The 116,762-nt window shown below is 49.7% G+C and overlaps 5 protein-coding genes and 1 long non-coding RNA gene across 11 annotated transcripts; 1 reads left to right on the top strand and 5 right to left on the bottom strand.

The window, feature by feature from the left end:
* Positions 1-940: 940 nt before the first annotated feature.
* Positions 941-15,250, bottom strand: IL2RB (interleukin 2 receptor subunit beta). Of its 2 annotated transcripts, XM_048302342.1 has the most exons (10): positions 14,907-15,250; positions 13,541-13,638; positions 13,087-13,213; positions 11,584-11,698; positions 10,297-10,408; positions 9,625-9,773; positions 9,005-9,191; positions 7,244-7,340; positions 5,328-5,412; positions 941-3,960 (listed from the first exon to the last, which is right to left on the bottom strand). In XM_048302342.1, the coding sequence occupies exons 2-10, from the start codon at positions 13,620-13,622 to the stop codon at positions 3,133-3,135; spliced, it is 1,782 nt and encodes a 593-aa protein (XP_048158299.1). In that variant the 5' UTR covers positions 13,623-13,638; positions 14,907-15,250; the 3' UTR covers positions 941-3,132. The 2 variants fall into 2 exon arrangements, with proteins under 2 accessions (XP_048158299.1, XP_048158300.1); XM_048302343.1 differs by lacking the exon at positions 14,907-15,250 and having other exon boundaries at positions 9,020-9,191; positions 13,541-14,882.
* Positions 15,251-27,067: 11,817 nt separating this feature from the next.
* C1QTNF6 (C1q and TNF related 6) lies at positions 27,068-35,784 on the bottom strand. Of its 3 annotated transcripts, none has more exons than XM_048302451.1 (3): positions 35,601-35,784; positions 31,538-31,775; positions 27,068-30,099 (listed from the first exon to the last, which is right to left on the bottom strand). In XM_048302451.1, the coding sequence occupies exons 2-3, from the start codon at positions 31,767-31,769 to the stop codon at positions 29,552-29,554; spliced, it is 780 nt and encodes a 259-aa protein (XP_048158408.1). In that variant the 5' UTR covers positions 31,770-31,775; positions 35,601-35,784; the 3' UTR covers positions 27,068-29,551. The 3 variants fall into 3 exon arrangements, with proteins under 3 accessions (XP_048158408.1, XP_048158410.1, XP_048158409.1); XM_048302453.1 differs by lacking the exon at positions 35,601-35,784 and adding an exon at positions 32,639-32,739; XM_048302452.1 differs by lacking the exon at positions 35,601-35,784 and adding an exon at positions 32,429-32,543.
* A 7,990-nt stretch (positions 35,785-43,774) lies between these two features.
* On the bottom strand, positions 43,775-51,508 carry SSTR3 (somatostatin receptor 3). Of its 2 annotated transcripts, XM_048302157.1 has the most exons (3): positions 48,547-51,508; positions 47,516-47,657; positions 43,775-45,465 (listed from the first exon to the last, which is right to left on the bottom strand). In XM_048302157.1, the coding sequence occupies exon 3, from the start codon at positions 45,402-45,404 to the stop codon at positions 44,199-44,201; it is 1,206 nt and encodes a 401-aa protein (XP_048158114.1). In that variant the 5' UTR covers positions 45,405-45,465; positions 47,516-47,657; positions 48,547-51,508; the 3' UTR covers positions 43,775-44,198. The 2 variants fall into 2 exon arrangements, with proteins under 2 accessions (XP_048158114.1, XP_048158113.1); XM_048302156.1 differs by lacking the exon at positions 47,516-47,657.
* Positions 51,509-51,595: 87 nt separating this feature from the next.
* On the bottom strand, positions 51,596-60,106 carry RAC2 (Rac family small GTPase 2). 2 transcript variants are annotated; one of them, XM_048302159.1, is made up of 7 exons: positions 59,948-60,106; positions 56,922-56,993; positions 55,622-55,739; positions 54,136-54,198; positions 53,603-53,762; positions 52,592-52,726; positions 51,596-51,859 (listed from the first exon to the last, which is right to left on the bottom strand). In XM_048302159.1, exons 1-6 carry the CDS (start codon positions 59,980-59,982, stop codon positions 52,596-52,598), a joined length of 579 nt encoding a protein of 192 aa, XP_048158116.1. In that variant the 5' UTR covers positions 59,983-60,106; the 3' UTR covers positions 51,596-51,859; positions 52,592-52,595. The 2 variants fall into 2 exon arrangements, with proteins under 2 accessions (XP_048158116.1, XP_048158115.1); XM_048302158.1 differs by lacking the exon at positions 59,948-60,106 and adding an exon at positions 58,992-59,095.
* An 8,970-nt stretch (positions 60,107-69,076) lies between these two features.
* On the top strand, positions 69,077-87,146 carry CYTH4 (cytohesin 4). Its single transcript, XM_048302269.1, has 13 exons — positions 69,077-69,164; positions 74,980-75,062; positions 76,999-77,099; positions 77,348-77,414; positions 80,668-80,786; positions 81,153-81,233; positions 81,863-81,975; positions 82,529-82,677; positions 83,697-83,808; positions 84,214-84,290; positions 84,654-84,725; positions 85,540-85,694; positions 86,017-87,146. The coding sequence occupies exons 1-13, from the start codon at positions 69,146-69,148 to the stop codon at positions 86,087-86,089; spliced, it is 1,221 nt and encodes a 406-aa protein (XP_048158226.1). The 5' UTR covers positions 69,077-69,145; the 3' UTR covers positions 86,090-87,146.
* LOC125325332 lies at positions 75,056-83,990 on the bottom strand. Its single transcript, XR_007203281.1, has 3 exons — positions 83,888-83,990; positions 76,880-77,083; positions 75,056-75,653 (listed from the first exon to the last, which is right to left on the bottom strand). It is a non-coding gene; the product is annotated as an uncharacterized LOC125325332 (long non-coding RNA).
* Positions 87,147-116,762: the final 29,616 nt, after the last annotated feature.

Consider the following 116,762-nt stretch of genomic DNA (forward strand, 5'->3'; position numbering starts at 1 on the left):
GGGGAACTACAGCCCTGTCAGCCTGACCTCAGTGCCAGGAAAGGTCATGGCACAGGTCACCTTGAGTGCCATCACATGGCAGGCAGGGAACAAGGAAGGGATTTAGCCCAACCAGCATGGGTTTAGGAAAGGAATGTCCTGCTTGAGCAACCTGATCTCCTTCTATGACAGGGTGACCCACTTGGTGGATGAGGGAAAGGCTGTGGATGCTGTCCACCTAATCTGGAGTAAAACCTTTTACACTGTCTACCACAGCGTTCTCCTGGAGAAAGGGGCAGCCTGTGGCGTGGATGTGTGTACTCTTTGTGGGGTAAAACACTGGATGGATGGCTGAGCCCAAAGAGTTGTGGTGATTGGAGTTGAATCCAGTTGGCAGCTAGCCAGCAGTGCTCCCCAGGGCTCAGTACAGGGGCCAGTCCTGTTTAAGGTCTATCGATAATCAGGATGAGGGCATCAAGGGCTCCCCTTTAGTCAGTTTGCAGATGACTCCAAGCTGGGCAGCAGTGTTGATCTGCTGCAGGGTAGGAAGGCTCTGCAGAGGGGTCTGGACAGGTTGGATTGATGAGCCAAGGCCAGTTGTATGAGGTTCAACAAGGTGAAGTGCGAGGTGCTGCCCTTGGGTCACAACAACCCCAGGCAGCGCTGCAGGCTGGGGGCAGAGTGGCTGAAAAGCAGCCCAGTGGGAAAGGACCTGGGGGTACTGGTTGACTGCAGCTGAACATCAGCCAATGTGTGCCTTGGTGGCCAAGAAGGCCAATGGCATCCTGGCTTGTACCAGCAATAGTGTGGCCAGCAGGACCAGGGCAGTGATCATCCCCCTGTATGCAGCACTGGTGATGCCCCACCTTGAATCCTGCGTCCAGGATTGGGCCCCTCACTACAAGGAGGACACAGAGCTGTTGGAGTGTGTCCAGAGAAGGGCAGTGGAGCTGGAGAAGGATCTGGAACTCAAGTCCTGTGAGGAGCAGCTGAGGGAGCTGGGGATGTTTAGCCTGGAGAAAAGAAGGCTCAGGGGAGATCTTACTGCTCTCTACAGCTCTCTGAGAGGAAGTTGTGACACGGTGGAGGTCGGTCTCTTCTTCCAGATAACAAGTGATAGATCGAGAGGAAATGACTTCAAATGGCACCAGGGGAAGTCCAAGTCGGATATCAGGAAAAATGTCTTCACTGAAAGAGTGGTTAAACATTGGAATAGGCTCCCCAGGGAAATGGTGGAGTCACATCTGAAGTGTTCAGAAAACAAGTAGATGTGGCACTTTGCAATATAGTTCAGTGGGCATGGTGGTATTCAGTCAAAATTTGGACTAGATAATCTTGAAGGTCTTTTCCAACCTTAGTGATTCTATGAAGGAAAATAGAAAAGCTTAAGAAGGTCTACATGAGGACAGTGCAGCTTGGATCCTTGGCCCATGTAGGATAGCAAACTGCCCATCAGAGGCAAGGGAGTTTGTGTCTCTTTTCAAAGTCCATATGGGAAGATTCTAAAAGTACAGGAAACAGCTGGAAAAACCTGATGCTTCCTTATCTGGGAAGCTGTGGGGTCCTCTCCTGTTTTCTCCTGGACATAATGGAGCAGTCTATGTCTTGAGACAGGTGGTGAAGAAACTGATGAGAGAATAGTTCCCAGAGCCCTCCCAGCTACAAGCAGGCTCAACTCCTCCGAGAAGCTCTTTTGAAGTGAAATCCAAGCCAGAGGGTGACCCTGCACCTGGGACTTATAATGATATTCAGGATGCATACTGCCAGGTCAGGTAACAGTGTAGGAGGAGGAAACTCCATGATTGGACAGGCAGAGGTAGGAAAGAATTAGTTCTAGTTGACACTCACAGCTGTGACAGGAGCACTAACAAGTTCAATATCCTTGAGCTTTCTGGTATAAATTCTCTTAGAAGAGTTTTTAGGAGATAAGAGGAACTCTTAGCACATGGCTAAGGTATTTTCCCACTGCTGAAAAGTCCAGAAATATGGCAAAAAAATGGACAGATGGTAGAAATGGTCAATGCAGGGGTCGATGTAACCAGAACAACTTGTCTTCCTTCGTCTTACCACTTCTGTGGCTTTTCCTCAACCCAGATCAGGGCATGTAGAGGAAGAAGAACAATGAAGTGCTATCCCCATTCTTTGTAAGTGGATTGAGGTTTTCTGTTCAGTAAAGGTGCTGATTCGTGGGTTGCTTTTCTGGGCTCATTCACCACATCTTTGCCGCTAATTAGGCAATGGTTTCCCTTGAGCAATGGAAGGAATAGGCAGCACCGTTGTGCTGTTTTCCACTAATACAGGATGTGGGATGAACTATTCTGCAATCAGCTTATCATAGTCAAAAAACTGTAGCTTGCCAGCAGGGCAGAAAGGCTTTCGATTTCATGAAAAATATTGTAGCAAAATGGGAAACTGTCTGAGTTCTTTTTACTGCCACCATCAGAGCTGGAGGAAAGAAAGAGAGGGAGGGGATTTCCCCAGTATTTTTAACCCAATAATGGGGATTTCTTTTTTACACTGCACTGCTTAGACAGCTGACACAGTTGTACTCTGAGCCGACCTTGGAGACTCTATGGTCTAGACTCTCAAGTCTAAAGCTGGACCAAGTAGCTTAGGATGTAATCTCTGCTTAAAACCTAAAGTGGGGACATCATAGAAAAAAATCACACCCTTGGTCAGTCAGGAGGAGATGTCTTCATCCATTTCATCTTCAACCCCAGCACTGACTGGCAGTGTTATTGTCCCCTGTACAAAATCGCATCTTCAGGCACTTCTCCCTCCCATTAGAGGTTTTTAGGCCAGGATGAGGCAAACAGACCATATGCTTGCTCAGCCTCAAAGCTGAGTGCTATTTTACACCAAAATGCAGAGCATGGAAGTGCTGGCACAGTCTCCTACTGGGAGCTGGGAAGGGAAAAACGAGATGGTGAGGTTTGGAGTGTCACTTGAGAAGTGTGAGGAGTTTCTACGCCATCGGAGCCAGTAATAACAGAAAAACAGGTTCAGTTATGAAGGTGAGTCCTTGTTGGCCTGTGTTCTCAGCCTCATTAGTGAGCAGTCCCGATGGGATTGATGCTGAAGTTACATTCATGTCCGTCTAGCCCTCCCTGCAGGGGTGGCATTCCCCACCTGTGGGTCTCCTCCAGGCAGATCCTAGACAGAGCAATGGCTGTACTGGCTCTGGAGGTCCCTCAGAGAAAGGTAGGCACCAGTGTTTGGGACCTGGCTGGAGAAGGCTGTTTTGCATGGATCCTCATCCTGCCTTTGCCTTAGAGGTGGAGGCTGGGAGAAGGCAGAGGTAGCACTTGCTGCTGGTGTGCAGGGGTCAGTTGGAGGACCCCCCTTCCCACTCCCCTCCGTTACAGTGACAGTATCGCTGTCCTGCAGGTCCGGTGGGTCAGGAAAGTCAGTGTCCAGCTGGCACACGGGCCCAACAGGCTGTGAAACTGCTTTGTCCATCACCTTCTCATCCTGTTCCAGAAACGGTGTTGGTGAGGTCCCTTCACTCGACTGGAGAGCCCCAGGAACAGCCATGGCCTGCTGGGCTTCACATTCTGTCTGTTCCATGAAGGAGCTGTTTTGGGAGCCCTGGGTTGCCTCAATACAGTGAAAGAAGTTGCTGGGCAACACGTTCATGCCCTCTGCCAGTGTGCAGAGGTCTGGGGAGGGGAGAGCCTGGTAACACTCGCCATCCTTGCTGCCACTGCCCTCCTGGGTGAAAGGCTCGTAGGTGAAGTAGACCTGACAGGGCTGGATCTCAAAGGAGTTGGAAAGGTGGAAGAAGAAGTAGCCTTGGTTGGTGTAGCAGCTGGATCCAGATTGCACACTGGTTTCTACAGAAGAATCAGGAGTCAGGGTTCCCTTGGAAAGTAGAAACTGGGATTCCTGGTCATTCTTCTGCATCACCTCGAGCATGGAGATCTCTGGGATTGTGCTGTTCAAGCAGTAGGAAGATGTGGAGAATGGGGAGGAGAGCCATTTCTGATGGGAAAGAAACATGAGAGAGAGAGACTGTGACTACCAAAGTATAGCACTCAGAGGGGAACCAAAGGTTTCTTCTATTGAGTGGCCACTGCAGTCAAGTGACCTGTTCTCTGTCCAAGCAAGAGTTACCAGAGGTGGTGGGGATGGAAATTCACATTCTTGATGTCTCATCTGCAGGATTTGCGGAGAGAGTATGTCATTCTGTCACTTTAAAATCAAGAGTGGACCTTGTCAGCCTATGCTTGAGATTTCTGGAGCAGGGAATTTAAGATGGACAAATAAAGTGACACGAAGGGAATAAAAAAGATAGGAAAAAACCTTACAAGACCATAAGATGAAGTGAAGCATGAAAAACAGTATTGAGGTGCATTTCATGCAATCTATTCCTCGGTGCTGAACAAGCCTCTGATACATGCACATGGCCGTATGCAGATTTCTTGTCTAAAGTGCTCTTCCAGGCCCCTTGTGCCTAATTTTCACATTCATCATGAGCAACATCCTGCAGCGCATCATTATCCTTAAAAATAAACTGCTTTTGATGACACCCAAATCCATTGCCTTTATGGCTTGTAAAGCAAATTTTTCAAGTTCTTTCTGCACTGATAAAGTGTCTTCAGTGCCTGCTGCACACCCGTTCCCCTACTCTGTACTCTTTCCCTGTAGTTCAAGCTTTCTAAGACTTTTTGCACCTCGGCTTTTCCAAAGCTTTGCTGTCTCTGGACCCTCTGCAGTTTGTTTCCACCCTCCTTACACTTGGGATCACCTCCCACGCCTTGCACCTGATGCTCCCTTTAATACTGCACAGAACGGTAATTGTCTCCTTGCAGCTGCCCATACTCACAGAGAGCCTAGGGCAAGGGGAATAGTGGAGTGGAAAAAAAGGGGAAGAGACAAAAATGCAAGGAATTGCTAAAGTGCTATCCAGTGTGATGGCAATTCACATCAGGAGCAGAGGAGAGGCTCACAGGAGGCTCCCCTCCACAGAGAGGGGATCACAGCAGGAAATCTGGGGAAGAGCTGGGCATCCTAGGGCAGGCAGGGAGGCACTCAACTGGGAGGGAAGGGGATCTTGAGAGGCCAAGCTCCCTCCTGCAGGTCCCTTGTTTTCTCTCAGGCTGCCAATTATGGGAGCAGGGTTTGCTGTGTTTTGCGTGGTTTGCCATTTCTCTGTAATTAGAGATGCCTTGGCTGAGTGTCAGGTTTCAGAAGGTCAGAAAATAGAACTTAAGAAGAGAACCCAGCAGCTGGTGCTACAGGCACATATATCATGTATGCACGTGTAGGTCTATCTGTCCTGGGCACGTGCAGCTGGACGCTCCTTTCCCTCATTTCCCCCTCCTATGGTTCCATCCCCAGTCCAATACCTGAATGTCACCGTCGTGCACCGAAACGAGTGGGGGAAAGAACTTCTCAGGGTCTGGGATGTGAATCTTCAGGATCTTCTTAAACCTTGAGGAAAGAGAATGAGAAGGACAAATGAAGCAGGGCCTGATCCTGATCACTGTCGCTGTGGTGGGGGTGGAAGAGTGGACTGCAATTCACAGGTACTGCCCTGGCATGGGGGAGAGGTAAAACAAGGTCGAGCCTGAGGGCTGTCCTTGCTCACGTGGTCCGAGAGGCACTAGCTGAGCCATGAGATGTGCAGAGATGAGACAGATAAACCTGGCATTGGAAAATACGCTTCCCTCAGCCTTTTCCCTGGGGAAGTGGTTTTCCTGGTTTTAGTGGTTTCTTCCTTGCCTTGCCTGGTCACCTTAACCTCTCCACACACCCCCTTCAGCCCCTGTCCTGATGACAAGCTGAGCAGACCTCCCTTGTTTCCAAGCTCCCACTGCTGTGAGCTGTCCCTTCTTTGTTTTGCTGCCACCACAATGACACCACAGGGACCATGTGGCCTGAGCAGGGCCATCAGTGGGAAAGCTGTGCCACAGCTCTCTGCCCTCCTAGCAGGGTGCTGCATGGTACAGCTGTGGCACACTGGGCATGCAAGCCACCTGAGTGAGTACACCTTGCATCGGTCCAGAGGCCTCTCCTTCACTGGAACCGCTGCGTTGTCATCCTGAGGCAGCATGAAGTGATCTAATCTGCTCCTCAGTTCCTCAGGGTGGTTGGATCATCTTGTCATTCCTTTGCAGAAGCTTTGCTGTAGGATTTTCTAAGGAAAAACCCTCCTGACCTCTGGAGGCAATTGGTGTACTCTCTGAAGCATCAGAACTTGCTAGTTCTTGCATATAAACGACCTTACATCATTGCAGATGCTATTTTTATTCATGCATGTCTAATCCTTCCTTGCATCTTACCTCAGCATTATTCTGCACTCAATTCCCCTAGGTTAATTATACTTTGTGGAGAAAGAAGGCCTTTTTAACTCTCTCTGTGCTGTATATCTAGCACTTCCTCAACTTTGTGTTATGACTCAGGGTAAAAGAGTGACCAGTGACTTTCTCAGTATCCATCTTCCTTCAGCACGGTTCTCTGTCTTTCCTTACGGAGAAACCATCCAGCCTCTGCAGCTTCATCCCTGAGGATGTTTGTCCCTGCTCCCTGCCATGAATATCAGCACCCTGCTTCTTTACCCCTGACCTGAGATGAGAAAACCTGTGACTGTTTCTAACCTTGCCAAGCTGACAGGTCACTCACTGTTCCTATTATTGTGTGGAATAACCTTGTGAGACACTTTCAGTCCCTAATAAAAGCAGTGTCTGGGTAGAAACACTGGCAAAGAGGTCTTGAAGCATCATATGGGTTTTATCGGTGCATGAGGACTGCACAGACCAGGGAGAACAAGAATTGTACTCCTCGCTCAGGAGTTTTGCTTGCAGACCAAAGTCACCTCATCCTGCCTGAGCTCTTGCTGGAATGTTTAAATGAGAAGGTAGTGGTAACCAGGCTTGCTTGGTTTTTGCTGCAGGGAGAGTGCTCAACCCAGTGACCTGCTTTTGAAGAGGCAATTTTGATGCATCCCTGCTAGGAAACACCACTCTAACCCCTGGGAAGCAGATGTGTTGATGCAGCTGTTTTAAATTTAGCCAGGGCATAGCACCAGGGCATGGCACCAGGGCATGGCACCAGGTCACCAGGCACAATACGACAGTGTTGGTGGTGGTGTTATTTCTCCACAGGCAAATATCAGTCTCAGAAGGTCGGGCTATAAAACATAAATTGGTTGGCTTAAAGCCGTCTCTATCCTGAGTAACATCAGGTGAAAAATAATCTGAGTTTTGAGAGTACACACAAGGTACAGGAGAGGAACAGAGATGTAAACTTAATTCTCAATTACCATTTCAGGGTCCGTAAGTTAATAAGGAAGGCAGTCCCAATGATCACGAAGAGGAAAGTGCTCACTATAAGAACTGGCAGGACTGGCTGGGATGTTCCTGCAAGATGAGAAAGAATGAGGAAATGGCTGTGAAAATGTAACCAGGATTCTGGAGGTAGAAGCTGCAGCCCTCTCATGGCTGTTCAAGGTGATCAAAGTGGGCCTTTGTTATAATTTTATATAATATTATAATAATACATAGAATTGTAATATACAGGTCAGAGTATGAGTGGGTTCTGCTGTGTTGTGTTGGGTGCCTTTGAGCTGATACGGGTTTCAGAGCCTAAGTGTTGCTTAAGAGATAATCTGTGCTGAACAGCTTGAGCTCCCTGTTCACAACAGCACCACAGCTAGGGCTTGCCACAGATGAGGTGGCACAGTCTGCTGCTGATTGAAGTGTCCACCAACCCGTCTGTTTCATTGCCAAGGAAAGCAGGGACTCCTAAAACCAGCTAAAAGTGGGGTTGGAGGCTTGAAGCAGCATTAATGGTCAGTGGGGGAGGGAGTCATGGGGTCCACAAGTCTCTGAGAATGCAAGAGGATAAGGATAGAGAAGGCTAGGGATCAAGGGACTGGCTTCTTTCTTTTGAGAGGTGTAGGAAAGCATCAGGAACCTTCCTAGTCAAAGTTTACAGCTTCACACCATATTTTAGTACTTGGATTGTAGGGTTAGGACAAAGAGACTGGGTTCCCACGTTGCCAGGGCTGCCAGCACTCCTCAGGCTTGTTTGGCGCCATCTCAAACTTTCCTTGATCTGTCTCTTTCACACGTATCTCCCCAGTGCACCTTTGCTTGGTCTTGCTATTCTGGTGCCTGTTTCCTCTGCCTGCCCCTCATCTCCTCCCATCCCTTGTGTCCCTTGGTCTGGTCATGCAGAGAGTCTCTGGAGAAGTTATGAGAGAACAGAGGAAAATAAAAGACAGAGGAGACATTTTTAGCACATTCTCTCTTTCCCTGTCCTTGAGATGCTACTCAGATCACTTTGTCTCCTCTGCCTCTGGTACCCTGGTTATCTTTGGGTCTTGGTTGCTATGACAACTGGTTGCGGCTGTATCCTATTCTCTGACATCACACACTGTCAAAATTTGATCGCCACAGCAACACAGTGCCCTTTCTAAACATAGCTCCTCTGTTTATACCAACACCAGGAACAACAGGGAGGGGTTGAGCAGGGGCAGGATGGGGGCAACATGAGAAGGAATAACCTCTACCTGCTTATTTTTTGGGAAAAAAAAATGACAGAGGCCACAGCCAGTGACTCACCGAAGGGCATTATCTTTCAAGGCTGGAAGTTCATGCAGTGACCGATGCAAATCTCAGCAGATCTTTCTTTGAAAGGGTCTTATCATGCATGTAAGTCAGTGAGTCTCTCCCAGTTTCCACGAGACTTTGCTTCCCAGGCTCAGGTGTTCTTCAGCTCAGGAGCTGAGAGCCATTTCACTGCATTTCACTGATCAATACCTCCACTGAACTGGGCCATTTTAGGAAGCTGGGAGAATGTTCCTAGGTAACATTAGCATCTGGGAAAATGCCAGTCCTGGCCACTGCTTCTGCTGGTCAGACATCTGTCCTTACTGATCAGGAGGGACAGTTTTCAGCCTTTCTACTGCTCTTTGGTCAACACAGTCCTCCCTACACATCTTCCTTCAGCTTCTCACCCTGTTTTGGCCATTCTACCTTGTGTGCCCTGAGTCCCCATTTTCCCCTCCAGGTCAGACTACCTGACTGATCCTTACGGTCAGCGTGTGTCCTCCACAGGACCGGCTTGCTCCAGTCACTCCACATGCCTTTGTAGGTGCTTCTGGCACTCGGCCTTGCACGGACAGCTGCCTCGTATTTCGAGTTGGGTGAGAGTCTCTCAAAATTTGTCCACATCTGGTCCTGTTCAATGGGCAAGTTTGCAGCCTCCTGGCAGTAGGGAGAATTTAGAACATCGTCAACACCTTGGTTTACAGCCTCACATACCCATCTTTTCCAAGGCCCTCAGAGAAGACCTGTCTCAAAACCTTACACCTCCTGCACTCCTTGTTCACCCTGAAGGAAAATTCTTCTTCACTTTGCTTTTTTCATCCCTTTCAGGTCTGTCCTGGAACTGTCTGAATTTTTTTTGTGACAGCACTAAGTAAAATAGGATCCCCATCTGCCTCCTTGTCATCACCAAACACTGGCAGCAGGTGACACAGATAAAAGAACGGGGGCTCTCATCCACTCTCCAGCTTCACCAAAACTGGTTACATTCTGAGAGGAGGCCCAGGAGCAAGTCTTGGGTTACATAAACAAGACCAGGATTCATCCAGGATTCATATGGTAACACATCCCAGTTTCTCCCTCTGGTACTCACCTCCCAGGACTGACTCACATGTCGGTACCGCACTTGGTACTCCCGTCTCCCCTCCAAATAGTGAGAGGAAATATTCAGGCTCCATGTTAGGTTGGAGGTGTTTTCAGTTATGTTAGCCACCTGAAGGTTTCCTGGAGGCCTCAGCTTTACTGGAAAGAGAGAAGAAGCAGGGCTGATATCCCTATACTCTGCCCATAACAGGACTGCACATCAAGCCCCTCAGCAGCAGGACATCTCCTTGAGACAGGTAAACTCACATATCCAGCAAAACAATGTCCCAAGCAGATGTTTTTCTTCTGGGTTAGTGAGCTGAATCCTTTCAGCAAAGACTGATGCATGCCAAAGCTGTCTTAAAGAAGGGTGGAAGCACATAACTAGTGTGGGGGCAGAGGAAGAGCAGCAGGACTTTCCGTCCTTCTAGCAGCACATATTTTTCAGGAAGGCAGCTGAGATATACCTGTTTGAATCCAGATAAGGGACAGGACAGGATGTGACAGGCATGACAGAGGTGCGAGTGGCAGCAGTCAACATTGTGCTCATTGTAGCAGGGGACAAGCAAAAGACCAAGCCTTAAAATCAGCTGTGGGTGTTGCACAGGGGTGGAGGAGGAAGGGAAATCAGCTATCCTCTCATGGGGAAGCTTCAGAGACCAGAAGACAGATGAGTACTCACTATTTGCAAATGGATTGAAGTTTTTTATTTCCACAGGTATTTTGTTCTCATTCTCTCCAGTTTGGCAATGGACAGACAAGTCAAGACGGTCTGAAATGGTGAAGCACTGATTCTGCAAGGAAAATTAACCACTGCTGACAATGAAACCTCGTGAATAAGCATTCAGATTTCTAAGCATTGCCTATGCATAAGATGTTTAGGAATACTTGACAATAAATATGGAAGGTATTTGTGGTGGAAGGGCATAAACCTCAGTGGTGAGTGAGGAACCAAAAATTTATATTTCATGTGGTTGGATTGTTTCTTGGTTTGTTGGCAAGAAGGGCACAAAATATTGCGATACATTAATTTCCTGGGATTCCTGTATGTGCTGACTAAGCAGAAAAGAAGTTACTCTCTATGAGTGACATTTATTGAGAAATTTTGTTTTTATGAAAGCATTTTAAGTTCCCTGGTAAGACTGAAACTGCATTAGTATTAAACATGACACTTGAGATGCAATGATGCTGAAGGGCCACATACACCATACAGTACTGAACAAGCAACAAATTAGCTTGATTGGAAAGAAAAGACTTTGGAGCTATATACCCACCCTGAAATTTGTCTTTGCACATGATATACAAATATATGAAAGCTTGTCTGTCGTTAGAACTGGTTGTGACTTTATCAATAAAAATATTAGCTCAAATTTGGGTGGGTGTTTTCTGAAAATATGGGGACTGCAGTGACTCTGGGTATGGCTAATGGAAATACATAATGAATCTAAAATATGAGTGATTTAAATACGGAATAATAGTTAGATTTGCATCACCATCATCTCCAATGATGTGTTGCTGTTGCATCTTGCTTTAGACACATCTAACCCCACTTCACAGTAGCTAATGATCTGGAAAATGGTATTGATCCTTTCCAGGAAAATGAGTTCAGGAGGTGACCTCAGAGCTGGTGGTGATGCCCATCCCTCCTCAGAGGAAGAGATTAGGGCCAAACCCAGATAACAGAGACATGGGACACTGCATATGATCTGTCTGTCCTGCAGCTCTTCTGCATGGGTCAGGCCAGTGTGGCCCAGCTCACAAGGAAGCCAATCCCTCCTGCAGGGGAACCCACAGGAGTCATGTATATCAACAGTACAAAACACCAAGCCCAATCCCAGAACCAGAGTCAGGGATTAGGTCTGGGCTTTTTGTACTACTCCTGGATGCCACAGTGTTTATACACCCAAAATGCATATATAAATCCTTTCCACCCTGTCATTAGCCAGGACATCCCAGATGAATTACTCACATTAACGTTTTGGTTGAAGGTTTTGTTGCATCTCCTCAGCCCTGTCATATTCTCTGCCTTGAGTAATGTGCAGTGCTTCTTGCGTTTTTCAGGTGGGGGAAAGAACTCCAGTGAGCTGGGAAGGTTGTTTCATAGTTAGTCAAATATTATGTAACACTAAAGGGCTTTCAAAGCATTTTACATCCTACTGTATTTGCTGAACAGGTTACAGCAAAGATCTAATCCTACTTTCTCTCCCCATTGTATCACTCAAACAAATTTTATGTGCTGGCACATGGAAGTCAATCCACCCCTGTTATTTCAAGGCAAAGGTAATAGCAGATTTCCAGTTTCAAAGACTTCACAAAACCCTCTTCCTATCTTCTCTGCTTCCTGTTGATTTCAGAGGGCATGCAGAGCCCAAACTCACCTACAGCAACGTGGCCCTGGAAGACAGGTGCCTGTTTCAGCTCCTCTAGGATTTACAGGTCTCCTTCCAGCCACTGACAGCCCGGTAGGATCTCAGATACTGAGTGACATGTACCTTCTGAGCCAGGTCACATCTCAGTCAGCCAGAACAGGACATCACAAGTGGTAGCACTACACCATGACCTCTCTTCTGCTCTAAGTGTGGCTGGAGCAGCTGGGGGGTGTCTGACTGATCTGCCTGTAAGGTCAGATCAGGCCTGGGACTTGCTGATGGTGGGGAGGAGTTTTTTCCTACAGCACTGGTCAAACAAATCCAGCCACAGTGTCTGATTCACATTCATGGAGCAACATAAATATTTCAACTTTCTAGGTCCACGCACCAGCCCCAGGACATATTTGCCAATCTGACCCCATTGGTGGTGTCTCTATGACAGTGACAAGTAACCCACTCAATGCCAGAATCACAGTGAGCCTCTCCTTAGGACAGGCACCCAGGGCAGTCCTGGGCTAGGCTGGTAACCCTCCTGGCTGCAGATGTCCTATTTGGAGGTGACAGAGAGTCAGCCAGCCCCCTCTGCAGGACTGGGCAAACACCTCCCCTGTGCTGGGAGGCACATGAGAGAGGAAAACACCATGAACTGGAAGAGGTGAAAGAGCCAGGGGAGAGAAGTGGGACAATCTTTTTCTTCATTCATTGTTACTCAGGGTGCAACATCTCATCTCATCCTGGCAACCACCAAATGGCCTCTGTATAACTTCAATTCCATCCTTCTCCAGCCCATCTCCATACATCCTCATTTTCCATGGAAAATGCCTTTCTGTCCCGAGGGTGGCTGACAAGGAAAAGGGATTTTCTGAAAAGCAAAGTTCAGATAGAACCAAGGAGCTGGAAGATGGGTTGTGCTAGACAGTTTGGGACCGTCAGATGGCAAACACTGAGCAGTGGCTGCCAGCATCTCAGCCCACCTGGGGTTAGAGACAGAATTCAAGACAAAACACCTCAGCTCTGTGACTCCACTACACCTGGCCTGGGAAAGGGAAGCCTACATTTTTGTTAAGTGGCATTGTTTTTCCTCAGCCTCTCCAGTCACCCACCTGTCACAAAAGCCATTCTTTGATAAAATCTCCAGCTGGCAGGGTGCTTCAACCAGATCCCTGCCCGGGTCCCAGTCACAGAAGAGAGCTGCCCGTGAGTCATACCAACAAGTGAGGCTGGAGGCACCTGCCAGCAGAGAAGAAATGGACAGCAGTGTGGCCCAATTAGCATCGATGCTCGGCATTAACCACCACCCCGGACAATTCTGCCCCATCCCAAACTACAGACTGACTCCTCTGCTGGACAACTCCAAGTAAGAAAGGCAGAGCCACTCATTTCTCTATATCCTTGGAGGCTGATGTGCTCGTAAGAGACCGGTAATACTGCAACCTCCTCTGGCTGTATGTTACAACACAAACATTGCACAGCAGCATACTGTGGCACACTCACTGCCCTGGCTGACTCCCCTCCCTGTTCACCCAGCTGGCACAGGTGAAAGGAATCGCTTCTTACCTTGCGCCGAGTCTAATGCCCATGAGGGAGGCATGAGGCTGAACAGGCAGAGGTGAGACAGAAGCAGCAATGAAGGCTTCATCAGTACTGGTGACACACTGAAAGAGAGAAGACACCCCCACAACACAGCTCAGCAGTGGAACTTGGGAAGATGTCAAGATGTCATCTCACAGGCGGCATCCACGGTCCTGGGATGCAGTGCCAGTCTTCTGGGTTCAGAAACTCATATCCCTTCCACTCCAGAGCCTGCACTTCTCCCTCAGCACCTCACTGCTTTCCTGCCTTGGGTGCTTTGCTCAGCAGTGAAGCTGTTCACAGGGCAGCACAGAGAGGCTGCTTGGAGGAATCATATCTTCTGAAAGCGCGTGAGCGAGCGCACAGCAGTCCGTGCACGTTGTCTCAGGCTGCTTGCTGACTCAGGTAGAGAGTGCTGCCTCGGCTGCGCACAGCCTGCGCTTTGAAGAGCTTCTTTTTTTGGTAAACCCTAGGGCTGAAATAACTAGGTGCTTGCTGAGTAAGAGGGTCTCTGGATGCAACTGGCAGAAGTTAGTTGCAGAGCTCATGGCTTAGGAGGCAGATTTTGAATACCATGTTCGGGACAGGTGGGGGAATCAGGGAGAAGAAAGTGTTTACCAGGTCCTAGAAAGTCAAGGCTTTACCATATCAAAAAAATATTACATAGCTGTGCACAAACTATGCATCATCCCTTCCAAGTAGACCCTTGCTCTGCCTTGGAAGGAGTAATGATTTTAGGTATCAGAAAAGTTGGGCTTTGTAATAAGGAAACTCAGCAGCAGCCCTCATCCAGCCCAGGCACCCAGGGAGCCTCCTTGTCTTACAAAGCCTGTACAATCATGTTCCATATCAGACAGACTGGTCTCACGGTCTTCTCATCCAAGACTCTCTCTCTCCCCATCCACCTGGACACCCATACCTTGAGATCTGCCTTTGCCCACAGGAGAAGGACCCACCCTCACCTCTCACCAGCCCTGGAGCTCAGGCAGACCTGAGCAAAACAAGAGGGGAGTCCCACTGGACCTTGCTGGGACTGCCAGAGGAGTGGGAAGAGAGGGTTTATAAAGGGCTGGCATGAGCTTACTACCAATTCCCGTTGTGATAAAAGATTAGGTTCAGAGGAAGAAAAACATGATGACAACACATTAGCAGACAGGGGAGAGAGAGAAAGTGGGCGGTGTGGTAGTGAGATGTGGGGTATGATTTGAGAGGATTGTGGAGAGACAGAGAGATAAATACGTTCTCAGCCCTTCCCAACGGCAAGATTCAGTTTGTCAGATTGAAACTCCTTCTAAGATGCTTTCAGGTCAGCCACCCCCATGTGGGAGAGAGCTGGCATTGCCCCCTTTACCTTCCAGCTCCAGTCACTGAGCAGTCTGGACGAAGGGAGTGCCTGGGGTCGTGAGGTTGGATGGCAGCAGGTGCTGATTGTCAAATAGTGAGGGGAAGGGCAAGGGGAAAAAGGGAGAGCGATGAAGGCAGGTATCCTGGCTCAGCTCATGTCCACAAGAGAAGAGGTGCCTCCAGCCCAGCAGTTCTGCTCCAAAGCTGTTTCTGTCATACATGCATGGTCTCTCTCTGTCTTCTCCCTCTCACCTGTGCACAGGAAGCTGCTGCTTGCTTGCCTTGTCAGACTGAGACAAGGCCCCGAAGTATCGAAAAGGCTAGTAAGGCCAAGAATAAAAAAACCCAAACCACATTCTACTTCCTGCTGATAAAGCAATAAGTGTAGAAACCGAGTTAGAGGGGTCAGGTGTTAACACTGCTCAGACGTACTGGGACCAGTTTAAACCATTTCTGGGAGGCAAAAGAGAGAGCGAAAAGGACCTGTCCTCTTGGGATACTGGCAAGACCCATAGCTTCCTCTTTCAGACACCCAAATGGTTCACTCATATTGCTCTCAGGGTCTGCACAAGTTTACAGATCACTTTGAAACTGGGGACAGGAGTCTGTCTACAGTAGAAATGCCATGGACCACTTTGTGAAAAATAGCTGGAGTTGTTGACCTGAGCAACACCTGAATGAAACCAGACATTGTTGCCCCAGTTTTAGAGGATCCATCTTGGGTCGCAGTGGGAGTGGAACCAGGTCAACACTGAGTGTGAACAAATTTGAGGCACACCCTCACACTTGCAGGTGTTGTGACACCACAAGAACACCCATCCCACTGCCTCTCTACCCAGCCAAACACCCCATTCACTCCACAGAAGGAAGAACCACCCCCTCTAACCTAAGCCTTGCAGCTAGTCCAGCCAGGCAATGCCACCCTGCAGTAGCTGCAGTGCCTGTCTGGCATGGCTTGTCCGTTCAACAGGGCAGACAAGGATACAAAAAATATTTCCACCTTTTTCCAAAGCTTCCTGTGCCCTCACCTTTGCAGACAGATAGCCCCTTTCGTTGCCTTCACATCCCAAGCCAAGGCAGATGTACAAATGCAAATCCACAGCCTGATGGTTGCCCAGTTCACAGATAGACATGGACCTGCAAACGTGTCCTCACCCCCCCTCTCTCTTTTCCATACAGAAATAGAATTCTCTGAAGTGCAGCACATCATGTTTCCTGTCTGGTCTGCGCTGCACAATGATGGCCACTGGTGTGAGGCCAGATGATGAGCATCTCCTCTTACATGTACAGTGGTCACCACACTCCATGCTTCTCACCTTTCTCTCCTAGAGCAGCTCAAGGCCCAAGCTCAGGTCTGGCAAGAAAGTTTTGCTGACCAAAAGTTGCCAGAGGCTAATCACAAATCTTCAGGCAGTTCCTGTTTGAGGGCTCTATAAACCTGGAGGATGGGACTGAGTTTAACAACAAAGGGATCTTGGATTCAGGTAGTGGAAAAAGGGTGTAGGAGGAGGATGAGTTCTTAGTCACAGGAAGCCCAGCCCAGACACTGGATCTCAGAAGATACTAGACCTCAAAAAGAAGTAGCGTTGGAGCAAACCAGTAGCTTGAAGGCATGGGCAGAGCTGTTTTGCAGGAGGCTGCAATAGTCAGTCCTCATGGCCATTTCTGGGAAAGCATAGCAGCTGATCCAGAACCAAACACTCACTCAGCCAGCAGTAGTGGAGTGCAGCACCTCTTGCTTCACCACGCACAACAAGGACTGGGAGTCTTGAGAGCTGTCATTTGAATGCTCTTCCTAGGCATCTGAAAACTCTTGTCATGGCCAGGCTTGGGGAGGACAACTGGGGAATCAGAACCAGCCAGCCTCTGCTGAGGAGGAGCAGCAGAGAGGATGAGCTGTGTGCTCTCCTGCTCTGGTAACCGCTGGCTGTGTATGCTGCACTGTGCAGGCTCCCGTTGGGATGGAGCTGCAATGGCATGGATCATCAGGCCACAGCCCGCCTTTGCCAGGAACTCTTAAAATGAATGCAGCTTACTCTGACACAGAAATCCTCATCTGAAGCAATGAAGTGCTCTGTGAGTAAGATCTTGGCATCACCAGCATTGCAGCTGCAATGGAGCTTTCCTATTAACCATCATTTTTCATGTTTGTCTTTCAGACTGCAGAAACCTACAGCTTAAGACCAGAGACCACTTTGGGACAGCAAGAGCACAAAGCACAGCTCTGTTCAGCTTATCAGGGAAAAAATCCACTGATTCCTTTTTTTTTCTATTTTTTTCTTTTTTTTTTTTTTAATATATAAAAATCTTATGAGATTGATTGTGCACTATGGTACCTGAAACAGTGGAAGTGGAAAACTTAATATGTAGTCAGGCCCTCTAGGAGATGGTGGCTGCTGCAGTTGGAAATAAGGATTTGTGTGATCAGCTGCCTCTCTGGAGACTGTTTTTTTCTAGATCTGTTTCTCTGTGATAGACTCTCATGCAGATTTTCTGCTATCTAGTAAGGACTGGTGTCACATTGAAGACTTTCCCACGCAGGGTGCCAATGGAAAACCAGCACTCCTCTATCAAGATACCCTTGCTCAAGAGTAATAAGACATATACCTCTTTGTCAAGTGCAACTGGAATTGATTGACTTTTCCAAAACTGTGAAGGGAGGGGGAATGGTCCGACGGATCAGCTAACAGACAACCAAACCTTGATGTGTGGGGACACAAACTTCCTCAGCATATTTCCCTTGGAAACACAGTTTAAAATCCATTGAAACAACAATTGTGTGGCATAAATAAGAGAAGGTTTCCTCCAGAGACATGATAATAGTACTATGTGCAGACCCCGTTTGGCACATATAAATTACGCTTCCTGCCAGCACAGTTTTCAAACTTGATTGCCCAAGATGTTGTGCTACTGAGAATGTAGCACTTTTTATCTCCTTTACACTGATATTGTTAGGAATTGTGCCATTTGTAATGTGAGAAGCCAAACAAAACCACATTGTCAGCAACACATGCGAGGTGTTCTTGTCTTTACCTTCCTGTCCCCATAATGGTGGCTGGGATGGGTAAACTCTGCAGTCAGTGTTGTTGTTCAGTGTTAAAGTGGCAGGTAAAAGTGTGATGATGGAGGTTTGGTTAAAGATGTTGTTTGGGCCAGACTGGTTTCATAAGCTTTAAAAGTTTTAAAAATACTCAAGACTGAGGCATGTACTTATGCACAAGACTTTTTTCCCCTCACACAGCTTTCATTAGAGAAGAGCAGTGCTGCTGAAACTGCTTGTTTTCAGCTGCACGTCCACTGAGAGTCTCTGCAAAATGGCAAAGGAGAACAGCACAACAGAGACAGAGAAGAAGCACGAAGGCAAAAGTGTTGTGTGGTGTCAAACTACCCCAGGATTCACCAGCTCAACATGTTCATTAGGCTGGGGACATCCCTTGCCTTTGCTGGCTCTCAGTGGGACCAGAATGCCAGGTTAACTGGGATGCCTTGCAAGCCACCCAGCTCACGGGGTGAGCTCAGTGGAGGGCTCAGCAGATCCATCTTGGACTGTCCTCACGGCCCTCTGGACTGGAGCAGTGGAAAGAGCACAGAACCAGCAGGAGGTGAAGGGAGGAGGGCAGAGATGCCCTGGTGGCCACTAAAGTTCGCTTCCTGACAGGATACACTGTGAAGGTCTCGAGACGCTCTGTAAGTTATTTCTGGTACTTTCCAAATAATGTTGTTTTAACTATAACCTTTGCATTGAGTTTCCTGCCAATCGTATGCGTGCGCTTCTCAAAACTACGCTGTTGTTCTACATCTGCAGTTATTTTCCCGTTAAACTGTGGTTCTACTCCGAAAAATGTCTCTAAAATGGCCTTGTGGGAAACCACTGCTCAGTGTATCAGTGAGGTCTTTATTCAATTTTTTCACATTACAGGCCTAAAAGAGGCTTTACTTTGTATCAAAACAGCAAACTTGGGCTGAAGTAAGAGAGAGGTTTTTTCCCCTCCTGCTCCATCATCCCTAGGGATATTGCTGCTGCAGGCTAAACACTGCCCTCAGGTTAATCTCCACCACTAAGGGGAGAGGCATTTCAGCAACGGAGTTTAAGATCTGGAATCGGGTACCACAACGGAGTAACAATGCTGGGCAGCAAGTACTAAGCCTATCTACAGAGCAGATGATATTCCTGCATTTCTTTCCTTACAAATTCTGCCCTACGGAGCGTCCTGATAGACATGCTTGGTAAAGGCAGTAGACATCAAATATACACATGAATACACAAAATGTTCAAAAGTAGGGATTCCCTAGCCCTGTAGGCTATAGAGTAACATGGGCAAAAGTGTTAGGAAGCTGAGGCACTCACAAGCACTTTCACTCGAGGCAAGTCAGGGGCCAGAGGTGGGAGGCGATGGAGGAGGTGTTCACTTTCACTCCTTGACAGTGATGGCCACAGCCACAGAGAAGTGGGGAAAAAAGGGTGGGAGGGAGAGCATGCTACTTTCAAGCAGTTTCACTCTTAGCCTGCCTGGCTGTGAATACACTGCTATGAACTCGTGAGGAGGAGCACGGGATGGCCACGAGATGCCCCTGCTCAGGACCTGAGCCCTGGCTCCTCGTTATGTTTGGGTTGAACTAGATGGTGACAGGACTTTGGCTGGAGGGGCTGGAGCCCAGCAGCAGAGTCAAACTTTACGAGAGCTCCCAGGAGTGGATGTCTGTCTCCCTGATGAGTGCTCATGGTGCCACAAGGGTTGCTCAGACCCAGGGTCCCTCCCTAGAGACACTCGAGGAAGACCTGGGCTGTCACCCTGGGCCGTCACCCTGGGCCTGGCACTCTGCGTCCGTAGGCATCCTTAGGCTCAGCAACATGAAGGAAGGCCAGTGTCTACACCCTTGTCTGAGCCTGTGGACACAGTGTCTGAGGCCCAGCAGGCATTTGAGACACAGCAGTGTGGCAAGTGATCTCTGGCAGCTAATTGTGGTGTTTGTGTGTGCAGATGGTCTAATTCTGGCACACCTGCGATGGAAAACTCAGTAGCGTGAACTGTAAGGAGGGTGACGTACCCATGGGACTATCAGCATGTGTGTACAGCTCTCACATCCTCTCTGAGTCTCAATTTCCACAGCAGAGAAAGGAGCGCAAAGGACACCTTCCCATCTTCTTCAAAAACAGGTTCACAGACCAGGCTCTGGGTCCTGCATCACACCCAGGTGTCCACTGCCCAGGTCTGTAGGGCTGTTATGGACTTACAGTGTTAAAACATGCCTCTGCAAATCCCTGAGGGTTCTCCTGGCACTGAATGCTGAAGATGCATGGCTTGATTGCCCACAGAACTTGCTCACAGGACTGTCTTGAAGAGGGATTGCCTGTGCAAGTGATATGTTCTACAGGAAGGCAGCACTGGACTCAGAGAACAGCCTCACACCAAATCCATGCCTAAGCAAGCTAATGAGCTGAATGCTGGCTGATTTGCTATTCAGCATCAGTGGCTGCTCTTGTCCTTGAGGGAAATCATTACCTTATTACCTGGGCAGTCTTGGAGAGATAAAGCCCTGCTCTGTTTTTCAGCCTGTCAATGTGTTACATCTCTCTCTATTTAAAGCTAGAGGGTACAAATACTTGACAAGCCTAATACGAAGCAATGACAGCTTCCAGACCTAATAAATTGAGAAGAATTTAGAGATTTATTGTACGTTCAAAATTGCTTGAAGGCAAGACACGATACTGTAAGAAGATTCTTGAGAATAAACCCTCAGGTATTTTGATTATCAAGGCTTGCTCCCAGTTTAATCACATTTCCCTTCCTTCTCTAGAGGAAAAAATCATTACAGCCACCACCCCCATTCTGCTCAGAGCTCTCCTTGCTCCTCTGTTTTCTTCATCTCTGTGCCTGAGCAGTTTCTAGAAAGGGAATTAATTGGATTGTTGATTTTGTTATAAAATATGGTTGGTGATGTCATGCTTATCCAAGGGCCAGCCCCCTACTCCCCCTTAAGCCCTTCCGGGGGTTACTGATTTGTGACTGCGGCAATTATTAACTTTCATGTCATTAAGATGCCTGCACAGAAATTACTTGTTTGGAGGCAGCTTCCTGTCTCCTTACAGCTCGCTGCTCAGGAGCTGCATTCCTGTTTCTCCCCTGGGCTCAGCCAGAAGAGCTATTTTTCCTCTGCTCTGTAGTTTCCCAGGTTCAGCTCTCCTCCCATTTGCTCTCTAACTTTGCTGCTCCCCACCTGGGGAGGCAGAAGGTCTGATGAGAAAGGCAGCAGCCAACGTGCCTGGGTGTAAGGAATGGAAGGGAAGGGTGGTGTTCAGGTCCACCCCCTGACCCAAGGACTTGAGGGCACTTCACTGCCTCAAGGGATGTACCACCACCTTGTGAAACAGCTCAGAACTAAGAGCTCCCCAGCCCTCCTGAGAGCACACCTCTGCCAGGGTTTCAGCTATGGGATCGCTTCTCTGGGGACTTTTTCTCCTATGGAGCCCTCCTCTGACGTGAACTGCCTGTAGCAGAGTGGCTCTGTGGCTAGATGAGGCTGCACACAATTGAAAAGCCTTTTTTTTGGCTATGGGCAGCCAAGGCTGCATGTTAGTGGAGACTACTAACAGATCCCGGTGAACATTGCAAACCACCACTTGGAGGAAAAACAAGCACTATGGATACTACTGTTTTCCTCACTGTGGTCTCTGAGGAGCCTGTAGATGCTCCTTGAGAGATGCAACACAGAGCCCTGTCCATGAGGTACCCGCCAGGCTCATTGCCATAACACAAAACCCAAGGTGCACCTCACCCCATCTGCTTCATAGGCTGTGCCCCTGTTTGGGAAATGGGATGTAGAAGTCTCAGGGAAAATGGGACTTAGTTCCTTGTGAGAAAGACACACAGGGTTACACTTTCCTCCCCTTCTCTTCCTGGCTGACATGCATGGGCAGGGAGGAAATGTCATTTTGGGTATTGCCGTTCCCTGTCGCTCTGGTAGCTCCCACATAAGAGGCAGGAAAGGGCACAGAGTGTTGAAGCAGTTCATGATTTCACCCTCCCTCTCCCTGCAGTTGCAAAGAGCAATTGCACGGGGCTGGGAGGGCTATTTTAGGCAGGTGCTGTGTCCCACAGGTGGAGCAGGCTGTGGGGCAGGTCCGTGGGGGCACTGGCCTGTGCTTGCACCTGTGCACACATTCGTGCACACAAACACATGCACAGAGCACAGTCCAGGCCCAGTGGGGCAGCGTGGGGGGCATCAAGCACTTGGCTCCACTTGAATGCTTACCCTGGAAACAGGCCAAGGACAGCACGTGTCCGCAGGCACCAGAGTCCCTTCTCTTAGCCACGGTCTACTTAGGTGAGGCTTTAATTCTAATAGGAAACATGTACTGTTGCTTTTATGTTTCAAGGGTGAGGGTGCCACTACGAGCACCACAAAAGACCCCCCACTTTCTTGCTACTCTCCCCCGCCTCTTTGCAGGCAGCAGGTTCCTTCATCAGAGATGCTCAGTGTTCAGAGGGAAAGTGGCTGATGAAAAGGACTGCTCAGGGTTTTTATCCTTTTGGTCTTGGAAACGATGCTAGCAAGCTGGTGCAGCATCTCTCTGTCCTTCCCCCTCCCCTGCCTCAGCCCCCGTGGTGGGGGAGGGAAGAGCGTGGGAGGTGGAAGGAGTTGTGGTCCCCAGATGTGTGAATTGTTGCCTAGTAGAAATAGCGCAGCACGGACAAACAGCCGAGCAGCTCAGCTGAGAGCCATCGCTTTGGGCTTGCGTCACTGACCTTTTCCTCTTGCCCTTCTCCGTCCTCACCTGACCCTCCCACTGCTCCCCCTGCACTTTGCACTCTGAGAGCTCTCTGCACAGTGCTTTGAAATGGTGAGGGGGACTGGCATAGCAATGTAAAGGAGGAGGGGGGAGTGGAAAAAAAAAAAAATACCTGCAGCAAAGAGAAGGCTATGCATTCATCCTCTCTCCATTTCCTCTGGGCTCAGGTTGCCATCCTGCAGGACAAGAGAGTCATGGGCTGAGCCAGCTCACCACTGTCCCTGCCTGGTCTAGCCATTGGACTGAAGGCACAGGTGTTCTGCCTCCATGGCTGGCAGGACTGGGGATGAGAGAGGAGAAGCAAGCCTGTCTGAGGGTCAGGGGAGTGCTTCAGTATCTGCCATATAATGAACAAATAGAATTAAAACACCAAAAAACATTTAAAATCGTGTGGTGCAGCTGTAAAAGCCTGCATAGGCTCTTAGAGTCAAACAATGTCACCAGCACACCACACATAGAAAAGTGGGAATTGGAGCAAAGCAAGGGCTTGGGAGGTGTTTTAGATGGTGTGTGGAATGGTAATCCTGTGGATCCTTCGCCCTAAAGATCTGCTGAGTTACTGGCTGCGGCTGCAGGTGGCAGGGCTTTGTTGCCTGGAATGTCCTGTCTAGTCATCTGCCCCATTCCACTGTTTCAGGGGAAGAACTGGGGACACGTGGGGAGGAAAAGAAAGCATCCATAGGGGTGAACGTGAGAATGCCACAAGCCCAGAAAACCATGTGTGGGGCAAACAGAATGCAGTGGCCATCAGGCACTCCATGGATGATGCTTGCTCTAGGGCACTGTTGTGTCAAACACACGGAAGGTGGTCAGGGCTTCAGAGCAGGGGATCAGAATTGTGAAAATGATCCCTGCAGTGTCAAACACATGGAAGGTGGTCAGGGCTTCAGAGCAGGAGACCAGAATTGTGAAAATGATCCCTGCAGGATGTGGGTCAGTTAGACAGGAGACCTATTGCCTCCTTCTCCACAGAACTTTTCTTCCTCTGGCTACTTTGAAGCGTTGCATCTGCCCTCAGTCGCACCTGGCGAGGCTTGGGCACATCTGCCCCCTCAGAGGTGCACTGCAGCTGACACCATCTGGGCTCCCTGTCAGCAGAGGCACCTCTGCACTTTTCCATCCTCACCCACACTGGCAATGGGTCCAAGTGTGTTAAAATGAATCAAGAAAGAACCCAGCCTCCTGCCTCCCACTCACCCACGGCTCTATTTACAACCTCCCCAGCTAGATGGGGAGCTCCCTACTCCTTAGCTTCTCCAAGCCGAGAGCTCTACATCCTGCTCCCTCCCATTTTAACTGCTGCAAACATACTGGGAAAAGTGTGAAGTATTGCAATAATTCCCAGGTCATTTGTGAGTCAAGTGGACTCAAGAGGCTGGATGGTCTGTGGAATGAGGAACTGTCAGAAGCCTTTGATTTAGACCTTCTGCTCTGGCCCTCACTGTGGTATAACTGCAAGGTGAGAGATCACAGAGAGCTCGTGGGTGAAGAAGGCATTTCATTAGATGAGGGAGCTGTGCCTGTACCAAAGAGGCCTGGACCCTCAGCCCCCACTGCCCACCTCCTGATAGCATCTTCAGAACGAACCAGGCTTGAAAAGAGCAACAGTTTCCGCTGGCAGGAAGGTGAGAGATGTCCATATGAGGTTGGTATGTGTGTGTATACATGTGTGGGTGTCACAGCAGAGCATACCTCGAGCAGACCTCCGAAGCCTGGCGTGGCTGGGCTGCTTTGCCACTGTGGTCAGAGAAGGGCCGCACCACAGGAGGCAGTGGAACAATTGCCCACAAACGCAGCTGTGCCCCATCATCCACACAGCCACGAGCAGGGTCCACATCCAGCCCTTCAAATCCTACGGCAGCTCCCAGCCAACAGTGGGAAAGGGAAGCTGAGAAAAAGGAGACCTGGGCAGATTGAATCCACTGCTGGCATCTGGCAGCAGTGTGCTAGATGGAGGGAGGTGGCAGCTCTGCTTGTGGCACTGGGCGACGCTGGCTGGGGTGTTGCATCACGCCCTCTCCGTCTCTGGACTCTGGGAGATAAACAAGAGTGAGGTGTGAGTGAAGCAGGTTGTCTGGGTGGTTTGGGAGAGGAGGAGGCAGCAGGCTGCAGCAGAGGGGAAACCTGCTATAGTACGGCGTGGCAGCCCCCTGCATAGCGCACTGATGGGGGCAGACCTTGCACCATAGCTGGCAGCTGGGGCAAGGCCAGAGACACTTCCTGTGACTACCCCTCCTGTGACAAAGGAGCTCCTGTGTGGAGCCAGGTCCTGCTGTGTTGTGTCTCTGCTCTCCCTGGTGCTTTGGGTGCAGGAACGTCCACCTGTGCCCACCAGCAGGGTCAAAGGTCTCCTTTATACTTTTCTTGTCCTGCTTCTCTCTTCCCTTTCCCACAGCTGTCACAGGGCAAGGAGCTATCGCAGGGCCTTCAGCTTCTCCTGACTTGTCCCTGGCATGTGCTTTCTTTCCCAGAGGCAGCACCATGTCCTGCCCTTCATGCCCTCCGTCCCACTCCCTTCCTTTCATACCTGCAAGACCACAGACCTGGAGGAAGGCAGTGTAAAGGGCCAGGCCCGTGACAGGTGCCTTGAACTTCAGAGATGTCCACAGAGCCCTTTGCAGCAGAGTTTGGGCCACTCTTTCAGAGCAAAAGAGAGGCACAACCCCAGGGCACACATGGCTTTCCCAGGAGAGAGATACCGGCTGTCACCAACCCCTGAATCACATTCCACAGGGCAGCTCCACTGCAGGGAAATAAATACAGACCTTGGGTGAATAAACGAACGAATAAATGAATGAATGGTTTTGTGGCCTTCTGGGCATGGGTGTGCTCACTGGCAGGGCAGCAGGGCTGACCTGACCCAGTTTCGACCTTGTTCCTTCAAAGCATTGCAGGGTCTGCCTTGCCTGAGCTGAGCCTCATCTACAGCAGCTCCCTGGTCGGGCATCCATGGTGTGATGGGTGGCACCAGCTACAGACCCTGCCTGTCACCATGCAGCTTAGCCCCAAGGGATTTGGCAGAAGGGACTATTCAGGTGGCAGGCTAAAAGGTTGAATCATAGAAAGCTTTTCTTGAAGATCTGGCTACACTTTTCTGGTCCCCTCTCCTCCCTTCCTCGCTCCTTTCCTCACCTTTCAGAAGTGTGACAAAGTCACTTCCAATCTGCCAGCATCTCACCTCAAGGAACAGAATATGCACAAACACAACCACTACACTTCCTGAGGACACGTTTTTATCTGCTTCCTCAGAAGTAAATAAGAAATGGGAAGAAGGCTGGGCTCTGACCTGACAAAATATTGCATTTGCTAGGATATTTATAGCCCTTGCTCTGGGCCTGACACAGGACCAAAGAGGCCTGTAGAGATGTGTATGATTATGTATTCCACCCTTTGCCAAATGAAGTGTCTGGTACACATCAAACCACGGGAGAAACTATGTGAAGGCAAATTAAATTCAAAACAGAAGCTCCTATATGGGCACTTCATCTTGTTTTTCTGTCTATCCTTCTATCTCAGTAGGAGTCCCCTCAACCCTTCTAACTCAGCAGGAGTCCCCTAATCCAAAGATGATAAACAAAACCCCATGTACCTTTTTGACTTGGACTGAAACCCCAAAAGGCATCTCCCCGTCCTTAGGATTCTACTCCTTCTAGATCTTTCACTCAAGCTTACAAGTCTCCACACCCCGCTCATGTCTTCCCTTTTCCCCCAACTTTATGAGCAATTGCCACTTGTCTTTCCACCTCTGACCTGAATCTCAGGCCTTTCTCATCAAACACAAGTCTTCAAAGTATGCGTGTCCAGCTTGACTCTGGAACTCCCACTCATTCCAATGTTAGGAAGCACAAGCGTCCAATCAACAGTTTACTATCCCTCCTACCCTGTGCTTCCTGGCCTTCAGCTCTTGGCAGAGAAAAGAGAAATGTCACAGGGAAAACAGAAAACACTCATGCTTACCAAGTACTTGATAATGTGCTAAAAATTCCGTAAGATGAAGGATTTGATTTCCCTTCAGAGAACTGCAACATTAACCCAGCCTTCCTCCATATAATTAAGTACTTGCAGCCTGCTCACACAACCCATTCTACTATCCCGGGATTTTTTTTTGTAATCTCCAAAGAATCCTTTTTGAATTTCCTGGAAGCATTTCCAGCAAAAAGGAGAGGGTTGTCATAATTAGAAGTGTTCAAGCAGTAAATATTTTAAGGTAATGGTTCTTCACAAGGGAAACAGACACAAGATTGCCAAAGATTACCCAGGGAAGTTTCAGAGCTGAGTTAGACTTTGTACCTGTCAATTTCAGGTCAGTGTCTTTTCTGTCACACCATTCATCAATAACCACAGCTAGCAGGAATAGGTTGGGAGGGAAAAACAGATTTAAGTGCAAAACAACCAAGGAAAAAAGTTTAATACCACTGAAAAAATATATATATACAAAAGTTCTTGGAGTTTGTTTGGTTTTGTTACATAAAGCACCATTAATTCCAGAGTACATCACAACTCAGCCTACTACACCTTCCAGAAAGCACCCAATACTCCTGAAATCTGATTTAGCACCAAGGGAATGCCATCTTGTTTAGCACCAGAAGCCTGTTAAACACACCCTTTGGTCCCCCTGCCCTCCTCTCTCACGTACATCAGGCACCCTCTGGCTGCTCATGGTAGCACAGGAGACCTGTCGCCAACATTCAATCACCAAATAGGAAAGGAGGAAGAAGGAAGCTTGTTTATGGAGATATTCAGTGTTAGAGAGGTTTGCTTCTCTTCAGGGAGGCATGGGGCACTATAGACTGTAAATAGACTATATCTGGGTTTGCAGCCTGTTGAGGAAGAGAGAAAGGGATTCAGTCCTGAGCATCACCTCCAGGTCTCTGCTTCCTCTGCTATCTGAAATCCTGTCTCTGAGCAATTCCACACACTTGACCTGCTAAGGGAGAGGAAGAAACCCACAGTCTCCTTTAGTTTCCATGATCCCTTCAGCACATGTTTCTCTGTGAAAAAAACAGCCTTGCTTTAGTGAAACTTTGTTTTTATACCCATTGCCTCACTGACAGTGGTGAGGAGGATCCAGAGCAAATTTCCTGAAACTCACTACAGTCTGAATAGCTTCCTTAGAAAAGCACGGAGAGTAAGTAAACAGGATAAGAGAGAAAATGCCCTGCAAGTTTTTCAAGGTCATTTTTAATATTTAGCCTTGGTCCCTGCTCCTTTGCCATCCTGAGCTGTGTGTGCCTGACCTAACCCTGTACAATGATGCACATTTCTTATGGGAGAGCCCTGGTAGTCCCAGGTGCTAGAGGCACAGACCATGAGACAGCAGAACTCGGGTAAGTCAGAAGATTTCATGATCAGTGATGAGCAGAGGAGAAATACCTGTGTTTCTCCTGCTTGTCCTGCCCTGAGACTCAAAAAAGAGACAAGTCTTGCACTGCTGTCTATGGGAGCATCACAACACGTGGAAGCAGGCTTTCTAAAGTGCTGAGCCAGCCTCACCTGCTCCCCCCAGGACTGCAGCATCCCCTCCAGAGGGATGCAAGTGGGAGCAGTGTGAGACCAATATAAATAGTACTAGAAAACCCTAGCACTGGCATGCCTTTCTTACTGCGACATCTCCAACCTGACAAAAAGAGCGAGGGTTTGTTTTAGCCACGTGCTTTTCTCAGTTTCTCTGATGACATTGCCAGAAAAGGGCACGGAGCATACAGCAGGGAAGCTTTTAACCCTTGGGCAAGGTGCTGTAGTCTCACCTCTATCTCTTTTCCACCACAGAGGCAAAGAAGTGGCACCCTGTCCAGGTTTCGAATTGATTTGATTGCAATTGCCCCCACAGCCTCGAGCTCAGGCCCTGAAACAGTGGTCCTTCAGTACCAATGTGGGAGAACCACCTTCAGGAGAACAATGAAATGACACCTCTGCCAAAGGAGAGCAGATTTGGGTTCGCTCTCTGGACTAGCTTCCCATAGCTGAGGAGCCAAGACTTCCCACAGCTGAGTAGCTCCCAGGGGAGGTGTGGGAGGGAGGTGTCCAAGGTTTTCTCTCTCTCTCTCTCATTCTGTGCTGGTGATCCCTAGTGGGAACAGAATGGTTGCCTCTACGGCATCAATGGCAGATGCCCATGAAGTGTCTGGCCAGGTGTCTCACCCCTCATCTCTTTGAAGAGCTAGAGCTGGCACAGAGGAGGACGATCCCACCAGGTCTAGGTTTGACAGCCAACCTGGACTCTGTGACACAGAAGGGTGTCTAAGGAAAGCCAGTTTAGAAGGCCAACAGTTCCCTTTTTGGAAAGACAATATCCTCTCTCAGTGCTCCTACATCTTCCTGGTGCTACAGGAGACCATCAGACCCCAGTCCACTCTTTGGACTACAGATATCAGAGGTGACATTAAGACCATGTTTCAGGCTGCAAAAGTGGTGTGTCTAGTTGGGATGGAGAGGAGCCAGGATGTACCTTGGCAGTGGGTACTTTCTAGCCCTTTCCACAGGAGTCCTTTGTGTATGAAGCCCCAAGGAGGGACACAGGCCCAGGACCAGCATTTTAGCTTTCCTCTTGCTCTAGAACCCTAAATGCCAGAGGCAGCTCATGGCAGATTGAGAAGAAGCCAATAACCTAAGTTGGGGTTATAAGGTGAGGGGCAAGAGGGGGTAGTGTCATGATGTAAAGTGGGCAGATACAGGTCTGGCTACAAGAGAGCGTGAGGTGGGAGCCAGTGTGGCAAGTTTCACACTCAGTGCCTGAGATTTGACAGGCCCATTTCCAAGTGATTTGCAGTGGTTACGGGCAGTAGAGAGAGAGAGAGAGAGAGAGAGAGAGAGAGGAAAAAGGAAAAGGCCTAAGAGGCCCCAAGGAAGAGGAGAGGCAGTTATTCAGTGCTGGGCTTGACCAAGTACCCGCTGAAGGTGATGTACACATCAACATCATCACTGTAAATGGCATTCTCCCGCTCCCGCTTGTAGAGCCTCACCCAGATCTCATCATTTTCCTGGAGCTCCAGCATGAGGCTCTGGCTCTGCATGATGCTGCGGTCACTGGGCTGGGCGTACAGGATGACCGCCTCTTCTTCATTGTGCATGATGTGCATGTAGGTCTCCTTGAAGTTCCAGGTGTGGACATTGAGGCTGAAATAGTAAAGTCCACCCACTGAGCAGTAGAATTTGCCATTGAACATGTCGAAGTGGCTGTAGAGGTTGACGAAGACGGTGTCAAAGATCAGGACCTGGAAGCCCTCGCTGCTGTGCAGCGCTTTCTTGCGCCCGACGGAGAACGCAGCGTACTGGTGCTCGCAGGGGTCTCCCGCTGTGCCCATCTGCCCCTTACTGCCTTTCTGCCCCTGGGCACCCCGCTCGCCTCGTGGTCCTTCTTTGCCCCATTTCCCCGGCATCCCAGGCTCTCCCCGGTCTCCTTTTTCTCCTACAGGAGGAAGCAGAGGACACAACTCCTGTGTGATACCAGAAGATGTGGAAGTGGTGGTGAGAAAGCCTAAGAAGGAGGCAGAGGATTGCAGAAGAATGGGGCAAAGCCAGAGGAAGGAACACTTCTGAGAGCACCACTGAGGCTCTTGACCTCTTCTTCCTCCCCCACACTCCTTTACCTCCAGCACGGCCCTGCCCTCCTACACACCTCTCCTATGACCCAATTATCCACACAGGATGCACACTGTTCTTGCTGTAGGCGGGACAAGGGGAATAACTGCAAGCGCCTGTGGGGGAATATGGTTAGGGAGGGTTACATGGGGTGGGTCAGAGGAAAAAGATCCAAGCTGGACAGGGCAGATGGAGCACTGCAAGTTAGAGGGATGGTATTCTGACAATACTGGCATGCTTTGGGCATCTTGTATAATTAATTCTGCAGTTCTAACCGGGGTGTGTGCACTGCCCATCACACACTTGGGCAGGCATCAATACAGAGAGGCACCAGCACCAGAACGTACTTTGTGTATGCAGAGAAGAAATGGGGCTGAGAGCAGCCTCCAGCACAAAGTGACAGCATTCAAACTTCGTGTCTTGTTCTTATCCTTCTCTCCATCCCCTGTGCAGTATTGCAGGTCCCCCTATGACACTCCACTCTAGTCTAGGCCTCAATCTACCCTTCTGAGCTTTGGTGGATTGCAGCTACTTCCAGGCAGGGCAGGGAAGGGAGAGCATCTGCCCAGCTAACCCACACGAACCACAGAGCTACAAGAAGCGAGTGGCAGCATCCAGCTGGGAACAGGCTTTTGCCCACAGCAAAGGCTAAAAGGGGAGTTCTTAAGGGAGGAGCTGATCTAAAATAGGGAACCCTTTCCCTTAGCCAAGCCAGCCACTGCAGGGTGGAGTGAGCTGGGGGTCACTGCCAGTTTAGCCTGGAGGTGCTTGTAAATAGCTGCTGCTTCCCTTTGCCCTCCTCCTGCTCCCAAATGCATGCAACCCACAGAGCTGGAGAAGGTTTCCCCCCAGCCTCCCTGGGTACCAATGCCCTCCAAACATGCGTATTCTGCAGTTGATAAGGAGTGTTCCTTCCCTCATTCACTACAGGACTCTGTAAGTCTGATGTAAGGAATGTGTTCTCCCAGCTTGGCAAGAGGCTGTCACTGCCACTCTTGTGTCAGCAGGGAGGAAGAGTTGGTAGCAGGCAGCATCCTGAGACACAGAGATCACAGCAGGGATTCGGACTGAATTCGATCCCCCCAGGCTACTCATGGCAGCACAAAACACCTAAACGCTGGGCACGGTGTGTGTGGCCACTTATCCTCCAGGATGGCTCTTGGCGGTCTGTCAGCACAGCCAGCATGCCAGCAATCCAGCTGTCACCTCCACTGCAATGCCATCAGTCCCTGAGCCAACCTTGGCATCCCGGGGCAAAGACTTACCCTTCAGAATGGTGATGTTGATATAGGGACGGACCTCTGGCATTGGGTAGGGAAAGTGGTGATGGCTGGGAGGGACTGGTGGGGTATCTGTGGCAGAGTCCAGTGAGTCACAACAGCGCTTGCAAGCACCAGGGCGTGGTTCTGTGAGGTTGGGTTCGTCAGCTGGTGCCCCAAACACAACAAGAGGGAGAAAAAGGAAGGTCAGGGATGTGCGCAGGTAGGTTATGTCCATGGTGACCTGGGAAGATACGAGGAAGTGCCAGAGTGAGGTAAAAGAAGGGGGAGGTCATAAGGGATGGAACAGAGATCATGATAAAACATCTTTCTGTGGCTGGAGCCAGGGGTGGGATGAAATGGCATTGTCCTGTGGAGGGAGTTTACATGCTTTTTCGAGGCTGCAATCTGTGCAGCAACCACATGGCCCAAGAAGATGCCCCAAGCCCTTCTGTCCAGGCCAGTGGAGACTTTGTGCTGACCCTGGAAGAAAGATTGATGCTGGCTAGGCAAACCATTAAAGCCACTAGAATGTTCAGTCCCCAGGCTGGGATACAGGAAGGAGAGAGAATCATAGAGTTGTTAAGGTTGAAAAAGACCTCTACGGTCATTGAGTCCAACCTCAACAGCTCTTTAGCGAAAGCATGCTCTGGTAGGCTGCTCAGTCTGTGGGAAGCGCTGCAAAAAAATTCTCCAGCCCTCCTATCACTGTGTATCAACTCTCTGTAGGAATCTAACCCAAAAATCACCAAGTCCCAGATGGAGTCTGACCCACATCTCTTGGCAGAGATGCCTCTTCTCTTATGGGCTGGGAACTTGAATTCAGCCCCCTCCTTTCCCCCACCAAACCCCACCGGTCCCGGCGGCTCGGCCCCCTCCCAAGGCACACCCCAGCACCTTCCCAAGGGGACGGCCGGCTCCTCAGCGCAGCCTTTGCGGGCACACTAGAGAGGAGCTGCTTCGCTGCCGAGGTGAAGGACGCGAGGCTCTGCAGCTTGCAGAGAAGTACGCTTACGAAAGACAGGCACGCCAAGCAGCTGAGAAAGCCCCTCTCGCAGCCTGCGCCCCATCCCGCTGCCTGCCCCCCGGCACAGCGCAGCTGCTCACCCCGGGGGCCGAAGGCTCCCCTCTTCGCTTCCCAGCCCCTGCTCGCCGGCTCCCCTCTGCCTGCAGGGCCGGCCCCCGGGCCCATGGCTTTAAGGAAGCCGGCTCTTGGCACAGGCACTGCTGGCTGGGTGCGCAAGCTGGGCTTGGACCGGCTCCCTCCCCTCTCCTCTCCCTCCTTCTCCCTCCCTGGCTTTGGGTGCTCTCCATCCTAAACCGGCTTGGGTTTCAGCGTCTTTTTAACTCTTTCCTAGGAAGCGCCTTGTCCTTGTCCATGTTGTTGGTTTGGTTTTTTTCTCTGCCTTTTCACTTCCAGCCAGCAAAATGCAGGCAGCACGCTTGTGCCCTGTGCAAAGGGTGGAGAGCAGCAGGGCAGTGTCCCACCCTTAGCATCTCAGGATGGACAAGGTAAGGTGCATTGGTGCAAGAGACAGACTTCCCTTCAGGCAGGACTGCCCTCAGTCCTCCATGCTAGTCCCTTGTCCCATGCATTAGTCCTTCACTTGGCCATGCTCTCTCCCCAGCTGTGCCTGACCCACTCACAGTCCCCAAACTTCATCTTTCATTCTCTCCTGCATTGTTTTTTCTGCACGTCACTGTGGCCTCTTGCCCCAGGCATGATATTTCTAGCAGGAGCAGCTGCCAGCTGGGAGAGGCATCAGTTTTTTCCCTCTCTGGTCATCCCCTCTGCCTGGGCAGAGCCCCAAGCCTTGTGCTCCAGCACGTGTCATCCCCTGGTCATGTCCCTTGCTTAGGTCCCGGGCCGAGCATTTTGGATGGGAGGGGTGTGGCTGGTCTGAAGCATAGCCTGGCTGCTGGGAGCTGCCTGCCAGCAAAACTGGGGATCTGGAAACAGATCCTGGCTGTGACCATTGTCCCCAGCTTGGCGCCAAGCTGACAAGCTTTTGCCTTTGGGGTAAGCATGATGTGGCTGCACCAGAACGCTGGAATGAAGGGCATTTTGGAGGGGAGAAGAATGCAGGGTGGGAGAGACAGGAGACTTTTCTCACACTGCAGAGTCTGTTGGGAAGAAGATTATAAGAATCTATCCTGCACCAAAACTGGGTATTTATACCCTGGATGTGTGTGGAGGGGGTGTGTGCACATAGGGATCTTTGGGAGGCAGAAGGAAGGATGGACAATAGCTCTGTTCTGCAGGGGTCAGAAATGCCAAGTCAGCACTGTGCCTCCTGCAGTTTCCGAGAGGAGCTGCAGAAGGCTCCAAGGTTTCTGAGGGGAATAGGGTTTTGAGCGTGTCTACGTGTGCTGCAACTTTTTTCCCCCGTTTCCCTTCTCCCATTTGTTTGGTTTAGGAATGGGAGGCCCCGCTTCCCAGAGAGTGGCTGGCGTTTGGCAGGACCCCAGAACCACTGGAGAAGCAAGCGGAAAACTCTGGGAAAATATGTACTGTGAGCTGGGGGGGGGAAGGGAGGAATGGGGGCTGGGAGGCCTGGAAATATTCTCAGGCTGCCTGTCAGCCTGGAGCTCAATGAACATGGAGTGAACATGCCTTCCAGCTGGGGCAGGAGGAGGACAGAGAAATTCACTGCTGAGCACGTGAGCTCCTCACCGGGCTCCAGCATGGACGTGCAATGAAATCCACTGCAAGTCGCCCACGTTTGCCTGTGCCTCAGTTTCCCCTTTTGGGAAATGAGAGGCAGGGACAAAGGTTAGGGCAATACTTATTGCTAATGGAGCCTCGCCAGCTGACAGAAGAGGGTTTTTGTGAGCAGTTGTGTTGTCTACTCCTGGCTGCTGCTGGTGGGAATTTTGGCAGCTGACAGTACTATTAAAGGCAAATAAATTTTCTGGGGTGCATGAAAACTTAGAGTCTGACACTGAAGACAAAGTTCCTCTCTGTCCCAAAAAAGCTACTGCAGTGCCTCTCTCAAGTTTTCCTGCCTGGCTTATTTCCAAACATGACATTACCCACTTTTGCAGCTCTTGGCCTTTCGCCTGGCCTCTTCCACCTTTCCAAGGGAAACAGGTAGCAGGGAGGCCATTGTCCTCATTTCCGTCCCACATTTCCATCTGCTCTCCTGAGCTGCTCACAGCCAAGCAGATGTTCTTCATGGGGAACCTCATCAGCTGGGGCCTCTGCCTGTGTCTCATCTGACTGCGAGAACAGCTCACAGTGGGGAGTGAGCAGGACTTTGTATTTAATGTCTCGTCTGGGCTGAATAGGGACCTGCCAGGAGCCAGCAAACAAAGACTTGCCCTGGTGGCATTGCCCAGCTGGGCAGAAGTTTATGCCAGTAAAGACACTTTTGCTAGGGTAATATTGCCCTCCTCCCTGAAGGGAACGGTGTGTACCAGCAACATTTTGCCAGGGCAGCCACATTTGCAGGAGATTTTGAGAATTCTATCCAGTAAACCTGCACCAGCCATGCTTTAAAGTGTAGTCCAAGCCTGAGGGCACCCTGTGTGCCCAACAATCTTCCCTCTCCCTCATCACACACTTTGCCTTGGAGGCAGCCCAGGGAAGAACTGTCCAGATTATACTGCAACGAGCCCTGCTCAAAAGCAGCTGCTTCCTCCTCCTCCTCTATTTCCTCCCTTTTCCTGTAAGCACCACAACACTGTAGGGGGACAAAGCCTGTCTCTACCTCAGTGGCTGCATCCACCCTATTACCCCTGTCTACCACAGGTATGGAGAAGGAAATTGATGTTTTCTCCCCTCTCTAGCCCCTGTGCACAGCTCAGCTCCCCTGTGGCACATGTGGATCTGTTGCACACACACACCTACATCCACACACAAACACTTGCCCTTCACAGTTCCTCCCTCACCAAACTCTGGAGTGAAGGTATCATTTGCACCAAGAGGCAGAGGAAGAGCCCCTTCTCCTCCCCTTCTTGACTGCTTCTCCTCCACCACAGCTGCCTTTCCTTCCCCATGCTCCCCAGTCCTCTGCCCCTACTCTTCAAGAGCATCGCAAGCCGGGAGGGGAAGCGGAGCACCTCTTACCTCCGCTCCCCTCCGCAGGGGTCCCGCGCTGAGTTATGTGTATCCTGTATCCTCAGCTGCTCCTGGCTAGCAGTGCGGGAGGGAGGGCCGGCGGGGCCCAGCTGACTCCAGCCAGATGCTCACCAAGTGCTCTTATGTAATTACTGTCTTTTCCATCCTGCCTCCAAGGCCTTTGTGTGTGCCTCCCCTCCTGCTCTGGCCCGTGTCAGGCTTGGCTCTCCCTCCCTTTTCCCTCCCTTCTTCCCTCCCTCCCTTCCTCCCTCCCTTCTTCCACCCACCCTGCACAGCATCACAATTTGCTCAGCTCAACAGCTGATTCCTTCTGGAAGCAAAGTTCAGGCTTTTGGCTACTGTTGTTGCTACCCTTGGAAAGAGAGCTCACATGTGTTCGAAGAGCTGGGAAGGGATGAGCAGCACTGCTCTGCACTTGCCTCCTCTCCGTCACGGCCCGACTGCTCCTGGGTACTTTTGCCTTTCCCTTCCAAGGGCCTGTAAATGGGGAGGGGTACACCTGAGAGATGGAAAGGTGGCAATGTGTTCTTTTGCTTCAGTAATTTGTGGTCCCCTCAGGTTATCCTGTAAGAGCAGCTGTCACTCTGCTGTACCAGGATCACTGATCATCTCTGGCCAGGCAGCAGAGGAGGTTGGGAAGAATAGATGACCTTTAAAGGTCCCTTCAAACCCAAACTATTCTGTGATTCCATGATTAGATGAATCTTTTCCAGCCTGTGGACTCCACGTCTGTGCACAGGGCTTGTGTAACAGCCAGCCCTTGTTACTCAAGAGCACTGACATGGTATGAAATTACTGGCTTAGGATACTTTCTACGTCTCTAAGGATGGGCAGGCCTATTAGATGTCAGCTGCATGGCTACATTGCTCTTAAGACTTCTGCCCATATGGAGCCTGCACCAAGCAGAAACAACATGTTCCCTGGCTTTACACAGGCTGCTGCTGAGTTTGAATGCGCTTCTGCCAGCAGGGATTTCTGCTGTGTGCTGCTTGGCGGCCTGGCCTGTCTCACACAGAGATCAAGGCCTGGCAAAGACTCTCATTTTTATTTTTTTTGCTGTGCATTGCTGAAATGCCACGTGGCTGAGGAGCAGCTGGAAGAGCCTTTCACCTGCACGCCTTGCTTGAGCAAAGCTATTGCTAGACCTGGCAGTCTCTGATATTGAGCATGAAAGTGTGAGCTTGTCTCCCACTTGCCGGTGCCCCCACAGCCAGTCCATGTGTGACACAGCTGAGCAGGGAGGGTATCACACACTGGCTCACAAGCTGCATCAGCTGCAGATGCCTCACAGCTAAGGAAGCATTACCCAGGCTGCCCCTCTCCCCATCAGCAGCTTTTCCAGCTTGAGTGTCCCATCTTTTACCCCCGCCTTGTGACGCTGCCTGTGAGACCACCAAGACAAGGAACTGTGCTGGTATCCACCCCAAACTCTGGCATATGACTACAAGGACTATCCCTAGTGCAACAAGGAAGAGTTTGCTGCCTTGTGAACATCTAGATCCAGCAGCTTGGCTGGGTGGGAGACACCCGGTGACATTGTAGCCTGTTTGAACCAGTTCTTAAAAATGACCTTCAGCCAAACCTGCTGCCTTTTGCTTCTCTGCATCTGAGTGCACCTGAAGGCCCCCTCCTCCCATCCGCTCTTGTCTAGACCCCAACATTTTTACTCCTGTGCTGTCCTCTCCTATGCAAACTCCTAGACCTGCCCATATCACTTATCAACAGTAGATCTCTACTCAGGGCATATCAGCTCTCACAAGGAGTGCTGAGAAAGGTGCACAGCAGTTTGGGTGAGAAAACTTTCTTCAGAGATACCCATGAGCTTTCTTGCCAAAGAAACAAAAACTTTGTGGAGGGGGGATGGGGTGGTGGGACATGAGTGGACAGATGGATGGGCAAGGAAGCTGGTGTTTAGGAGCTCACAGACTGTTGGATTTGTGAGAGGTGCTTTCCACTAAGGGAACCAGACTGACATGACAGAATCATAGAATCACAGGGTGGTTTGGGTTAAAGGGACCTTCAAGATCATCTAATTCCAAGCCCCCTGCCACGGGCAGGGACACATTCCACTGGATCAGGTTGCTCAAAGCTCCATCCAGCCTGGCCTTGAATACTGCCAGAGATGGGGCAGCTACAGCATCTTTGGGCAACCTGTGCCAATGCCTCACCATCCTCACAGTGACCAATTTCTTCCTAATATCTAATTTAACCCTGACCTCCTTCATTGTAAAGCCATTCCCCCTTGTCCTATCACTACATGCCCTTGTGATAATTCCCTCTCCAGCTCTCCTGTAGGCTCCCATTAGGTACTGGGACTATAAGATCTCCACGGAGCCTTCTCTTCTCCAGGCTAACAACTCCAATTCTCTCAGTTTGTCTTCACAGGACAGATGCTCCAGCCCTCTGATTATCTTCATCACTGTCATCTTGGACCTGCTCCTTCATATATTGGGGGTCCCAGACCTGGATGCAGCACTCCAGACAGGGTCTCACCAGAGAGGAGGAGAGGGGCAGGACGACCACTTTTCTTTTGATGCAGCCCAGGACACAACTGGCTCTCTGTGCTGCGAGTGCACGCCTCTCCTGCCTGCACAAGTCCCTCTGGATGTCTGACACGCGGGAGTTTGGCACGGAGAGGCTCCACCACCGCTTGGCAGCACAGTCCCGAGCCTGCCCCTCGCACCAGTGAGAAGGGCAGAGGTCCGGCCGCGCTTCCCGGCTCCCCGCGGTGCCGCACCTGCGGCCGGCGCCCGATCCCCCTCTGCAGGGCGCGCCGCGCAGCGCCCGCGTCCCCCGCGTCCCCCGCGTCCCCCGCGTCCCCCGCGCCGCTCGGTGCCACCCCTGCCCTGTCCCCCGGCGGCGTCCCGCGTGCCCCCGAGCACGGCAGGACCGGGATGGGCTCTCGCGTTCCCTCCGCCCGCAGCTCCGCAGCCGCTCCGGCTCCAGAGCACCGCAGGGAGCCGCGGCGGGGCACTGCCCGCCCAGGCACAGTTTGCCAGTCGAGGCATCCGTATTCCCGTGCCCCGGGGCCCTGTTTGTCACGCAGGGGAGGCTGCTGTGCTGCAGCCCAGGCACGTGTCCTTGCCCGGCTGCATTGACGTGCGGGGTATGCGCGTGTGTCTGTTTGTGCATGACGTGCTGAGTGTGAGACCTGCACTAGCCGGCTGCGTGGTGTGTGGCGTTTGCATAGTTTATGCTTGGGAAGGCAAAGAACAGCAATTTTTCATGAGCAAATATTTGCATATTTTCCACTCGTTCGAGCAGATAAAGCATTTCAATTCTCTGCCGGATCCTCAGGAGAGCTAGGAGCATCTTCTTTTTTGAAGGTGTTTCCCTTGTTTGTATTCCCCTGTCTCTTTTCTCTGGAAGCTACCCCATTACAACAATGGATTAACTGCTTCTTGCCCCCTCCACACACCCCCTTGTTCCACAGCCCCATACAACAGCTGAAACATGGCCTGGACAGTTTTGCTGTTGCCTGCTCTGAGCTGCTGTGATTCCCTGCTGATGACAAATACAGCGGCTCCCTAACAACAGCTTCAAATGACTTTATGTGTGGGCTGTGTTGGTAACAGCCTGAAAACACACCCTCGCTTCTCCACACTGGAGCCCCTCTGCCATCACCATTCATTGCCCTTCCAGTTTTTCTCCTGAAGATCCACTGCAGAGCAGAAGGGTCACACTGAGTGGGTCCATGGCTGCCCCAGACCACTGTTGTGTGGTTGGGTTTGGTGGCTGGGTACGTGTGTGTCTGGAGAGCCAAGGGCAAGGTCCAGATGCCACCTCCCAGCCTGAGCCCGTGCCTGGGCTGCACGCATTAAGGAGAATGTGCTGCATTCTGGGCGTTCATGCCTAGGCCAAGCAGTACCTGCAGGTCTGGGTGTGTGTGCACCTGTGAGGGTGGCCTCACATGGTTTCATGCACACATAGATCTGCTTGAATCCGTGCATGGCACGAATATGTCTGTGTGTTTATCCACATCCATGCAGTTGTACGTACACACACACACGCGTGCATGCAACCGTGCAATAAGCACTTATTTGCATGCATGCACACATAGCACATGTCTGCTCTTGTTCTCTGACGTGTGCACACGAACTCTCTGACAGAATGGGTTCCCTGTGTCTCTATCACCCCATCTGTAATCACACGTTTACTGGGAAGAGGATTGCACAATGCTGCTGAAATCATTGCAGCCCTTTCTAGTCTTGCAGCTCAGATCACTACGTGACGAGAATGAAACCTTTTGTGCAGCACAGGGCTTGATGGAGCCCTTATCTCTGTGTCTCTGCACCCAGAACAGAAAAACTCTTTTCCATATCTGACTGGAGCAAATCCCCCCTGAACACATCCAGACTTTCACTTAGCCACTGCACACGGTCCCCATGGCCTCTGGGTTGCCCAGAGTCAACCGCACCGTCGTTAAGGAGAGGGAGAGGGATCACAAGGGCAGTCAGATTAATGCTATTACCACAGAGAAGTCAAGGGTTTCGCCAACAGGGAGACAGTGCTGAGGAAATAGCAGGGGTCAGGAGGCAGTGACCTCCTGACCATCATTCCAAATGCCTGTTCCTATGAAAAACAGCCTGTAAATCAGTGGTGATAGTTTGAAGAATTTTGTGGCATTTGTTTCTCCTCATGAATTTTGGACAAGAAATACCTTTTCTTTTCCCTCCCCCAGCCTTATTTTCTGTTCATCTTCATTTTTTATTTCCCCAATTTGTCACTGCAAAATAGGATACAGCCTGCAGGCGGGGGGGGGGGGGGGGGAGGGGGCGGGATAGAAAACACAAGATAGAAAAATATTATGCTTGTCTCTTTTCTTTTAAACCCCTATTTAATCTAAAGATCTCCATTTTTTTGCTGATCTCCCTGGAACACATTTTCTTTGCCCCAGCAGGCTGGCCTGCAGAGCAGCCTTGGTGGGAGCTCAGATTCCATGTGTCAAAATGATGTGTCTTTGGCACACTTGCTTGGTGCTGGCATTGCAGTGCTTGGGCTCTTAAGGGATGCTGGTATTTTAAGAAGCCAACAAGTCGACGGAGTTTCTTGAATGGTGATTTGCAGCAGATGGAGCTGCAAAGGCGTGTGAAATGAAGTCTCAGCTCAGTTAGATGGTGAAGGAGACTCTCTGTTAAGTGTGTTGGCAGCTGGGGAACTTCCCCCATCTCCCCATGGCAGCTGGGCAGCCACTCCATGGATAAGGAAACCCATCCTGTATCTGCCCCCCACCCACCTGAGCTGCTTCCTGCAAGGTCCTTTGTCCCAGTTACATGCCTTCTTCAGTGCCTGGTCATCAACCATGAACAGTGCTACAAGCTCCTCAGATAATACAATTTCTGCTCTGTCCTACAAGGCTTGCTCTGCAAGCGGAGTCCAGCATTCACCTGGCTCTGCTCTTCTCTGCAAGAGGAGCAACACAGACTAGAGTTTTAAGTGCTGTGTTGTCCACGTATCCAACCATTTGGTAGTCAGTCTTTTTAATCTTTCTACCACTTATTGCCCCTTATAGAGGCAGAAGCTTTGGTAGTCCATCCTCATTCTGCCAGGATTTCTTGGTTGTGTTTAATCCAGTAGATGTTGCGGGAGCTCCCCAAGAAACTAAAACAGAGGCTTTTTTTAGTCCAACAGACTGTATCCCACGCCCATGCATAGTTTGGCTGCTTTTCTGACTGGGGCCCACAGTGTGGGAAGCTGATGCTGCATGGATTGAAGGAGGAAAAGATGTAAAGAGATAGCAGAAGACAGAAACTGACTACCAAGTACTTTATTTTCCCCGTGAGTTGGGCCTGCACTCCTGGGTGTCCGACTGCCCATGCTCAGGGGAGTGCTGTAAGGGCAGCTAAGCAGTTCCTGTGTGGTATGGCAGGCAGCTCAGCTCCTGAGCCTGAGCCTGCAGGCATGGACAGCTTGGCACCAGCGTCCCAGGCTTAAAGAGGAAACATGAGGATGTAGGATTCCAGGGGACAATCTTTGTTGCAGAGGTGATGGCAGTACCAGTGACTGAGAGCACAGCTGAATGCCTTTTGTTTGGTTGTGTCTGCAGTCCCTGCCCACCCTTCCTCTGCTCTCTAACCTGGCTAGGAGATGTCTCTTCACCTGACACTCTGTGACGGTCCTTTTCCAAACTCGGGTGTCCTGCACTGCAGGTCTCCTGATGCCTGCCAGGCCTTCACATCTTCTCACATTGCCTTTGTGTGACCTTGACTTTTGCTTCCTCATAAAGTGGTTCTGTTCCCACGAGCCTCAGCTGCTGCAGCTTGTTCTGCTTCTCAGTCTAGGGCTTTTGGCTTCTGTCCCAGCACACCCAACCCCATGCATGCCCTTCCTTTCTCTTACTTTCTCTCAAGTGACCTGTGAGGCATCTTCCCATTGCCCAGCCAGTTCTCATAACTGACCTTCCACAGGTTGCCTCCTGCAATATCTCCTGACCTCAGGGAGGCATGTGTCCTTCTGGTGGGTCCCTCCTTCCCATTTCTCAGAATGGTTTGTGGAGAAAACCGCCCCAAAGGGCTGTGGTATGAGGGTCATTTTGGTGGCTGTAGCTTAGCAATAGCATTCATGGGGAAGTTAAAAGTATGGGGACAGACCTTTTAGCAGAGCTGCAGGAATGAAGCCAAAGTGGAGAGGAAGACCTTCATCCCACCCACCCTTGTACAGTGCTGCTCTTCCAGCCTGCACACTCAGACGGGCGCACCCACAACTCCCCTCCAGCAGCCAATGCGCAGGAGCAAGCACTCATCCAGCTCCACAGCAGCGTGTTTGCTCTCCAACTCTTGTCCAAGCATTCACATCCGCACTTAAACATCCTGCAACTGCATAAACACACTCCCTCATCTGTGTTTGTATACACTTACACACATGTATGTCCCCTTAGGTACCCCTGCACACATGTGCACCCCCCCACAGATTAGCATCAGTGCCCAAGGCTGGCACCAGTCTCCCACCAGCCCAGACTCCTGGGTCTCTGATCCTCTTCAGCCATTCCCATACATGTACATTCCAGGGAACGAAGCTTTGCCTACAACTACCTTTGTGCACATGCAGACATGTAGTTTCTTCACCATCCTGAGCCAAATACTCTACCCCTCCCCACAGGATAAATTAATTCCTAATATTGCCCAGACTCTTTACAACCACAGCTCTTACACGCTGGAGATGCCCCAACCTCCATCTGCTTCCTGGCCCCATCCTGTACTGATGGATGCCTTGATCTCCTGTATTAGCCAAACATGACTCCATACAGAAGTTGGCTCAACTCAAAGACATGGTGTAATCTCAGCCAAACCTATAGCACCCCCTCTCCTAAACACACAGAATGATTTTGCCCACCTGGCCTTCTAAGCCCAAAGGCTTTTTGTTTATTTACAGTAAAGCTTAAGGAGAGGAAAAGAAATGCTGCCTCCGACTCATGTCTCACTGTCTTCCTCTGTACCCTTGTTACACCTCCCACCAGGGTGCAGAGGCACCAGGAACACCCTGAAGAAGGCAAGGTGAAGGAAAGAAATGTTCCATTTTTAACTCCCAGGTAAGTCTTGTCATTCTGCCCAGAGTCCATAAGAGCCCTGAAAAGAAAGAAGATGTTTTGAGCAGTCAGTGGTCTCCAGCCACGAATGCAACTGGCTGGTATGTCTTTGCTGCAGACATTTCTCCTTCCTGTTCATCTTTTAAGGTAAACCTCTTCTCATGTTTATAAGGAGGTTATTCAAGGCACTGGGTTGCCTACACGTGGCATATGGCATTTGGGGACTTCCTGGAGGTGCCACCATCAGATGGCAGCCTATGCTCTCCACAGCTGGGTCATCTAAGGGCAGATCATCCGTCTAGGGCTGACCTTGCTCTCTCTGTACTGTCAGTGCCCATCACCTCTTCAGCTCTCCCTAAATGCAGTCTGCTCTTCACCTGGTGTTGCCAGATAAAAAATCATTTGCTCCTGGTGGCTAACACAATGTTTATTCTTCAAGAGCCACTGACCTATGAACTGCACAATTCTTATTCTGTAGGAAGAAGAACTGGAAAGCAACCAGCCCAGCTGTGCCAACTTTTACCAGTTCACCAAGCAGTCAGGTATGACTTTGGAGTCACCAACCACAGGGGACCACCAAAAAGACTCCCAGGACAGAAGAACATATGTGTAAAGGAGAGGGAAATTATGTTAATGATTTCAGGGAAATGATTACCATATGTATGTTTATTCTGGGAAAATGAATGAGCATATATGTAAAATATAGTATATAAATGGGAGCTTTTTCTGTACTCAGCATGCATGATATTTTGGAGGAGATATCCCCTCATGCATCCAGCCAAATAAAGAATGCCTGCTTCTTAACGCTACATTAGTGTTAAGGAGGTTTTATTTTTACCAGTTTCTGGTAACACTGGTACTACACAAACCTCAGGTGTCTTTTCCAAAGCCAAGAACAACGCCTTGCTTTTCCCACAAGATCGTGAAGCCCTATTGATCTTTAAGCAGACTCCTGGACTTTAATATTCCCTTGTATCCATGTCTCCCATTGCCTTTGAAAGCAGAGAAGGTGAAGGGGATCCCATGTCCCAGTGTCTCTTTCCCCTGCACCAGCCCTTTCATCATAAATAACTGACATGCAACTTGTTGCTCTTTTCGCATCCCGCAGGCTCCTCAGGGAGCGGTTTTTGCTCATTGCTTTTTCCTTCTCCACTGCTTAGAGGACACTCCTGCCTGTCATTTCCATTCTGGGTGATCTTGCTGATCTCACCCTCTTCCCTTTCATCATCAATCTTCTCTGGGGGGCATGCTGGCACCTCCTGGCTCTGGACTCGGCGGGACGGCCTGAAGATGGCCCTGCGGAAGCCCTGCTTGAAGCGGTAGGAGAGGAAGCCATAGATGATGGGATTGGCGCAGCTGTTGGCATATGGCAGCACCACCACGAGGAAGTAGACTCCAAAGAGGGATGGCTCCTCTGGTAGTGGGCAGACAACATTGATTATGTTGAGGACGTAGAAGGGGAGCCAGCAAAGGACGAAGACAGCCACCACAGTCACCACCATGCGGGTCACTCTGCGCTCTGAAAGCTTGTGCTTGGAGGACAGAGCCCTCACCCGCCTGCCAGAGGAGCGAACCTTCACAACGATCAGGAGATAGCAGAGACAAATCACCAGCAGTGGTCCGAAGAAGCCCAGGGTAGCAGTGTAGACGATGAAGCCAGCTCTCCACACCGAGGCAGGCTCTGGCCACTGGATGTGGCACGTACTCATCCCTAAAGGGACATCTGAGAAGACAACCACGGGCAGCACCACTATGGAAGACAGCACCCACACGGTTGCACTGACGGCCTTGGCCACCCGTGCTGTCCTCCATTTGGAGGACTTCCCTGGGTGGACCACAGCCAGGTAGCGGTCAACGCTCATCACTGTCAGGCAGAAGATGCTGGTAAACTGGTTGATGGCATCCACGGCCATCACCAGGCGGCACATGAAAGAACCAAATGGCCAGTAGGACAGGGCATTTTGCGCAGCCAGGAACGGCAGGCCCAGCATGAAGAGCTCATCAGCCAGGGCCAGGTTCAAGATGTAGACATTGGTCACCGACTCGCTCACGGAGTGCCGCAGGACCACATAAATGACCAGCGAATTCCCAGCCAGCCCCACCACACAGACAATGAGGTAGACCACGGGGATGAGGACACCGCTGACAACTACACCAGGGCTGATGGTGGAGGAGCTGTTGGGGGTGGTGAAGCCTGTCCAGCTACTGGAGGCATTCCCCTCCTCCGACACTGCCGGCGTGGGGAGGCTAAAAGCAGAGGTGTCCATAGCAGAGGCAGGGAAGAGGGCAGAGGGCAGTGTCCTTGCAGGATCAGTTAGCAATCTGGAGCTGAGAGGAGGAGAAAAAAAAGATTGATATTGGGGACATGACAGCTGAAAAAGCCACAGGTAAAATGACCACATTAACTGTGTGTTAGGTATGGGCAGGCATGGGGATTCAAGGGGAGATTGTGGACAGTAATGGATGCTGGAAAATCTAGGACAATATCAAACCCATCTAGTCCTGCAAGGCACAGTGAAGATAGAGGGACAAACAGGGAGATGGTTCAATGTGGGCCTCTCCTCTAGGGAAAGATCCTCTGGAAAAAGAACAACAGACTAGGATAAGGACGGGGAAAGTTTTCATTGCTAATGGATCAAATACCGAGGACGTGATCACCAGGGGCCTGGTTCCTATTTGTGAGTGGCAGGTGCTTTACAAACAAAAGAGGGAAAAGCATACAGTGACAAAGTGCCTTTCTGACTCTGACTTTCCTATTCTCTTGAGTATTTATTCTCCTGCTTGCTGAAGTTCTTTTTGGACTGGCCATGTTATTGTTAGCCCTATAGCAGAAAGAAAAGTGCTTTCAATCCAAGCAGAGGGGCTGAAATCAGCACCTGAGCTGAAGGGCAGTTGGTTTGTGTTATGCCAGTTTGAGAGTAAAGGAAAGATTATTTTGGATACACCAAGAGGGATCAGTCCAGATCCCTCTTATCTCTTTTTTTCTTGTTCTCCCTGCCATTCTATCCCTCTCCTTCTGCACCCTGCAACACACTGCTGAAGGTAGAGGCTCTGCCTGCCCCACCTGTTTGCAACACCAAAGCAGTGTTCCAGCCTTCCTAATCTGAGGTGCCCAATTGCTCGTCACGTCAGGGTTTGGCATGGAAACAGCACTTGGCTCACTCAGAGAGAGCCTTGAGCAAACAAGCTCTCCTTTCACCACCAGCTTGCTGCTGATACGGGGTCAGGAGCTGCAGGGAGAGGACAGTTAAGGGACGGACGTGCCTTTTGTCAGGGCTCCATATGTGAAATACAGAGCCCAGCACATACTATGGACCAGAGACACCCTGGAAAACCTAATGCAGGGGGGATTTGTGTTTCTTTCAGGATTATTCCAGATCTGGAAAACTTTTCTGGATGTGTGGACCGACAGGGCCATCCTGCTGATGAATTAGGTCCTTGGAAGGGAGAATGACTTGGTGGAAGTGAATGGGGACTCTGAGGCTTGCCTTTACTAATCTCAACAAATCTCTTAGGGCTCTGAAGCTCCTTTTCTATTGAATTAAAACTGGGGATGTCAAAGGAAAGGACTCCCAACCTTAACTACTTTCAGGATGCCAGAAACACTCCAGAGACTTTTCTCCCAGGTGATTCTCTGTAGCATCACAACTTTCTTCACTAATGTCTAATACTACAGTGTTTGGGAGTTTTTTTTGTTTGGTTGGGGTTTTGTTATTTGTTTGTTTGTTTGTTTTGTAGACATCATTCCAAGTTCTGGAAACCCTAGGGGAGACCTGAGCTTCAGATGGAGTTCTTGGACACCAGACAGGCAAACCCAACAGACTTGACAGATATATCAAATTTTATGCTGAAGGAACCTCATCTGATAGGCCCCATAAAAACACAGTTGAGCAACTATGTCTTAAGGCCATTTCTACAGGCTATTGTATAAGTGTTTCTTGATTTAGAGCATTTGAGCTTTGAAGGATTGGGATTGTTTAGATTTTCTTAATTTTCAGGTGCCTTGGGCTGTGACACACTGTCCTGATAGAAGCCCATCTCTTGGGGTCCTGCAGCACTGGGCTGTCCTACACATCATGACTGGCTGCAACGAATAAGCAGAGTAGGAAGTGATTTGAAGCTCTAAGTTCAAGGATCTTTCCTCTGATATTTTTTCCAATTCTGTTCTAGTGACATGAATCACTTGTTGGAGAAAAGAGGAGGGCAATGGCTGCTCTAGGGGCAAAGATCCCTACAAAAGGTGGCAGAGGCCAGAACAGCATGTTCGTAAAAGGGTGATCCTCTAAAAGGTGAAGACATAGATGGGAATCCCTTTGGATGTTCCTCCTGCATGCAAAGGAATTTAAAGAAAAAAAAGGCCAAATATTTGGAGCCTTACAAATATCAAATATGGGTGGAGATACTCCTGCTGGGGCTGAAAAGCATTTGGAGAAGCGTCTGGGGTCCACACCTCAAAGCCGGTTGTTCAGGCTGTTGTTTAGCAATACAGTAAATCCAGCTCCAGGGTAGCTTCAGAAGCCCTATCAAAAATATTAAGGCATGCAACAAAAAGCATGGATTTCCTATAAATTCATTTTCCTGCTCAGGCAGCTGCAGGGGAAAGTCTTGATCTTTAAGCAGGTGTGGTCTGTTGCTGCCATTATAACTTTGTCAAGTACCATGTACCAGCTCAAATGCCATGTCACACATTTTGGCTATTTTGGCAGAAAAAACACTGGACATCAGTGCTTCATCTAGTTTGGATCCACTCTGCTGGTTGCTTTGGCAGCACATGCATGGGTAGGAGTTGGTGAGCAACCCTGGCCTCAGACTGATGGTGTGTTTGCATCCACTTGGATCTGTTCCTGATGTGGACAGCACCTGTTGCAAGAGGCTTGGGATCCTCTAACAGGTGCTACCAGAAAATGCCTGGTTCATGCAGCTGGAGAGCAGGAAGAAGGCAGAGAGGTAGGAAGAGATGGGAAATTGGCACTACTGCTTTCCTTAGGGAAAAAAATATAAATATATATATATATATATATATATATATATATATATATATATTTCTGCTTTGAATGAGAGGAGGAGGTGGATGCTGAAAGCTGAGCCCAGACCTGGTAACAAACCATGAATAGCAGCTGGGAGGGATAACACAGCCAAATAATCTGCAGCCTCTCATGACCCCCCTCCCTTCCTGTCCCCCGTGTTTCCCAGGGCCCTGCTCCAGCTCAGGACTCTCCCGTCTCACCTCGGGGTTGAGCTCTCTCGCAGGGACCAGGCTGGACTGGTAGAGTTGGAGGGTCGGGAGCGGGGGGGGGTGGGGGGATGGTCGGCAGGTTTTCTTCTCTGGAACTGCAGACTTAACTTCTGCATGGACTCATGCCCGCGGGAGACATCTGGGAAGAGCGGGCAGAGCCGCCGGGTACTTACATGTCGTCGGGATGTACATTTTCCTCCGCTTCACCGGGAGAATCCGTGTCATGCTTTTCCCCTTCCCCTTTCCTAAACGCGACAGAGCGAAGCGCTCCCGGAGGGAGCGAGCCTCGCCGAGCGCTACCGGAGGCGCAGGTCCTTCTTCCCAGACTTGCCCATCGCCCCCGCCGTGCCTGGCGTGGGAAGGGGCCACGGGGCGGCCGGGGGGATGCGCGGCCCCTCAGCCCCACGCCCGTGGGTCTCCCCCCCACGCAGCCCCCGCCATCGGCGGGGCTCGGGCAGAGGGAGCGGAGCGCCGGTACCGGGGGACGGGCGCCGGCAGCCAATGGGCGCCACGCACGGAAACACCGGCAGGAGAAGGAGGAGAAGGAGGGGATGGACGACAGGGCAGGAGAACGAAGAAGAGCGGGGGGAGATATCGGGATGGAGAATAAAAGGGGGAGAGGGAGGCGCAAGCAGATGGGCAGAGGGATAAGGGGAGCGCAGAAGAGGGGAGGATGAAGGAATGAGGAGTGCGGTAAAAGAAGCTGAAGACAGTGGAGGGAAGAGGGAGAGGAAGAAAAGAGGGATGCAGAGAGCAGCTGTGAGGTGGGAGAGTGGGCGGAGGGGGCGACTCGGCTCGGCTCCCCTGGGCGGGCACCCAGGAGACCGGGCCCCTGTTCCAAGGGTCATGCAGGCAAGACTGGTGCTGCTGGGAGCAGCAGGAACACAGCAAAACCTTCTGGCTGGCAGGGTGCTCAGAAATCCGCGTGGATGTTGAGCACACAAACCCTTCTCCCTTCTGTTCTGCCCTATGAGCACCTCCAGATGGATGGAGATACGGGCAGATGGGCAGATAGTCTGTTTCAACTCTTTCCCCTCCCTGGCTCCACACACGATCTCTTGTCTTTTGCACCTTCATTGGGAAAATGTTGCAGTTTAACAGCCCCAAACTGTCCTGGCAGATTTCATCTGTGCTGGAAGGCATAGACCCAGAAGAAACGGATCTAAGAGAGAAATTAATCTCCTTTGTGCAAGCAGTTCTTCCAGGAAGGACATGAGGATTTCCCCATCCCATTCCCAGCACAAAGGGCTTCCCTTTCATCCTCACCCCCTTTCCTGCCCTGCAGCCAACATCAGTGACTCCTTGTGCTGTGCATCACCCAGTTCTTGACATTTGGCAATGTTATTGTGAGCATTTAAGCCCTTGGGGCAAATTCCAGCTTTAACAAAAGAAGAAAGTATCTCTTAGAGCACAACATAGCCAGGGTCTAAAATCTGGCATTCCAAACCTACTTGGGCAACTTCATGTGCAGCCAGTGCTGCTCAAAGGTGAGCTGATGAAGGCAGTAAAGGACTTCAAAGCTGTCAGGCCTCTTTAGGCTAGAACTTGGCCACAATGCTGTCTGGAGACACACAAGAGAGAGTGGGCTTCATTGGGGAAGGAATGGCATGGGTAGCACACAGAGGTTTTTCTTTACCATGGCAGAGCAGGTGTCTGTAGCACCATGCAGAAGCCCCTGAGCTCGTTTTTTAGAAGGAACAGAGCCACACAGCAGAGTTCTACCCAGGCCTGATAACCCTTGCAGGACTTGTTAGCATAAGCACAGTCATAGGATCACAAATTCCAGGTCTCCAGATCACTTTCTCAGTGCTCTGTGTGCCCCATTCTCTGCCTCAGCTCCAGTGGGGGGTTGTGCTTAGATTGTGTTGGGAGAAGAGCTCAGCCTGTGCACCTCCACAGGTAGCCAGGTACATGAATTTTGTTTCACACACATGGTAGGCATTGCTGTACGTGATAGGGGATGGGGCAGACTGAAAAGGTAAAAGCCAACACTTGAAAACTGGAGAGATGTAATAAACCACTGGGAAGAGATAGTTTTGAGTCATGCTTAGGATGTTTAAAGGAGGTTAGATCCCATTTTCAAGTGCTTTCACAGGCATATGCCCACACCAGAGGCTTCATTTTTGCTCTTCTGGGCTTAGGTTGACATAATTTACATTACCTTTGGGTGGGCCCTGGGCAATTAATCCAGCAGCCCACGTGCAGTGCAGGTATTTGTGGAACTCCCTGCCACAGGATGCCCGCCAGGGTTGCTCTGAACTCTATCAGTAGATAATGAGTCACATCACTGAATGAACTGCCTTATTCAGCGCTGACCATGAATTGAATTTGCAGGAGTTTCCCTGGTAGCAGGGTACCTCGGGGGCTTCACTGTGGCTGGTTGTACCTGGCATTACCAACGCACCTCCTCAGTGCAGGAAGCAGCCTTTGAAGCTCTGAAGTGTTGCTGCATCTGGGAGCAGCAATCTGGCTCAACTCCATGGTTTCTCTGTGCCCTCCTAGGACTGCAGGATTTTGCAGTGCCAATCATCACAACCCGAGCCCTCCTCTCTCCTGCAAGTAGTGGCAGTAGCAACCAGCCTGTAACACTTACTCTCAAGTCCCTGCAATGCATCAGGAAAGCAGGTGCTCACAGCTGCCAGATCCATAGCACCGCTGGGACCACTCTCTTCAGCTTAATTTTAGAGTCTTGGAGGCAGTTTGTCCGGACTGGTGACTCATTCCTCCCTCTTTAATTTTTTCCCTGCTCTCCCCCTTCCTATTCTCACTCCGCCTGTGTCTGGCAGTGTGAGTGAGTGCCAGAGCTTAGGAGGATTAATCAGCAATGTGAAAGGATGTCCCCAGCAACCTGCAGGGGCAGTCCCCACGGAGAGGTGTCTGGGTCCAGGTGTCCCCTCCCAAAGCCTGCATCCCATCCTCTGTGTGGCGCGGAGGGGAGACAACTTTTCCTTTGAACACGTGGAGACTGAGAAGAGGAAAGGCAAAAGGAATGCAGGGGGCTCAGCTGGGAACTTAGCAGGATGAACTTAGAACTTGGAGGATGAATCAGGCCTGGTCTCATCATCCTACAGCAGCTGGGGCTCACCAGGCTCCGTGTGGTGCTGCCTGTGTTATCACTGCTGAATGAGGAGCACAGCAGGGAGGTGCCTCCAGCCCAGCCATCCCACTGCTCACGGCCTCAGGGCTGTGTTCCCCTGAGGTGCAACACATCATGGACATGACAAGAATGTACAGTCTGTTTATTGGGTGTTATTCACTACGTTGTAACCTCAGGGGCCTGGGAGGAAGGGAAGGGGCAGGTGGGCAGGCGAGGTGAGAGCAGGGACGTTGTGCAAACAGACAAACCAGTGCTACAGACCCACAGCAGTCTTTCAAGCTGGCAGAAGTAAAAAGCAATGACCGCCCCAAGGTGCTGAGCTCTGGGTTGCTGGAGCCTTCACTCTCCTGTGTGCTGGGCAGCACCTGGCATCAGGACAAGGCCGGGATCTATAGCCAAAAACAGGACAGACCTCATAATACCAGCTCAACTACTTTCCTGCTCTCCCTCCCTCTGCTCTGGTGATGGTGGGTGTCCGAAGGGACAGGGTCCAAACTAGCAAGCTCTCACTCTTCTCTCTCATCAGGATGTGACCAGCTTTGCCTCTTGTCCTGAAGCCTGTCTCCTCCCTCTGCTGCTTTGTACTGACATGGAGGCAGGTAGGGACAATACGAGAAGTAAAGGAGTCCTGGAGGAGAAGATGCCGCTTGCCAGTGATCAATACAAAAAACCCCTTGAGGTGAGCAGGGCTTGGTAAGAGGAAGGGCTGCTGGGCAACTGCCATGAATAAGGAACAGCTTTATTTTCTATAGGCAAAGGCTACGGCTTCATAGCTCTCAGAGCAGGTCATCCCCAGAGCAGCCTGGATGTAGTTCCCTCTGCGGCAGAAGTTGACAGACAGATCTTCTCTTTGAGGGCACATGTGCAAAATCCTAGGCTGCCCCACATCAAGAGATGGGAACAAACTTGCCCACAGGCAAGCAGAAAGGAGGGGGAAGTTGATCCTGGGTTTATCATACCATGTCCTGTCCTTTTCCCAAGCAGGGTGTGCTGTCTCCCTCTCTCTCTTTGAAGGTGACCCATTCCAACAGGCTCACCAGGAACACAGTGGCCCTGACAATCTGGGTTCAGGAGCAGGAAAGCACCACTGGTGTCATCCCAGGGATCCCTGTCAGACTTACTTGCTCAGAGGAGGCTGCATGCCCGTTTCTTTGTCCGGGTGGGCTGCGGGCACAGGACTGCTCGGATGGCCTCGTCAAACACCGTCTTGAGGCCACGCTGCGTCAAAGCCGAGCACTCGAGGTATTTCACAGAGTCTGTCAGGAGGAAAGCAGGTGTTGCAATGGGGGGTAGGCAGTGGGGATACCCAGGTTTCTGCTCCTTGTGCTAGAAAGCAAGGCCTGGCTCTTGCCTGAGCTGAATAAACGCATCTCAGGTGATCAAAGACATTACACGTTGTCAGGACACATTTCACTCACTCAGACAGTCTTGACTTCAGGGCAAAGCTTGCCAGCTGCACTAGACCAAGGTTTGCCTGATGGCTACCCATGTAGCCACAGCAGAGCCATTGTGTGAGGATGACCATGTCATCCTGGCCAGACACTCCCTCTGCTGAACTCCTTCTTGAAGACTCCCTCAAGCTGTGTTTATCACCCTCTCTCCTACATCTGTGTGCCACATCTGAGAAGATCTGAATAGTGGGGTGAGACACCCATACCTGGGATTGCACGTATAAGCCCCAGCAGACAGGGGCAGGGACAGGAAACTGCAGTTGCAACGCTTCCTGACAGAGGTTAAAAACCTCTCTTCTGCCTCTCTCCGGATATGGAGGAGTGGCCTCTGCCCACAGCGCAGCTGTGGCTTTCACAGAAGAAATACTGTCCCAGATAGAAGTAGCAGAGTAACAGGGGAGGAGAATGTGAAAGCGTGTAGTTGTGTGTGTATGTGAAGGATGGCGACCAGAGAGAGGCACAAAACAGAGGACTGAGGGGTTCAGTCTTCCTCAAGGAGCAGATCTCCTTCCCGAGTCTCCTGAAGTGCCTTTTGTCCCATGACCCTGGATGTGTCTCCTCGTGTCCCTCGGGGATACCACTATGAGATACCTCTACAAAAGCCTCGTTAAATTGAGGGGAAGCCCTTTTCTTCGGCCTCTCTCCTTTCGGTAGGTCCAAGATGATTCCCCAAACACATACCTATTTCTTTGGCCAGAGCAAGACCCTGAGGATATGTTATGGGGGATAGCTTCTTCTCCTTCAGCTTCTCTATGGTGTCCTTGTCATCACGGAGATCCAGCTTTGTGCCCACGAGGATGATGGGAGTGTTTGGGCAGTGGTGCCGCACCTCGGGGAACCACTAGCAATGGAGCAAAATGGCAAAGATGTGAGAAGAAGACACACATATGGGCATGCACATGGGAAAACAAAGAGGCACTCCTGAAAAAAATGTCAGCAAGGTAGCTAACAGCCTGTCCTTCCTAATATAAGTCTGTGATCTGACAGCACAATAGCCCAGCAAGTTGAATTAGGCCCATTAGTAGAGTTGGCCACCTTCTTTGAAATGAACCAGAAAAGGCATCTGAAGGAGGCTTCCGACTAACAGAAAAGACATATGACCTCCTGAACCTAGATGTCCTAGTGGTAGTCTCCACCCATAGTCACTGTTCTTGCAAGACCAGCACCAGTCGCAGCCCCCTCATTCCCTGGTGGACCAGAATACCCTGTCTCACCTTAGCACGGACGTTTTCGTAAGATGCTGGGCTGACGAGGGAGAAGCAGATCAGGAAGACATCCTGTAGGCATACAACCATGGTGCAGAGTTAGGATGAGATGGCATGATGAAGCAGGGGGGGAGGGAAGGTCTGTGTGGGCAACAACCTCCCTCTGCAGCAGAGGGCTGTGCTTGGGAAAGCTCTCTCTATAATACAAAAGTCCTGACTGCTGCTTCTTGCCTCTGGTGGAGAGAAGGATCTCTGCTCCCCTGAGTCATTGTAACCATAGCCACCATATCAGAAGAGCCAAATGGTCAGCTCTGAGGATGGGGTTTTTGCGGTTTGCACACTCATCCTCATGGGAAATGGCCTGACAGCTTCCTGCTCGTTCTTCACGAACACCAGAGAGCTTTCAGGCCAAAGTAATTTTGCCCACAGTTGAGACAGACCTAGTTTCAGCCCAAAAAGTACACCTGCAGGACTCAAAGGAGGTAGAGTTTCGGCTCTCCAGGTAAGCGATTTTCCGGGGCATGGCAGAATTCAAATTTCCTTTAAAACCAGACCAAACCAAACCAATACCAGCTCATCAAGGTTATATCTATTTCGTCCAGCTTCACCTAGCTGGAGCAGTGGTGCCAGACCCAGCCTATCCATTTCCATACTTCTACAACTATCAGAGACAAAAACCTTGGAGAAACATTCCTCCACCTATCCTTGGGAAATGTCCCAGGGTGGATGCAAGCATCTTGTTGAGAAATAGACCTGCTTGCACTGACTGCAGGCAAAAACACCTTATACCAGGTGTCTGATTTTTAGGTGGCTGAACCTAGCCCAAACAAGTAACTTCTAATCAATTCCTAAGCTTTTTGATTGCAGTGGCAACCTTCAGACCAATGTCTGATGCAGCAAGGTCTTTCTGAGCTTGCCAAAAGACTGCTTGAAACAACATTCTCCAGGGAAGGTGATCCTTAGACCCTGAAATCACTCTGTCAGTGTGGTGAAAAACTGGTGAACACAGTATCTGAGGCACCCGTTTGTTCTGCTAGAGGCACCAGCAGATCAAACACATGCCCACACATCAGATCTCTTTTAAAAGGCAGAAGTCAGAAGAGTGGGATTCACAGAAACGTGGCAAGCTCCTGCCTCTTAAATTCCATGAACCACCTTAACTTTACAACAGGAAGGTTTTTTACCAGGGCTGTGTAAGGCATCTGCCCCACAAAAAGTCAGTGTCAGCTGGTCTCAAAAGTGCCTTTGAATGTTTCATTCTCTTGCTCAGTTATACCAGTAATGGGAGTTCAGATAAAGGCTCCAAAATATCCTTAGATGTCTTTTAACTTTCGGGTTTCAAGGCAGTTGCATATCACCAGAGATATTCTCAGAAAAAGGCAGAGAGCGACAGTAACAATCCTGTCACTGTTTCAAGGCACATGTTGAGTTTTGCAGTGAGGGGTGGAGGTGTAGCCGAGGGAGGAGGGCAGGAGGGACATGGAGTGTGACCCACCGTCTGCGGGTAAGAGAGTGGCCTCAGCCTGTCATAATCCTCTTGTCCAGCAGTATCCCAAAGTCCCAGATTTACAGGCTTGCTGTCAACCATCACGTTGGCAGAATAGTTATCAAACCTGAAATTCAGAGACATAGGCCATGGCTCAAACAGGAGAAGAGGGAGGCCTTCCAGTAGTGTAGGTGCATCCAGGAGCAAAGAGTGGGGATTCCTCTTCTCTCCTCACCTGGGTGACACTGATTTTCTGTGAACCTCCACCTTATGGAATTCCCACTCAGCATCAACCTCCTCCCCATCATTCAGCTATCCTGGACAGGTGCCTGGCTGCAGCTCCACCTTTGATACCTTGCATGCAGGTCCACAAACTCTTTTCTTTTCCCATTTTTTTCCCAACATCCTTCCCACAACTGCATCTGCTCTAGAGCCAAGCCCCTGTCTTTCTTCTGTGTTCTAAGAGTTAGTTTTATTCTTAGAAGTGAAGAAGAATCCATGTCTCTCTAGTTTGCTTCACTCCTCAACAGCCCTGCTGGAACTGAGGACAATGTGTCCCCTTGCTCTTTGACAACTCGGCTTGAAATATTTTAGGACAACTGTCAGGATTGCATGCTTAGGAGCAAAGTCTTGATAGAAAAAAACGGTATCAAGACAATAGAGAAGTTCCTACCCTCATCCTAGAAAATTTTATTTCCTGGTCCTTCTGGTACTTTTTTCCCAGACTAAGGGAAACCAGTGATAGGGAGGGACCAACACAAAGGTCTTGTGAATGTGTTCATGGCATATGCACGTTAGAAGGGACACAATTCGGCAGTGGACTTGGCAGTGCTAGGTTAGTGGTAGGCTAGGCTAATGATCCCAGAGATCTTTTCCAACCAATTCTACAATTCTGCTCCATGCAGAATCTATGACTGCTCCAATAACAGCAAGTGTCTTGGACAAGGAAGGAAGTGGGGTCCCATGTCTATCCACCTGCCTTCTCTTGGGTCCGACCCAGTTGTTGTAGCCTAGTGCCTGTTTGTCTTGGCTGGCAGGATCTCACCTGCTACTTGTACACTTAACAAGCTGATAGACCTTGGGTTGGCTTGAGTCTTTCAAATGTCCTATTTATACCAGGGTTTTACAAGGTTGCTTCTGGTGAAAGGTGACAGATCCAAACTTAGAGACTCCTTCATTGGTTTGGCTGACCTTCCTCTGCTTGGCATGGAAATTGTGACCCGTGGAGTGCACAAGGGGTCACTGCACCTCTTTGCAACCTGTTTTCATGCCTCCCACCCGCTCCAGGACCTGTTTATGCATTACTCACACAGTGGGGATGTATTCTCCTGGGAAGGCATTGGTGGTATAGCTGATAAGGAGACAGGTTTTTCCCACAGCCCTGGAAGAGAAAGAAAACAATAGCAGGAATTCATGGCAGTGCAGGCAGTCTTGCTAGGGTGAGATGGAGATGAGGCAATCCTTCCACACCTCTAACCTAGCCCTATCAGTAAACCCCTGAAAGCAGAAACACATTCACAGGACCAGAGAGTGCATAACCACAGGTTAGAAAGCTGGCAGGAAGAAAGACAGGATGTCACCCAGAAATGTTTGTTGTCTTTGAGCGCTAAGGCTTGTTTTTACGGTCTAGTACAGAGATCACTCAGCTAAAACGCATCCACTCTGCGATGGAGGTGGGAGCCCATGTTGCAGTGCATGCAGAGTGCTGTAGGCTCGCAGCCAGGACAGGTGTGTTGCCTCGGTGTGCCATGACAAAGCTGCCATGCCAGCTTCAGCACTCGAATACAGGCACTCCCACCTGCTTTTCAGGTGCTGTGGCCAGGGACTGGTAGCAGCTTTTCCTGACTTACCCAGTCTTTCCCATCTACAGTAAGCTGCAGCAACACCTGCACAGAGAGCTGTAAGGAGCCAAAAAGGTGCCTGCCCCCATGGCAGATGGAGGCTGCTGGTGGTGTTTCTGATCTAGAAGCTGGTCCTTTCTCTCCCCTCAGTCTCCTACACACACATGCTGCAGCAGGGTGGAGAGCAAGGCAGCAGCACAGTCCAGACTGGGTGAGAGCACTGGCGGGATAAGGAGCAATAAGGCTGTCGTGTGGGGGAAGGAGGTGTCGTGGGCAAGGTGAAGCCTGTGCTGAGGGAAAGAAGCACTTCTTTCCCTCACCACAGAAGGTGGTTAGAAGAAAATAAAGCAGCCAAGACAGGTGTTGGGAAGAAAATCCTTCTCCTGCTGGGATGCTGTTCCTCAGGTTTGTGTGGCCTGGGAAAGCTTGGCCATGTTTCAGTTACAGAACACAGGAAATGTCTCAGCTAGGACAGCCCAGGATGAGGGAGAGGTCTTTCCTGGGCAAAGGCTGGAATTCTGCTGCTGGGGACACTCAAACCACCTCAGCCATACCTGCAAAGTCCCCTGCCCCAGGGCTGCAGCTCTGCCTTTTTGTGTGCCCTTGACAGGCACCTGGTCACAAGGCAGCTGCCTCTGTCACTGGACTGTGCGGCAGCTGAGGAGGAAGCGGAGCTCTTCGGCGTGCTCTGACATTTGTTTCTTACTCCTGCCACCCCCCTTTCTTAGATCCTCCTCTCTCCGTCCCTGCTCTTTCCCCAGGTCCCTTGCTTCCTTCTTATCCTAGAGCTACTGAGGGAGGTGAAGCCCTACAGGAAATGCCTCAGATCTATGGGCCTGCGAGTGGATCAGTTGTGGAAGAGGGGGACGTTCTGAACTGGTGTGGTTGAACAGAGAGGTGCACAAACGGTCAGTGAGGGGTGAAGGTTACAACACAGAGCTGAGGTTAGTGGCACCTGCAGGCTCCTGTGATTGAACCCAGGGCATGTTAAGAGGTCAGTGATGCGTGATGGAGGGGCTGTGGGGGCACAGCAGCTATGGGACAACATGTGAGCTGAGTGAGAGGAGAAGGTCCTGTGGTTGTTAGGGTTGAACCAAGAGGGTAACATTGCTGGCATGGCTGGGAGGGAGGTGAGGGGTGGGGAACCAAGAGCTCAGAGCAGTGGGGGCTGTGTGGCAAGATGGTGAGAGGTGTACAGAAGTGCAGTGTACAGAGAAGCAAAATGACGAGACAGAAGACATTTAAGAGGAATTGAGGTCCTAGGGGTTGAGAGCAGAGCATGTGGTGGGGTTAACCATCATATGAGGTGGATGCTGCCTTGAGGGAAGGCTACAGAGTTGGTGCTATGTGCGAGGGGCAAACTGGGGGGTGGGGAATTGGGTAACAGATAAATGCCCAGTGGAGTTGTTCATCCAGCTCCAGCTTAAAACCTTCAGGGGACTTTTCTTACAGGTTAGTTTTTATTTGGTGTTCTGTCTTTCCTTGTCCCTCCTCCCCATCCCCTTGCCCCAGCCCCCAAGAACATGTCCGACACGTACTGTTTTGTGTGCAGACATCTTCTTTCCCAGGCCAGTTCTAAAGGAGGAAGTGACTGTGGGGAGCAGCACTGCTGTAAATGTCTCTTCATCTGCCACCTTACAGCTGCCCCAGATAATAGTCTGGCCAGCTTCTAGGTAGAAAGGAATCAAGCTATCCCATTCCAAGCACAGACTCTCCTCCTTCCCTCCCTTGCGTTTACTCATCCCACAGGGCAACAAGTCGCTCTTTCTGCTCCATCCCTCCTGCCCCAAGCAGTGATGACTGCTTAACTCATTGATGGCTTGGATCAGGCCATTTCCAGGAATCAGGGGACATGGGCAGAGAAGCCACCATGTTGTGAAGGCAAGGTTTTGTTACCTCCCACTCCCGAAGTGCCCTATACTTGTGCCTATCCCAGAGGAAAGAGCTGCTTCTCCATGTGCCCACAGAGGCCCCTTGCCAACAATCTCCACCACACTCCAATACAGAGATAACCTGCTGAGAAAAGCTGAACATAGAGATCCTGATAGACATCCTGCCAGGACCAGAGTGTCATGCCCTCTCCCAGTCATTCCCAGTGAGCAGACGGCTTTCAAGGAGCCATTCACCTGCAGGGGAGCACTTGTACCTCATGGGTTTTAAATCTAACTGCTCCTGCCTACGAGCTGAATCTGGCAGGAACACCATCACCTCCTGCGCGTGGGACAGACCTGCTCCACTTTCCATGGATGCAGATGGAAATGTAGATGGATGATCTGCATTTCCATGCAGATGCCCTGCAAAATGCCCTCTTCGTGCTCCCCAGAGGAATGTCCCCTGCCCTGGGGAGAAAGGAGGGAGCATGTCTGCAGTAGTAGCAAGCCTGCAGAAGGTCAGAAGCAAAGCCAGGGAAGTTTCACCAAGCAGCCACTTTTTTCATGCCCCTGGTCACAGCCTGTCCCGCCCCGCACCCGCAGCAGACCCGCAGGGTACGTACCCGTCTCCCACCACGACACACTTGATGGCTTGCATGGCTCTGGACCCGTGGCTGAGGACGGAGCCCGAGGCAAAGGGAAGTCAGGCCAAGGCAAACAGCAGGGACGGATGGGCAAATGTGGGTACCAGAACAGCAGATTGCAAGGAGGGAGGAAGTGGAAGAGGGAACTTCACTCGACGATCACCCTCCGGTCCCTCCGCCCCTCCACCGCAGCGGCAGCTCTGTGGCCGAGGCCGTTGCTGAAGGCGGAGCTGGCGTGACTTCTTGGTGGGGATGATGGCTGCTGTAATATTTCTTGTTCACCCTGTGTGTCTCACCCACTCCCATTCCACCTCATCCAAATGAACAGCGGGGGGGGGGGCACCAAACTGATTTTCCAGGGGAGCTGAATAAGGGTTAGAAAGCGGGGTGAGAATGTGGAAGGGTGGATTTTCTCCTCCCTCCTTTATCATCCAAGCTTTGGAGGAGGAGTAAGCAGGGAAGGGAATCTGAAGTGGGAGTAGCGGGGTGGTGAGGGGCAGTGAAGGTTTTTCAGGTCCTCCTAGTGCCCCTAAGTGTCAAGGGTGAAACATCACAAGGAACAATACTGTGAAGGCTGAACAAGGAAGTCACGCAGCCTCTCGAAAGCAGCTGCCACCCAATGGCTGCTCTATCCCTCCCCTCCTGTGGGGATAAGGTACTGCTGCACTTCCTCCCCTGCCCAGATTACTGCTACAAGAAAGTGCTGTGTGAACCTATGCGCTCACCATGAAGGTGAACAAATGCATCAAGGGGTGCAATGAACTGTTTTCTCTCTCGTTACAGTACCATGAGAGCCAGGACTGGATGAGAGAAGCCCCTGCAAACCAGTCTCTTCCTATCCAACCTCTCCACTAGTTCTGTGCAAAAGTGGCCAGTGGGAGCTGCTGCCAAACTTCTTATATCTTAGAATCATAGAATAGTTTGGATTGGAAGGGACCTTTAAAGGCCATCTGGTCACATTCCTTGCAATGAGCAGGGACATCTTCAACAGGTTTGCTCAGACCCCATCCAACATGACCTTCAATGTTTCCAGAGATGGGGCATCTGCCACTTCTCTGGGCAACTTGTTCCAGTGTTTTATCACCCTCATCATAAATAACTTCTTTCTTATATATAGTCTGAATCTACCCTCTTTTAGTTTAAAACTATAGCCCCCCCTTGTCCTGTCACTACAGGCCCTACTAAAAAGCCTGTCCTTGTTCTTTCTTATAGGTCCCCTTAATGTATTGAAAGGCTGCAGTAAGGTCTCTCCAGAGCCTTCTCTTCTTCAGGCTGAACTACTCCAACTCTCTCAGGCAGTCCTCACTGGCCTCAGAAAATAAAAGATTTTTAGAGCTAAGCACTAAGAAGAAGGAAGCAATTACCCTAAAAAAGAAGAGACAAGAGCAGAATGATCCTGAGAAGCTTTACTCCTTCCTTTCCATTATCAAAATGAGGGTTTGCCTCCTCTTCCTTCCTTCTCCTCCCATGCAACATCAAGCCTTGAAAAGAGTGTATGTGTGCACATGCTCCAGCCTGAACTGGTGAGTGGATGGGCAGGAGATGGGTTTTATAGAAGATGGGATATGGTGGCACAGAACTAATTAAGAAGTTCCAGGTTTTTTCAGGAGGCCGGTTAGAGCAAGAACAGTGGGTTTGCAGCAGGCATGTTCCTGAAGGAAGGAACTCTGAGTAAAATGTTTCTCCAAAGGCTGATGACCTCTGTGCTGCTGCAGCCACAGGAGGCTGTTGCAACTGACCTGCTCTGGAGGAGAGCGCTCCCAGCTGTCACTCAGCTACAACCCAGAAACCTTCAGCCGTGGAATGTTTCCAAGTCTTGCCGCTATTTCGGAAGCACAGAGTGACCAGCTGTACGAGGTGTTCCCTCTGTGGGTGGTAGGGAAAGGGGAGGAAGGAAACCCACTGCCACCTCTGCAAGTGAGAGCAGGAATGGGACACACGAATACAGGTCAGAGAAGGACATAAGAGAGAGGGACAAAGGCTTTTACAGAGGGCAGCTGGAAAGGACAGGCAGGCACAGAATAGAGTGGGCCAGGGGATAAGATCTCAGCTAGAAGAGAAGGCAGGTGTATCAGGCCCTAGAGAATGCGGCTGGCGGATGGAGAAAAACCATTCTGACTCCCTGGGCACATCAAGAGCTCTCTATGGGAGACATCTGGGTGACAAGTGAGGGCTGAGGGAGCTGGAGCTGGTAGAGCCAACGAAGATTCAGAGAAATCTAGGTTGGGCAGGCAGCCTGGGACAGGCAAGCAGGGATTTAACCCCTTTTTGGGCATTGTTGAAACTGCATTGGGAATCAGCTTCTCCAAAGGAACATTTCAGTTTTCGCCATATGTTTTCTCTGAGGGTTTCCAATAACTCTTATGTGTCTGGGGAGAAGCAGGTTGGAAAAAGAGAGTGAACATCTGGAGTGAGAAGGATGGGGACTGAGCGGGAAAGAGCTGGGGAAAGTTGGAGTATACATTGAGTCTTAGCTGGGAGGGAGTAATATGGGGATGCTAGGGACAGGATTCAAGCTAAGGGTGACTGGATGGAAGACCAACCAGTGGCATAGTAGGACCTGGTGGCAGGCACGAACGAGGACCACTGACCTGCTGAACACCTGAACACCGGTGTTTACTTTTGTCCTCAAAGTCTGGCATATGGACTTGTGGGACTGGCAGTGTGGAAGAGACTGGAGAAGAAGAAGACCAGTTAATTGGTCAGGGAAGAGAGATTGTTGTGGAAACCCACGTTCAGGTGAGCCCTATGTAAAAGGCACTGTAATTCTGCATGTCCAACAATGAGCTGTGAAGTCCTGGCAAGAGCCCATTTCTGGGCAAATTACTTTTGGAGGATAATTCCCTGCAGCTGCAATGGACAGCCAGTTCCTGTCCAGTCAGAGGTCCGTGCTGTGAATCTATAAACATCCTTCCTCCACCAGTGCCTCTGTAGAGGGACAACAGGGATCTACATAAAAGCTTTCAGGATATTTCTTTCCATCATATTTAAATGGGATTAAATGGGATTATTTAAAAATGGGATATTACACTCAAATAACACATACAGTAATCACTCTAAGAACAACTGGCACCTGCTGCATTAAAACCTTTCATTTGTACACGCTGCAGGAAAAGGAAGGAACCTGCAGGAAATAGGCCCATAAACCTGGACTGAGCACATACAGATGTGTTGCTGCTGCTCTGATGTCCTCTCACACCACCAAGAGGTGCTCTTGACACAAGTTTCCTTCTTCATGAGCAGCAGGGCACACGTCTGGGGTTTCTTGTTCCCTTTGCGGAGTTTGAAGGACATGCTAATGGGAATTAATTGCTCAGTGAGACACTTTTGTTCTGGGAGGCTTTCAGGGTCCTGAGCTGGATCACCTCAGAGCAGCCTGGATGTGCTGGGCTTGCATGGCACCCATGTGAGACTGCAGCCCAGGGAGGAAATGCATGATGCTGTTTTCCCCCACAAGGACCCAAAGCAGTGAGGACCACCTACCTCTCCCTCTCTTTCTGTGGTGTTCTACCCCCTCAAGGACGATGGAAAAAAGGTAAGGAGGCTCTTTCAGAAATGACATTTGCACATCACAGCCATGTACAGGAGGGCAGGAGCTGAGCAGGAGGCTTGTCCTTCAGCACAGGCAGAATAGCAGGGAGGATTCTTTCATGGAGACAGCACAAGGCTCATCTCTTTGCACACACAGGACATAGTCACAGCATGTCTTCTCACTACCTTGAGTCCTGATAGGATTTATTTGATGTGACCTCTCTCTCAGGCAGTTCTGAGTGGCCATGAGAACTTTTCTCTGTGCACTGGGTGCCCACCAGGGTAAACATTAATTTGCTTCAGCCTGACTGGGCTGCAAACTCTCCCCACTTCCTATATTCCCCTTTTGCACCTTCCCACTTCCCCTTTGACACAGCTTCATACCATCTGTCTCCTGCTTTTAGTTCTTGCTTTGCTGCTTCTCTTTTCCAAAATTCCCACTCCTCCCCGTTGCTGCTTCCCCTCCCGCCTTCACAGCTGTGGTTTCTCAGACTGCCACAGTTGCTTGAAAAGCCTGTCCTGACTTCAGAGCTCAGATCATAACTGAAGTGGGCGATGATGTTCTGCAGTCCCTCTTAGAGAGGCTGTGGAGTTGTTTCGTATAGGGTCTGTTTTCTGATGTGGCCCTCCTCTCCAGCCTAAATTTGTTCAATCAAACAGAAGCTTAGAAAAAGAATGACGTTTCCAATCCAGCCTCACTGAACACAAACTACCTACATTTACATCCATCATAAGCAACTCAACTTGCAAAAGGTGCTTACTACTGCAGTCAGGGGCAGGTGGTCCGTTCCTGACACCTTGTGTCATGGATGCTTCTCTGTCTTTGGAGCGTGGCTGCTCTCAGCCTTTCCACTTCGGGCCAAAACAGCAGGTCCATTGCCATCTTCCTACCTGGAGCACTGAAAGAGATTCACCTCCTCCTCCTCCTCTTCTCCATTATGGATGTGGGTAAGCAGAAGAGCATGGCGCAAACCTTTGGGCTTCAGGCTCTTTGGGATGGTTGTTTCACATGTGCACTTCCCTCAGTCGAGAAATTGTTCACAGACACTAAATCATACCGGGTTTTCGTGGCTTGCCCTTATCTGGTTCTCTGTACTTCTGCAGGTCCCCAAGGATGCTGATATGGGTTTCCATTCCCAGAGATATTTTATTCTCAGGCAGTGACAACCACCATCTCGGTGATACCAGTCTGCCACTTTATTGGCAATAAATACAGATCAATATCTGACTGTGCATTCTTTCCCACAAGGTGCTTAGACAGTTGAACAACATTTTTCACCTGCCTGTTGTAGAAGGGAGGTAACAGGGACTAGAGATTATATGTGTGAATTCAAACTTGAGTGTCAGCTGCATGACTTGACTCCCCTGCCTGCTAGCACTTTTATACATTATCAGATGTTAGATATACTGTGTTTCGTGAATACACATCTAATACATATCTTTGCTTGTAAGAGATGATGTCTTCTAGGAAGGCTGCACCAGGGAAGTGAAAAGAGCTGTTTAGAGTACTAAGGAAATCTATAGCTACTCTGTTTTATAAGACTAATATTTCCTGAACTACCAAAGTAAAATCTTGTGCTTCCCTTCTACCATTTTATTTCAAAGACATAAAGCTTCAATCTTGCTGCACTTTCAAGCCTAACAAAAAAATCCCTCTGGCTCTTCATTCAAGTTTATCAGACTCTAAGTGGCCCTTCTGTAATTTTTATAAGAGGGTTTCTTCTTGCCTATGGCCTTTTATAATTGCCATCTTTCTACCTTTAAAATAGACTCCAGTCCCTAAGCCCAACCTGAATGGCAGCCTAAGCCTCCTGGAGGGGCTATTGTATTTGAACAGATCTGTACTTTGTCGCTCTGTGGAGACTTGTGGGAATACAGTTGATATGTTCAGCACAGAGAAATACATGGCACTTTGTCCCTGTCTTTATCCCCTTGAAAGTAGTAGGAAATATTTATATTTCCTTTCTATTTACACAATTATTTTAAGTCTGTACCAAGCAATGGGAAAGTGCACCCACATTATTGCTTTGATATTTTCCATCGTGACCACCAGAACAACAGTTATTTCCAGCTCAAATTTAAGTTTTTGTGTGCAGTCAGGGAGCATCTGGGGAGAAAAACTGGTCCCTGGCACAGGAGGCACAGGGACTAATGCCTGGAGTATTGATCTGCAGCAGTCTGCCTAATCTGCCCATGCTTGATGAGGTGAGCATGCTGGACCAGCCTGGATGCCCCCACTGCACACACACTGGCCTTGCTGATGACACCTGTGGGAGAACCCACAGGCTCTGAGCCACTGGCTGTGGGCAGCTCTGACCACACTGTACAGCATTTAAACCTCAGCTCCCCTAGGATATATTTGATGATTCTATATCCCTAGGGCATGATTAATTTTCCCTTTTTCCCTTCCCTTCCCTTCCCTTCCCTTCCCTTCCCTTCCCTTCCCTTCCCTTCCCTTCCCTTCCCTTCCCTTCCCTTCCCTTCCCTTCCCTTCCCTTCCCTTCCCTTCCCTTCCCTTCCCTTCCCTTCCCTTCCCTTCCCTTCCCTTCCCTTCCCTTCCCTTCCCTTCCCTTCCCTTCCCTTCCCTTCTCCCTCATTCTCTCTGTCACTGTTTTTCTTTGGGTGCTGTCCCCCTACCTTTTTTACTTGAAATAATCGAAGTTCTGTTCTGTAGTCTATTCACGGTCTTTTGATGCCATGACCACAGAACATGTGACACCTTAAGGGCATTTTCTGACACACTGCTGGCTGGGGTAGTATTGGTATCCATCTGAGTTGACTACAGGTCCATGTTGCCTGTCTGGGATGCTCAAGCAGACTGACTCCTCATCTGGTTCTAGGTTTCCTCAAGAGAGGAACTGGTTGTTTTGCTCCAGGGTAAGCCTAAAACTGAAGTAGTTTGTCCACCATCTGAATTGGTGGAGGACTAGGGACCTGGACAGGGAGACATCCTTACCCTGCACTTTGGAAAGAATGGGAGATGCTCCAGGGTTCGTTTAGTTATATGATCCTATCTGCTGTGTACCCTCACGAGGAAACATCTCAGGGGTGCTTTGCTTTCACATGACACAGACTCATGCAGTTTTTTATCAGTGCATTTCCCATTCAGACTCCTCTGGCTGAAATAACTGAAAGCATTTAAAGTGCATCAAGTGTCACAAGCAAGGCTAGCAGAACCAGAGGTATGCAAGTAGTGGAGGTGATCATTGAACTGAAAGAGTAACAAGGTCTCAAAACAGGGCATTCAGGCATTCCAACAGACAGGCAGGAAAAGCTTTGGAACGAAACATCAGGGAGCTAAAAGATGAAGGAAGTATGCAGGAGAGACACAGGGCCAGGTTTTGTACTCTGTTGGAGTGGCTGACAGTACTTCTGCAGTGTACAGAGGTGTCCATTTTGGTGTTTGCAGGTCTTTGTGGTTTGTCCTGCTCACACACACGTGTGTAAGGGCAGCCCTGATCAAGCTGCCTGTATGTCTCCTACCTTTGAGACAGGCAAGAGCACACCTTCAAGGGAGTACTTTAGGTTGACATGTCTGCTTGATGTCAGCTGCAATACTGCTGAAACTATTTTTTGTAGAAAAGAGTGATGGAAGGAAGGACTGGAGGTGACACACCAGAACCAGCTCCAGTGAAGAAACTGGGGGCTCTGGGCCAGACTGTGGAGCAGTGAATTCTCCTCCTATGTGGCCCAGAATCTCAAGACAGAAATTTAGTTTACAAAGGGTAGGTTTTTGAAAATTTGTGACCCAAATGCAGGCCTCTGATAGCTTTTAGGTGTGGACATTGTGTGTAATGAAGAATGTGGACAGACATGGGTGTAAGAGTTTGAAATCAGTTCGCATTCATGTAGCTCACTCTCTTATCCTTTTTTTTTTTACTCCCAGGTAAGTGTCTAGCTGCTTCTTTGTAAATATTGAAACTGGCTGTGGAAAGTGAGTCCTAAATGTTTGCCACCGACTCTTCCTAAAGATCACAGGTTGTTTGTGACCCTGCCTACAGCTGCCTGTGTACATTCATTCTGGATTTCTACTGCCACTTGACATGTTTAAGGTGGGGATATCTCCCACTCTTCACTGGAGGTTCATAAGAGCTCTTGTCCACTCCAGTAACAGCATTGAACCTACAGCATAGCTGCAGGTTACAGCAAATACAAGAGACTGGGAGGAAGGGAGGGCAATCTGTGTCTTTCTTTGTGAGGCTGAATGGCCCTAGAGCAATGGACCCTAGCCAGAGTGTTCAGGCAGATCATACCTTTCACATCAAGCCTTCTAAAGGGCCAGTTATTCTCTCCAGAGGACTTCAGACCAGACTCAGCGAATGGGAATGTGGGAAGGTTACAGCTCTTCCCTTCCTAGGGAGTCAAGGACCTTCAGTCTCACAGGAGCCTCTTCTATGTGGTGGTGAGTGTGCACAGATGCAAGCTTTTCTTAGTTTTCTACACGTGCAATGCTCTTGCAAACTCTACCTTGCTGTCTCGGGGAAAGATGGCAGGTACAAGTCTGGCCCTGTTTTGCCGTGACTGCCATGAGTACAGCAGCAGGTTGGGGAGCTGAGGATGTAGAGTGCTTCAGAGGAAAGTGTTCATGGATGGAGAGAAGCCAACCCTCTACAGCTCCAATCTTGCCAGAAGAGGCAAGAGCACTTGGGCATTACACCTGTTTTGAATTTGACCTTGACCTATTTATTCAATCATCAGTTCTTACAGCTCTGACATGGTCCTCTCCTGCATGAGGATATTTTCCCCACATTGCCTACAGCACAGGTCTACCGCATAAATCACACAGCAACCAAAAACAACCCAAGGGGATGTGGTGTGTACAGCCTCCTGGAGCTGTGTGGAGGGCTTGGAGAAGAAAGAGCACCTCTGTGCCTCACAAGAGAACAGAGCAGCACAAGTGCCTTCACAACAGTCCTGCTAATGCCAGCTCTCTCACCAGCAGCAGTATTGGTAAACCTGAGAGAGGACTGCATTTCTTCTTAGTTCACTCTATTCTTACTTACAAGGTTTCACGAGAAAAACAGTTTGTTGGGGGGAGGGGGGGAAGGAGCTACAATTAAAGTGCCTTATTGAGCAGTGAGAGAGGCAGAAGAGTCTGACGACATTATTTTCCCCTCCATCAACAATTCCCCAATTCTGGAGTGTTCATCCCCATCCCTGCCCCCACCCCAACCTGCTGCAGAATTAACACGGAAGAATCTTCCCTTTAAAATGAAACCACTTCCCCAATCAGATGGGTTTTCCGAATCCAGAACTTCCTTTCCTTCCCCCCCCCCCGAGGATCTCGGATGAAAGCCTCTCACTGCTCACTTTAGTCTCCTCAAACAGAGATCCCCAAAAAGCCGCTGGAATGGAAATACATTTGTGCATTTTTATTTCCGAGGTAGCCAATGAGCCCCTGTTAGCTCATCGAAACATGCACACACACTTTCCTCCACTGCTACAAGCTTGTGACATGTGATCGTGGGGGAGGTGGTTGGGGGGGGAGGATGAGGAGGGAAAGGGAGGAGTCACAGGGAAACCCGCCCCCCCAAAGCCTCTGCGGTCTTGTTCGCTGGCTCCAAGTTTCGGTTCTGTGAAGCATCTGAACAAGCCAAATACAAGGAGGAACAACCCTTGTGTTGAAAATATATCGTGCTCTTCAGGATGGATCTTTGTCCTGCTGGTAAGCCTCAATCATTGTGTGCCTTTCATGGGGTGAGGGCTGTGCACTCAGTTTGATGGAGCAGAGCACACCATGAGATCCCAGCAGCCAGAGTGGATGCTGCGGCTGGTGGCTGGAGGAATGACATGCTGGGAGATCCCTGGTGGTACAGTTAATTGCTTGTCAGTCTTCAGCATTGGGCATTTTACTCGCTCTCCTTTCACATCAAGAGAAATTTTCTCACTGGTTTGAATGGGCCTTTGTGCTGAGAGTGTTACTGCTCTGGTTGCTTGGGCTGAGCTGGGAACTGACTCCTCGGTGTCAATGATGTATGTGACACCTGGGGTGAGCACTTGCAGGCTTTGGCTGCTCTTCATGCAACTCTGGGAAGCTCTTCAGTGGTGTTTCCCTACAGATCCCAGGATCTGGTTTGCCTTTGTGGAGCCTCTCATGCAGTTGGGTATCCCAGTGTAATGCCCTTGCAAGGCTTTTGGTACTGGGGCCTCTTGTGCTTCTGTCCATGTTAGAGGTAAACCACTGTAATAGGCTTCGAGAAGCTCCAAGTGATCTACAGGTGGGCCTGCCTGAAACCATCTCAGTGGGCAGATGTGGGTGAGGGGAAATAAGCCACATCTGAGGAACTGAGAGATCTTAGCTTTTATTTCCTGCTTTGGCAGGTGGTGGATAAAGTGCTTGGGATTCAGCAAGGAAAGGCACACCACCAGACTGAACATTTCCAGCTTCTGGCTGAGGAAGCTCTGAGTGTGTGTCTGCACAAAGCCAGCAAAGTGGGAGAGATGAATGGGAACAGGCTGAACAAAGGCCAGGAAGAAAAAGGATCACCTTGCAATGTCTATTCTCGTTTTGACTCTGTCCCCTCAGGCTTTTGTGTATGGGATATGGAGCACAGAGTGAAAGCAGAAAGAAGTGCCCAGTTTCAACAGCTGTTGTGCACTTTTTAGCTCTGAGGTGTGTAGCCAAGGAAAGGGCTTGCTCAAACCACATACCAGCCTTGCTTGTCAGGGAAATTGATGGTACCTTTGGGAGCTGAGTTCTTGCCAGCATCTGTCTGGTGTTGAATGTTGGTGAAAATGGGGCTCTTCTGATCACCCAGCCCTCACTACCTGAAAGCAACTGTGGACAAAGCTTCTGCAGGACAAACTGGACAGGAGGAGGGATAACTCATATTTTTCTATTTATTTTGGGGTGTGCCTTCAACAGAAACTGGGGGTCTCCTAACCAAAGGTCTGACACAGTCATTCACTCAAGTTAGGTGTTAGTGAGTTAATTATGTCTTGAGAGTTACACATTCAAGTGAGCATACTTTCAAGCAAGTGTACACCCTGAAGTAGCACAATGAGATCCTATTCAGGCACAGTGTGGGTTTGCTCAGTTCTGGGTAGAGGCAGAGCCTGGAGACAGGCAATGCCTGGAGACATGTGCTGGCTCTGACTGATGTTTTTGCTCAATCCCATCCTGTCATTCCACAGCTGGGTGAGAAAGTGGGTTTGTTTGATGCTGAACTCCCTTGGGAGCCAAGGCTGCCACCAGCAACAGTTTCCCAGTGAGCTTTAGAGTACTGAACGCACTTGGAATTGCTCAGTTGAGGCATGATTGTCCTGGAGGTCAGAAGTGTGAGTACACCTTTCACTGGGGCCACTCCTACCTGGAGAGGCAATGGTCCTGTTAGGTACACATCTGTTTGCAGGTGAGACTTGATACCTTGGGGAGGCTGCTCTCCCTGCAGTGTGTGTCCTCCTCCAGCCTCCTTCAGAACCCTCTCAGGACTGTCTGGGTGAGGCCACAGAGCTGGTGTGCCAAGCCCTTGAGCTGGATGTGTGAAACATGGGAGAGCAGACTAGTACTGTGGTATCCTGTGCTGGGATGTGTGGGGTAAGAGCCGTAGTCAAAAGTCACTGGAAGTTATCCTGAAGGATGGATGTAAGTTGTCATGTGGGATAAGGGGACCAGGAGACAACATAAATTCTTCTTCCCACCTTTCCCCCCATAGCTGAAATGTGCAAATTAAACCTGTTGGGATTTATGTTGAATTTCTTCTGACACAAGCTGGCAGAGACCTGTGGAGTGGCTGCTGGAGGGAGACACACACGGCTGGAGGGAACTGAGGAGCTGGAAGGCTTTCTGTCATCTCTCTGCTATTAGGCTAGCACCTGGCTGTGGAGGTGGTGGTCTGTGCAGGAGATGACACAGAAGCCATATCAAAATAGAAAAGGAATTTCAGGTGAAGTTTTTCTACCAGAGAGCCTCCTTCAGGCAGAAGCTGCCCATCAGGCTGCTCTGCTTGTGTGCTGCCATGGGTGGAGGTGCCCAAACCCTTTAGCAGCTACACTCAAAGCCCTCCATTGCCTTACAAATGGGCCTGATGAACCTTTGGTGTCCTACCGTGGGTGTATAACACATGGATGGTCGGCAGCAGTGCTACAGATACAGTCATTCTTTGTACCTTCCACTGCTGCTTCTGCAGTCCTTCCTTCCAGCTCTTCTGGGTGGTCACTTCCCACTTACCTCTGTGCTTCAAAAGCCATCTCCCTGTTCCTATAATTTTCCATGGGACTGAAAGCCTCGGTTAGCACTTGGTGGTTCAGCAGAACCCTTCACAATGGGAAGTGAAACCAGCGCACACAGAACTCTCTGCTGGCCACACAAGTACCCAGATGTTTGGGTAACTCCGATGTGCCCTTTAGATGGGGAGGCTGAAGGCATAAGTCCCCACAACAGGAATTGCAGTCTGTGTACTGTTTTGAGTGACAGCACTGAAAACACAATCCTGGTCAGTTCGTGGAGTCTGGGTCTGCCCTGAGAGTGGGGAAACAACCTCAGGAGCAGGTGTAAGACCCACAAATGTGATGCTGAGACACTTTCCTTTCAACACTTGCTGACTTTCCAAACAACAACCTAATGTCCTCTCTGGACAGGGTTTCTGTGTGTCTGAACTGGAAGACTTCAGTGTTGGTTGGGCTGACAGCATCCTTCTGAAATCTGCGGGTGTTTTTGTGGTGTGTTCTTCATCAGGGTGAAATTTCCCCCTGTGCAGGGGACCCTGACCAGGGCTGTGCTTCGTCTGTGTGCTGACCTAGTCCTAGAGGGAAGTGGAACTGAGGTGGTGCTGAGGACTCTGACAAGGCTGAAGCCATTCCTCAATCCCTTGGTATAGGGCTGGATTCCCTCTGCTTCTGCAAGTGTCCAGAGTGAGCCAGGCAGTGCTTCCCTCTGAATGTCCCTCTCCTGTCGGCTCAGCTTGTTCTCAACATGGAGAGAGAGGGGAAGCAAGGGCAAAGCAGCTCTATTATCTCACCTGCTGCTTGCCTAGCTGCCTCCGCTGCCTTCACTGCCTTTCTGCAGAAGGTTCCCCAGACAAGCCTTCTGTGTTCACTTCCCCCAAGTGCAGACCCCAAAGTGTGCAGTAGCAGTGATGAATGCCCTCCAAAGAGCAGAGCATCAGGCCTCCTGTTAGGGAAGCGGAGTAATGTGCAGGCATGGACCTCAGAATTCTTTTCCGAAGCAGTCAAGGACTTAAGCTGTATAGGAAACCTAACAAGGACTCTATCTGCAGCTCAGTCTAAATTGCCCTGCAAGTTTCATCCATCTGATTTTCTTCCAAACTATGTCACCCTTTCCTGCTTTCTTACCCCTTGATTCCTTCCCCTTCTCCATGACTCATTCTTTTTCTCCCCTGCCCTCCCCACACACGCAGTCCTTCCCACACTTTTCTCATTCTGACAAACTGGGCAGTTGGGAGTTGGGGTTTTCAGACGTTCAGGAGGAAGGGGGACTGTGTTATTTACAGGCTTGTTGGGGGTCGTGTGGGTGAGATGGCGTCCTCTGGGAGCCTCATGACTCTTTGAGATGCTTTAGGCTGCTTTAGTAGACACAGAACAACTGAAGCAAAGCAACCAGCCACACCACAGAGTTTGCTGGTGGGGCAGGGGAAGGCAAGGTTCCTCAGGTATGTCCTCCTACAGTGCTTTTGTGGAAAGAAATACAGGGCAAAAGGACTCTGGTAATTTGTCAAAGAATAACCGCAGTGATTCCACAGTTACAAGCCCCGACAGGAGTGAGAGAGATACGACTGGAGAGACGGAGAGGATGGCCTCATCTCCTGCAGACACCACAACTGCAGCATACACAAATTAAACTGAAGGAGCTGGGCATTGCTCAGAGGCGCAGGGCTGACATTCAAAGGGAAGTCAGCAACCCACCTAACAAGTAGGAGAGCCACTGAATGTTTTTGGTTGGTTTTCTTTGTGGTTTCTTTTCGTTTGTTTATCTTTTGTTTGCTAACCTGCCTGCCTGCTTTGGTTTTCCCCTCACCTACGGATTTGGCTGTCACAAGCTTCTGGATGCCACAGGTTTTCCTTCCCTCTTGACTGGCTTCAGCAATCAGTCAGCTTCTTGCAGCTCCTCACAAGGGCTGCTTGCAGGGCTGGGAGGGCACGTGGGTCCTTCCCAGCCTGGCTTCATGCTGGATCCTTGTCCAGTGCTTTACTCCCACAGACTCAGCAGCTTCTCCCCAGGGAATGCAATGCTTGAAACCAGCAGAAGGAGTGACAGGAGAGAGGCTGCAGCCTGAGAAAAGTAACAGGAACATACTTAGCACATGGAAACCCAACCAGCCAGGAAGATGGGGGAGAGATTAGGATTGGGAAAGGCGGGTCTTTCTGAGCTGTTGTGGCCATGACAGGAAAGAAGCATACGAAGATGATTGCCCTTGTCGCTTTTCCTTCTGTCTGTCGTGGCTGCTTCCTTCCCTTTTTTTCTTCCACTCATATTTATAGCAGTTGTTTTGCATGTGAGATCCACACTAAAAGAATTTCCAACGCAACTAGTGCTACTTCCCCTTTTTCTGGGAAGATGGGAGGCCCAGGGGATTTCGTCTTATGAAACAGTGGAGCAGGGCATCCAGTGACTTGACCTGGCTTCCTGGGTAGGCTTTATCTTGCAGTGTTTAGGTGCAGCAAAGATCCTGTTTGCAAGTTCAGCAGTGACCTCCAGAGCTCTCAGCCTTCTGCGAGCTCTGCTTTTTTCCTGGGGCCTCACCTTCTGCTTTGTGTCCTCTCTAGGGCTGCAGCCTTCTCATTCTGCTTGCTGAGGAGGCTGTGTTTCACCTGGATTATATTTAGCGGTAATTCTGTCACCCCAATTCTTTTAGGCCTTTTATGAATCATATTGTGGTTTCCTTGGCTTTGCTGCTATTTAAGTTCCTGTACATTACAAGGAAGCCTACTCATATTTCTGCATTTTCTGCTGTCCACAGAACAACAGCCTCCCAAAGACATTCCTTCCTCAGCAAGGCTTTCATCCCCCAGATCCTGCCCTCACACTTGAAAGACCTCGATTTTCTCACTTAAGCCATTTCTGACTCTGGCTATGGCAGATCAACTCATGAAGCCAGTGGTTTTCTTGGGATGTTTGGATGTAGATGAAGTATTTAGGTCACAGATTTTCGGTACCTAAAGATGACTGACATAAAAACCACTGGAGAGCATTTGGTGAGACTTACTCACTGTGCTCAGGTTGAGTAGAATTGGCTGAGCAGGTAGTGGGTGTCTGCAGGGTCAGCTGAGAGGGCTGTGCACAGCCTCTGGCTGCGAGGAGTGGGGTATGGTCTGTGCTGCACACTCTGGACTGAGAACCATTTTCAAGGCAAAGGTGAGGTGCAGTGGTTGCAACAGCAGAGAGGACAGATGCTGAAACACAGAAATCGGAGCTGCTGTGGCATGACCCTGGGAGAGTGTAAGTGTTGAGAGGTTGGGACAGCTTTGTCCATGATATGTTGGCCCCAGCAGTGTTCTCACAGGCATCTTTATTCTTCCAGAGTCAACTGACTTGAGTGAGGCTGAAGAGGCTGAAATAGAGACAATCAGGAAGCACAAACAGGAGCTTTTGGATGATATTAAGGTAAGGACCATCTGGTCCCTCGTGCCTGCCTAGCCTTCCCAAATCTGTCTTCACCAAGGAGCATCCTCACATAACAACAGTCCAGGCCATGCAGAAGCGCTCTTGCACAGGAGACATTTTCTCTGTCATGATCCAACCTCAGTTTTAAACTTCAGGCTGCCCTGGCCTATTTGCCACCAGGGTGCATCCAGCCTGTGGTGCTCTCTGCTGCAGGAATCATCAGCTGCCCTAATGGGATACTTGAGAAAGGCTGATCAGATTATGAGCAGGGATGAGCTGGGATTGCATACTTGGGATTAAAGAAATGTCTTCAGTAAGTCATACTGGCAGGCATCAGGCTCAGCATTTATGATTCTTTTTAATTACTGGTTACCTGCTAATGACATATCAGTCCTGGTTACCTGCAGCATCCCCCTGTGTTTATCAAACTTTTGTTTGCTTTGGGGACCTCTAACAAGTCCTCCATGAAGGATCCTGTCTCTTCGAAGACATCTCATGGCAGGACCTTCCACACAAGTTTCTGTGGCTGAACTTGCTTTTCTTCTTTTCTTTTAGCAGACCCAACCATTTCTCCAGTGCCTCCTAAAATGTCTGAAAGTAACAGATTCAAAATCAGTCACTAAGACTGCATCGCAGTCCTGCATAGTGCTGTGCCCTTTCTATTCCGTTCTGCCTCCACCCTGAAATGTGGTTTCCCATTTGAGAGAGCTTATTGCACTGAATCATTGGACTTGGACTGATTTTCCCACAACATGAAGCTGTCCAGATGCCTAGGGAATAGCTGCAATATTTCCTGGCATAGAGTAAAGGATTAAGCCAAACTATATATTACTTCTCAGGCTTCCAGACCTCCTCTCTCTGCTGCAAACCAGAATGGTCTCTTGTCCCCTCTTACAAAACAGGTTATGAGTGTGTGTGCCTGTGATTTGCTTGTGTGTGGTTCTTCTCTTGACAATTTTCAGAACAGGCGATGGGCACTGTAAGAAGCAGGACACTTGAATAGGAATACCACATTTTTTTGCCCACTATGGACAGCAAAAGGTTGCTAGGCTGCACAAACTCATACTTTAGAACCCAAAACTATTAAGCAATGGCGTACACATTGTCCAGTGGAGCAGAATGAGTTTAGGTGAAAAGAGATATTTTCCCCAGGGGATTTTTTAAGAAAATATCTATCAGTACCCTTAAACACAAAGACTTGGGGGCATATCTGGGGGAAGGGGTCAGGGGAGGAGGAAAGAGGATGGGTCTCGGCTTGCCAGTAACACTGCAAAAGACAGCAGTGAATAAAATAACAAAACTGAGAATCATTTGAAATTCATGATCTGAGATCATGGCTCTGTTACATTTGTGTAACACCTAAAACTTAGTAAGGAACACTCATAGCTCTGTGGACCAATGAAGCACAACAGAAGGTGGCCAGAGCAAAACTGAAACCCAGATGATCTTTTAAATTATGGGATATTGCAGAAATTCAGTTTCTCTGTCTGATTATGTGCTCCATCCACATCCTCATTCCTTGATGAGAAAGGATCTGTCATAAAATAACCCTTCTTCCCCTGCCTGTCACCTGAAGAGAGGTATCTGTTCAATGGTATTTAAATGACAGGTACATTAAAAATTCTGTGTTTCACAATACAGCCACTTCAGGTTCATATTGATCTCACAGATACCAGTTCCACTTCTCCTTTCCTGGATGTGTAGCAGGGCTATGCAAAGTAAAAGCTCAAAAGAAATGGGCACAGTGGAAGGATTCTTGCATCTGACATTGTTTGAGGAACTGAAATCAACAGTGGGGTCAGTTCTCTGACACTCACCACACTGATTAAGGTTGATTTTTCCAGTCTTGAGTGACAATAGACATGAGTAAGACATGCTCTGTGTGTCTGCTGTTTTTCCCTCCACTGCCTTCATCTTCCTGATATTTCTTTTGCAGAGGCTGAAGGAAGAGATTGCTGAGGTGTTTGCAGAGATCGAGTGTTTCCAACATGCAGAGGAGAGGCAAGAGACAGAGGATAATCCTGGAGAGCAGACCAGGCAAGTGGAATGAGTATTCCTTTGCTTACAAAGTCTCTCTTTTGAAGAGAAAACAAAAACACTGCTGGGATTCAGCTCACAACAAGGACAGGGAAATGAGGCCAGGAATACCCTTCTCTCCTCTTAGATTTCTCTTTATTCCTGGGTAGTCAGACACCTGTCCTTGAGATATCTAAGTTACCTTGTGAGTGAAATGACATGGTCCTTTATTCTAAGTTTGACTTTTCCTATCTTTTTTGTGTTTGCAGCAAGCTGTCACAGAGGGATAAAATTCTGTCCCTGGGCAGGAAGAAATTCAACATGGATCCTGAAAAGGTAGGATTTGTTCATTCCACCTTTGAGGATAAAGCTGGGAGGAAGAGCCTCTGCTGGCTGCCGTTCCAGTTGCAGCCACCGATGCGGAAGGAGCTATGGCAGGGGACTGTGGGGATGGGTTCCTACCTCACTAGGGCCCCCATTAGGAGCAGCCTCCACCCTGCTGCCCCTGGGTGAGGTCTTCTGATGTGATCAAGCTGTGTTGCCTCCCTCCCGGTCATGTGCTTAGAGGCCACGCCACACAGTTCAACCCAAACCTAGGAGAAGTAAAGGGAGGATGGTTGAACACTGCCAGCATGCCATGAGAGCCAGATTTCCTTCAGCACTGCCCTTCTTGACTGTGAGAGTCTAGGAATTTGCTATAGTGTGATAGAGGAGGATGAAGTAAGAAGAAGGTGAGAAGTTTTGAGAGTGTGTCAGGTTCCTTGGCTCATTCAGAACAGAAGAGGACAAGCTGCCTCTGTCAGTTTGGAAGCAGTTTTGGTTTTGGTTGAACTGGGGATTAAACACAGCTTTTCCACTTTCTGGGGCACTGACCAGTGATGTGAAGACTCCATAGCCTTCAGCCCTCTGCAGAAAGCTCTAAAACCATCATGATTAAGTAGAGAAGATGTGAGAGAAACAGTTCCCTCTTCCTTCCTCCTGACTGGTGGAGCACTTTTTGAGCTCTTCAAGGGAAACCACAAGCTGTGATCAAACGGTAGCTGATCATCAGCTGGCGACCACAGCTGACACCTCGGCTGGCTGCTGCTCTGCGTGACAGCTTTTCATGCCTCCTCTGTCCTGCTGAGAGTGTCAAGATGCCTTCCCCTGTGTCCACACCCTAGCCAGTGGGAGCTGTCCATAGCAGCGACATCAGTACTTACAGCCTGCATGAGAGTAGGTTTTATTTTGCCTTTCTGCCTGACCTTGGTTCGAAGCCCCCAAGGCATCTCTCTCTGTGGCGCTGTGCCACGCTGTGCAGGAATACCCGAACTAATTCTAACCCCAGACCAGTTTAGCTTTATGAGTTCAATGCCAATCAGACTGGTCAAAATGTTATCTACTGTGTGCCTGTATAATGCAGATCTCTGATTATTGCCCCCCTCTTGCTACATGCCAGAGAGTGGGAGGTGCTGCAATGCAAGGAAATTTCTTTGCCCCTCCTTTCTAAGGTTACACTCCATCCATGCAATGCTGACACTTATAAATGAGTTCCTATCTCCAAGATCCCATGGAAAGTTCCTGAGGCTAGAGGAGGTAAGCATTAGGAATCTGGCTGATAAAAACCTTTGGGGAGAAACATTTTCCTCTGGAAAATGGGGCCCCATCATCACTGCAATACTTTTCAAAATTAAATTGATCTTACTGAAAATCCATCTGGGGAAAAAAGAAAGGAAAATAGAGTGGAAAAAAAATCTCACAAAAATTTCAATTTCTTCTTTTAAAACTGCTTTTTCTTTGGGGCATTTTAAAAATAGTTTCATATATATTGCAAGGGAAAGTGAAATGATTCTGTTGAAGTAGAACATTTTGATGGATCTGAAACAATTTTCATTCCTTTATTGTATATTGCAAGGAGAATTGCAATGTGGTCTGGAGAACTGCAGAGTTGTTAGATATTGTCAAGAGTATTTTGAAAAAAGCCTCAGCTTTTTCTCTGGCTTTGAAAATCATGATATTCTCTCTAAAATAGGATATTGACTCTTTGCACAACCCAATTCACACCCTCTATATTCCTTAAAAAGCATATTCCATCCTTATTGTCTAGGAGGGATGGAGCTGAAAACATTGGAACTTCTCTGTTCTGTGGCATAGAGGAAAAATCTGGGAAAAAATTGTTTTAAGTTGTCTCAAGTCCATATCTTTTTGTCTGAGTACGTTTTTTAATGCCTTCTTTTAAACAAACAATTTCTCTTTCAAGTTAATTTAGGAAAAGACATTTAGGAACAGAACACTAAGACATTTTGATTAAAAATATTAAAATTAATTATTTTGACTTTTCCTTTTTGGACTTTTAATCTACATTGCCCTATTTTGTTTGTTTGAGTTTCCATCCCAGTGAAACATTTAGCCTAATCTAGGGATGAAATGAAAATGGGACTGGCAACCCTTAGTGGATGAAGAAGAATTGAATAAAGATGAGAATATGGCTGTGGTCTCCCATTGTCATACATGAAATCCCTATTTGTGCTTGGTCTTTGCATATTAAGTGCTTTAATTAATTAATTTTGAGTTAAATATTTTAAATTGAATCTTAAAATTAACCCATCAGCCCAGGTACAGAAATCCAATTCCATTATCAGTGTTTTCAATTGTTCAAAGTGGTTTATTAAGAGAGTTGCACCCTTCCCAGTTAAAATTCCCCAGTTAAAATCACCAACTTATGCTCCCTTTTCAAACTTCAAACCACTTGTACACCATAAGAGTTACCTTTCCTGTGTTTACTGTATACTTTTACAAGTGTTTTGAGATGTGTTGGATGTATTTTAATACCTTTTTAGGTGGTTTTCACTTGCATTCTGATTCCAAGGCCAAAAACCCCAGTTCTAATTCTAATAGCCAGCAGCTATTTTTAGCCACAGCCATTACTCTGCAGGCAAGCTCCATGGCAACCTGAATACCTGAATTTTAATGAAGGCATTGTAGCTCCCTTATCTCAACTAATACCACCCCTCTGACAACAATGAGCCATTGGTGGACGGAGATGATCCATCAAAGGGAAAGCACCAATCGCTTTGGACTGAAGGGGCGGGCTGTGGGCGGACTGGGGGGGCGGAGCAAAGACACTATAAAAAGGATGAAGCAGAGAGGCGGGGCCTCTTTTCCCCTCTTGCTCTCTGCAGGCTAGACATCAGTGGTTGTGGTAGACATCAGTGCTGGGCATTCAAAGCCTTACCCCTTTTAAGGGGCTTTTAGTAATTTTTTTTAAAGTCAGCCCAGCACTGCAAGTTCTTTTTCTCTACCTGAGGTCTAGTGCTGTCTCAGCCAGAAGATCTCAAATCCCTGCGCTCCTGGGGCATACCATCTACTGAGCCATAGGATCCCAAATTTTTATATTTTTCTAATTTCTGTCATTTTTCAATTTTTCTGTTTTCAATAAATTAATCTTTTTAAGAGTTGTCTCATTTCTTACACCCATGAAGAGGCTGGGTAATAACAGAGGAGGCAAGTCCATCAAAGCTAAGGAAGGCTGATATCAGAGTGATGGGATCCTACCTTCTCATTAGACTACAGAGCTGTTTTACTTCCCTGTCCTACTTCTTCTCCCCAGGGCATCCAGTACCTGATCGAGCACCAGGTATTGTCCTCAGACCTGCAGGAGATCGCCAGATTCCTCCACAAGGGTGAAGGCCTGAACAAGACAGCCATTGGGGATTACCTGGGTGGGAGGTGAGCAATCCAGGGTGAGGAGACCCCTTGGAGGCTCTGTCCTGCCTGGGCCCTCTGAACAACCATTTTGGATGACCTGTGGCCAGGTGCCAGGACTGAAGATATCTCCAACCACCGTGGGCTGGGTCGGCAGGAGAGCCCTGGGAGGGTCTTTGGGGTGTGACTAGGGCTGGCTGTATGGGCTACCTTTCCTCCTGCCTGTAATGGGATTGGTCTTCTCAGACTGGAGTGTGTGCCTTGGCTTCTTCTTGGTCAGAGGGGAAGTGAGACTGGGGTGGAGCCAGGTGCATGTTGTCACACCAAGGGACATCCAAACTGAGCAGGGCCAAAGCTCTCTTCTGACCTTTCCCCTCTATCCTCTCCCAGGGACCCCACAAACATTCAGATCCTCCAGGCCTTTGTGGCATGTCACCAGTTTGCCAACCTCAACCTGGTGCAGGCGCTGAGGTGAGTGAGCGTGCTGGGTGCAGGGGGCAGCGCTGGAACCTGCTCAGCCACTGGGTCTGGCCACCCAGGAAGGTCAGGAAGCTCCCTTGGGCTGAAATGGGAGCTTCCCAAGGCCCTGCTGTGTGTGTTGGCTCCAGGGCTGTTACTCTGTGAGGTGTCAGCAACTTCTCGGGGGGGTGGAAACACTCTCATGGCCCGTTGATTGGACTGGCCACGTGCAGAAAAGTGGGTCACTGTGGCTTCAGTGGGGGGATGGTAAAAGTTATTTTTCGCAGCAGGAAACATGTCTCTCCTCAGTGCCTGTTTTAGGGCACCTCGTTTTATTACAGGCCGCCTCCTGGCAGGACTCTTTCTCCTGAGGTCTCTGCTGCCTTGCAGGCCTCTCATTAGGGAAGCAGAGCCATGATTTCTGGGAGGCTTAGTTCTGCTTCCTGCATTTGGGGTGTTTGAGGCTGATGTATCCAGGCAGTTTGTAGGGAGGAGCAGAGCTCCTGCTCCGTGCGCTGTGTTGTCTCCCCAGTGTGACGGGATGACTTCTCTTAAGTTCATGGTGTTGTGTGGGTTGAGGGGAGGCATCAGTGTCCCTTGGGCCCAACCTGACTAACTCTCTGGCACTCTGCTCCTGACAGACAGTTCCTCTGGAGCTTCCGGCTGCCTGGGGAGGCGCAGAAGATTGACCGGATGATGGAGGCCTTTGCCAACTGGTACTGCAAGTGTAACCCGGGAGTGTTCCAGTCCACAGGTGCATATGGGGAGAAGGCCTGTAAAGCTGAGCTGTGCTGTTTGCCAGGGAGAGGAGCCCTCCTTTTCCATTCACAGAGCACAGGCAGCATCACTTGGAAGTGTGTTTCCCCTAAAGCTAAAGGAGGCAGCCCAGTTCCTGTGAAGCTTTTCAATAAACTGAGCGCCTTCAGTTTTCCTTTTGCTACTGTGCTCCAGGCCCTCCCAATGGGCAAGAGACTGGAGAAGGGCTCCCAGCCTCACATGAGGTATTATGTCATCACAGCAAGGATAGCCCTGACAAATGTGGGTCTGCAGAAACTTTCCTGCTGGCAGAGCTGTTACTAGACTGCATCTGCCCAACTTGCCCCATTATCCTGAGGGCATGGAATCACCTCTATCGCAGGAGATTGGCTCTGTTCCTCTCTCTCCTAGCAGGGGGAACAGGTCCCTTCTCCTGCAAATGAGAGGATGACTCTCTTCTTCAGTGACTAGAAACCAAGCCACCTTAGGTGTGGATTGATCTGCGCTCTAAGACAAGTGCCACCCATCCTGATTTTCTTTCTCATTGCTAGATACCTGTTATGTACTCTCCTTCTCTATCATCATGCTTAACACCAGCCTGCACAACCCCAATGTGAAAGACAAACCCCACTTTGAAAGGTTTGTGTCCATCAACAGAGGCATTGACAATGGAGGGGACCTGCCAGAAGAGCTTTTAAAGGTAAGAAGAATTCCCATTTTCTCATCCCCTGGGGTCCACTGAGAAGCAAAGGTGCAGAGACAGGGGATGCACCCTTTAGCAAAGCTGCAGCTGGCTTTTTCCCAAAGGGTCAGCAGGGATGGGACCTGCCCTGGGAGGCAGAGTAGAGGTGGGCAGCCTGGCTATGTGTCTGGCTTCACCCAGCCAGCCTGGGCAGAATAACTTCTGTCTTGTGTCAGAGAGGCTGCCTACATCCCATACCTGGGTTTGCTGAGCAGCATGCCCTCAGGGTAGAGGCTTTAGAGCTTTCTCCAGAGTGTCATTTCTTGTAGCCAATTTGAGGAAAGTTGCAGGAGCCTGTAGTCTTTTTTTTTTTTTCTTTGGCTTGGTTTTTGTGTAATAAATGATGGCAAATACAATGATGTGAGCAACATATCAGTGTCCTTTGAAAGCCAGTAACCTGCCTCACTGTAACTGTGTGCTGTTATGAATGCCACCCTTTGTGCCCCTCAGTGCCAAAGCTTTGGCTCTGTGAAATGTGCCTCCTTGTGGGCACGTAGCTCTACGTGCTGGTCTCTACGTTGCACTGCCCGGCAGTGTTTGGCACCACCAGCCCGGGGACTAAATGGGGCTACATCTCTGCCGTGTTGAGTCCTATCCTAGTGCCTTAATACTACCCACAGCAGCACTCGTGACAGGCTGGGTTTGGTCACTGCAGCCTGTCTAGCTATGGGAGCACCATCTTGTGGCTGTGATTTTCCAAACTGAGACTCTTTTTATGACACGAGATGCAGGAAAGAGCTGGTGACCTCCCCCTTTTCCCCCCGAGACCCTGTGAGGTGCAGACTGGGGACTGTTTTACCCCTAGTGCTCATTGTGTGCTCCCCTGCCCTTCACCCAGCTTCCCTTGTAAAAATAGTGGTGGACCAGATGGACCTAGGATAGTTGTGTACAAGCTTTGTCAGAAATCAATCTTTCTTCCTCCCTCTCTCTCTCTCTGCTCGCTCTCTCTCTCCTTCCCCACCAATGCTCTGGGGCAGAATCTGTTTGAGAGCATAAAGAACGAGCCGTTCTCCATACCAGAGGACGATGGCAACGACCTCACCCACACTTTCTTCAACCCTAACCGTGAAGGCTGGCTGCTGAAACTAGGTGAGGGGGAAGACTCCCCTAGCTCCTCTGACCTCCCGGTTTGCCTGCCTCCCACCACAAATCTCCCCCGGGCACCTACCGTCATCTCCTCTGTCCTTCGCTCCTGTCTGCTGCCATGGGCTGAGGCTGACACCTGCTGTTGGAACCGGCTGCCTGCTCCCTCGTCCCAGCTCCTGCAGGCTCTGTCTGCTCAAAAAGGGACTCAGAAACATATCCCTCCCCATTCCCAGCCCCATCCAAGCAAATTTGGCTCCGTGTGTGTGTCTATCATACGGCATCACCTCAGTGGTGTCTCCTTGGGGCTCACCTACAGGGAGAGCGGGGAGGGTGTGACTGGGTGTGCGTGGCTTGCGGGAAGGACAGAAAAATGTGTGACTAATGGCTTCTGAACCTCACTGCCTTTAGGAGGACGTGTGAAAACCTGGAAACGCCGTTGGTTCATTCTGACCGATAACTGCCTGTATTACTTTGAATATACCACGGTAAAGGCTGAACTCATGGCTGGGAAACTGTCCTGGGTGGTTATGAGCCTCTGAGGGGTCAGGGAGGAGCAGAGGGTAGGGGGCAAGTCTCTCCCTTTTATCCCGTGCTCCCAGACTGAACTCACAGCTCCACTCTCTCCTATGCTGTATCCTCACCTCTGGTCTGGAGGAGGATAGAGGCTGGACACTGCAGCTGTGGTCTGACTGAACTCCCCATTGTGTCAATGGAAGGGGTCTCCCCAGCCATACTCTGCCCTTGTCACCTCCACAAAGGCCCACACAGGGGAAATCAGAGAGGTTCTAAACAGTGGCATAGATTTGGGGAGCTATTTGGGGTGTTAATTCATGTTTCCTTGCCTTCAGGACAAAGAGCCTCTGGGCATTATCCCCTTGGAGAACCTATCAGTCCGGAAGGTGAATGATCCCAAAAAGCCAGTAAGTCTCCATTGGTTGGCAGTCTGCCAACACAGGCTATCAGATGGTTGGAGGGAAGACAAGGTGCACACAAATCACTCCTACTCTACTTGCTTCTCAGAGGGGAAGTGCCATTCCAAACTGCCTTGTGCCCCCATCTCAACACAACTCTGTTTTTAATTTATGGTTTTGGTGTGAGTAGAGAGCTGTCCTTTGGCTGACTGTATTGTATGTTTTCACATGTGTACGTGTGCGTAGGGGGGCACACAGCTGACTTCCTACTTGTTTTGCACCAGGAGATGTGGGTTTAATTTCTCTCCTCGGGGCTCTCCACAATGAGTTACAGCACATGTAGACCAAACAGAGCTGTTGGTGTTAGGGAACTTGCCCAGGAAGTGACACATTTCTTCTGTGTGTCTTTTGTGGATACCCACTCTTCGATGTGTCATGGCTCTGGGAAAAGTGCCTTCTATCTGTGTGGTGGCAGGCAGAAAAAGAGGATGTTGCCTCTACTGAAAAGGGGGAGGGATTTTCACGAATGGAGCAGAGTGACAGGTCCCAGAAGGTATGTTTTGATAAGTGCTGATGCTCCATCTCTCCATAAAGCCTGTTTTGGTGTCCAGTCCTTCACGTGAAGGGTGTATTTACCTAAGAAGGACAGTCATCTAACTCATAAGGAAATTTTTGGGGTGGGGAAGGATGGAGTTTGCTGCATTTTGGAGACAGACTCCTCCCCGTTGGAAGCTCTCTGAGCCTGTCACCTGTGGCTGAAGGCAGCAGTCTCCTTGGTCCCCTTGTCTTATCCTACTGCTCCATTTTGTTTCCTTTTGGACAGAACTGCTTTGAACTCTTCAATCCCAACTGCAAAGGGCAGAAGATCAAAGCCTGCAAAACAGATGGGGATGGGAAGGTGGTTGAAGGCAAGCATCAGTCCTACAAGATCTCAGCAGCCACTCCAGCAGAGCGTGATGAGTGGATTGAGGCAATACGGTGAGGAGAACTTGAGGCCTGAGTTGTCTTTTTTCAGCCCCAGGGACAAATGGTCACACAGTTTATTTGGCTATCAGAGCTTGGAAAGGGGGGTGGAAAGAAATGTTTTCAGTCTAACAGCTATGGTACCCCTTGACTTTAAAGAGTTTCGAAGTCCCTTCTGGAGAATCTATAGCCACGGCTAAATTCTCTGCTGTGAGTCTGCAGGTCTCCAGTCCTACATTTTGATAAGTGGTGTCTCTGTGCAAGTTCATTTAAGTTGTCTGTGCTGCTCTCCATCATTAAATCTCTCACTTTTGCTCTCATTTCCTCTTATTTCCAGGACCAGCATCACACAGGATCCTTTCTATGATCTGGTCTCTGCCCGTAAGAAAAAGATTGCCAGCAAAAACTGAACTGTGACCTGGTCACTGGCATCAGGAAGGTGTAGGTTGTTGGACAGCTTCCCTCTCATGCTGGGCTCTTCCAGTGAAGAAGTTTGGGAGCTTTGGTTCCCTCTGCCTCCCACTTGGCAGGCAGATGACTGACAGGACAGCTTGCCCTCTCTGCTTCTTCCCTTTCCAAACTGAAGGCAGAGGTGCAGGGTGTGATCCCCTGAGGACTGTCAGAAGTGTGGGCATGGGGTTGCCCGTGTCTGAACATAACAGCTCAACAGCAGCTGGCCTTTGGGTTCTCCCATGTAGCCCCAGACATGTGGGACAGGATCTGAGAGGAGACAGGAATGTCTGCACTGTGTCTCCAGCCCCTCCTGCCGTCACACCAGGTCAGGGTATTTTTCTTTGAGGGACCATGCAGATTCTCTTGGAGCAGCTGAGCATGGTCCAGTCAGTTGCAGAGCAGAATGGCCCCAGTGGCTTCTCTTCCATGAACAGATGTGTAGTGGTTGTGGGCTGGAGGCCGCTGTTATTTAGCAACTCACTGTGAAACCAGAGGTCAAAGTAAGAAAAGAAGCCCTCAGTTCAGAAGAAATCCCTCTCTCCCCCTTCACAAAGCCTGTAGTGAGGGCTGTAATCCTGGTAAGTCCCCGTTCTGTGACTGAGTCATAGATTTGAAAAAGATAAAGGTACTGGATCCCTGTTCAACATAAGGGCTAACTGAGCACAGAGATGCTGTCAGACCAGGGAAGCAGCTCTGGGTGTTTTGGCTCTCTTTTTTGAGACTCATGGACCACCACAGATTTCCTTAGGGAAGAAACCCAAACACTAGCTCTCCTTCCGGCTGATGGCTCCCCAACAAAGGTTGGTTCCTTGAGCAGCTCAGAGGCCTGGGTTTTGTATCTCAAGTTTTGCAGCCAGATGGCATGAAAAAATGGAGGTACATATGCCTCCCCCACGCCTGAACACACACACAGAGGCATTCATTCCCATCTTCACACAATGGTATAATCTGGAGTCTGGGGGTTTTGTCTCTTGTGTAAAGAAAGAAATAAAAGTGCTTAAAACAAGCCCAGAACTCAGGGAAACATGGTCATTTTTGTGATAAAGTCAGAGGATGTGAGATAAGAGTGTCATGTTCCTGTGCCCAGCAGAGCAGCCTGAGCACCACTGCAGTCTCTTGGCCTTTTCCTTCCTGCAGAGGGCTGTATTTACCAGGCAGTCTGCAGCAGGGCCAGCACAACCCCATTATTCATTCCGGTTATTTTCACCCAAGCCACAGGAATGGTGAATTAATTTCCAGAGGCAGGGAGCGTATCTCGGAGTTGAAGCACGCACTCACCCTGGAGAAGGAACGTGAAGGTTTTCTTCTGCTCATGCCTTCAAATGTCTCCTGCGCTGAATCTCTTTGTTACTGATGTGATACAGAGTGAGTTTGCTGCCCACTGCTCTGCAGCACACGTGCTTACACACACACATTCACTCCTGCTTTGGCTTTAGTGCAGGGAGGCAGGCTCGTGTCCAGAGGTGGAAGAGAAGTCAGGATATGGCCCCTTATCTTGGCAACGTCTCCCATATATGTAAGAGAAATACAAATATGCATCTGGTTGGTGGGAGATGCCCCAGAGCCTACGACTGGGGTGGGAAATGTCTGTTCTAGGTGCTTCTCAGGCTTACACTCTGTGTGACAAAAGCCATCAAAATGTAGTCTGGCATCTCTATTCTACCCACGGTCTGCTGTTGGGTGAGGGAATCCAGGCTAAGCCCTCCCTATAGTTTACCTGGATCATTCCTGTGACAGCAGGGTCTATCCAAGCTCTTCCCCATTCCTCCTCATCCCCAACCCTTCTAATTCTCTTCAGGCTGCATATGTCCTTTCTCCTCCCTTCTTCCCTTAGATACCCACACACTGCAGAGTGAAATTACTCCTAGTGGGGACAGGGTGGGAAGTACAACTTGAGAGAGGCAAAACAATGCACAGAGACAGGCAATTGTGTAATTTCCATCCATCAAACTAACCACAAGAGTCAGGAAGGGTTGGACCATGTTTTGTCTCTCCTGGAAACTGAAGTAGGGAGACAGACAGTATGAGTTTCTGCAGCACAGAGAATGCATTTCTAAAGCCCTTGCTATACGAGGCCGGTCTCCTCAGTGTCACAAACACGATGGTGTTGCCCACCAGCAATGCAACACGTGCTCTCTCTGAGTGGTGTCCTTGACCTCAAGCCTGTTGAGTACCTGTGTGTTCGGTATTGGCCCGGGTGTCTCAGGATAGGTCTCTAAAACCAACCACCCATGCATGTCTGTGTGCTTTGACAGACTCTCTTGGAGCCCTTAGAAATTTATGATCGGAATGACTTGTGCAGCTCGAATGGCACCACCAGGGAACGTGTTGCTGACCACCACCATCACGCATTCTCTTTGCTGAGGGCAGCTGCAGCAGCTCACACAGGTGCAGACACATGGACAGACACACAGACAGGCACACACAGAGCCCCTCAGATGCTCAGTCTGACAGATTGCTGTCTGGATGGTAGAGGCATTTCTCTTTCTCATAGGCAGCGTGTGTGGCTCACACAGACATAACACACAGAAGACTGACCCTTATTCCCTGCCTGCCTAAGGATTCCTGCACACACACAGCTGTTCCTTTTCATAATAAATGTCCATCTATTTTCATAAAAGGGCTGGGAGGAGGAGAATGCTGCAGATGTGTGGAATAGACCACATTGCTGCATCCTGCCTCCTCCCCACTCCTTCCTGTCCTGCTGTCCCCTGTTTATCAGCTCCTTTTTGGAAGGCTAATACATTTTAAAAAGGCATTCTAGAAATTGTTTGCAGTGACAGAGATGGAGCAGCTGTGAGGAGAGCCAGCAGCCTCATGCACTACAGCTTAGGTAGAGAAAATCTCTGTGAGGTGGAGGGGAAGGACAGCGTACAAATAGAGGCAGACTGGACTGAATTATGGATTGAGAGTGATCAAAGGACATCAGTTGAACCTGTCCTTTGCCAGGGGGTGAATGCTCTTGGTGATGGGGGCTCAGGAGCAAGTGGAGGCAAGACTCTGCATGCAAGTTGGCCAGGGGTGGTGTTCAGTGGCAAGGTGAGAGCACCCATTAGAGAAACTATTCCTGTCAGGCCTGAAACTCCTCAGCTGTGTGTCACACAGCCTTCAGCACAACAGGAAAATCATGGAGCTCTTTTCTGCCAGCTAAACAGGGTTATATGCACTGGGACTGCCAGCCTTTTAACTCCCTCTGTGCGAGCACTTGTGCCTCACCCCTCCACAGCAGGGCAGGGATTGACACCAAGAGGGGAAAACAGTTTCGTCAGCAAGTACCACAAATCCGTAGGAATGGAAGGCTATTGCAATGGCCTCAGAGGGATGGGAGCCAGTCTTCTCCCTCTGAGATCAGTCATTTGTATGGAAAGAAGCACAGCCCCTCTGTATTGGAGCTGGTTGGAATGGCATGGTCAGATTTGTGAGCCCAACAGGAGCAGTTCCTCCTGTCTCCCACCCCTTATGTTTGGTGGTTGGAAAGCAACTGGATACCTGAGGGTGGAGGACCCACTGAGGGACTTCTTCCTTCTTCAAGTTTTTTTTTGAGTACACATTTCGCACAGAAAGGCCAGAGCACAAAGGTAGAGAGCACAATGACTCTCAAAGGTGCCATGGCCTCTCTGCTGCGCCTTGCTCTGGATCACTTCTGCCTCCAGCCTGGCAGAGGGCCCATTTGGGGAGCTGGAGGAAGCCCAGGCAGACAGGGGTTGAGACCTGACCAGGATTTCTTGGAGTGTCACTGCTGCCACATCTGCAGTGTCTCTGCTCTAAGTGCCTGTGACAGGGGCGTGCAGCAGTCTCATCTTGCCATGCCATTTCCAATCCTGCTGCCTCTCTGCAATGAAGATGAATGTTGCCTGTCCCAGGTTATCACATTCCCATGTGTGTGAGCCTGTATACACACAGCCATTTGCTGCTGAAGGCTGGTGCTACTGGGCCAAGTTCAAGGAGGGTTTGCATGGTGGGGCAGAGGGATGCCAGGAATGAGTCAGGGAGGGTGGAGGAGTCTGGGTCTGTGTGGGTCGTCAGTGAAGAAGGGCTGGCACTGACAAGAACGGGGCTTCCACCTCAGCTCCAGAGCAGGGGCAGCACAAATATCAGGAAGGTGCAAGGTACGAACACCCTCTGAGGAGCCTGCAACCTCTGCCACAGCCGCTGTGTCACACCAGCGAGGGGCACCTCGTGTCCCACAGCTGTCCCCTTCCGTGGGATGGAGAGTCGCGTCACCAGGCGTGCCAGCCCAACACTTCAGGGAGACAGTGGAGATGGTGCAAGGTGGCCATCGCATATGGGCCCTCAAAGGCACAGCCTGTGCAGGGAGAGGACCATATGTCCTGCCAGCACAGCATGCTTTGCTCGTGTACCTTGCTGAAGGGACCTGGCAAAACTGTCTGTGTGGGAAGAACAGAGATAACAGAGGAGCAGGGAAGGGCAGTCCTTGTGGGGTGGGACAGCAAGCAGTGTGTGGGGAGAGGGGGCAGGACAGACTGCAGAGGTGGCTACAGGAACCACAGGGCTCCTGACCCCTGGGGGCTACGCTAGCAGGAGCACAGCCCTTCACCTGGGGCAGAACTGGGGAAGGGCTGCTGTGGCTGTGTTAAGGGACGTGGCAAGGTGAGTCATTTAACCTCCTCCATCTGAGGTGCCAGACTGACCTTAAGGGACCTACAGAAGAGACGTTTTCTGCTGCCTCTTTAACTATGGTGGGTGGCAGCAAGGTTCCCGGAGTTGGCTGAAGAGGTGGTGATTTGTGCAATTAACATCTAATCAGTTCTATGAATATTTATTGCTAGTCAGCAAGCTTCTGAGTGACAGTGAAGCCCCATCTGATTGGGATCACATTCACGGGTAAGTCAGAGCCTCCTTTGGGGGTCACAGACCTCCCAGTGGGGCAAAAGGTCACAAAAGTATAACCGTCCAGCAGCACATGGGAGGCACATGTGCAATGTGAACGTGGAAAATTGTGTTCAATCCTTTTTTGGAGAAGTGGAAAACTGGAGGTTTTAAAATTGACTTGTTGGGGAGAGACACCTTGAAACAGTCTGAATATATTAACAAACAACACATGGCTGAGTTTGAGCTTGGGTATTTGCTTTTGGTTTTGTTGGATTTGGTTGTTTGCTTTTTTGTTTGTTGGGGTATTTTTGTGTGTGTGCTCTCATTTATCTTCTATTGCAACATGGGAGAGAAAATAAAAGGGAGAGAAATATAAACCCTTGCAATTGTGTGAAAACTCACATAGCAGTCAGGAATTTCTTGGAGCTTGTAATTGATCTTCCCCCATCATGGCATAAAGTGTGCAGAAAGCTAGCATTTTGTTTCCTCAAAAAATACTACTATGGGGACTTTCTGTCATCAGAAATTTCATCAGAAATTTTGACCCTTCCCAACTTTGTCCAAATTTATGCTGCTTTCCAGAATCCTCCATTCTCTTCCTTTAGTTTCTCTCTGCTGTAATCCTTTCACCTCACCTCTGCCTCTGGCTTCTCTTTCCCATGGTACCTTCCACCTTCTGGGCTTTGCTCATCCCTCTCCATGAACTTGCCTTAACGAAACCCCTTTTTCCTGATGCTGCCTCTCCTACCCTCCTGCTCCCTGGACAGACTCAGCCTGCCTTGGCAGAGCTCTGGGAAAACCCCCTATTATCAGTGGAATGTGAGCTGTTAAACCTCAGCCAAACTCTTCTGCTCCTGCTGCTCACCTGCAGCTTGGGTTTGCGCTGGAGGTGCTGCCAAAAGCCTGTTATTACCTAAATGAAAAAGACACACGGCTGTCCCTGAAAAGGAAGACACACAGATAACAGTGATTTGCCTGTTGCCTGCTGCCATCTGGCTGAGAAAAACACCCCAAATTCCGGCAGGGCTTCCACAACCAGCCCTCAGTGGAGATAGAGGGACAGAGATGGTTCTGCACATTTTCCCTTCCTGGAAAGTATCCTGGGGATTTTTTGTGCCTGGGCAGGAGAAGATCCTCAGAATTTGCATTGCAGATATCCCCTTCTTCTCATGGTATTATGCTTGGCCTTGAGCAAATATAGGTAGGATGGGGAAAAAAAAAAACCCAAAGTGGGAGCCAATAAGAGACCCAGAACAAACAGCATGGTAACAGGGGAGGGAAGAGAAGGGTGGGAAGAGAAGGGAGGGTTGGCAAGTCTGAAGTCATAATCACAGAGCACAGGGGCTCTGTTGTGTAGCATTCTGTTTTCCTTGATGCAGCCCTCCACTTTCCTCACCAGTTGCACCTGGAGCTGTGATTTCAATATCCAGGAGCTAATGGCCTGCTTGGTCCCCTCTCCAGAGTGCATTCAGCAGAAGAAAGTGTGCTTTGCACACAGAGAGGCTAGAGACACTTCAAGGGAGACAGCAGAAAGGGACAGAGGGGTGCAAGCAGCTCAGAGACACATGCTGCAGGGAAGCAGTGCATGTCTTCCAGGTTCCTGGCAATGCCAGCTGACCCTAAACCCCAGATGTGCACAGCTTCACATCTCAGGGCTTGGTGTCCCTACAGTGATGCCTTTACTCTGATGTGGTTAGAATGCAGGTAATGGTAGGCAACACACTGGGGGGTGTGGACACCCAGTATGGAGTGGTGTCTTTGTCCTTGGACTCACATTGTTTAGTATCTTCATTAATGTCAGAGAGAGTGGCATTAAGTATAGCCTCAGCAAGTTTGCAGATAACACTGAGCTGGAGTGGTGAATTTGACACACTCAGGGGAAGGAACGACATCCAGAGGGATCTTTACAGGCAGCAGATTTAAACCGAAAGAAGGTAGATTTAGATTGGATATAAGGAAGAAACTTCTTGTGATGAGGGTGGTGAGACACTGGAACAGTTTGCCCAGAGAAGCTGGGGATGCACCAGCACTGGAATTGTTCAAGGCCAGGTGGGACAGGGCTTTCAGCAACGTGGTCTAATGGAAGATGTCCCTGCCCATGGTAGCAAGGGATGGATTAGATGATCTTCAAAGATCTCTTTCAAACCAAAACATTCTATGAACACATGCACATACATACATATTCTTTTTCCACTACAGTACTTTGTTATATCCATTTACCATTTGACCACCATCTTTCCCAAGTTAGATCAAAATATCATCAATTTCCCCAAACATAAGTCTGGACTTAAAAAAAAAAAAATCCCAAGATTTTATTTCAATGGTGCCTAGTTATATTTTGAGAGTGTTTGTCTGGAGAAGAGAAAGAATCTTGTTTCCCTCATTCCTTTTCATAGTTGGTCTGAGAATTGAAGTTATCTTTTCATTACCTTGGCTCCAGGTGCTGGGGCTTTAAGGAAATTATTAATTTTTAAGATGCTTAGGACAAAATGGTGAGAATCTGTATCATTTCCATGCACTCCTTTCATCAGACAGCTCTACTCCCTTATGCTCATCTCTTCCCCCAAGTGCTTGCCCTCCTATGTTTCCCTGCACCTGACCCAAACATCTCTGCACCACATGCAGCACTGCTTAGTCCTTTGCAGTCATACACAGAAATACCTTTTTGTTTTGGTCTGGTTTGTGGTTTTTTTCAAGGAAAGGCCAATGTTTCTCTTTTCCCATGGCGACATTTATCTTGCACCCTTCAGAGCCAGGCTTGTTGGCCTGAGCAGCCAGAACTGCAGGCGAATCCATGAGGTGCTGGGAACCCTCTGCAAACCCAGGGGGTTTCTTCTATGAGGGAAGAAGGAGAAGAGGAAAGCCTCTGTCCTCTAGGCAGGCCTGGGAGCTGTTGCATATCTCCCCTCCTCAGAGCAGACAGGCTGCTCCTATGAGATGGGAATTGCTCAGAGATTGAAAACTTGTTGCTGTGAATTTCAGAGATGCTTGGCAGGGGCAGCTGGAGCGAGGAAGGGTTCAGTGTATTAAACTCGCCATACTAAAGCCATAATGTGCTTTTGCATGCTGCTGTGACCGGAATACCCACACCAGCTCAGCACCTCACTTCATCAGGGATGCTCTCAATACCTCCTTGTTGCTCCAGCCCTTCTCCATGCTCCTTCAGGGCATGTCCCAGCCACTGAGGCTTTGGAGGAATGTCTGTCTGTACAGGAGGAAAGGGGGACTTTACCCCTCGACACCACCCAAGTCTCACAGGCTTGTTGGCTTCTTCATCTGCTGCTTTTAGGAATGTGCAAAGCATCATTCATAGGTGGGAATACATCAGTAGAGAAGGAGAGAGGGCAGGATTGGTCCCAGGGAAGAGGAGCAAGGAAGTGAGTTTCTGGGAAGGTGGGTCAGCTGTATGTGGAAGGGACACTTGGGAAGAGACAGACCAAGGGTCAGATGGGACAAGAACAAAGGGCATGGAGGAAAACCAGGAAGAGGGATGCTCCAGGGAAAGAGCTGGGAATGGTTTCAGGGAGGGATGCCTTCAGAATAAGTAGGATGTGGACAGGGGTCTGGGAGGAAAAGTACCCAAGAGATGGGGTTGTGGGAGGGCAGGCACTGGGCTTCTACAAGAGTTTGCAGTCAGGTGAGCTCGAGGAGGGTGGTGGGCATTTAGAGGGGATACACGCACCACTTCCCACAAGGTATATTCCCTTTATGAAAATCCACTTTGTAATCTGGAATCTGGGATTTGCTCTGTTGGATCTGCTTCTCCTCTGCAAAGCACCTAAGAGAGTTCATCTTGTTAAATCCTCTGCCCTGGAGGAGGTCAAATGCCTTCCGAGGGACAAACACTTAGCAACACTGTCTGGGAAACTGTTGCAGAGACTTTAATCCCTTGCCTGCTTCCCCTGTTCGGGTTCTAACACCCAGAAGGAAGAAAAGATGAGAAATACAGGTGGATGCAAGAGTGAGCCCTCCCATCTTGCATGGGACTCCAAGTCTGTGTTGCCACAGTCCCAGGTGGACTGTGCTACCTGCCCAGCTCTGCAGCTGCCCTGAAGGGGTGAGGACAGGGAAGGCCTGGGGCTCCCTCCCAAACCTGTGTCCTGACTAACTCACAGCCACTCAAATCTACTGGTGAGACTCAGACTTTGCAACAGGGGAACACATAGGGCAAATGCCTGAGAACTCTATGCATCAGGAGACAAAAGCTGGTGTCAGGGTTTGCATGACTGAGGAGAAGCCCAAATACTACCTCTGTTTCTGCCTTACTCTCTGTGGTTTTGATCAGAAGATCTCAGGCATTGCAGTGGTCTCTGTCACACACAGAGCTGACTTTGGGGTGCAGCTCAGGTGTGGAGGAGCCTGACTGGAAATGAAAGAGATGTGAGTTAAATAAAGGAAGATTTGTCAGTTGCAATTATTTAGTAACTTAGAGGTTTTAGGGTGACTACCTCTGACACAGTGGGTATTAGCACAAGGAAGCTGTGAGACATTTCTATGCACATTGTTCTTTTCTAGCCCAGAGGAAGCCAGGAAGGGACCTGAGGGTTTGCTCCTCGGATGTGAGTAAGCCTGCAAAAAACCTGCATTACTTGGGTCACTGACAACTTGTCTGCCCCAGGGGCAATGCTCCCCGCTGGCTGGGTAACAAGGTCTTCCATCTCCAGTGCTGGCAGTGTGGCAGTCAGCCACTCGAGGAAAAGATGGATCAAATCAGAAAGCAGCCAAGGAAAACCTGAGAGGGAGATGGAGACCAGCTCTGTAAGGCCAGGCTGAGTCTGCTAAGCAGTAGAAGGACAAAACTCAGTTTCTTCAGCACTCTGGAGGGTGAGGCAGGAGTATGGGTAAATGGGAGTGAAACCCAGTGTTCCTATGAGCAGGAAAGGGTCGGGGCATCCTACTTACCCCTTCATTATCCTGCCATCCTGGCACCCAAATCAGACACCAGTTGCCACCATTGCTGTGCCAAAAATGACCCACCACAGATACAAGGGGACAGCAGAGCAGATTAACGGGAGTGCATGGAACTAGTGAAGGCTACACTGCTCTACCTCTTCCTGAATGCTCTTTTCTTTCCCTTTTTCCTTTTGGTACCCCATGTGCAGTGGTTTCCCATCTGCTCAGTGAGGAAAGGCAGGTGAATCCCTTCCTCTCACCACCTCTCCACAGAGGGTCTCCACGGGCTGGGGAATGACAGTGTCTTTTTTGTCAGAATTCTGCCACAGGGCAGAGAGGCAAGTCACACCTGACCGAGTATGGTGCTGCCACCAGAACAGGCTGGAAACACCCAACAGGGCTCCAGCCAGAAGCCAGCCACTCCTGCCAGGGAAGATGGCTCCATACACAAGCTTCCTCCTTCCCTCTGAGGGATGGACATGTCTGCCTCTGTTCCTCTCAAGGGAGAGGCACTGCTGGGCATAGAGGAGGGGAGCAGATCTGTGTGGGTGTTGGAGAATGGCTCCCCACATAGAAACAGGCATGCTGTTAGCAAGCAGCACTGCACAGGGTTGTCATCATGAGGTGTGGAGTCACAGGAGTAAGGTCCCTGACAAGAGGAAAGGGCAACCTTGTACTCAGCACATACAGCCTGTTGGCCCTAATTTTTCCTCTGCTCTGGGCTCTGTGTGCCAGGATGAGATGCATCAGGAGAGGTACCATTTTGCTAAATCTTGAAGCTGACACTTTTAATATCCATTAGCTCTGCTACTCTGCCAGAGAGCATTAGCTAAGATACATGGACTGTTCAATCCCTGATCCCTAGCCTCAGCCCCTACTATCCCTCCTTTTGTCTCCCCAGCCCAGCCTGACTGCTCTTCCCAGTACTGACAACATCAGTCATCTCAGGTCCGACCCCCTTGTTCAACAAATCTGTCATTTCCATCTTTCACTCCACTCATTTTCAAGGATTTTTGTGTCTTGAGGAAGGTGTCTCTCTGCACAATGCACATGGACCAATACCCAGACACACACCTAGAAAAGGACAGAAGGCGAAACTTCCTTCCTTCTGCCTCCAAGAAACAGATATGAAGCACTAAATGGAGCAAAGGAAGGAGAAAGTTTGAAATACAAATGCTGGCATTCCCTCTTGGCTGCATTGCAGGAGTCAGCAGAATCCTCTGCCAAGATTTGGTTTTGAGGCACTGTGCAAATGAGTTGTCAAAGCCACCCCTGTCATGCCTCCACTAGCTTGGGCTGCTGAGCATCCAAAAGCAGGATCATAGAATTACAGAAGCACAGAATTGGGTGGGAAAGGACCTTACAGATCAACTAATTCCAACCCCTCTGCCATAGGCAGGGACATTTCCCATTAGACCTGAGTGGATTGCTCGGAGTCCTTTCCAGCCTGGTCTTGAACACTGCCAGGGATGGGGCATCCACAGCTTTCTCTGGGTAACCTGTTCCAGTGCCTCACCATCCTCACAGCAGAGGAATTCTTCCTAATATCTGATGAAGACCTGCCCTCTTTCCATTTACCACCATTCCCCCTTCTCCTATCACTACATGCCCTGGTAAAAAGTCCTTCTACAGCTCTCTTGTCATCCCTGCTTTGGTACTGAAAGGCTGCAATAAGGCCTCCCTGGAGCTTTCTCTTCTCCAGGCTGAACAACAGTCCAGGAAAAAGGATGGATCAGGAGCCAACAGTAACATAAGCATGGGCAGGGCCATGACCTCACACTACCCAAGCAGGTGTAGTGATAGCAGCAAGAACTATTAATGACCTCCAACAAAGAGGGTGAAGCAGACCTCAGATCCATTCAGCAGCCACACAGGTACAGTGCACCAGAAGTGGGTGCTTTTGGCATGAGCTTAAACAGACCTCTGGGGCCTGGGCACAGGGTGTGTGAGTGGGAGCCACGGGTAAGACTGACCAGAGCAGTTAAGGCTCGCTAGTGCACTTAGGGCCCTGACCCTTTTTAATACCACTGAATGCCATGCCCTGGGTGTGTTGCTGACTGCAAGTGCCACCAGGGGTACGTGGGCAGCTGTTACACTGTTATATTCAGGTCTGTGTTTATGAGGAAGAGGTTTGTACGTGCGCAGTATATCTGCGCATTACTGATATGAAGCTGTGTGACTACTGAACCCAAAGCAAAAACAAACTGCAGATGACAGAGCTGCTCAATCTACTCCCCCAGTAACCTGGTCTGCTCTCAAAAACATGGGTGAGTTATTTTTACCATTCCTATTGTCCCAGTTTAAATAAATTAATGATGGGATAATCTTTTTCAGCAAGACAAGCCTTAGCCTTTTAATGTCTTGGTCTCAACTGTTGTATTTGGCTGAGTTTGAATCAAAGCAGCTGCCAGTCACTGTACCTAGACAAGTAGTAGAATAGACAAATATGCTTGAGTGACCCCTGTTTAGAAAGATGCTGGGCAGGGGGTTAAAGAGTTTGTAGCCATGCTAGGAAGTGGGAAAAGAAGATTGGGTTTTCCTGAAGATGGGGAGGCCTTTTTTTTTGCCTGAGACCTACTTTAATAGGATATACTAGGGAGTTCTCACAGTGAGAAATAGAGGAAATAAAAATTTCCTCCCTGTTGGCAGAGGACATTGTCACCTTGTCCCTATGTAGATCAGAGGTAAAAGAAAGAGGCAAAATGAAGAGAAGAAATGAATGTGTGTTAAGGTACCAAGCACACAGAAAATAAGCACCTAGACAGACAAAGTCTTTCCAAGGTGTTATTATTTAGAAATAATTCCACAGCAAAGCACAGGCGTGAAAAATCAGTGTCTCATACAGAAATTCCTTGGCAGAACAGGTGGTGCTTTGGCAGCTCCATCCCAGCCCCAATACCATGGCAGCTCTAGGCTGGCTCTTGTCATGAACCCTAGCCCTACTTTCTGGCTCAGGCTGGGTCTAAGATTCCACCTCTGATCCACACCACAAACTCTCACCCAGCATGACTCTCTTAGCAGTGTGCATTTAGTTTTGGCTCCCCTGCTTTAAACCTGCTCCTCTAGTTTTTATCTTTATACCTTCTCTAATGGCTTTCATCCTCTCTACAGGATGTAATGGATCTTTATAGACAAGACTCTTAGCCATGGTCTTTGCTGTACTAAATTCATCTTGCACCCTCAGATAGCTTTCTTAAAATATTTGAAATTGCAATTCAATGTCTTCATTTTACCCTGTCTACTGTTTTTAAAGAAGGAATCCAGCTATTTATCTTAGGAGCATGAGATAGTATTTGCAATGTCTCCTATCAACATGGTGTTCAGGCACCAAGCAGAAAAATCCCTGGGATTACAAAAATTCTGGAACTACTACTTCTGCATATGGATATGCTCAAGTCCCCTTGGACAGACCAAAAATTTTCCTCTCCCAAGGTTCTTCCCCCAGAGGGTGGTTGGGCACTGGAACAGCTCCCCAGGGCAGTGGTCACAGCACCAGCCTGACAGAGTTCAAGAAGCATTCGGGCAATGCTCTCAGATACATGATGTGACTCGTGGGGATGGTCCTGTGCAAGGCCAGGAGCTGGACTTGATGGTCAGAATGAGCATATTCTGTGATTCTGTGAGTGCCTAATTCCTATTCAGGCACTTGAATTCCCACTGATTGGAAGGGACTGTAACTGTGAAAACTGAAGTAATTTGTCACCCCTTCACTCTGGTTTGTAAGGGCCAGTGTAGCACAGAGACAGACAGAATGAATGAATGAAGCAGCTCTGAATTAATCTCTAGTTTAGCAACGTGTTCCTTTAGTCCGTGGGAAGGATTAGACAGGCAACACCTCGCAGCCGACCTCTAAGCTCAACCTGCTGCTGCTCCAGACAGCCCAAGGTTGATTTGCCTTGGATTTGAAGCAACTGCTGTCAATAACATAAAACTCAAGAGGTGAATAACAGGCCCCCTCATGAGATCTTGTTTTTTTTCCCCAGCCACCTTCTCTGCTCCTGCAGCTTTAAACCCAATGAAGGAATGAGTAATTTTTTTCCTAATGATTGAAAGAAGGCAGATAAGAGGTAGGTCTTCAAATTAAGAATCCAAGGCTTGATTGCAGCTCTTATCATATTTTTCCATTTTTTCCCCCTCCTCCCAACAGAAAATAAATTGCTTCAATAAATTGTATCTCTAATCTGCATAGAGGACCAGCAGACTGGGCTCTCCTTTTAATATTTTCTATTGTGAGATAATCAACCCGTTCCTCTCACTGCATGGAACAAACGAATAGATTTTAAACAATTCCATTATTTGATGATTTCTACCATTATTAATACAAATTGTCTCTACTCGCTTTCAATTAGGGCATTTTTATTTTCTAATAAATCCCAATCAGGTTCTCTCAAAAGCAACCAAAATATGGAGACATTACTGCACTTTCCATTTAAACAAAGAACCCATCACACTTGCATGCCTCACCTCCCTCTGCTTCTCATGACTTTCCTTCTTCCAAACTCTTTTTCCATTTTCCCCTCCTGTCACTGTCAGTAGACCCCACTTATTTTCTTCTCCTACTGCTTTCTTTCAAATCTAATTCTATGTCTGTGGGGTGTGGTTTGCCCCACAAGCAGAGCTAAGATCTTGGTGGATTTTTTGTTGGGGATGGGAGGTTGTGAGGTCTGTGGTTTTGGAGAGGGAAAATATCCTTTATGAAGGCCGTGAGTCACACAAATAAAACCACGGAAGTGTTTGTGAGAAGGTGCACCAGGACATAAGCACACAGTAAAAATGTGGGAATGATACACCCTGAAAAAGCCAAAGATCTAGAATTTTGTCATAAGGAACAGATGCTTAAAAACATATAAATACAAAATATTATCCTCAAAATGGAATGTCATCTTTTCGGATACAGCTCTTGTACAAACAGGTCTCTCACTGCTACCAATCGAGTGCATTCCCTAAATGGTGCTGCTTAGAGCAGACATTCAGCTTACTTTTTAATGCAGCTGCTTCTGGGGTGGAACCTGCTGCCCTGTGTTCCCCTGCAGTGCAGCAGCCTGTCTGAGTGACATGAGATGCCTGAAGAGGTACAACTCAGTGTGGAGGATGCCTGCACTGACAGCTTGGAGACCCATTCTGTATTCAGTGCTGTGGTAGCACAGTTAGCTTTCAGAAGGGGCACCATGAAATCCAATCCAGCAGCTGGACAAGGCTGGCTGTGGGTGGAGGAGCACCATGCACACCCAGTACAGTAGCAGCTCTCCCTCAGCACAGCAACTGGATGCTCTGAGGTAACCACCAGCCTCAGAAGGTTACCAAAGGCATCCCAGCTGCCTTTCCCAGGAGACAGGAACACAAACAGGCCATAGGTTTCTTCATACAACTCATCTTTTTTACTGCTGCTGCCTGTCCTCCTGAGAGGTAGGAGAGTCAAGTTGTCAGCTGCTATGGCAACCCTGCCTTGTCTGGCAAGGAGCAGGGAAGGATGAGAATGAGGGCAAGGGTGGGAAAGGGTGTGGTGATAGGAGATGTCCATAGCCTGGCTCAAGATAATCAATATGCATTCATCATCCTTCATCACTGCAAAACAAATGAGGCTGCAAGGCAGAAGGGGAGGAGACTGCTGTGGGATGGACAGGTATAAGGACAGGAGAGCTGGGTTGCGGCACAGTGATGGGCTGGCCATAAACTCCACATGCACGGGCTTCATCTCCTTCTGCACTTCAGCCACATCATTCACAGTGTGTGCCACACATCCCCTCCCAGTGGGTCACACCTCCACATCCCTCGGCCTCCTGGGGTTCCATGCTGCTGTTGCCCACCTGCATATGTTCTCTGTGAGTGTCACTTGACAGCCCCTCCGTGGTGTGCACAAAGACACAACCTTGCCCCCACCTGTGGGCAGGCTTGCAATTCACAACTGCAGAGCTGTGGAGGTGTGGTTCCTTATCCTGATGCAAACCCCACCCTGCTGTTATTCTGGACCTCCGGCCACATGCACACACACCTTGCAGCACACAGAAGGCACAACCACACATACGCACTCCCAGGCTTGGCCTCTGCCACATATGTTTGCATACACTGTCACAGCCAACTTCCCCCCTCCCCTCCCAAGCAAATTTGCTTGAAGCATTTGAGCTCCCCAGCACACACACATCCTCCCCTCCGCCCCAATATTCCCTCCTGCCACGCCAGCCAGCACCAGCCACCCCCGCAAAAACACACACACGCAGATCGAGAGCGGCGGCAGAGCCCTCAGTGAGCTGCTGGAGCAGAACAGATGGCTTAGCAACCAAAAAAACAGTCATTTGCTCCACAAGTTTCTTCCTCAACGTTCTGTTTGTTTTCAGAACACGTTCATCAGCAGAATAAAATCCAGGCAAAATGGGCTGATATAAACACCCCAGCCTCGAGCCCTTGAGGTGTGAAGTCCCACCTGCTTTTTGCACCCTTTTTTTTTTCACAGATTTCAACTCACTCTTCCTGAGGCATCCCCTCCTCCTTTCCCACTTGAAATTGCCCCCCATCATCAGCATACAGATTAACTTCACCTTCCTTGGGAGACAATACCCCCACAGCTTGTCTTGCTCCTGTCCTCAGCTGGAAGGCACACTCCATATTTTCCAATCCTCATTTTTCCATTTCAGGTGTGCACCTGACTCAAAAGAGCACTTTGCCTGTTGTCTCATGCTGGAGTCACTTCCCTGAAAAACAATTACTACAGGTTTGAGGGAGCTACGTAGTGGATCTGCCACAGTGGGCATAGTATCCATCAGGTAGCACATGTTGCTAAAAAGGAGGTTTAGGGGTATGTTTGCAGCTTCTTCTCCCATACAGGGAATTCCAGTCTGGGAATTGAGAGAGCAGATAAAGGGACATTTGTAGAACTGAGGGGAAACTCTGTCTCTCACAAGCAGGAAGGAAGCTGTCATAAACTTTTTATGTGCTGCATCACAGCCGAGTGGGAGCTTTATGTCACGCTGGTCACACAGGTCAGTTATCAGGGCTGTCCTTATCCAAGACCTATGGTAAGGGGCAGGGGAGTCTTAAACCCTGCCCTGCTACAGCTTTCTGCCATCTGTGGGAGTTGGGGGTTTCCATACCTGCTGTACATCAGCACCTGAGCAGTTCTGTCCGTCACTAGAAGTTCTGGTCAAGCTGAGGTGCAGCAGGAGGCAAGTCTGACTCCCTCCAGTGATGTATCTGGAACTGGGCCTCAAAGACTCACTCCCCCCACAACTTTACCAAAATTCAGGGCTGGACACTCAAGATGCAGAGTCCAACCTCCCCTGGCAGCTGAAAGCAAGCTATTTTTACAAGCAAGCCAATTTACAGCTCTCTGTTCATTCTCACATTGACACTTAATGACGATGCCTCCTGGGAGAATTCACCAGATGCATGGGGTGGACGGGGAAAAGTCCCAGGAAGGCAAACAGCTGGTTCCAGTGAAGTAGGAGGACAGGAGAGCTGGGTTTGTCTGGGGTCACTCTACATCTTCTGGCCAAATTGTCTCAAACCCTGCCTCCCCCCACTTAAACAGGAATCTCTGCCTTTGCAATGTTCTCCACTGTAAGGGAACTGCACATCTCTGTTTCGTCACTGAGGACAGGCCCCAAAGCCCCAGAGTACAGCCAATTAAGAGCCAGGCTGTGCACAAGCTGCCTTTGTATTTCTAGCAATAGTTGGGGTAGTGCCCTCCCTGCACACCTCTTTCCCTACTCCCCTCCCCATGAAGAAAAGAAAACATAAAAAGCTTCTGCAAGATGAAAAAGAATTTTTGAAAAGAAAGGCTAGATGAAGAGGTAATTGCCAAACACAGTCAGCATGAGGAAAGGCAGTGAGAGGTGTGAGGAGTCCACAGGTATGTGAAGGCAAGGAGTTGTGTCGACAATTCATGAGGAGGAAGCACTCCTGTGTGGCTGTGAAGGCTGCTGTCCTCAGCCAGCGGTGAATGGCTGTCTGACCAGGGCAGCAGGCAGGGGAGGGTGTCAGACCTTGCTTCAAAAACACGGTCCAGGCAGGCAGAGTTTGATGAGATGGGGATCTAGGGAAAGGAGGGATGCAGAGGTTGAAAAGAGAAACTGATCCTTTCTGGGAGGCAAAGGGGGACAAAGGAGAGCAAAGTACAGAAGTGATATCCTTTAACCCTAAAGAGAAGTTGTGGTCCCACATAATTATGCTAGGTCATGCTGACCTCTGACTTAACCAGCTGTGTTTTACTTAGGGGATCACATTCACAGTCCAACTTAAACTAAACAAAGTCATCCATGCTGTGTCCAGCTCATGGGACAGAAAGTTTCAGTACAAAGGCAGAGACAGGGTCTGCAAACCTGCTGTGGTTTTTTGTGCATCATCAGCCTCTCCTGAAGGCTCAAGGCCGTGTCCCCTGTGAGACTCAGTTGTGCTATCCAAAGGAGCTCTGCTCCCCCTCCTTCATCTAGACTGAGCTGCAAAGACAGGCAGCACCATGCCTTGGTAACCGCATCCCACATGGACGGAGCCAGGGACTGCAGCATGCCACGGCTGCCTGCCCACCTGTGCCCCTGCCCTGCCACATCAGGCAGGCACAGGTGATGGGGTCTCACTGCACATGGGCTCAGCACAGGACAGGTGCACACTGCAGAGAGGAGCTGAGACATGTTCTGGCATGTGTTGAAGCTCTAATGTAGCCTAGAGAGCTTTTCTTTTGTCCCCAAGGGCCCTTCCAGGGGCGGAGGGCATGAGCGGCAGCCTTGCCACCACCATGAAATTGTGAGCAGTTGTGGTACGCAGCACAGCAACAACTGTGAAATCCCGAGGGAAGTCACGGATTCATTACACTGTAATGGATCTGGGTCAAAACAGGGCAGGCGAGGGGAAGCGACAAGACAAGGAGAGCTGAAATCCATCTTCCCAGGCTGCCTCCCCTGTGAGCAAGAACAAGCACCCACAATGTCGAGCAGGCTGTTGTGATGGTGCTGGAGCCATCCAGGGCTTTTCCCAGAGATGGGGAGAGGTGTTGTCCTTGTCCTCGCACCTGCTGAGTAGAGTCTTTTTTTTGCTGAGTATCCTCACCAATTGCCAGGCTGAAAGACCAGGGAGAAGTAGGAGTTCCCTTGCAAAATCAGTGGGTGCCCAACACACCAGGAAGGGTCCTGGCCCTTTCACATCTGGTTCCATGTGCAACCCTCTCATCTAGTGACAACCACAATTTCTCCTGCCTCCTGTTTACGCTGGGCGTTCTCCCCCAACCTTCCAGCCCTGCTCCCTCCCTCCTTCATCATTGTGCAAGACACTGGCAAGCTGTGAGAGTGGGTCTGGGGGGTGAAGGCTGCATTTCCTGACAAAGTCAGTCGAGGTTTGTCTTGATCAGCAGATAAACCATTGGGCCTTCCATGTGTTTCACTCACCCTTACTCTCATGCTCTTTCTCCCAGAAAGCTCCCCCACAGGCATCACCTGATGCAGCAATTTCCACCACCACGGGGCCATCTTCATTTTTGTTGCCTTTTCTTCCTTGGTGCACCCATAAACAAAAATTTATTATCACAGAGGGCCATTATGGATAAATGGTCTTGGACAGGTCTGTTCAGCAGGGGATGGGGAGGAAGCAGGAGGCTGTGTGAGCAGAGGTGGGGGAGGCTGGAGCTGCTCTCCCGCTGATAGCGGCATTCATCCGCACAACTGTGCAGGACCTAATTAACGTGCAGCGATGCTGCCCGTGGCAGGTAGTGCCACGGCAGGACATCAGCAGGGAGTGAACAGACAGGGAATAAAAAGAGAAGAGGGTAGAGAGATGTGTGTGAGAACAAGGAGGGCAGGAGAGGAGGGGAAAGGGGAAGACAGGCAGGGCAATGAGGGCAGCCTACTGCTTCTCCATCACCCTATAGGTGCATCCTCCCTCTGGCTTCCCTAACAAATTCATAATTGCAGCATCTTTTTGGTTTTCACCTCGCTGCTGTGAATTGACAGCCATTTTTGTAATGTTAATAACATCTTCAAGCCGAGAGCAGCAGCCAGACCCCATGAGGGGCAGTGAGAAATGCAGGGCTATGGGGCAGAGAGAGAAGCAGAGCACATAAGGATTTTTTTGCCCTTTCAGATGAATTCAGGAATTGGGCTTTTGGTTGACAAACAATAAACAACCCCATCCAGGTCTAGAGAGCCAGGTCTTCTCATCCATGGCACACACCTGGCTGAAGGTAAGAGGATGGGGATGAGAAGTGTGGAAGGGGAACAGAGCCATGTGCATGGGCATACAGAGGTGGCTGGAGGTTTGGTGTGAGAGGGCCAAATCAACCCATTTCATATAGCTGAGAGAGTAGATGATAAAAACCATCATGTGGCAAGGGGAGACACAGTGTCATACCACACAAAACAAGCTTTACTTACAGTGACTGGGTGGAGGGGTGGGGAAGACACTTTGTGGTGTGCCCATGCACTGTGCGCACAGGGCTTTGTGCTCACGTGCCATGTGCCCCTATACACTCAGGCCTCTCATCACCCTTGTGCTCAGGCTCCGTGCATGTGTCTGTCTATGTCCACCCTCCCCATGTGCCCATTTGCTCAGTGTGAGCCTGTGAAAGTCTAAGTGGCAGCTTGGGTTTGTGCCTGCGAGGTGCTGGCCCGGGCTGCCGTTGCACAGTTGTGCAGCTGAAGCGTGCGTTTGTCCCCGAGTGTGTGCGCACACGTGCACACAAACGTCTCCTGCTCCCCCTCTGCACCAGCTGAGTGCCCAAGGAGCTGTAGGGCACACGATGTCCGGACAGCAGCTCCATGCTCATGGATGCTGTGAATGATACAGGCTAGCTGTGGCAGTTCTCAGCAACTCAGGAGAAGGCTCTTAACTTGCACAGACAGCCGGTGCTGGGGGCAGCTGGCAAGGGGCTGGAAGCCAATCTACTTTGACAGCTGCTCTGCCAGGGGTGGTTGGGGGCTTCTCTCTTCATGTTTTCACCACAAACTGGTTACCTAGTGTGAGGCTAACAGGGCCACTGCTAGATCCGACAGAAATGGGATCTAAGGGGACAAGCACAAAGTGCATTAAGCAGAAGAGCATCAGGAAAGCAAAGCACTCGAGAGCTGCACGCTTCTTGGTTCATGCGCTACTGATACACACTCATGTCATGCTTGCTGCTTTTCTCAGGGCCCCTCTTCCTGTCTGTCTTCCATTGCTCCTCCTCTTTCTCCCCACCTGCACCACATCCTTCTCCAAAGTACCTTCCCTCTGTGACCCTACTGAGCACCCAGTCAGGATACTGTGAAAGCTGGAGCTTCCAGTGTCTTTGGGACCAGCTCTCTGGATATCGTTTGGCAAAGAAACCTGAGAGGCAACTACAGTCATCCTCAGCTGATGCCACACTTTGATCAGCATGCATGGCCTTAGCCATCCTGGGACACCCAGAACCAGGCAGGTTGCCAGCTACCACAGAAAATTTGGAGCCAACAGGCTCCTGACAGCACTGGTGAGTCTCCTGCTATGAATAAGGGAGAAAACTCTAACAGCTTTGAGCCCACTGAGGAGATCCAGAAGGGCTGTGATGTCTCAGCATAAAATTCATCCTTGTAGATAAATGTTGGCTACAGAGGGCTTTAGGAGCAAGCAAAGAAAAAGAGAGGGAAAAAAAAAAGTGTTCTGAATTACTCTTGAAAAATATCCTGAGCCTATTCTGAGTCTTTCTGGCCCCGTCATGCCCCACACCAATCCATTCTGCACCACCTCCCTTTCTTCCTTTAATCCACTGCAGAAAGGCTGGTTCTTTCTCCCATCTCACAAATGAGTTTGAGGAGTCAGTGAGGACCTAATTTTCTAGCTCCACAAGTATTGGGAAGGAAAGAAAAAGAGTAAAACGTGTGACTTGGCAGAGGAAGCAGCTTTGTGGCACATCACCCCATAAATCTCATGCCTGACAGAGTTTCTAATGCTGGAGTCACTTAAAACCATGGCATCGTATTGGGTTAAATTGATGGACGGCGCGGAGAGAGGGACAGCCTAAAGCGCTGAGCAGGGGACCTGCCTGATGGCAGGCCTCTCACTCTCCTTCACATTCTGCTCCCTCTCTCCACTAATGGAGCCTCATGTCTTTAATCAGGAAGCAAGTGCTCTCCAGGTTACTGCCTGAAACGTTCAGAGGCACTCTTCAGGGAGACTTGCAGGCAGCAACGCTCAGCTTGTGAACTCTTCAGTCAGGAGATGACAAAAGAAGGGAAAGCACAAGGTTGTTCAGTGTTCATACATGAAGGGTTGTGCTTCCTCAGCTGTCAGTGGTGTCAACAACAGCCCATCAAGTTGTTGGAGAAGCCCAATGCCAAGCCAGCCTTGGCCAGAAGACAAATGAGTATAGAGGTTCTTGGAATAGGGCACCTCTAAAATGAATGAAGAGAATAATGTTCTCTCCTTCCAGAGAAAGGAGTGGGCTCCTGGGCCAGCACAGTGAAGATTGTGGGAGATTATTCCAAGGCAGGGCTCTAACCTCACTGCAGCCAGTGCTGGGATCAGGTTAAGCCCTTCTCAGAGCCTTTCTTTGACTCCCTATTTTCATCCCTTCTCAGCCTAATTTACTGAGAAAGGGTTTCTATAGGTATCTGCCTGGTTTGGTGTTATTTCCTATCCTGTGGTGATCTAAGTGCAAAACAATGTCAGAACATCCCACAGTCCTGTGAACATCAATTTTTTACTGCCACTCTGGGACCAGACCCTTTGGCATTCAGGCTACACTGCTACCTACGTCTGCACAGCACCAAACACGAACACTGTGAATTGCTTCGCACCCACTGTTGCTTTGAACCTCTGTCTTCCACTCCTCCCATGTGCCCCATCCACCTTTTCTTGCAGTCCCAGAACCCCATCCCCTGCTCTGCCACTGCTTCTCTACCTTACATTCCCCACTTCAAATTCCCCTGCCAGGCACTGTATTCTCCCGTTTGTTCCCACCACATTTTCTTCCTCTTGACGTTCCCCAGGGAAATCCTCTTCTGTTCTTCACATCATTTTTCCTGCAGGTGCAGGACTCATTAGGTACCAAGTTTACTCTTTAACTGTCAAAATCTGTAAATCAAATGCCTCCTTCAGAGCTGCAGAAGTGTTTTGGCTGAGGCTTTCAAAAGAAGCCTGCTGTGATTTTGGTATCCAGCTCCCAACGTGGCCACCAGTCCTCTCTCACCTTCAGCATCTGACTCAGCATCAGCCTTGTCCTGTGCCACAGGAGCTCTGCGTGGCCATTCCCGCTCCCTCTTTTGCTCTCTGGGGGAAACACAAAGTTAGAGTTCAGCATCTCTACCATGCGGTTCCCACAATCACTGCCCTCTACTGTCACTGGGATGCAAACATGAGGGCAGAAGGGAGGCTCCTCCTGTGCCAGGGAAGCACTGGAATACAACTTGCACTTCAGGTGCTTCAAGGGAGGTCTGCTGAAATAAAAGGAACATGTAAGACTCCTAGAGACCTCACAGAAGGTAGGCTAAAAAAGAGCAGTGAGATGTGCTAGATACCAAAAAGAGGTCTGGAAGTGGGAAGGAAGTGGAAGTGGTCCTGGGGAGGACACCTTCCCTGCTTGGCTGCTGGCAGACACAGTGGCATCAGTCCTCCTATGAAGCGACCTGAGCACAAGGTAATTTCAGCTGTGTTATTTTCTAAATGCTGACTACATTGATGAGCAGAGCTGCTCCAATGAGCTTACCCTCTGGACAGACTGTGCATGGGGCTGGAAAGGGGAAAGGGAAGGGGAAACAAGTTCAGGACAGGAGAAAGAATTGATTTTGAAACACTGCAGACTTTGATCTTCTCTGCTTGGGTGGCTGCTTTGAGGGATCGGGGAACAGGGAGGGACCACACATGGTCCCTGTGGGTAGAGAGCTCAGCAGGTCTTCTCAGCCAAATATCTCCCTCTCAGAGCTGGGACTGCTCCCTGAGGCAAGGGAAGCCTTTCCATCCAAGGCTAAACCATCTGTGACAAGTGTCTGCCACTACATCATGTTCTACCTTCTCTGACAGTTTCCAAGCACCCCAGCCTTCCTTCCTAAGGTGTTGGCCCCCAGTGTCCTCCCTTTTGCTCTGTTTTTGTTGGATATTCTCCCTTCTTTACACCAGCATGACCCCTACCTGGTTCTTAAGCAGGAAGGGACTCCTGGAGCCCCCTGATGCCACATTTGCCTTGCCCAGAGGCTCCTTAGGTAGCTTCTGTGTTCTAAGGTGCAGAGAGCAGGATGGGGGCACTGCCTCAGTGTGTGCTTCACGGGGGCTGCTGTAAGGAACAGGGCAGGAGCAGGGCAGAGGGCTGGATGGAGAGACATAGCAAGCGGCCCCTGCTTCCCCCAGCTGTCAGAGATGCTGCCACGCTTGCCCCCTCAAGCGTGTCCTTCCAAGTCATTGCCTCCTGATGCCCTTTGGCCATGTGTAATCAGTGCCACACTCAGATGGCACGGCCTGCTTCACCCCTCTGCCTCTCAAGGCTCTGCCTGCCTGGACTGTTCTCCACTCTAATCCCAATGAAGAGGGGAGCAGGGCAGGAAGGCACCACCTCTTCCCAAAACCAAGATAATTTTTCCTGCTCACAGTGAGAGTATTTGTCTTGCACCTCCCTTCCCCCCTCTCTCCCCCTCTCCTTTTCTATGTTACATTTTCTCTTCTAATGAGGACAACATCTGCTTCTCAGCCTCATCTGAATCCCTGAGCATCCTCCCCCAGGGAGTACCACGGGAGCTTGGCAAAGAAGGGCAGGTAGCCACCACTGGAAGATTGTTCTCCTGTCAAGATGTTGGGTGCAGAGGATGAATCACTGCCATGGCTCTCGTGGGTGGGAGCAGGGCTACTTGTGCAGGACACTTGGAAATCTCTGGCCCCCAGTCTCTGGGTGTTTGAGACCTAGTGCTCAGGTTGTCGTACTAATCCTCCAGAGGTTATTCCAAAGCCACTTTAAAAAAGTACACTTTAAAAGCCCATGGAAGTATGTGCCTGCTTGGCCTATTCAATCTGGGGGACACAGGTTTAGTACACATGCCACAGCTACACTCTTCAAGTCTCTTGGGGGGATCTTCTGCTCTTCCAGTTGCCCAGCCAGCCAGCCTGAGCAAGGGGCACAAAATGTTTCACCTTGTAGCTGTGTAGGACAGGCTTTTTGGGGGGACGTGTAAATAGGGACATGGGGGTCACTTTGCCATCCCCTAGGAGCCTGGGCTGTGACTTCTTCCCTGCAAGGCAAGGCCAAAGGCTGAATATTAGTAAGAGCAGCCTCAGGTACCAGAGAGCCTGCATGTGGCTTGGCTCTGAAGCAGAAATCCCCATCTTTTCCCTTTACAGCCTTGGATGCACCAGCTGCCTGGCTAAACCTGGTGACTGTGCTAATTGGGAGCACAGGGAGAGGGGCAGAGACATGTCAGGGAAAGATGGAGTGACTGAAGGAGCAGGCGTCAGTGGCGGCATCAGGGGACGGTTGGAGGGAGAGGGGAAGATTGCATGGCGGGATGAGGAATGGCAAAGAGGCTGAGGGGAACGAGCGGCTGAGCCAAGCAGAGCATTTGGGAGAGCGGGAAATCATGCGTCAGAGCTGCAGGGACTCAGGGACGGTGTCACAGGCAAGGCTGAAATATAAATGGAAACTCTCGCTGAGCCGCATCAAAGCCATATTGGTGAATGAGAAAAAGGGAGGCTGAAGGAGTGAAGGAAAACCACACAGCCAGGGCAGCCCATCCAGCCCCTTCTGAGGCATCCTCAGTGGCACTGTCCCACCCCATCAGTGGAAGCTGCTGAGCAGAGGGCCAGGCAGTCAGCGGGGTGGGAAAGCAGCATTAAGTCATTTGTCATTAATAAAGCAATAAGGAGAGTGAACAAAGACACACAGCCTTTTTGGGGTTTTTTTTGTTATTTCTTTCTTGCCTTTTTCCCTATCACATATGTACACACACACACCACCCCTTCCCCCCTGGTCCCTGCCTGGGCAGCTCTGGTACCCTCAGCAATCAGCTAGCCCTCCTTTTCCTCCACCCCTATCCCCAGCCTCTGTCCCCTGCAGGAGGTGTTTTGTGTGCTGGTATTTCTCATTAGGACCCCAGGAATCCATCAAACATGTGACTTTCACTGCCACAGGTGCTAACACACCTTATAACTTCACAACATCGTTGCTCCTTCCCTCAGTCTGTGTCCTAGAAGAGCTGGAGAGGCTTGGGCTGATGAAATGTGCTGCTCTTGGAAGAGTCGGGCAGCACCTGTCCAGAAGCTATGGCAGTGCAGTTAAGGTGAGAGGGAGGTAGGGGAGCAAGGAGAATGATCTCTTAAGTCAATGGAACTGTGGTCTCCCTTGCAGGATAGGCTTGTCTCTACCTCCCATAGTTTTTGCCCCTGTGGCTCCCTCATGGCCATGTTTCATTCAATTCTGTCTTCTGCTTGGCCACACATATACCAGCCCAAGTCCCACAGTCACCTCTGGCCCCAGTCAGATCTGCTTTCTATCTACCTCCTTCAGTCCTGCTGCCTTCTACTCTCAGATGCCTCTTTATCTAACACCTTTGTTCTTCTCCCACCTCTCCGTATAGTGAATTTCACGGCACTGGAGAGGAGCATTAGAAAGCCCAGGTGGAACAGTGCAGGTTAGCCCGAAGGTCTGCCTGTTCTTACCATCTGTCTTTACCCACTACTCATTCCCCTGTGTCCCAGGAAGAAAGCTCCCTCCAGAGCAAAGGGGAATGCCTTCTCAGACAGAAATAGAAGTGCTGAGAGTGTAAGTGCCACCATGCCATTGGGGCCTGCAGGCTGACGACTCCAAGGACTGAGCTGCCAAGAACAAAACAACATCTGGGTGGGCCAGTGGCATCTTTCAATCTGGATCTGCTGTGGTTTCCTAATGCCACAGACCTGACTCTTCCTGTTCACCAACAGCAAGACGGTGAATCTCCGGCATTGAAAGCACAAAAGCCTAAAAGCAAAAGAGATACCCCTGTGGGAGAAACAAGCACACTCCACCTCAGTGGATAAGCTCACATTGAGAACTTTGCAGCTTCCTGGTGACTCCATGTGGGCTCCACGAATAGAGAAGCAAGCAGAAGTGTTTCCATTTGATGGTGCTGGGGCTCTCTGTGGTGTACCAGCAAACCTAGATCTTCTGTGTGAGGGAGCCCCAGTGTCATGGCCATGACTGCTTCTGTGAGCACCGCTGTGCCGTGAGACACAGAGAGTTCCCTCCCGCATAAACAGCACTGACTCAGCTCCCGCAAGGCAGAAGGAAGGATCATTCTGCATCCAGCCATTTCCTCAGAGGGAGTGATCATGAGCTCGACGGGAGGGCAACCCTGACAAAGCCACTTCAGTGAATACAAACCACTGCCCACATCAGAACTACTCACACAACTGCTAAGAGGTTGCTGGTGTTCTGTGGAAGGGATGTCACCGGCATGGTGACACCTCAGCAGGCCCATGGTCCACACAGCTGGGATGAGCAAGGCCTCTTCAAATGCCTGCTTCCACATGGTGTGCCAGCAACACCGAGGTGGGGCTCTGTCTAAGCACTCTCTGGGCACGTGAATTGAAGCTGGAGCCAGTAAAATGGACATACACAGTCTGCCCCACACCTCTCAAAGCAGTCAAACCCCTACGTCCTTCCTCCTCAACTTGAAGGTCAAAACCCAGTTTTCCTTGTGAGGTCAGAGCTCAGGAAACACATTCGGGTTTTGCTCACTTGGATCAAAATTGCCTGAGGAAGAAATTTCCCATGTGCCCTAGATATGTTCAGCAACCATGTCACCCCTCCTGGTCCACCCTCCCATGCTGTGAAGGGAAAGAAGAACATCTCCCTGCCCTGCACAGCACCCTCCCACCCCTCACCCTGCCTGCCATCAGTCCTCATGAACATCACAGCCAGTTCCTGTGCCACTGGAGCAGCTGGCTTCTCTCTTGATTTTTCACAAGTCATTATCCAAGTCAGAATTTGTCACCCACAGAATGAAAGGAAAATGAACCTTCAATCACAGATGCAGATCTACCTGCTGAAAAAGAAGTGGGTAGAGGGGTGGGGGTGGGGGGGGAGAGAGAGAAGTGGACAAAGGTAGGGAAAAACAAGGAGAAGAAGGGGATGTGCAACAGAGAGAAGAAACTATGAACAGAGTGAGCAAGAATGAAGATATGAAGCACAAAGAAAAGAGGGGAGTGAGGAGTGTGAAGAATCTGAGGTGAGGAGATTGAGGCAGAGCAACTAAAGGGCAGTTTTTCATGGTTACATGAAAAATGGAGGGGCATGCAGGAGAGATCACCGTATCTGAAGGAGGAGCAGCAAGATGTCCTTATTTTCCACCCCATCTCCCACCTGATTCAAACCCACTATCCTCACCTCTTCTGACTCCCAGCATGACTGGTCCCTCTTTGGTGCTGTGAGGGGATTTTGCTTGCCCCTGAGCCTGTGCAGGGGCAAGGTAACCACTGGGGTCTGGCTCTTTGAAATGCCTTGTCCTTGTCACCACCCTAAATCATGCCCACACACACTTGCACATAGTTATTCATGTCTCTCAGATGGCAAGATGGTTATCACACGTCCTCTTAGTCATCGCTTAGCAAAGATAAACACATTTAATGCTTAATCTTCCCTCATCAGTCAGGCCTTCCTTTGTCCCTCTATCTGCTGTTCTGCCCTGAATCTTCTCCATTTTCTTTCCATTTCAGTTAATAAGCTGTCCAGCCAAGCAGAGCCCTCCAGAGAGGGGCCAGCAGCTCCCTGACTCTGTGATTCTTTAAGGACAGACATTTTCCTCTCTCCACTCCCCCCTGCTCCCTCCATCTCCTCCAAATAGCAGCTATGGATTTTGTTCTGTAATCTTCTCTACCCTTCCCCTCTCTAGCACCCTTGCTAAGCCTAGCAATTTGCCTCCAGGTCTCTCAACAGCCATTCTCCTTTAAAGAACCACTTACTGGTGTCAGATGAAGAGGGGACAATTTTGAGTTTTGAGAATTATGTATGGAAGTTTATGTGCTTCTGTAAAATGAAAGGAAGGTTGTGGCTGAATTAAGAAGCCCATATACAAACAAAGCTCAAAGACAAAAACCAGCAAGTATTCCAAATACAATTTAAAATTCATTCTGATTACCATATCTCAGTTGTATTAACCCAAAGACTTCTCATTACACTGCAGTGTTTGGGGCGTCACACACTTCCCAAGGTATTTATCTATGCCTTCCAGTAGCTTCCAGGAATCTGGTCTTTTACAGCAGTGCTACCAAATCCCTCCAGCTATCCAGGCTATAGCCCTGACCTACCAAAGCTGAGCAGTGCCTTCCCTATTGATTGACTGGCCACATACCCACAACACAGTCAGATTTGGTCTTCTTGCAGCCTGAATGTGCCTTACAGTGACCTGTAAGATAGGGGCAGAAGGGTGAGGCAGCTCACTGTACACATTGCCTCCAAAGCTGTAATGGGATGAGGCTTTGTCAGATATCCCAGAGAAATGATAGGGAGAGCCACGGAAAGCAACCAGTCATGCACTGTGCTGCATACAGCAATATAATGATCACTTCAAAAGCCCCAGTACACAAGCACAAAGAGATGCTGGACTGTGCAGCCACACACACATCCCCACTGGGAAGGCAGGGAGGAATCCAGGACAGGGCTGTGAGTGTCTGACAGCGCTGAATAAAAGAGATGCTGCAGGTGTAATGATTGCTTGGGAGATTGCATTTGCTTGTGGATGAGGATGGCGGATCTGACTGGATTTTGAATAAGTTCTGCAACAAACCGATCGAATGTCCTTTAATCAGATGAATTTAGCTTCTGTCTTTCTTTAAGATGGTTCCAGGACACAATCAACCTCCTGTTTGCACCATTAATGGTCATCATCTAAACATAAGCATTCACCATTTCCCAAAAGTAAGAGGTATAGGATAAAAGAGCTGTGTTTGACAGAGGAAAGCAAGCAGTGTTTTCTGATAAAACAGTGAAACTGCAGGCAGGCAGTAAAAGACCACTAAGAAAAGCCTGAAGAAAGGGGTTTGGGCAGCAAAGAAATTGCCTCCTAGTTTTTGACTTACCAAAGCAGCACTTTACAGACACAGAGAACTTCCTAGATCTATTGTTAATATGCCTCCTTAAGGGAAAACAAAATACAGGAGCTTGAACATCAGCCAACCACTTGAATCAAAAGGGTGCAACACATTATTGGTGGAAAAGTCTGGAGCAGGGATCCTGTAATCTATGTTTTCTCACTCTAGAGTGCATCTCCCATAAGTTTCACCTCTTCTCAGCACTTAGCTAGCCCCAGGTGAGTGGCCTGGGAGGTTCTCTGTCCTTTCTCTCTGACCCAAAGCAGCATGTGTGTGCCCTATAGGTCAATGGCAGCCAGGGAGCAGACACAGAGCTGCCAACACATCTGTCCCTGTCTTCGGATGAGCAGAGGAAAGAGAGAAAAAGGGACAACAGTAATATTTGAGGAGGATGGGAAGGAACTCACACAGACCCTCGCCATTTCTCTGTATGCTGACATTCCCATCCTCTACCTCCTGCTCCACTGCAGCCAGAGGGATGTTTTCCCTGTTGACTTCAGAAGCAGCAGGAGCCAGCCACTAATTAGGATCCAGTATGACAAAGCACAGAGTAGCCTGACACTGCTAGACCACAGTTGCCTAGAGGCAGAGGAGACAGTGCCTGCCGGAGGATCACTTTCATTAAGATGAAGAACATCAAACAGCTTTCCCCGAACTGACATCCGTCTGTCAAAGGAGCCTGCAAAGAAAGGCAGAGCTGACAGGGGCCCTAAGGAGAATCTCATTAGGATGGTTTTAGAGGGGCTTCTTGATGAGAGAGCTGTGGGGACTATCTTCCTCCTTCCATCAGGAGTGGCTGTCAGCTTGTCGTCTCAGTTCTCAGAGGCTGATGGGCATGGACAGGTAATACTGATGGAGGTCACGGGCATGGGAATGTGACCAAGGAGGAGGAAGTGAACTGAAGGAGAAGTAGTGGAGCAG

Source organism: Corvus hawaiiensis, chromosome 4 (genome assembly GCF_020740725.1).
Source record: "Corvus hawaiiensis isolate bCorHaw1 chromosome 4, bCorHaw1.pri.cur, whole genome shotgun sequence".
Taxonomy (NCBI): Eukaryota; Metazoa; Chordata; class Aves; order Passeriformes; family Corvidae; genus Corvus; species Corvus hawaiiensis.

What these genes read in the sequence shown, in the direction of transcription:
- SSTR3 (XM_048302156.1), bottom strand. Translation starts at nt 45,404, where the DNA reads ATGGACACCTCTGCTTTTAGCCTCCCCACGCCGGCAGTGTCGGAGGAG.
- RAC2 (XM_048302158.1), bottom strand. Translation starts at nt 59,080, where the DNA reads ATGAAGAGACATTTACAGCAGTGCTGCTCCCCACAGTCACTTCCTCCT. An exon ending in GGAGAATACATCCCCACTGT is followed by an intron (nt 55,740 to 56,921) that starts GTGAGTAATGCA and finishes TCTGAATTTCAG; the next exon opens with GTTTGATAACTATTCTGCCA. An exon ending in CACTCTCTTACCCGCAGACG is followed by an intron (nt 54,199 to 55,621) that starts GTGGGTCACACT and finishes GTATGCCTACAG; the next exon opens with GATGTCTTCCTGATCTGCTT.
- CYTH4 (XM_048302269.1), top strand. An exon ending in TCAACATGGATCCTGAAAAG is followed by an intron (nt 77,415 to 80,667) that starts GTAGGATTTGTT and finishes TCTTCTCCCCAG; the next exon opens with GGCATCCAGTACCTGATCGA. An exon ending in TGCCAGAAGAGCTTTTAAAG is followed by an intron (nt 82,678 to 83,696) that starts GTAAGAAGAATT and finishes GCTCTGGGGCAG; the next exon opens with AATCTGTTTGAGAGCATAAA.
- C1QTNF6 (XM_048302451.1), bottom strand. Translation starts at nt 31,769, where the DNA reads ATGGACATAACCTACCTGCGCACATCCCTGACCTTCCTTTTTCTCCCT. An exon ending in CAACATCACCATTCTGAAGG is followed by an intron (nt 30,100 to 31,537) that starts GTAAGTCTTTGC and finishes TTCCTCCTGTAG; the next exon opens with GAGAAAAAGGAGACCGGGGA.
- IL2RB (XM_048302342.1), bottom strand. Translation starts at nt 13,622, where the DNA reads ATGAAGCCTTCATTGCTGCTTCTGTCTCACCTCTGCCTGTTCAGCCTC. An exon ending in CTTCAATCCATTTGCAAATA is followed by an intron (nt 9,774 to 10,296) that starts GTGAGTACTCAT and finishes CTCTCTTTCCAG; the next exon opens with TAAAGCTGAGGCCTCCAGGA. An exon ending in ATGTGAGTCAGTCCTGGGAG is followed by an intron (nt 9,192 to 9,624) that starts GTGAGTACCAGA and finishes CCCTACTGCCAG; the next exon opens with GAGGCTGCAAACTTGCCCAT.